Here is a 144,179-nt window from a genome sequence, read left to right as displayed (position 1 = left end):
CAGACGAGGGGACTAATGATCAGAGAAGTTAAGTAACTTGTCCCAGGTCACTTGGCTAATAAATGGCAAAGGTGAACTTCAAAACCAGGTCTGTCAGTCCCTGAAGTACAAGAGACCGGCAGTGTGCTAGTTGGGAGAGAAAATCAGAGAGGAAGGCCTGAGATCTTGTGGTACAGGGCCTCGACTATTCAGGGGAAGAGTTTATGCTTGATTTGCAGACATGGATAGCTGCCATTTATTAGGCAGGGCGATTAGGAACTACATTTTGAAAACGTAGAACAGCGTGGTAGGGAATGGGGAAGTCCAGAGCTAAGAGGCAGGTTAGGAAGTTAGTAAAATAGCTGACAGGACTATTGCAGAGGACAAGGACCGAAGAGGTCACAGGAATCCTAGGCAGGAAGACAGACGTGCAGTGGGGTGCTGGAGCCTGCTTACATGGACTTAAAAGAGTCAGTTATTAAATTTTCAACCAATTGTTAAATGGTGTCTTTATTTTGAACTAAATTATATCAATGTACAATTTAACATTTTACATTAAAAACAAAGATAATAGACACTCCAAAGTCATGGCTTCCTAATGATTTCACTGTATTTTGCTATTATCTGTGCTCCTGAGGCATTTTCATGTCCTTTCCTTGTGTGGTGGAAATGCTCTGTGAACGGCGCTATTGCACAGCTCTCCCCAACTTCAGTGACATTGCAATGGTACCTTGATATTGGCCATGATAGAGTATAGCACCAAAATGGACAAATCAGTAAGTCAGGGGCTTTCATGCGGGGGGGCGGTGGTGGGGGCTGATGGTTGTTAAAGGTTTACCAGCACTCCGCTGGGGAACAGAGGTGTGGGGGAGGCAGAACATGTAGAATCGGGCGGTTCTGTAGATAGATGTAGCGTGAAAGGGTTGATAAAGAGGTGTACAGTTTCTGGTCTGTGACACATGCCTGGAAGAGCTGGCTGTCCCCATGCATATGAGGACTGTGGGACATGGAGCAATGGGAAAGACAGACTGACCAGGAATGCTTCTTCCACCAGGCAGGTCTGGTTCAGGGTTTGAGATCAGAGGAGGAGTCTGTACAGGAATGCTGGTATACATGGGACACCTAACTTGAGTCTTTGCATACTTTGTTGGTCATCTGATTTCTCCAGTCACAAGACAATGGGTGGAAATTTCCAGGGCTGTTTTATCTGTGTCTGAGTGCTCACTTCACGGGGGTGTGCTAGGTGCTAAGTGACAGGATTTGAATGGAATTCTCCTTTCTGGGAGTCACACTGGAATCACTGTGCTCCATCTTTCTCGGACAGGTCAGAAAAAAATCCAACAGGGTCAAGGTCTCTGGGGATAGCTGGTGCGGTAAGAATCCAATGTGTACTTACAACTAACCGTCAGAACTTGGACAAGTTACATAACTGCTCTAAGCCTCATTTTCTCTGTTCAATTAGAATGTTGGACTAAGAGCTTTCCCAGATTGGGTTCTATGAGCCTTTGCCCTTGACACCACGTCTCCTTGATGTCTCTTCAACCGCTGGGCAGGCATGTCTGTGTTCTAGGGCTCTGTTCCCAAGGTGGTAATTTATGAAGCAATCATTCATCTGGCCATCATCCATCAGGTGGGAAAGGAGGACCTGTGATCCTGTCAGCCTAAGCAAAGGCGACACAGAAGGGCTTTATCAAATGAAATGGGACGGATGGATGGCGGGCTTCCCAGTGTCAGGGAAATATTGATTCAGGCAAATATATGATCTATCACATGAATATCTCAGAGGCTGTTGCAAATAGAGACACAGCAGTATGGAGAGTGTCTTTTACATGATGAAGGATGGCTTTTTGGTGCCGCATCATTGCAATGAGAAGTGATGCGCAGAGCCCCAGCCTCACTCCCTGAGCCTTGCTCTTTGGAAACGATGATGCTCTTGCATTACCGCAGGTAAGTGGGAAAATGTACAATTTTGGTGTTAGTAAAATCAGAGGAAAAGAGACAGTGGTAGCTTCCCCAGGGATCCAGAGTTGCCTGGGATTAGGAAGGGTGCAAGTCTGCTAATTGTACTTTTCGGAGCTGCCTACTGGAGGGAATTTTGAGGTCACTGCTGACTTCGTGCATTGTCTCTCTTGCTTGGCAGTCAGTGAGCACACAGGCGCCCTTTATCAGGCCTCAGTTGTGCAACTGGTTGTAATCACCAGTGAATTATCTTAGTCACAGGTGACCTAACAGGTGACCTGTATTGGTTACTTGAGCATATAAACCAGCATGCTTTGCTGACACAGGAACTGGACTCAGAGAGGTCAGGGGCCTCATGAAGGCTATTCTGCGGCCCAGCGCGAGGGCTAAGGCCAGGATTTAAGCTTCCTAAGTAAATAGTCCAGGGTTGAGTGTCACCATATGCCAATTTTGAAGCATAATACAAAGACCACATCAGAAACCCTCCATACCTCACTGGCATATCTCCAGTGCTGCTCTTCAACCACATGAGTATTAAAGACAGAGATGATTGTTTGCCAGCCTTTCTACTGTGGGCTTGAGAGGGTACACCTGTTTTTCAGTCTTGGCTGTGCTGCCTTCTATCTTGTGCATTCCGAATACTTAACTCTTTCTAAGCCTCAGTTATCACATCTATAACATGTAGATGAATTCATTCCAAGTGCATTAATTGAGCATCTATTATACATCAAGTTCTGTGATACAGATGCTGATAATAATAATATGGTAAATATTCAGCAGGTGTTGGCGGTTAACATAGGTCAAGTTTCTCTATGTATCTTTATTTCCCTCCTTTTACATATATTTATTTGAGGATCTGATAAAATCTTGGGGTTCAGGAATGGATAAGACATAGTCCCTCCTTTTGACAAGGTCTGTCTTATGGCACTGGTCATCCTGGGTTTGAATCCCACCTTTGCTCCTGGCATAAACATATGGGCTTTTGCGAGGTGTCAGGATTATATGTATAGAAGTCTAGTCCAGTGCCTTGAACACAGTTAGCATTCAGTTAATGATGCTATCGTGATTATATTGTCATTACTGTCAGGTTATTATTAAACAGATAAACAGATACTTTCAATGCAATGTGAAGATACTAGAGGCAAAAAAAAAAAAAAAAAAAAGGAAAGGACCCCTCAAGGGATGCGTTCACAGAGCTGGTCCTTGACAGGTACCTTGAAATTGCTCAGGAAGAAAAGGAGAAGGAGCTCTGCCAGGGCAGAGGGAATAAACTGGCGAAGCCTGGAATGCTCAGGGAGGAGGACAAGCTCTGTGTGTGCGGAGAAAAGGGACTGTTGGGGAGGGCGTAGCAAAGTGAGGCCGGAAAGATGGGACAACACTGTCAGAGGTCGTAGAAGTTACTAAAGAGTTTGTCTTGTAGAACTTGGCAATGAGGAGCCATGGCAGGGGTACAGGGGCCTATTTTGGGATGGGAGACAGAGACCAGACTTTGATTACCTGGGGCGGGCTGCTTTCCTCCCACCTCACTCGTCGAGCTAAATTCCCAGGCAATAACATTAAACCTCGTGCTCTCCTGTCCTTGCTATTGGGCTGCTGAGCTGGGGGTGGTCTGTGCTCGCCACGCCCGTCTACATGGTCCTGCTTTGCCAGGAGCTCTACTGAGCATCTGAATTCACCTCCAAAGGCAGAAGGAAGAAAAATTCTGTGCTAGGCTCTTTGACCAACACTTAGCAATACTCAGTTTCCAAAGTGTATCCGTTCCGGACACCTGAAGGCTCAAGGCATTGTCGCTGGGGTTGCTGCTCTGCGCGTGCTATGGGAGAGCCTACCCACAAGTCTCCCTGGGGTGGGAGAACAAGGAGAAAGGATAGGAGCAAAATCTCTCCTGCAGGCTGACCGAGTCAGGGAAATTTCAGAGGCTCCTTGTTCTTCCTCAGCTTCTCTTTCATCGCTGGATGTTGGGGCATTTCCTGAGAGCCACCTTTCTGTTCTGCACTAATGATGGACTGTTTTCCACTTACCCCTTTGAGATCTTAGCACTGTTATTAACTTGTCAACAGGTTTCCCCTCCATTTTAATTACTCTTGCTCGGCAGCAGATGGCGGAACACGGACAGAGCTGATTTCCAAACCGCTTCTCGCCTTCAGGAGTGCTGTTTCCTCTTGCTGGTGACCTCTGGGAGTGAAAGTCACATTGTCTATGGGGCGTCTCTGCTGGCGCAGTTCTCCCTCTCAGCTTCCTTCCATGGCAAGAAGCTGCTTTCCCTTGCTGCTTCTGGGAATGTCTGAAGGCATGTCAGACTTCTCGATGCAGACGGCAAGGACTGTGTTCATGGAGCAGAGAACCCAGGTCCTGCCCTGCTTCTCCTTTCTGTCCTTTTAGGGATGAACTGCCTTGATCCCCTGTAAAAAGGAGGTGAATTCTACTGGTATCAGCTCTCTGACTTGTTGTCCTAAAACTTCCAGAGCCTCTGGTGTTCCACAGAACCTGGGGCCTCACAGCCCAGCCGGGTTCTCCATGAGATCAAGACCGCCCGCCCCCCGACTCCCCTGATCAGAAATAGGTACCTTTCTCAGGTAATCCTTACCAGTAAAATCACTTAATCTCTGGTTAGTGGTCACTCACTCAAGCTAACTTTTTCCCCCTTTAAACAAGAACTTTGAGGATACCGTGCCTTAGCCTGTAGTGTGGTAGTGGAGGAGGGAGGCTTGTGGGCAGACAGACCTTTGATTTGGGGCTCTTGAGAAGCTAACTTTACTAGGTAGGCAGCTGCCCTCTCCTGCTGTTTCTGCCTGGTTAGCTCTCCCTCTGCCTTTGCTGAGAGAATCGACACAGGGGTGGTGCCGTGTGGTAAGTTTCTCAAGGTTGTTCTGATGTGACTGAAGAGAGGAATGGCTTCTCATTTCTAAGATTCCTTCAGTCAGGACCTTGGAGTTAGTCCCCGCTCATCTGGGTTGCCATCTCTCACTTTGTAGAGATGATGTGACTCCCCCAACAAATCATAACTTCCTTGAGGTCAGGGACACGTACCTATGCCATCTGCAGGTCATGTTAATGGGTGATCCTTGTTCAAGGTCAGAGAGAGTCATTATTTTGACAGTCATTTTATTTAATAGTTTCAAAACTCTGTGAGGACAAGTCCCATGGTTGCCATCTTACAAATGAGAAGGGAGAAAGGTCGAAATGCATCAGTCGGAGCCCCAAAGCTAGGAAGTGGCAGAATCGGGATTTTGAACCCCGCTTGGGAAATCCTGTGCAGATCCTCCCATGTCCTACCAAACGGCGCGAGCACCAGTTCTCTCGGCTTCCAGGCTACATGACGACGAGTCTGTCTCTCAAGTTCTTGCTCCTGAGCCTGGGAGCCTCATTTGTTATCTGGTCAGCGCTGATCATGGTGGGCCAGTAGAGGGGAGAGCACCGGGAGAGCCTTCGAGAACAGGCATCGGGGCTCACAGTCTCATAGCCCTGCTTTTCCACCTTTCATTAATTCGGATTTTATTTTGTTTCCAAGATATGCATGTACACAGTCTTTTTCCCAAGGGATTCCTCGTTGGAACTACAAAATCAAGAATGTGATTTGAGGGACAGTCTTCTCAATTTCCCCAAGAATGATGCGTAACTGGTACCACCCTAGATGCACGGAGAAGAAATTTATTTGTTACGTGTAATAGATGCCTTAGGGCAGTGGTTCTCAAACTGTGGTGCTGAACTCCCTGCATGTCCCTCAGAACCCCTCAGGAGATACCCGAGGTCAAATTGACTTTTCATACTAATACTAAGACATTATTTTCCTTTCTCACTGGGTGGATATTTGCATTGATTGTAGAAGAGTCACAGGGTGTGAAACTGCTTGAACCTTAGCACAAATCGAGCAGGGGCCCCAAATGGCACCTGACATCGTACTTTTCTCTACCACACACTTGCTGAAGAAAATAATTAGGTCTCCCCTCAGAATTCCTTCCTTAGATCCTTAAAACAATTTTTGTGTGGCAAAGTAAGAAGGGTTTATAAGGTACATGTGCTGCATACCCAGGCACCATGAAAATCTTGAGGAAAAGCAGTAGTGTGATTACCTGAGCTGTGGGTGAACCGGCAGCTTTTTCCAAAGAACAACATTTCTACTTGGAACAATGACTGGTGGACAAACTATCCTTATTCACATTTGGGTATTGAACAGGTATTTTCTAGAAAATGCAGATAATGGACCAGCCATTTCAAGGAAAACAACCAACAGTATTCTTGCCTAAGATAAAACTGAGCTTTCAAATGAAAATTAGGTTTTAGAAAACCTGTATGGATCAACTAAAAGCTCCACAGTTCCTCAGTTGTTAAAGATTTTTCTGAGGAGATCGATGCTGATATTAATGGTTGTATGACTGTTTTTGGTATTGTATAATGAAATATGTCAACATTTGGAAGATGTGCATAAGTCAGTAAATAAATATTTTCCAGATGACCAAAGCACACTGTTATAAAGTCATGCATAGATCAAAGAACCATTCAAAGTACAAGTTAGGCCGGTGGATTTTAGTGTAACAGAGTACATAAAGTCCGTTGATATGATTTCAGATTCCATGTTACAGCTAGCCTTTACGGAGTCATCATTTGTTGCATTTTGGTGTAGAATCGAAGAACATCCCTAATTATTGGAAAGGGCCATACAGTTATTTTCCCTTTGTGTGGCTGGATTTTCTTCATCTATTTCACCACAAGACTATATTTCAAAAGATTAAATAAAGAAGCAGGTATGCAAATCCAAATGTTTTCTATTAAGTCAAACATTTAAAAAGATCTGCAAAAAATAAAACAATCCACTATTCTCATAATTTTTTTTTTAAAGATTTTATTTATTTATTTGACAGAGAGAGATCACAAGTAGGCAGAGAGGCAGGCAGAAAAAGAGAGAGAGAGGAGGAAGCAGGCTCCCTGCTGAGCAGAGAGCCCGATGCAGGGCTCGATCCCAAGACCCTGAGATCATGACCTGAGCCGAAGGCAGAGGCTTAACCCACTGAGCCACCCAGGCGCTCCTATTCTCATTATTTTTGAGAAAACGTTTCTATACAGATCTAATGTTTCATGAATACATCATAGGTTTATTATGGTTATTTTAAAGTAAATATGAAAAATTTCCTTAATTGTAATTCATAAAATGGCAATTATCAATACATAGAGTCCAAATAAACCAAAGCTGTTTGGAGTCCTTGATGATTTTTAAAAATATTTTATTTATTTATTTGAGGGAGGGAGAGAGGGAGAGAGAGAGGGGGACAGGAGCAAAGGGGAAGGGAGAGGGACTACCCCGTGCTGAGTGTGAGACTGTATCTCACAACCCTGAGATCATGACCTGAGCCGGACTCAAGAATCTGGTGCTTGGAGCCTGGATGGATCCACCCAGGTGCCCTGATTTTTTTGAGTATAAAGAGGCCTCCCCCAAAACAAGTTTAATTCCCTCACAGACTCCAGAACTTTAGAGTCGAAAATTCTGCATGAATTGCTATGAGAAAGGCAGGCCCTCTCGTATTTGTTAATACCCTCCTGAGGAAGATAGATGAACAGGAAGTCAACTTCTTGAGAACTTGCCTGTCTTAAATTAACATTATTATACTCTCCTACATAATTGATAGTTTTGTTCCAAAAAAAAGATTGTTCAATGTCTTTTTTTTTCTTGAAATAACATGTTTATTTGACAGTGTCCGTTCGCTCTCATTCATTTCAATGCTGATGGGTCCTTGGTGGGTCCTTTCAACCTGGCAGCTCACATCTTTCAGTTCTGGGAAATTCTCTTGAATTGTTTCATGTTTGTTTTCATGTTCTCCAGAGTGTTTTTCTAGAATTCATTCCATTTGAATAGGGGACCTTCCAATTTTCTTATTCTTTCTCCTCCCATTTTCCTTCTGTTCTTTTTTTTTTTTTCTTTCTCCCTTCTGGTTTACTTCCTGGGAAATGTCCTCAATTTAACTTTTGAACTCTACCACGTATTTGATTTTTGCAATTGTCTATTTAATTTCCAGGGCACTTTTTTTTTCCTTTACCACAGTGTGGGGTTTCTGCTTCACAGATTCAGTAGCTCTCCTGCTATCTTCCTGAGAAAACTGATGATACCAAACTTTATATGTTTTGTTTTCTTTGGATTGTGTTTGTTTCCTGCAACTTACGGTTTTCCCTTTGATTTTTGTGTCTATCTTTCCCGTGAGGGGACTCCCGCTGGTGTTCAGGAATCCTTGTTCATTTGCTTATGTTTATGAACAAGCATCAAAGAGCAAACTGAAATCCTGTGCACATAGGTGGGGTTTGTTGACTGCTGAGCTCTGCTAAAAGGTGGTCTGTGTGGGCCCTTTGTTTGGAAACCTCCACTGTGAAAATCTTTAACTCTTTCCATTTGGGTTGTCTTAGAGATATTTCTAGAAGTAATGTCTTCCAAATATCTATTTTACAGGCCTAGCTAAAGCATTCTGGAAACTGACTGGAGGGAGGAAATTGAAAGCCACAAAGTATTGAGCATAAATGTTCATTTTATGCTTGCTTATAGTCGGACCCCTGTCGTTAACTCTCATTGATATCCTCCATTCCAAAGACTCTCTTCTGAGATTAAATCTCTGGTGTTCTTGGGCTTGGAAGAGGCAAGTCATCCAGGTACTTGGAAGGGGAGAAGAGATCTGGTTGTGTGTTATTTTTAAAAATGAATTATGTCATATTTTTATAAAGGACAATATGCAATTATCACATACAAAAGGATACAAGTGATACATATGTAAATTATGACCCTCATTAATAAGGTGCACATCAATTAAGAACTAGAACATTCTAAATATTTTTGCACCTACATCTGCGTTCTGTTTCTTTCCCATCTTCCAGCCTTCGTTATCATCCTGACCCAGAGATAATTACTATCATAAATTTTGTATTTGTCATTTCTTTGCTTTTAAAACACAGTGTAGGGGTGCGTGGGTGGCTCAGTCGGTTTAGAGTCCGACTCCTGATTTCAGCTCAGGTCATGATCTCACTGTTGTGGAATCAAGCCCCTCACTGGGCTCTGTGCTCAGCATGGAGTCTGCTTGAGATTTTCTCTCTTCCTCTACCTCTGTCCCTCTCAATGCTTCTGCAATCTCTCAAAATAAACAAAATCTTTAAAAAAATAAGAAATGGTTTAATGTTCTATACCATATATGTATGACTCCATAAGCAATGTATGGTTGTGGTTTTGTCTGTTTCGAGCCTTGTAAGAATGGTAGCATAGTATATGTAATTCTTCTATAATTTGCTTTTTTTGCATTCAAGATATGTTTCTTGGAATAACCACTTCTAAGCAGACTTTAGGTCAGTCCTCCTGTTTGCAGTTCCGACTTCATCGCCACTTCCAGAATTGCCTTGAGCTTTTGGAGTTTCCTCAGTGTAAATCGCCTAATGTGTTGGATTTATCTACTACAGTTTAGGTAGGGTTTAACTTTTTCGAGGTTACTAAATCACCAAGTTACTGTTTTTAGGTGTTTTCCAGCTTCTGAAATGCTGCTTGTGCTTTTTTGTTTTGTATTTCAAGGTTTACGCGTTAAAGCCCTTTGTGGTAATATTAGTGAAGTTTGGGGAGGGAAGCAATGTAACCGGGTGTTTAATCTGTCACCATTATTTATGAGGATTTATTTACTTCCTCCCTTCAACTGGATTAAAATCACCCAGGATGGTCCAACTTAACCGCACTGCAGTGGTACCCTCATTTTCAGAGTCCGCTCTATAGATAGATATATATTCATGCATGTGAAACAGAGAGCACAATCACGTGTATGTACAAGTGTGCAGATAGGTCCAATGCTCCTTTTTTGCCATGGGTCTCATGGTGATTTTTTCAAGTGTACTGAATGGCTATTGTCTATCATGCATTGTAATAAGCACATCAGGATACGGCTAGTTACGGCTCCTTTCCTTACAGAGTTTATACTATAGATATAAAAAAAATGTAAACCCATGAACTAGTACAGCATGATAACCACTTTGAAGTTGCAAGGCATTGAGATCGGGTGGTGTAGGACTGAATAAGGGGGGAGAGATGGGAAGGTTCTCAGGGTGTGCTTTGGAGGGGACAAATGGAATGGAGACCATTCCAGAAGGGGGGACCTTGGTATGCCCTCTCTTTGGCCTACTGAGTCCTAGCTCTGCTTGTATTCTACATCCTTGGATGTGCCAATATCTTCCCTCTTACAGGAGACAGGCTCATCCCGTTTCCTGCCTGGGATACTCTTTCTCCCATTCTTCCCTTAGCTCACTTCAAAACTTAAATTAGGGGCACCTCAGTGGGTTAAGCATCTGCCTTCAGCTCAGGACATGATCTCAGGGTTCTCAGATCAAGCCCCACATTGCGGTCTCTGCTCAGCGGGGAGCCTTTTCTCCCTTTCCCTCTGCCCTTCTCCCCACTGCTCGTGCACTCTCTTTCTGGATAAATAAATAAAGTCTTTAAAAAAAAAAAACACTTAAATTAAAATTTTGCTTCCTCGGGCAAGCTTTCCTTAACTCCGTCCATCAAATAACTTGCCTCTTTTCACCTTCCTCTGCAAAGTTCTATGCTCAGCACGCACACTTCTTCTCCTTCTCAGTTTCTCCACAGATTTTTACTTGTACATTCATTTGTATGGTTAAATGATCTACTATCTATTTTTCACATTAAATATGAATTTCAGAAGAGACTGGATCTTTAAGTGTCTGCCTTCAGCTCAGGTCATGATCCCAGAGTCCTGGGATCGAGCCCCACGCCAGGCTGCCTGCTCAGCGGGAACCCTGCTTCTCCCTCTGCCTCTGCCTCTGCCACTCCCCCTGCTTGTGTTCCCTTTCTTGCTGTCTCTCTCTCTGTCAAATAAATAAATAAAATCTTTTTTTAAAAAAAATAATAAATAAATAAGTATGAAATTCAAAGCAAAAGAAATGGGCTATTGCGTTCACAGCTGGATCACGGGTGTTTAGCACAATGCCCTCATTGTGTGGACAAGAAACGGTGGACAGAGGAAGAGTCTGAGGTACCCAGCTTCCAAAGTGGCCCCCCACTGCTCTCCACCTCCTGGTGTTCATACCATTGTATAATCCTCTAACATTGCCCTAGGAAGTCCCATGTGACCAAAAGAATATGCATGTCACTTCTGAGACTGGGTTATAAAAGAGTATGACTTCCATCACGGATTCTTTGCCTCTCTATTATTTGCTTTAGGGTAACCATCTCCATGTCTTGAGGACACTGGGCAGTCTTGTGGAAAGGCCCATGTATCAAGGAACTGAGATTTCTGGCCAATAGTCAGGGAGAGACTGAGACCTCCCAACAACCACATGACTGAGCTTGGAAGCCGATTCTCTAGCCTTAAGAAAATCTCAGCCTTGGTTTGCAACGTGATGGTCACCTCACGAAAGACACTGTGCCAGAACCATTCAGCTAAACTACTCCCAAGTTTCTGATCTCAAAAACTGTGTCAGATAATTAGTGTTTGTTTCAAACTGCTAAATTTGGGAGTAATTTGTTATGCAGAAACCGATAACCCATACAGGGCTTAATGAGAGAAATAGGTGCATTAGAATAATCCCGCTTCTTCTCTTAATCCATTTAAGCAATGCTCATTTGTGGCTTCTTCTGAGGGAATCTCGGATCTTGGACCCATCCCTTTGGAGAGTCTTTATTTTTGTCCCAGCTGTCCCAGGCCTCACTGAATGGCTCTCTGTATTCCTGTGTTTCAATCCTGTGCTTGTCAGAAGGGCTCTGGCTGTACTCACAGCTTGAATCCTCTAATACATTACAAAGCTCTAGCCACCTCCGAGCACTGGTTTCTTCAGGGTGTGATGAGGGAGGTTCCTGCTCTAAGAGTTACATACAGGGATGCCTCAGCTTGAAAATCCTCTCTGGAAGGAAGAGAGAAAGTAACATGGGCCACATGGGCATCACTTCCTTTCAGACGTGTGGGAAGTGGCTGCCCTGAAAAGGCCATGGGAGATTAAGGTCTGTGCTGCGCTTCAGAGTGGGGGACAGTGGTCAGGAGCTCAGGTGTAAGGTCACACAGGCTAGGTTTGAGCCTTGTTCTGCCTGCCACTAGCTGCGTGTCACATAGCGGTTCTCAGCCTCGGTTCCCTCACCTATAAAATGGCGTAATGATTCTATTCATCTTCTTCATAAGTTTGATGGAATAATTAATTATACGAGGCAGTTTATTTAGCACAATGCCCAGTGAATAACAGTGACTGTTTTGATAGCAAGTGACAGACTAAGGCTGAGTCAGAAGCTAGTGTCAGGTTCTAGATTTGCCTCTAATTAACTGTGAATTTGGGCAAAAGGTTTAACTTCTTGGTACTTTCATTTCCTCACTTAGAAAATGAGGGGGTTGGGCAAATTAGTGTTTTTGTAAAATTTCATTTAAATTTTAGGGTCACTTGGGTGGCTCAGTTGGTTAATTGTCTGCCTTTGGCTCAGGTCATGATCCCAGAGTCCTGGGATTGAGCCCCATGTGGAGCTTTCTGCTTCTCCCTCTCCCTCTGCCTTTCTGCCCCCCTGTTTATGCGCTCTCTCTCACTATCTCTCTCTGTGTCAAATAAATAAATAAAATCTTTAAAATAAATAAACTTTAATAAATTAATTAATTTAATTTTTAGAGAGACAGCATACACACAGGGAGGGACAGAGAGAGAGAATCCCAAGCAGGCTCCACACCCAGTGCAGAACCCAACATGGGGGTCCATCTCGGGACCTGAGATCATGACCTGAGCTGAAATCAAAGTCCAACACTTAACCAAGTGAGCCACCCAAGAGCCCCATGTCAGTGTTTTCTTAAAGTGTGATCGAAAGAACTATTTGCCTCTGAATGACCCAGGTGCTTAGTATCATAAACGCAGATTCCTACATCTACCACCATCCTGCAAAATCAGAATCTCTGAGTGGAGCTCAGGAATCTGTTTCAGTCAGTTCCTCCATGATGCCTGTTGTATACGCCCTGCTCTGCCACTGCATGAACCTATAAGGTGGACGTCAGTACCTGGTATCAGTGAGGAAGCCCACCACGAGGGCCTGAAGGATCCTTCAGAACGTGAATTTTCCATCAGGGAGGTAGATTCAAGTTCTTCTTTAGTCCACACCAGGAATCCTGGATCTGTGGTCTGAATGTACTTCTTTCTTATGCCCACAGGAGGTCAGTGAAACATTAGGCCTATTTTTCTGAAAATTTCAGAACAAAAGAATTTTGAACAGTGCTGGTCTAGAAGTAGAATGCTTCCACAACACAAAAGATAAGCCTTATTTACTAATAGGTTTCTTGGGTGAATATTTGAGTTTCTGTAGCCCCAAATCCAACAGCGCCCTGTTCTTTATAGAGGAAGGTGCATTCGCTTTCAGGTTCATAAACTTTAATCCATCAGTAGGTTTCCCAACACAACTGTCCTTTGAGCTCTGGGAGTCATTTTAAGGGAGAGAAAATTTTCTGCTTTGAATTTCTCTAGGGTGTCTCTTTAGAAGATTTCTAGATATCTGGCATGTGTTGTTTCACATACCTACCCAATGGACCTAGGGTGGAAAGACTATTAACGGGACTTAAAGATGGGATGGTGGAGGCTCAGAGAGGTCGGACCACCTGGCCGAAGGCACACAGTAATAGAATCATCAGACCCCAGGTTCACCACCTCCTCACCGAGGACCTTCTTTATGAGATATCGTTAATGTCACTGGTGTTCAAGCCCTGTGTTCTTTTAGCCAATGTATACCATTCCTGTTCACCTTTTATTGAGCTTTTGTCTGGAGCTCAGCAGTTGGTCTTTTCCTGTAATTCAGTTTCCTTTTTTCTTTTGGAACCACAGTTATCAAGGGAGAGTGGAAGAAGTAGGATTAGCAGGGAAGAGCCCACAGTAATGTGCATATGGGCCTGTATCAACTCCGGGAGCCCTGTCGCTGCCTGGGCTTCTGACCTTGGCCTTGTCCTCAGACCCTGCTACAGGAGGTCAGTTAGAGAGTTGTTGCTGAAGAACTGGATAAGCATTAGGTGTTAATATGGGCTGAAGACCCTAAAAGTTACCCCCTTCGGTGTTTTTCATCCTTGTTAAAGGCCCTCCTTTGTAAAAGCTAAGTGGCAGCCCATTGCAAAAAGCAAAGACACTTGGGCACCTAGGTGGCTCAGTTGGCTAAGCTGCAGCCTTCGGCTCAGGTCATGATCTCAGATTCCTGGGATCAAGTCCTGCATCGGGCTCTCTGCTCAGGGGGGAGCCTGCTTCCCTCTCGCTCTCTCTGCCTGCCTCTCTGTCTACTTGTGATCTCTGTCAAATAAACAAATCTTTAAAAGAAAAGAAAAAAAAAAGCAAAGATATTTGCCATGGCCAGTTCAGCGTCCTGCTTCTTTTTCTTTTCCCTTTGGCCATTGCTGGAGGTTGAAGGAGCTCTACATCTTGGAAACTGCAAAGTCGTCATCCAACCCACAGATTTTAGATGGAGGTGGGGCCCAGGTGGGAGCAATGGTTTGCTCACGGCCCTGCAGTGAGTGTTGGCAGGGCATCAAGTGTGGGGAGCTTTCCCATGGTACCAAGAGAGTTTGGGCTTCCAGCCAAAAGCAGGACAGGCCTCCTCTTGCCCTGATGTCCATCATCCCCGTCCCTTGGCTGGCAGTAGGATCCGCTTGCCGCCCCACCCATCCAGCCCTTACTCATCCTTCAACATGAAGCCTAAGTGTCGCCTCCTTTGTGAAGTCTTCCTCAACTGGCCATGCCAACTGGGCTCTTCACATAGTCCCACAGCCCTCCGCCAGCCGCAGCAGAGCAGTTCTCACATTCTGCCTCACCGACTTGTCTGTGGCTCAGTCACTGCCACTTCTCTTGAGCCTGTAACTTGTCTCATTCCAAAATGATTTCAAACAGATGGCTCCCTGCTCTTGTGTGGGTTCAGTGGTGTGACTCCAGTACCTAGCAAGTGCCAGCACGTAGTGGGTGCGTTGATTTATTTTTAGGAAGAAAGAATTATGCAGCTGTGTAGAAATTAACTTAGGTTCTAAGGCAACATGCTTCCAGATTTCATGCACATTAAATCATCTGGGAATTGTGCTAAAATTTAGGAAGTACAGTTTTGGGCCCTTGATTCTGCATTCAACAAATACTCAGTGGATACTCATATTACTGGTACACAGACTACACTTTAGAGTAATAATGGAGGGAAGAAGGCAGAATGCTTCGTTAACCATCCTGAAAAGAAACAGGAAAGCAGGATAAATCAGGGATTGCAGAGGAGTTCAGAGAGCATCCACAAGGAGGACAGCGAAGAGCTGAAACTTAGGAGGAAACTCAGAGAAGTGCCTCTTCTTAGCAATTCCTATCTGCCTGGGGCTCAGCCAGAAATGGACTTCAACATTGTTGACTTTGGCAAAAATCAAAACCATCAGGAAGTTCACTCACCATCTAGTTGGATGGGGGCCTTCGAAAGGGAAGACAGGGAATCTCTTAGTAATACTTTCTCAAGTTTGGGCAAGAATACACATTTTACAAAATGCTGCAACACAGCATCTTAATAACTCCTGCAGGGAGAGGTGTGATATTCCATTGCATAAAGGACAAAACTGAGACACACACAAACAAAAGACTTGCCAGGGTAATTCAAACCACAAGGCATTGATGAAAGGGTACTGAGATTAGATTTTCATTATATCCTTCCTAGAGCACTTCACCTACCTAACATCCTTAGGATTTCACTGCTAGAGCTTGTTTTAATAGCCATCTTCCAGGCAAATTGGGACCTTGTCTGAGTTGTTTGTTATCAAGCCAGCAGCACCTAGAATGCTGTTTTACACCTAGAAGGTACTCCATGAATGTGGGCTAGATAAATGAGTGGAATTTCATCACCGGAGGGTCTGCACTTACACATTCTGCAAGATTATGGGTTCAGCTGATTATAGCATAGCACTGATGAAGTCAAAATTCTGGGTTTGGTTTCCCTGTATGAATGACAGAGCTTTGCCCTGTTCCCCACCCATGCTTCTCAATATACTCAACCACCTTTGTGAAAATGGAACCTATTAATGACTCAGGAACTTGGTGAGAATATGGCCGTCCAAAAACAACAACAACAACAACAACAACAGCAACAAAAACAAAAAAACCCAACTCAAAGTGCATGCTGGAAACAGCAATGGTATCTTCGATGAAGATGGTAACTCAGGTCATAAGCATTTTGCCAGAGCACCCCTTACCAGGAATGCTCAAGGCCAACTCCATTCTCCACTACCCACTGAAATTCCTATCTCTGAAGTGTGTAATGATCTCAGAACACGGAGCTTTGCCCACAGGCGGAGTTAAGGAGGGAAAGTGGGCTTACTGCCAATCCAGAAGCAAGGCTGGACCCTCTGTTTGCATTTGTTCAGTCCTTATACTTTCTTTGATTGCTTTTGTGTCCGTGATATGTATTCCTCAGAAAGCGTTCAAAAAGACTTCAAAGAAAGGTCCTAATTCACATGGGATCCAAGCAAACTGAAAAGGAGGCTGGGAAAGATAGCCTTTCTGTGTACCCAAGAAGAACAGATGAGTTGGATGACAACCTAGCCAGTCTCTATCAAAATCACCACAGTTTTTCCTCACTTCCAGTTTTATTTGAGTTTTCCATCCAAACATTGATTTGAAAAATGACTATAAATAGTAATAGCTGGCATTTACTGAGCACTTAGTATATGCCAGGCATTGTGCTAACTGAACTGCCCAACACACATTTATTTATGAAATCCTTACAAACAGCTTAAAAGGAAGGCACTCCTTATAACTCCATTTCACAGATTAGGAAAATAAGACTAAGGGAGATGAGTGACTTGCCCCAAATTGCAGGACTGTCGGCAGAGCCAGGCTGGAACCCAGGGCTGTCTGATTTCTAAAACATTACATGACATTGTTAACTGATGAACTGACCCTTGGCTTTTTCCTGATAGGACCATCTTCTTTGCAATTCTTTCTTTGGAAGTTGGTCATTTTTCTGCTATCTCTACCATGATGCCTCCTCCAGCTCCAGCCTGAGACTAGGTTGACATCCTCTAGGCAGCTACTCCTGCTCTCCACAATTACTGTTCAATTCATTCCCTCACCAGCCCCTCCCCCTTTGACACCCACAGCTTGGTTGATGCCATCTACCGACCTAGTGCCCATGGCCACCTCTTCATTGAAGTCTGCAGCATCTGACTTCCTGTGTTCCTCTGCAAGCCATTCCCTAGCATGGTCTGGGCGATTCAGCACCCATGTGGATGGTATGTTCAATCCCATACCCTCATCTGCTTTCCACACACAAGCTCACTTCAGCCTCTTTGGAACCCGCTGTCACTAGGAGCTGTTTGGCTTTTACCTTCCATCTCTCCATTAACCTCGTCATCAACCTTGTGGAGCGCTTCCCCCCCAGTCTAGGCCACTCCTCTTCCTGGCCCTACGTCACTTCTTATATAGTGTGGAATCTGTGGACACTATTTCATAAAAGCACTGACAGAGTAAGGTTGGCTAGTGTCACAGTGCGGTAAAGAATCTGGTTAGTACCTGTATGTCCGGGGCAAATAATACATCATATGTTAATTTTTAAAAATAAAAATAAAAATAAGAATCTGGAAACGAAACGACAAGAATCTGGAAACGAAAGCCAGAGGTTTTCCTAAGATGAATCCTTTTTATTTTTTTGAGTAATCTCTACACCCACTGTGGGGCTTGAACTCACAACCCCAAGATTAGGAGTCACCTTCTTTTACAACTGAGCCAGCGAGATGCCCAGTGAATCCTTTTTCTAATCATGATGCCAATTTGAGAATTTGAGAATCAAATCATACGATTTGAGAATAGAGAAGTGAATTAAGGGAATTGTCAGGCTCCTGCTTGATATGAACTCTGTCTGGGTAAAGTGTTACTTCTATAGAATGGGAATCTATTGGGGGCCTCAGGGGTCTGGCATTGAGCCCCACGTCAGGCTCCTTGCTCTGTGGGGGTGTGCTTCTTCGTCTCCCTTTGCCCTTCTCCTGTACCCGGCTTATGCTCTTTCTCTCTCACTGTCTCTCTCTCTCTCAAATAAATAAATACAATTTTTAAAAAGGGGAGAGGGATCTGTAGGGATCCTAGCCCTGAATCTGATCCATGCTGTCAAGTTTTTCTCAAGGTATGAGCTTGTGGATCACCTTACTGGAATGATCTATAAGTCCACAAAGGCCCTGGCCTCATCCCAGACCTCCTGAATCATATTATTTGTGGATGGGCCTAGAAATACGTACTTTCAGTGAAATCCAATTGAATCTCATCTAATTTAAGCTTTGAAGAGCTTTGATTTAGGCTGGTCCGACACATTTCCCCCCAGAAGGAGTTAAAAGCCTCCGTCACCTCCTATTTCCATCCCCATGACTCACTCCAACTGGAACAGGATTCACACTTGCCCATCCATCCATGTGACTTTTCGTTAAGTCCCTTAGAACTAACTCCACTCCTTTCCCTGAAGGGCCTGGAGTGAAATGAGCTTCTTGGCTCAGGAACAAACAGAAATTCCACCCCAAATCCCTGTCTTCTCCCCTCTCGCGTCCTCCCCACGTTGAGAAGTAGCCTCAGTCCCTCCCTTCTGTGTGCTGGTGGAGGGGAGAGCCAGGGTGATCAGGAACTGATTAGTCTACTGGGGTAGGCATCAAGAGATAAAAATCCAGTCTTTCATAACTTGTTAAAACCTGCCTCAAGGAGAGGACAATAAACCAGGATTCCCGGTACGCTGAGGACCTCGGTAGTTCCTTATCTGCGTTGAGATAAATCAGATCAATTAAGTTCCCTGCAGAACAGAGAGTTTCTCTTTCTGCTTTTCAAACAGCTCCTCCGCCTCCAGGGTCTCTGCCGCCTCCTCCCAGTGCGGCAAAGTGGGGGCACGGCTGTTGAGTTCTGGGACAGCTGATTCTAGGATTTGACACAACACGGGATTTGAGCTCAGTGGACCTGATTAAAATCCCAGCTCTACTCCTTTCCTGCTACATGACCTTGGGGGTAGTCATTAAACCTGACTCTATTTCCTCAGCTCTTAAAAAGTAACCGATTCTGTTCCTCCTTACCTCTTCATAGGGCTTTCGAGGACAAATGAGATGGTTCTTGTTTGGAAAGGGTAGAGCTGGGAACTGTTACTAGCAGGAGCTGTCCTGAGCGATTTCCTGAAGCCCCGCCCACCAGGCTCCCACCGGTAGCTGACAGCCGGCCACCTGCCTGGCCCCCGCAGCCCACACACACCGGTGAGCCACAGAATGCTGCCATCCGGACAAGTCCACGTGGCCTGCTTCTGCCGGAGACTCAGTGGTGCTCCACGTGGTTCCCGGGCAGATAGACCAGGGGTCCATATCTTATCTAAACAACCCTGTGCGGAGATGAAGAGGGTTGGCTGCCTCATGAGGTAGAAGGTGAACCTTGTCTTCTTTCACCACCCAAGGACTGAGCTCTAGACTTGGACTTGACAGCCCGCTACTAGTGGGTATCAAGAAAGGGGAAGTCACTTATTCAACTACCTGCTAGCTTTCAAACACACTTGAGTAAGGTTTGGGGGAGTTGGGCAGGCTGGCTGCTCCGGCTATTGGATTTTGAGGGGCTCAAACTCATGACTCTGAGATTCAAGAGTCTCATGCTCCTCCGACTGAGCCAGCCAGGCGCCCCTACAGCTGGGATCTCGAATCCGCAGTCCATACCATATCAGCTAGATGTTCAGAGCTTCACTTTCTTCCTTTGTTAAATGGTGACTGTAACACTGAGTGCAGAGTTGTAAGTATTTAATGGGAACGGATATACAAAAGTGCCTTGCATGTGGGAGAGGCCAACAATCAATTGATTAATTATTATAATAATTCCCTTCTTTCTTGTCCTTTCTTTGGCCCTGGGTCTGCCATTTTTGAGTCCTGTGACCTTGGTGAGTCACTTTTGTTCTCTGGGCTTGATGAGGGGGAGGGACTGTTACCAGGTCATCAACACTGACTGTCCAAGTTTATTTTTTATTTGGTGGAAGGAAACTAGGTTCTTTTTTTCCCCCAGCCATGTGGCCAAATGGGTTTCCCTAAGTTACTACAGAGATGTCCTCCTCTGGCTAATTGGGCACAGTGGGGACTGCAGCAGGAAAGCTAGTAAAGGGGACCACCGTCTGAATACTAAGCAGCATCTTAATTTCTCCTTGAATTGGCAAGCCTTATATTATGGGTCTGCCATTGGCAACTGTGGGGGCAGGGTGGAGGAAGCCTTGATGGTGGCTGAGTTAAATATGGCCGGGATTTACAGTGGAATAAAAGGTGCCAGATTAATAGGGTTTCTTTTCTCTGAACCATAAATTGGAAGCTCTGGTGTCTGATAGGCTACTAAATCTCTAGTCCTGAGGGCTTCTAGACAGAGAGCTCTGGAAGCACCCAGCTGGCAGCCGAAGGTTGGAACAAATAATGATCTCACCAGGGCTTTTGCTCTGCAAAGGGAGCTGGGTTGAAGGGTAAAGGGACCTCCCACATTTGCAGGGTGGCAGTGACTTCTGATTCTGCCTCTGCGCATTGGCTAGGAGCCCTTGTGCATCATCTCAGGGGATGGCCTGAGCTGAGGGCAGCAGATGAAGAGATGGAGAGAACATGGCAGGTGGCTTCATCATCAGGGTTCAGCCGTCTGGAGTTATTTAAACACGTATGGTGAGCCTCTCCTCTGCCTCAAGCTCCTAGGTGAATGCTGCAGAGGGATGGGAACTGGCCCAGCGCCTGTGATGGCTCAGGGGCCACGCCTTTCAGTCCCTAGGGACATTTACTTTGAGAAAACACCCTCCCACACATTTCAAGAGCAGGGTCAGGGGACAGTTTGAAGACTGGAGTCTTCACTTGCTTGAACTTGGGTGGCAGAGGAAGGGACCAGAAGAGAGAGTTATCTGATGGTCCCCACAAGGCTCTCTCCAAGAAAGCCTTCTTGCCTAAGGGACCAAACTGGGAGGCAGGGAATATGTGTCATTTCCTTGTCGCCATATACTTCAGGGTAGCTCAGACTGTGATCGATTTCATTTTAGGAGCAAAGAAATCTAGATCCAAGGAGATTAGGGGATGTGCTCATAATGCCACAGTTGGGGTGGCAGCAACTGAACAAGAAACAATGTCTTTAGACAGCTCAGTCCCCACGCTTTCTCCCTTTAAAGCTATCTTCCATGCCACCTTAGCAGGGGCTGCTAAGCCATTTAGTGCCTTTATGAAACTTAAAAAGAGATGTACACTCTGGGTGAACATAGCCCTGTGCCAGCCCTGGATTTTGGCCTCTGCTTGCCCTTTTGACTGTGTATTCTTCTGCAGCGAATAATGCGCACGTCCGCACACAGCTGCCCTGCTGGTGGACACTCACAGAATCTCAGCTTCAAAAGGTGGCTCTTCATCACAAAGGCTTGCCATTTACCTTTCTCCTCTTTCCCTGGGCTCTTTTAAGCAGCCCCTTCCAGGAAATACCCAGACAGCCTACCCAGTTGCCTATCTGAGACTTTTGGTGGAACCCCACCGGGCCCTTTAGCCCAGGCAGGAGAACCGAACCAAGTGGCAGAGGTTGGGGCAACGTGCTGAGGCTAACAGTCAAATGGAATCCACCCCCCATACCTCGGGGTGTCTTCTGCTGTCTTCCCAACCAACCTTGGAGCGCTCCCAGCCCCTCTCTGAGCCAGTAGTCATTAAGCTGCTTTGGCTAGATCCTCTATGGACATGTAGCAGAATATTTATGTCCAACCTGCTTTTTTTTTTTTTTTTTAATGTCAACAACTCAACTTATTTTTTGGCTTTTTCTTTGCTGCATTAGAAAAAGTCAATTTCTCTTATAGACGGGAAGGTGACCTTCTCTTGAATAAAATAGAAACATTTTTCCTACTGGCAATGTGCTTCTCTGAAGACCAAGCTTCCCTGCCCTAAAGCAAAAGCAAAACTCCTAGTCTGTGTGTGTTTACATGTACATGTGAGTGTGTGCTAATTATTTAGGATAATTATCCTATTTATCCTAATTATTTAGGATAAAATTGCACTCAGAAACCTTATGAAAGAGAAGAATAAAATACAACTTTTAGGCAAAAGGCAATGTGAGTATGGTCTGCAATTGAGTGGAGACAGGGGAGGAAGGGAGAAATGGGGGGGCCTGGCACAAGGAATGTGGTCACAGTGGAACAGGTGACCTCGAGGTGCCAGGCAATTGGGCATGAAGGACCCCAGGTCTTTCAGGCAGAGATGACCAGGGTGGGGGTATGGGAGTTTCTAGAGGGTTGGCTTAATCAGGATCTTTGCCACGGGACAAAGTACCTCCTGTTTAATTCACAGGCGGGGGCCACCTGGCCTGCACCTAAAATCTTTTTCATCCCAAAGTTCAGTGACTTGCTCAGGCTACAGGTCTTTTCCCTCCCACCATCTAGATGCTCCATGGGGCTGTGTCTCTGCAGGGATCCCAGTTCAACTGAAATGATGGAGAGGAGTCTCACGTAGGCAGCAAGGAGATGGGGAGGAGATGATACGCTGGGTGAAGGGGTTAAACTGTGCCAGTGAAGGTCTGGGGAGATCAACATGTGAGCCCTGATATCTTAAGTAAGCAACCTCCTCAAATTGGATAGACTACTTTTGGGGGAGATAAGATCTAATTACAAAGGCACGAGAGGAGCTTGCAATTTTGAAAAACCCAACTGCAGATTATTTTCTAAAATATAAGACCCTGTGGTCATGAGCCAAGTTTGCCCCATAACTTAAAAAAAAACACTGTGCAAATGCAAACCTTTTGGCAAGTGGATTTTTCTTTTCTTTTTTTTTTTTTTAAGATTTTATTTATTTATTTGACAGAGAGAAATCACAAGTAGGCAGAGAGGCAGGCAGAGAGAGAGAGAAGCAGGCTCCCCACTGAGCAGAGAGCCCGATGCGGAACTTGATCCCAGGACCCTGAGATCATGACCTGAGCCGAAGGCAGCGGCTTTTAACCCACTGAGCCACCCAGGCACCCTGAATTTTTCTAAACCTAACTCTAAATGCAGCCTTTTTATCTCCTCCCTTAGATAAGAAGGAATAAGCCCTTTTAGACAAGAAGGCTAGACCCGTATCACAAGGAGCTCCTTCATCTTATCTCCTCTACCCGCATTCAAGCTGAAACGCACTTGTGAGATTTTCGGAGACCAAACTTCTCAGAAGTAAGACCCACTGGATTCTGTAGTTAGAAAGGATCTCAGAAGTCATCTGGTCTATGCTCTTACCTGTTGTAGTAAAATCCTCCTCATGATAGACTGCCATTTGGGGGCAAGGACAATCAGCCTCATCTGATTTTGGTTCCCTATCCCCGGAACATCATTTGACAAGTAGCAGGTGCTCGGTAAGTGTTGATTGAGTGACTTACTGACTGACTGGGTCAATGAATGCATATTTCTCAGTGACAAAGATGGTCTCCTTCACTGAAACTCCACTCAGGCTCCTCTGAGCTCTCTTCTCCATAGAGCCCTGACTTTTGGGTTTCTGTGTTCATCTTTTCATTGATTTCAGCAAGATATCTGATAAATCAGTTTAAACAGAATCCCCCACCCTCCATACCTGACCACCCTCAACATCTGATCAAATTCCTCATTTGCCACTATTCTCCAGGGGATTTCTGATAATCCTGGCCTTCAGCAAGAATCCTATTAAATGGATTTAGCCAGAATTGCCTCTGGCCCCTGATGTTACTGCTTAGTAATTTTTTATCCACTGACGTTCTTCCTGCTCCTTGGCCTTAAGTTCCCACTTTTCCTTGTATTTGGAGTTAAGCCTAAGCTGGGGATGTCTCGTTTGAACTACAAAACTTCCTTATTGTAGCTCCCGAATAAAATCTTTCTACCTTTGACAAGAGTCATGAATAATTTTTAACATCAGTAGCTACTGGGATGTACATAGGAATAGGGTACTTACTATCTCAGAAGGCAATATGCTATTTTTGTAGATCACTATGATTATGAAGAAGAAGTTGTTTAGATGGAATCAGAACCTGATTTCTTGCAAATTTTCTGCATGTGTCCTGGTTCTGCTCTCTGAAGGCAGCAAGGAAGCTTGCCCCTTCATTGTTTTACTGTAGTTTTTGCTCTCCTATTTCCCCTGGTGTTCTTTCTTCAGAGGCCAGTGATCTCATGTTTGTTCTTGCTGATCTGGAACATATCCAGGAAACTGTTCAACTCACAGATGTCTCACCAGGGCCATACTCTATGATTTAGATCTCTCCTTTTTTCCTGGCCTTGTTCATGTTGACTGGACATGTCTTACATAGCTACCCTTCTTTCTCAGTGAACGGCTGTTATTAAAAAACTAGCTAAAAGAGAAGATATCTCTGGTGGTGATATTATCAGGGATGTTTATTTTTTTTCTTTATGTTTTCTTATAATAACAGAAACGTTTACAATGGGAACGCCTTACTTTCATGATCCGGGGGAAAAAACCAATATAGCTAATTCTACTGTGGAAGAAAGACACCAATAAAGTAATTTATAATAGGGTGTTGAGGAACAGCATCAGCCAAGAGAAACTTGACCAAATATCTACTAAGTACCTGGCACTGAACTAGGTAATACAGGGACAAACAAAAATTGTTTTTTTTCTTTCAAGTAGTTCCCAGTTACTTTGCAAACAATTATGTCCCATGAAGACAAAATGCTCAAATTGCTCTGGGAGCACGAAGGAGGTACACAGAAAGTGCACAGCAGCAGAGAACTTTTAAAAAACAGATGTTCCAGGGGCGACTGGGTGGCTTAGTGGGTTAAGCCACTGCCTTCGGCTCAGGTCATGATCTCAGGGTCCTGGGATCGAGTCCCGCGTCGGGCTCTCTGCTCAGCAGGGAGCCTGCTTCCTCCTCTCTCTCTCTGCCTGCCTCTCTGCCTGCTTGTCATCTCTCTCTGTCAAATAAATAAATAAAATTAAAAAAAAAAAAAAAACAGATGTTCCACAAACAATGAAGAGCAGAGAGCCAAATGTGAAGAGGCACGAATGTGCAAGAGATTGGGTCCCCTTTCAGGGAACTCCCTGGGGTTTGGTGGGTTGGGTGTGTGGGGTGTGAAGCAGGGAGGGGCGAGAGCTGAGGTGAAGGGGGACGCGCACACACAGAAGAGAGTCGGGACCTCCAGTGGCCCGTTCTTCATGTGTGTGTGCGTGGGGGCTGGGGGTGACTAAAGAGGCAGGTAGGGTGAGAACCTTTACACAAAGAGAACTAATAACTGTGTCCAGAGAAATGATCTGTAATGACAGAATTTCTGGCAACACGGTGGTTAGCCGGAGAGATTTCTGGGTGCGGGAGGGAACAGGAGGGATATATGACCTTCCATCTTCTGTAGTTGATAGATAATAATGGCCCCATTTCTTCCTTCTGTGCTGCTGCCAGAAATGAGTAAAGGATTTATCTAAGACTTAAGATCATGTATTCTAGAACCAGTCCTCCTAAATTTGAATCTCAGCTCTACTACCTCTGGGACTCTCTGTGTCTCAGTTTCCTCATATGTAAAGTGAGAATAATAATAGTATCTACTTTATTGAGCTGTTGGGAGGAATAAGTGAATTAGCATAAGTAGAGCTCTTTGAGCCATGCTTGGCATTTAGGAAGTAATGTGTTTGTTATTAGGTCTGTTATTAGGTATGTCTTCTTTTCTGGAGGTCTAACCAAACTAATGTGAGTTTGTTCCTTGGTGAGTGAGTCAGGGCTAGAAACTATATCAGGTGGAGTTGACACACAAAGTAAACTTTATCTGCAGCAAATAAGGAGACCATGGGGAATAACTTCTAAAGCTGTGACTCCCCCAACAAGGGTGAATTTATTTAGGGTTAGGATGAATAATTAGAAAGGGGAGCTTTGTCATCATATGTAGAAGTGGGCATAACGTCCCACATGTGCCTTAAGGAAACGTGCTTATACATATGTTCATTGTGTGCTATGTAGACAATGCTTGTGCTCCTCGTTGGGTGGAGAATTTAGGGTTATAATGAGGTAATGGTAACTGTCAGTTCCTCCGTGGTCCATTTATGCAGGGGGTTGAGTTCAACCTGGTTTGGGTGGTCTGGTCAGCGAGAGCTCTTCTTCAAGGCCGTCATTATCGCTTGAGGGACTGTTCTGATTTTCATCACAGGAGGCTATGCCCATAGGGTCTTGCCTGAGTTAAGAGATAAGCTCAAAAGAAGAGCTTAAGCAGAAATGTGGGACGTGTCTGTGAGAACAAGCAGGTAGGCAATAAAGGTCAAGTCTTGGGGTCTAGCAGATGACAAAGGGGACTAGAATATGCCTTTCCAAAATATGCCTCTTTGGCATACATATTATTGTGAGGTACAAGGCCACAGAGAACCAACCAGCAAGATGCAGGCAAAGCTCTAAAAAGAAGGCAAAATTTTTCCTTTTATAAAGGAACATTTAATTTGTAAAGATGTCTCTCTTGCCCATACCAGGAAGAGGAGGGCCCTTAACAACTCATTAATGGAGAAGGTATCTGTTTAAATCTGTGTAATACCTTCCTAAACAATACTTGTTTACCATGCTTTTCCTGATCACCTGCTCATTACTTGCTTCCACGCAGTACACCCTTTCACCCAGAAGTCCCAATCCCTTTTTTCTTTGTTTAGGCTAAGATGATATATAAATCCAAATGCAAATAACCCCTTTGGGTCACTCAATACTGGATGCTTCCATGCATCCATGAGTGGGGTACATGTAAATAAACTTCTGTTTGTTTTTCTTTTGTTAATCTGCCTTTGGCCAGTCACATTTACATGGCTCCTGCTGAGGAACCTAAGATGGTGATGGGGTGGAAAAAATTTCCCTCCTTCCTTTTTAGATTCTTTAGCTGGTCTAATAAGTAGATGTGATGAGGGAGCAGGAGGCTGGCTGAGGACAAAGCAAGAGCTGGCGCCTTGCACCCCCTCTTCACCCTTTCCCCTCCATAAGTGTAGCATCCCTCAGGCAGCCCTGACTGCCATGAACAATAAGCAAATAGTTAACTTGCAGAGCTCACAATCCTGCTAGACAGGAGTCTCCCTTGGCTTACAAATGTACTAAATCTCACTAACAAAGACGATTGATAGCAGGATTGTGACACCCCACCAAAAAGTCTCCCAACTATCTTAATGTTAATGGCTGGTCTAAAGACAACATTGATCCAGCAGCAAGGGCAAGGCCTCCGGCAGGCCTGGAACATCCTGGCACCTTGTAGGCCCTCTTTAGCATATGAAAACTCCACTGAAACCTCCCTTCCCCTCACCTTCCCCCAACAGCAGGGTACATAACCTGCCATCCCTCACAACCCGGGGCAGCAGCTCTTCCTGCCCACGGGTCCTGTCCCCGTGCTTTAATAAACCACCATTTTGCACCAAAGATGTCTCAAGAATTCTTTCTTGGTCATCGGCTCCGGACCTCAGCCCACCAAACCTCACCTAGGTTCTAGAACTTCATCAGATGGATATAAGACAGATTAATAGGAGAAAAACAAATTCTATATGTACAGGAATAAAATCCCACAAAATATGAGACCCCTAAGGGCAGCCAAGTAATTGAGGCTTATATAACATCTTGAGCTAAGGAGGAGGGTAAGAGTTTGGGGATACAAAGGGACGGAAAGTCATTCACAGGAAGGCAGAAGAGATATTTGGGGAAAAAAGGTTGCCCTGTTATGCAGATAGTTTTCATAAGTAAAAAGCATCACTTGTAATAACTCTCTTCCTGGTACTGGCTCTCTTTTCAACGTAAATTGAGGGAGCTGAAAGGGAGGGAAAGAGCTTTACCTGAATCTGCTGGGTTTTGGTTGCTTTTAGTGCAAAGTGATCCTTGTGCCAAAGAGACAGAGTTTGGGATAGCAGACTATGCTCCCTTTCAATGGGCAAAGGGAAAAAAACCTGCTTTACATTTCTCATTATTGTTCAATCTACGAAGGACGAAGAGGGACCAAAAAGGATTTGGCATGAGAAGCAGCATGCCTCCATCACTAAATGATTGTGTGACTTGGGCAATTTAACCTCCACCAACCCTAGTTTTCCTGTTGGAAATGCAAATGATAATTTCTATCTCACAGGGTCTTGTGGGGATCAAATAAGATAATGGATGCAAAAACACTTTGTAAATTGTAAATTGTCGAATACCAGGCAAAGGCTTAACATTATCTCACCAGTCCTCCTGCAAAGAGGGCAGGGATGGGTCTCCCTATTTAACAGGGAAACTGAGGGCCAAGGGGTGCAGTAATTTACCACAATTCTCCTGCAAGTCCGGGTCAGGTTCGGCCTGGGACATGCCTCTGCACTCAGCAATTTCCCCACAAGGTCCAGTGAAGTAAGCTCTGCTGGCCACATCCAGACCCAGAATCCACATAAATAAAAGCAAAATCCTGGACCGGCTCCCTCCTCCCACTTTGCTGCGTTCTAATTGCCTCTTACATCAGAAATAGGAATAATTAAACCGAGCTTTATTTTAATAGGCCTCGGTCAGGCTCAGCATTCTGCCTCCTTGGTCAATTTCCCCACGTTTCTCAGCTAATCTGGGGGAGAGAAAACTGTCCTGAAGTGGTTCATTTGCATCAAAACCACTATAATTTGTAAGTAAATGGCATCACTTTTAAATGCAAAGAAGAGTTGATAGAACATGAAAGACCCCTCCCCTAGAAGATAGATAGGATAACTAACCGCTTGTTTGCTTTTCTGTAAACCGCTGGCTTTTAGGTATAGACCAGGTTATTAATTAGGTTATTAATTGCTTATTAATCGCTCTTTTGCCCTTCTGTAACTGCTTGGCTTATAGAAATAATAGAAGACACCATGATGGCATTCCTACCTTCCCCCTTCTTGTTCCCCTTTCCCGCCTCTCTCCTCCCGCGCGCGGGCCCTCAGAACCAATCAGCTTGTTCCCCCTTCCCACCTCTCTCTTCGCGCGCGCGCGCACACGCGCGCGCAGGTCCCCAAAGCCAATCAGCAAACTCCACGTATGCCTTTTTCAAAAGTTCTAACTGTCAACCAATCAGTTGCGCCCCACCCAAAACTTGTTTGTACCTTCCTATAAAAGACCCTGCCTCCCTCCGGTCGGTGTGCTCAGCTAGCAGGAGCTGCTGACCACCCTCAGGCGCGCGCTGACCACCCGCAGGCGCCTGCGTAACAATAAAGAACCTCTTGCTGATTGCATCCAGTGGCAGTGTTGGATTCTTGGGTAAGGGGATCCGCGGGTCTTTCAAACAGACGGTCCTTGATTCTTCAAAAAATTGCAACTCCTAAAGTTCTGGAAATAATCTTTCCTTCTCTCCAATTACACCCATCCCAGGAGGATCCCTTTTGACCCCTCTTCAAAATATAGCCGTTAAAGTTTCTCCAATCAAGGGTGGCTCTTCTTGTCCACAGGGAGACTTATTTGAGCAACAATTCTCCACTGGGCAGACGCATTGAGATGCTACTAAGTGCCAAATGTTGGGAAACAAAACGAATAAGATACTATCCCATCCATTGAAAAGTTTACTATTTCTGAAGGTGATTAAGTTTTAGAACATAAGTGAGGTTCAGTAGGGTGGAGTCCGGAGCCGACAACCAAGAAAGAATTCTTGAGACGTCTTTGGTGCAGAATGGTGGTTTATTAAAGCCTGTGGGACAGGACCCACAGGCAGAAAAGAGTTGCTGCTTTGTGGTTGTGAGGGGTGGCGGGTTATATACTATGGGGTTGGGGGTTTTAGGAAAAGGGAGGTTTCAAAAGAACTTTCATATGCTGAAGAGGACCTACAAGGTCCTGGAGGCCTTGAGGCCTTGCCATTGTCAGGTTAAGGTTGTTTTTCCCCTCTAGCAAAGTTTTAACCCAAGACGGGAGATTCCTGGAAGAATGTTACACGTGTTCCACCCAGGAGTGTGGGTGGGGTAAGGTTGCAGGGTGTCAGCTTCTGCTTTGTCCTCAGCTTGCCTTCTGTTCCCTCATCAAAGGGAGAGAAGGCTGGAACATAGGTGGCAGAAGGCAGAATATGGTGTTTCAAGAGGGCTGAAAAGCAACTCGATGTAGAGTCTGGACCTGCTTCGGAGATGAGGAAAGTTGTGGAGAGAAGACGGTTATGAGGTGGACTTCAAAGGTCAGGTCCATATAACTTCTCTGATGAGGGAACAGATGGCTGGCTGAGGAAAAAACAAAAGGCTGATACCTGGAAATCTCCCTCCCATCCCCACTCCTGGGTGGGACATATGTGACATTCTTTAGGAATCTCCCAACTATCTTAATAGGTTGCTCAAAAAAGCAAAATGACCTTGTCAATGGCCAGGCCTCTGGTATCAGGTATCTTGTAGGTCCTTTTTAGCATATGAAAGTTCTATTGAAACCTCCCTTTTCCTTACCTCCCCCAACCCCAGGGTACATAACCTGCCACCCCTCACAACCTGGGGCAGTAGTTCTTCCTGCCCACGGGTCCTGTCCCTGTACCTTAATAAACCACCATTTTGCACTAAAGATGTCTCAAGAATTCTTTCTTGGTCATCGGCTCCAGACCCCACCCCACTGAACCTCACCTATATTCTAGAACTTCATCATTTCCACCAGGACCACTCTCCACTGTCTCCCACGCCCCATACTCCGCTCACAAACTTAGCTGTGTCGCTTAATGCTTGGTCTGCACATCTGATGGTCTGTCTGCCCGTGAAAGCACATTGCTCCCCCCATGATTCCACTGGCAAGAAACTTTGCATTGTCAGGAAAGAATTTCCTCTGCCCTTCAAGGTCCTTCTAGCTAGACTGAGAATCAAGTTGACATGAGACAGATTAACAGGAGAAAATCGAATTTAATAATGTGCTTATGGGGAATCCACACAGACATGGAAATCCCAAAGACAGTGAGGCAACGTGACACTTAAATGAGCTAAGGAGAGGAGTAGGGGTCTGAGGATACCAAGGGGAGAAAGACATTAGCAGAAAGGTGAAAGGTGCTTGGAAAACAAACATTGCACCATTATGCAGGTTCAGTTTCTTAGGTAAGAAAAAATCTCTGTCAACAGCTGTCTTCCTGGTATTAGCAGGTGGTTGAGGAGGAATTAAGGAGCTTTTTCTGAATCTACTGGGTTTGGATTGCTTTTCACTCAAGAGAAGGTTCTTGCCAAAGCGCCCCATGTTGGAGTGGCCTGACCCTGGACCCTTCACCATCTAAGGAAATTGGTGTAACCCTAGCTCCCTGCCTCTTTTCTGGCCCTTGTTCTGTTTGCTCTGTGCCTGAGTTCTTTGGCCGAGAGCTGAATGCTAGCAGATAGATGATTCAATGAGAGGTTAGAACTAGGAGTGGATGGAATCCAGGCTCTGACCCTTGCCAGCTGTGTAAACTGGGAAGGATATTAACCCCCCTGAACCTCACACTCCTCATCTGTAGAATGACAATAATAACTACCACTTTACTGAGTTATCAGGGAGGGGTCGTTAATGGATATAAAGCAATTAGAAACTGCTTGATAAAAAATGTTTGTTTTCCCTTATGGCTCTAAATCATTAGTTGTATTGGGCCATTGTCCAAGTTTGCACAAAGATCTTTGTCCAGTACTTGGTACTTAGTAGATGATAAATAAGTACTTAACCAAATGAATTAATGGTGTTTCATCTCTATATATTTGTATATGCTTTTGCCCCCATTTGGAACATCATCATTTTAATCTGTCCCTCCTTTAACCCCCAAGTGACTTGGTTAACTACCACTGATTATTTGAAATGTGGCCTTGAACCCTCCTCCAAGGCTAGACAGCTCCAGTTATAGAATTGGGAAAGAGGGGTGATGAGGAGACTTGTTTTTCTAGAATTGGGTGCCATTGACTATATTATTGTTTAAAAGTAATCGCTGCCTCTCTCTGGGAGAGGCTCTACTTCCCTATCCCACTGAGGACAGGCTAGACCACGTGACTTGTTTTACCCATTGAAAAGTGAGCAGCAGGGCCATGTGTCATGTCCAAGAAGGAGAGTTTAAGAGCCAGCATATAAATACCATGATCTCTTTTCCTTCTGCGATCCCCACAAACTATGGGTCCTGGTGGAAAAACTTGGGGGCAGAACCACAACTGGCCCCCAGTGCACATGTATGAGTGAGAAATAAACCTTTGATGCTACAGCATCAATGACGCGTCCTCCGTCAGGGTCATTGTTACTTCTGATCCTCACGGATACCTCGGATTTGCCCCGCTCTTTTCTCCCTCTTTAATGATTCAGTGATTGCATCAACTCTGTGCCTTAATATTTGCCAGATCTGTGTCTCTCAAGCTGTGGTCCTCACCATGAGGATAGGCTGCTGGCCCTGCACCCTCGGCCCGCACAGAACGAAGCTCACTAAAATCTGCTGCTTCTCCCATTATTGCTTTCTATATCCAGGACACTATCTAGACAAGCCTGAGATATCACTGAGGACGTTCTCAAACCCCTCCTCTCACTGATGGCTGGGGCTGATCGATTCTGCTGCTGAAATGTCTCTCCCTTCTGTTTTCTCTGTTTAAAGCTCCTAAACAGTAACGCGGCTTCCATTTGTCATCTGAATGCCTGCAGGAGCTCTACTGCTCTTCTCCCTGCCTTTTGTCTCATTCCTGATCAATCCATCAACCCTAACATTTGCAGGGCCTGGGGTAAGGATATGAATGGAGACCGAAGTGCTAAATGACTAAATATTTAAAACTTATAAATCAAGATTAAGAAAAACATGCTAACCAGAATATATTCTGACTTTCTGTCTTAGCAAATATACCTTCATAATTACGTGGAAATCCAGATCAAATTTCAAATTTTTGAACTCCTCAGAGTTGTATGATAGAGATCTGGATCCTGAATCCTGGCCTACCGTCTACACCCTCTTCCTCCTCATCCCTGGCTCTACCTATAACAGATGAGGCCTTGCACATGTGTGAGAATTTTTAGCTTACATGTGTAAGATTCATCTGTACCCCATGCAAGCAGCTGAGATTTGGCCACCCCTCAGCGTAGGGTGACTATTAACAAAAGCACAGACTACCCATAGGACAAAGGACCAGGGAAGGTAACCATTTGTGCCATGGAATCAGTCTTGCCGTCACGTGTATAGGGATTTCCAATATCCCGGGCACCCAGAGCATACTCTAGTGGGAAGGACACAGGCTTGGACGCTCGTGGCCATTTAGTTCCATGTGTTTTTACTCTATGGAAAGGCGCATGGATGGATATGGATCAAAGTGATCCTACTTAAGTGGGAGCCCTACAGCAGACCCCTTTTCCAGAGTCTAAGAGCAATTCTGTACTCCATAATCATAATCAACATTTATTGAGCATGTCTGATGTGCCAGGCATTATTCTAAATTCTTTACCAATGAAGAAACTCAGGTACCCCCCTCCTCTTCTCTTTTTCTTTTTGGTTTCTTTTTTCTTTTTTTTCCCCCCAGGCACATCTCTTAATTTGCTCAAGTCATACAGCTTATAGGAGGCAGAGTCAGGGATTGAATCTGATTTCAGAATCACTGCACATAACATGCTCCACTGCCCCTGGAATCACCTTCTAAGTCATAGAGAGCTAATTGAGCCTGTCTCCTATTCACCAAAGTGGAGGTGATGCAACCGAAGGAAAACAAGATTTGGAGCCAGAAGATTGTGGTTTCAGTGTTAAGTCTACCACCTGCTAGCCCTGTCTCTTAATCAAGGAACTTCGCCTTTCTATAAAATTAGGAGAGTAATGATATGTTCCCCATTGGGTATTAAGTGAATTGTGGATATCAAAAGCTATAAAGCCTGATTATTATTAAGTCTGTTATTATTAAGATGATATCCCAGTTACTATGGATAGATGATAAATTACCCTAAAACTTAGTGAAATAGAAGAACCATTTGTTATGCTCTTAGAGTCTATGGGCCAGGAATTTTGACAGGGCATTTCCTCTGCTCCACAAGATCTGGGGTCTCGGCTGGAAGGCTTGAAATTTGGGAGCTGGAATCATCTGAAGACTTGCTCTGCCGCATGTGCAGTGGTTTGATGCTGGCTGTCAGTTAAGGTCTCCACTAGGTTGAGAGCTAGAACACACACAAGACCTCTGCGTGTGCCTCATATCATGGTTGCTGGATTCCACCAGTGAGTGCAGGGAGATAGAAAAATGATAGATGTCCAATCGACAGATAGATAGGGCTGTATAGTTTTTATGACCTAGCCTCAGAAGTGCTCGAGTATCATTTCTGCTGTTCTGTACTGGTTAGATGAGGGACAGTCTGCCCAGACTGAAGGAGAGAAATAGATTCTGTCTCTTATTTGAAAGTGGTAAGTTTCTAGAAGAACATGTGGGACTGAAAAATACTGCAAAGGCCAGTTTTGGGAGATGAGCTGATCATGAGCTTTCTCATCACTAATATATAGACTAACTCCAAACACCTTGATGTAGTACCTAACGTAACCTGTGATCTAGCCTCACCTTCCCTTACCATTCCACTCCCTGTTCATATCCTACAGGCCCACCTTGCTGAGCCACAGAGTCTCAAGTCTACTGGGAACTTCTTTTGGGTGCATGTACCCTCTGCCATAGGAAGGAATGCTCCTTTTCCCCATGATAGTGAAAACTGTCCTAAACTCAGAGCACTCTAGGATAACTAGAACAACCCTGGGACACATCTGCTTTCAAATATCTGATTCTACTGTCAGTATAAAAAGTAGAAGCATCAGAACTATAGCTCTTAGTTAAGAGCCTGTCAATAGATGGTCGGTTGTGTCAATGATTGTGTCCTTTCACTAAACAGTGAGTTTTCTGGGTTTATTTCTCTTCATCTTACCCCACCCCCTTCCACTTCTGGCTCAGTATAGTGCCTGACACTAACAGAAACTCAATAAATATTTTTTTGCTCAAACTTCTCTGTCCTCCTCAATTTACCTAGGATTCTCCTCTCACTGAACATATTTCCCAGGGAATGAGTAGAGCCAAAATTGTGCCTGGCAGTTCCAAATCCAAATTTTTCAGAGGATTAAGAATTTTCATTTTTGGCTTATATGAAGGCATTATTGGCACATAGCTACCGAGTGGACCTGGCTTGTCATTAAAAAACAAAACAAAACTCTCTTATTCAAGCAGTTGGTTATTTGAATGAGCTATCAAAATCCACTGGTTTTCTTTATCCCATGGGGATGTGACCTTATAGTTTCTGCAAGTTTTGAATAATCACCAACTCTTGTAATATCCACAGTCATGAAACTGAAATACTTGTAGAGGCCACTGGTTTATTTGCAAAATATTTATATTTTTTCATACTTGTTTTGCATATAATTTATGGAACATGAGAACAAAATCTACTGTAGAGTTCAGGAAATTTCCAAGTGCATATTTGATTATTGCCCTTCAGAAAATTGCCTTTTATTGAATTTTTCTCATCTCTGCTGTTTCTTAATTCCTTTTTTTTTTTTAAGATTTTATTTATTTATTTGACAGACAGAGATCACAAGTAGGCAGAGAGGCAGGCAGAGAGAGAGGAGGAAGCAGGCTCCCCGCTGAGCAGACAGCCCGATGTGGGGCTTGATCCCAGAACCCTGGGATCATGACGTGAGCCGAAAGCAGAGGGTTTAACCCACTGAGCCACCCAGGCGCCCATGTTTCTTAATTCCTTAACTCCTTCTTCTCCTGGTTACCCTCATCCCCTTCACTTGTTGTGTCCCTGTAGTATAGACAAGAAAGCTGTTGATGGCTTGACCTACAGATGGTGAAACTACAAAGTTCTTATGGTTGCTGGACAGAAGTTTCCTTGGATTTTTATGGCACTGAACTAGGCTGAATTGTGCAAATAGTTGTGTCTACATGGTAGATATAAGAAATGGTCTGCAAGAGAAACACCAGTAGGAAGAAGACAATAACTTTCCTGGGGGGACCGGGAGAGAGAGAGGGGGAGAAGAACAATGCTGAACACACCTCTGCCCCTCCTGGATTGCATCTTCCTGGAAGGACATTATCTCTCCAGCACTCTTCACAGTAGCTGAAGCAGGTGACAAGGTCTCCTCGCCTGTGGCATAAGCATCACAATCGGGATAGCTTGCCTGAAATGATCCCTCATCTTTCTGGCTCATATCGGATGAAAATTTTGTTAAGAGCAGGTAATTGGCTGTGAAGCTTTGCTTTTGAATGGAGGAATTTATGGTGTATCGAGCAGCAAACATGCCCTCCAACATCATATTATGTTAATTCCTCTCCATCATCCGAAGGTGATTTGACACAGCTTAATGTGATGTGACTATAGAATATCAAAGGAAAATACACGGCAGAGGGGGCATTTACTGCCCAGGCTCCTGTTCCTGGAAGGGAAGATGCTTCCAAATGGGTTGTCCTGAACAGCCTGAGAACCCGAGGCCTCACGGCTGTTGACTAAGTGCCTTTGTGTGTGGCATCTCATTTCCTTCCTGCACCTTGATTTTGTGGGATAAACATGGTTGTCGCTCACATTTTTACTAAGGAGATAGTGAGGATTCAGAGACTGTAAGTTGCTTTCCTAAAATCACATGGCTGTTAGGATAGAGAGCTGGAAGTTTCTCCAGAGAAGCAAAGAGGGACATCCAGTGAATGGATCCGGAAGCTTGGGTTGCCTGATTCTGAGCTGGCTGGGAATCCGGGCTCTCCCTTCCACAGAGGAAGGAACTTTGCCAAAACTTAGCTTCCTACATGTCCTGAGGGTCCCAAGTTCCCCAAGCATTGGGTAGCATGCTTCTTGATATCACTTTACAAACCCACACCTAAGCTTAGATCGCTGGACACTTGAGCCCTAAGTGTGTATCCTCACCCCATACAAAGCTGCTCAATGAGCAAAGGCAATGGTGAGGCTGTACTTCTGCTGGGGTCCAGCCCCCTGGTGCACCCAGCTGCACTCTGACCACTTTTTTACAAAATGTAGAAAACATGCGTGTGCACCTGCTCACGTCATGCCAAGGGTTCCCTTATCCCCGTGAGGTTTGCTGGTGTTGTTGGAGCCTTTGCCTCACAAAGATGAATCCAAAGTTTCTACTTCAAATCCTCTGCTTCTTGTATTGTTTGAGGCCATTTCATGGAGACATGTTCACATTTATCCAACTCTAATTTATATTAGTTAGTGACCGACACAATCTCTTAGAATCTTAATGGGTATTGGAATGTGGCATAAGAAACTATTCTCCATCACAACAAAATTTTTTCTTATAGATCTGCATCTTAAGGGAGTGATAGAGGGTGACAGAATCAGCTGCTTTTTTTTTTAAACCTATTCTTTACTGTCAACTGTTTTTTATATATCTAGGTAGAATTATGCTCATGAGATCAGGGTGGTTAGTGCTTTGGACTCTGCTATCCCTGAAGTAAGCCTCGTGTAGGTGATCCCCAACTGGAAAGTGCCAAGGCTGAGTCTGAACAGGGAAGAAAAGTATAGTGCACTTGTTCCCTGAAAATGACATTGTTATATCTAACAATGTAGGCAAAATTAATCATTTTTAAATGACACAAACTGACACAGTAGAGATACAGAGATTGAAAGTAGGAGATATGGGGCTGCTTGAAAATTGAATAGACTGCCTCAGAAGGAAGACAATTTCCCTTTTCAGAGGAATTCAGATGGACAATCATTTCATGAGATTACATTAGAATGACCAGAACAATTAAATGGGAGCAGTGTTACCACTACTAATAGCAGCTTTTATTTTTTGAGACTGGGCCTAATCTGAGCCTAGGAAGTTTCTGAATAATTGACATACACTGTATTAGTTGAGACTCATAACAGCCTCATCGAGCAGGTATTATTAGCCACCTGCGGATGAGAACAGGAGTACAAAGGTTAAATGGTACGTTTGGGCTTAACCACCTCAGAAACAGATTTAAATCCAGATCTTTTTGATTCTAAAAGCACTGTTCATAACATATCCTTTTTTAGTCCTGGGACTCAATGACATTCTTCTAAGGCCTTGCTCTGACCCCTGCTAAACTCTTGACTTCTTGATTTAATGCACATGGAATAAGTCCTCCTTCCAAGGGAATTTCAGAACACTTACATTGAGATTAGAGGTTATTTTCCTACAATATTTTCCTTGGAGTGGTCCCCACCTTTCTATCAGCAGATAGAGATGAACAATGGTAGGTCTCCTAGTGGCTGTGAGCTCATGGTTACCTGCTGAGAGGTAATGACCTGCTGTATTGTGAAGGGAGGGCTGCAGGACTGGGCTGATCCAGGTCACTAAGAGTGCAGGAAGCTCCTTTAAAGTAGAGAATGTAGCTTCTTTGGGGGAGAGTTGCCCAACAAATGTCTGTGGTACCAGTGGAGTATAGGGGTACCAAGATCTTGATCCCCTCAGTCAGTAAGGCAGCAGGGCAGAGGCTGGGATAGCCAGAGCCTGGATCCAGAAATCCAAATGGCTTTGGCCACAGTCTTTTCTGATTACCTGAGTGTCATATAAAAACATCATTTTCTACATATGTCTTGATGTTTTTTTTTTTTTAAAAAAAGTGGGGAAACCCTATTTTGAGCACCCTGCAGGGTGGCTCATTGGGGTGGAAGAAATCCCTGGATTTTATGGATGAAGAAACTGGAGCTCAAAGGACTCGACTCTGCAGGTTGTCCACAAGTTCACCTCAGGTTTCATCTGAATGACAGTAAATAAGCAAACAGCAAGAAACCAAAAACAACGAAGGGAAACGAATGAAAAAGAGGATTCCACAGTCAAAGGCAAAGGATCTAGAGTAAATACAGCAAGGACTCCAGACCTGCCACAGCTGGGCTGGACCTCGCCTGTGACAACACAGCCGGGAGAGATGAATGAGCAAAATGCCGGAGTTTAGCATGCTATTCTTACTAATAAGCTCTCTTCGCTACAACACCAAAATACCACTGCACGTCGAGAGAAGATTCATAATGACACTTAAGTTGGCAAAGGCTCCCGTTTTGAAACTGCAGCCATAACGCATTACCCATGTCGCGCTGAGCTCATATTGAATTCTGACAAAGGACAAATAGGAGGTGGTGAGAACTTGATGTTTTTCCCTCCGCCGCCGGAGAAGAGAAGTGTTGGGCCATATTGCTTTTGACACGGCGCTTCAATTAGACCTTAAAAAATAGGTGGTACATGCTCGATGGAACGGGAGATGCTGCGCCCATCCGGAAGCAACCGGCAGCTTGGCTGGAGGTCCAAGTTTGATGCTCCCCCACCAGGGACCCACCAGTCACAATAATTACATTGCTGTCTTTTCATAATATGATTTATTTAGATGTTGCTTTATGAATTAATTCCCTCTAATTACTGCTCCTCTCACTGTAAATCAAGGTTTCTTGCTTTGTGTAGTACGATGAACACCATCCTACAGTTCAGTAATTAGTCCAATTAGGAAGCAAGGCAGATGTGGAAAACCAATTAGTTTCAGGAATCTGCCTGTGCCTATGTATCCCAAGCCCTGTTCAATTGAAATTTAATAGCGACTTAATAAAACATTGTTTTATTCATAAACCATCTCTTCTTTCCAAGCTCCCATTTGTTTGTTTATCTGTTCATTTCTAAAGGAGCTGCCGCCAACTTGCTTCATGCTTGATGAGTCTCCTTCCGTGCCGAGATGATGATGATTTTTTCTCCCTGTGGTTGAAGCGAAGCGATCCTTGCTTGGAAAGGGAGGCCGAGGCCAGTGGTTTGGAGAAGGGGTGAGGTTTGGGTCTCTTTACTCTCTTTATTGGAAATGTAATCATAGCTTGATCAAGAGACTTAAATCAGGAGACATCAGTGTTGGTTTGTGTAGATACACATAAGCACACACACGTACACATATACACACACAGAAACAGATACATATACACACAGGTATACATGTATGTACCCATATACACCTACACAGAAGCACACACATGTACACACAAGTGTGCATATACAGACCTGCATATAGACACAATCATGTTGTAGGCACACACATACATGTTGTATACACACATTCATGCATACACACATACTCCTAGTCAACCATCCCACAAAAGAACCCCTGTGCCCAGGCTCCTCTCTGAATCTAAAGCCAGTCTTACAGAGCTTCTCCTCCCTGTGTCCGAGTGTGACTCAAGGGCCCTTCTGCTTCCTGGGGATTATCCCACTGGGAAATCAGAATAAAATGAATTAGGGACTTAAAAACCAACAAAAAAAAAGAAATAAAATGAATTATTAATCTTATGGGCTCAAAAGATAACTTGTCCCTCAAAGTTCTTAAGTATTAACCCATCAGTCACTGAAAAACCCCAAAATGGTTAGAAATGCAAACAGTTTGTGGCGTAACCCAAGGGCAATTACTGTGTGTGACACCCAGTTACAGGTGCAGACCAACCATCTCACCAAGTGTAAAAAGAGAGAGAGGTTTACACTGGCCCTCAGTTCAGCGTAGGGTTTGGAGAGGAAAGCAGTGCCCACAGAGTAAGAGGGTCTCCAGTTTCTCTAGCTGGAAAGGGCTGGCTGACGTTCCCGAATGTTGCTGCTCTCTGCAGAGGGCAAGGCAGGGGGAGCCCTGCTGTTGTACTTCTCTGAGGACCCGTAGTAGAACCCTGGAGAGGAAGGGGCCCTTACAGAGCACAAGGATGCTTCTGTGTGATAGGAGCATCGGGGGCCCCAGCTTGAAGGTGGGGGGCTTCCTTTCCCGGGGCCCAGAGTTGAAATGAGCCCCAAGCTCTCTTAACTCATGCCGTGTTCTTTACACAGCGTCCTGCTGCCTCCCTTCAGGAAACAAATCTCCAGTTTCCAGAACATTCACGTACCAGAGTTATTAAAAAAATCTATCACAAAACAATCACAGTAACTGAATCCCTATTCACTGCTCAATCTGATAGGTAAATCACCGAACTTTTGATTTATGTAACTCATTATCATTGCACGGTCGCTGCAGTGATATGCTCCATTTGTCTCCTTGATCATTATGTGGTTGGTTCTCTCTGTGTCCTGAAAGCAAGACCTTAATAATAACCAGCAAGGGTAATGCAATTAGCAAGATTTGGCATTTGTGTGTGCAGTTAGCCGTGCATGTGTGTGCGTGCATGTATGAGAGGGAGTGTGTGTGTGTCGGGTGGGGGGTTGCTGAGGAGGTGTGAGAGTTGAGAATGCTCAGGGCAAGGAGGAATTAAGTCTAGCTTTTGGGACCAGCGCCCCCTTCCCTGAAGACCCAGGAGGATCATGGGGCTTGTGGAGGTTTATTTAGATCCTCAGATAGTCCAATCAGGGCCCCTGGGGACGAGCTGTGGAACTGTCGGTTGTGGAGAAGGAAGAGAAAGGATTGTCGGGGATTTCAGAAGCTGGTTGCCCTAGTGACCTGAGGAATAAGGTTGTTCATCCCAGCTCACAGAGCATCATTATTGCTCTTCTGATTGCTTCTCTCCCTTGGGGAAGATCATGACAGTGCTGGGGTTGCAAATGCCCAGCCGCTCTGGAGTGGATAATGCACAAACCCTAGCTGATTAAGGAAGCTGGAGGAGAAGAAATGCTTCCCTTGCCCTTCCCAGCCTTTCCCCCAGAGAGGCACTTTTTTGGAGGTGGGGTGGCCTAACTGTCAATCAAATGAATACAGTTTTTTAAAAGTTAGACTCAGTATTTCAAATGTCAATACAATTGGGCACCTGGGTGGCTCAGTTGGTTAATCGTCTGCCTTGGGGTCAGGTCATAATCCCCGAGTCCCAGGATTGAGTCCTCATCAGGCTCCCTGCTCAGTGGGGAGTCTGCTTCTCCCTCTGACCCTCCCCCACCTCATGTTTTCTCTCTCGTGTGTGTGCTCCCTCTCTCTCTCTCTCAGATAAATAAGTAAAACCTTTATTTAATTTAATTTTTAAATTTTAATTAATTATTTTTTTTAAGGATTTTATTTATTTATTTGACAGACAGATATCACAAGTAGGCAGAGAGGCAGGCAGAGAGAGAGGGGGAAGCAGGCTCCCTGCCAAGCAGAGAGCCTGATGTGGGGCTTGATCCCAGGACCCTGAGATCATGACCTGAGCCGAAGGCAGAGGCTTTAACCCACTGAACCACCCAGGTGCTCCTAATTTTATTTTTTAAAAAGATTTTATTTATTTATTTGACAGAGACAGAGGGAGAACACAAGCAGGGGGAACAGCAGGCAAAGGGAGAGGGAGAAACGGGCCACCAGCTGAGCAGGGAGCCCGACGTGGGGCTCGATCCCAGGACCCTGCGATCATGACCTGAGCCAAAAGCAGATACTAAACGACTGAACCACCCAGGCGCTCCTAAATAAAATCTTTTAAAAAACCAAAAATTCAATACAATTAATGCAGCAAATACTTATTGAAGGATACCCGGCAGTTATAATTATTATTGATAATATAAATAGCATATACTGTACTGGAGAGAATTTATTTAAAAAAGAGTAATAAATTCCTGGCCTCCGAGGGGTTTACAATCTACTCAGGCAGGAGCCAGTGGTCCAAGTGCCTGTAAGAAAAAGAAACAGGTAATGAGTGATATGAGAGTGTGGTGAGGGGACAGGTTTGGGGATGCACATGTAAACTGCATGATAGGGAATGGCGGGTTGGGGACAAGAGCAGGAGGGCATTGCATGAAGGCAGGAGGAACGGCATGTGGCCAAGTGGTTCCGGGAGAGTGGCCATCATGCCCAGTAGATCTAGAACCAGGATCACTGTGAAGGGAGAATCGGCTCTGTGTTTGGTGGTCAAGGGACAATGACGGAAGCCTCAACCTGAATGTCTCTAGCATTTTTAGTCCTAATTCTTTTCCTTCCTTCCTTCTTTCCTTCTTTCAATATTTGATTTATTTTTTAAAGTAAAGTCTGCACCCGACATGGGGCTCAAACTCAGAACCCCAAGATCAAGAGTTGCATGCTCTACCAACTGAGCCCATCAGGTTGTCCCCACATTCTTGAGATTTTTATAAAAAAAGATTTATGTATTTATTTATTTATCTATCTGAGAGAGAGAAAGCACGAGCAGGGAGAGGGGCAGAGGGAGATGCAGGCTTACCGCTGAGCAGGGAGCCTGGTGTGGGGTTCCATCCCCAGACTCTGGAATCCTGACCTGAACCAAAGGCAGACGCTTAACTGACAGAGCCACCCAGGCACCCCATTTTGGGATTTTTTTTCTAAAAGAGAAAACACTTCAGTGATCCATTCCATCTGCTCTGCTAATTGATTGTTTCGGAAAATGCAATGCATCAACACTTTGCAAATGACATATTTAATCTGGGTCCCTCACAGCTCTTGTTAGCAGAGTCCACTAGCACACACTGCTTGCTGGCTAGTCTGCGGCGACAACAGATTGCTCATGTGTCCAAAGATTTGTAAGCTGTTGTTGTAAGGGACATTGTTTCAGTGACAGAGCAATGTAACTTTTCTGTTACTAATGTGTGTGGCGGGAGTGCACAGTACAAATAGCAGTTATTTTAAGTTTTTTTCAGGGACACCCAAGGGGCCACACTTGCCCATCAGTCCATTATTTGGAGAGAACTGGGAGCCAGGACAAAGGCTCAAGACTCTTCTCCGGCTTCCCTGGGGCCTGCATTGATTGTGCCAAGTACTGCTTCCAGGCCTCTGCTTTCCCAAGCAATCAATGCAACAACACGGGTGAGAAATGAGGAACAGCAACTGCTTAGCATCCATTCTTCCTTGTAATTAATATCACGTGGCCGCGTGAACGGCCTGGAGCTGTCTGGTGGAGAAATGCTCATTCAGAGAAACCAAGCAACAAACAAACAAACACGAAAAGGCGAAAAGGCGTGCTGGCACATAATTCTTGCAAAATGCAAAAGGGAAAGGTCTTACCTCAAAGCTGTCTATAACTGAAATACCACTGGGGGTTTATGTTTGGTCTTTTTTCTTTTCCTCTGAAAAATCAGCTCATATATTTCCTTGCAACCAAGACAAGCACTCTCTTAATTGTTCCATTAAAAGAGGTGTTGAAATGTTACTAATTGTCAAATGCAATTAAGTGGAGCAACATGTCACAGGTAAATTAACGAGAAGCCAGCTGCTTGGAGGGGGGCGGGGCTCAGCATTGGCGCTGTTGGGAATAATCGTTATCCTTCCTGGAGGTGACTCCTGCTTGCCTAACCAGGGAACTGTATGCATCACGCCAGCCCCTGATTACAGCTTTTAAGGGTTTCTGACTCATCAGTGGCCATTTGCTATGAGTAGTTTTTAGCTGCTCTCTCTCTAAAAGCTTGATAGTGATGTTATTAGTAGAGTGTTGCTAACTTAAAAAGGAAAAGTCAATTGTTATCCTTGAGTAACCCAGCAGAAAGGAACAGGATTTGCAAAGAATCCCGCATCTCCAAGTACAGAAAGTAGCGCCCACAAGAATAGAGGTCCTTGAAGGACATGGTGCTCTTGTCTTAGTCACTGAGTTAGGTTTGCATTTCTTCCTGTGATTTCACATTTACTCAGTTCAAAAGCATTTCCACTTGTACTATGTGCAGTGGAACATACAGAAGTACAAAACAAGACTGGGGGAGTCCTGCTTTCATTTACAACTACTTCATCTAGGTTAAGCACACACAGTTTTAATTTTCTTTCTTCGTTTTTAAAAAAATGATTCTTTAATTTAATTTATTATTATTATTATATTATTATTATTTTTAGACAGGAAGAGAGGAGGAGACGGGGGAAAGAAAGAATCTTAGGCAGGTTTCACACCCAGTGTGGAGCCCAATGGAAGTCTCAATCTCAAGACCCTGAGATCACAACCTGAGTTGAATCAAGAGTCAGAAGCTTAACCAGATGAGCCACAAAGGTGCTGCAGCACACACATTTTCAAGAAGACTATAAACTCTTGTATAGTAGGGACCTGGTCCTACTCTTTTTTTGTATCTCCAACATCTAGTTCAGCGCCTGGCACATATTAAGAACTCAGTAAACATTTAATGAGTAAACAGAAATGATAAAACTGGTTGGGAGAGGGGGTTGCATTGGGGGAGGAGGGTACCTTTGGTTGGAGTTGTATTTCTGGTGATGACAGGACCTCTGTGTGAGGTGTTTTGAGTCTGGTCAGACATCTGAGACCAAGTTCCTCAGGTTAGGCTAGGGCTGGATGTTTGTCCTTGGAAGTTACTTGTGAAAAAGGGCTAGTTGACTGCAGGGCCCTGTTCCTGATACAGGAAGAGGGAGAGGACCAAGGGCTCCTGCAAATGTGCATTGTGCAGGGTGCCCAGGGTTCTGGGAAGAGGCAGAGGATCTAGAGCTCTCTGTAACTGCAGGGGAGGAAAAAGTTTCATAACCCATTTAGGGTTCTTGGCTGGGTCTGGAAATTTAACTGACAAAGATAGATACACAGGAGGAAAGCAGACACATTTTTATAAAATTTTCATGTATATGGATACCTCCACAAGAGAATGAAGAGGGAAGGAGGAACCAGAGCAGGAAGCTTTTACACCTTTTAGACAAAGAAAGAGTAAGTTTGTGAAGAATTGATAAGATACAGGGTGCCTGGGTGGCTCAGACATTAAGCAACTGCCTTCAGTTCAGGTCATGGTCCCAGGGTCCTGGGATCAAGCCCTGCATCGGGCTCTCTGCTCAGTGGGAAGCCTGCTTTTCCCTCTTCCGCTCCCACTGCTTGTGTTCCCCCTCTCTCTGTCAAATAATAAATACAATCTTTAAAAAAAAATTGATAAGATAAAGAGGTTTGGGCTAGGCTTAGTAAATGGTGAAGAGATAAGTAGGAAGATAAAGGTTAGTTTAACAAGATTTGTTTGCACAGATTTCTTGGTTCTAAACTCCCCATCTCTGGTGATAAGAATATCTTCCTTTGGTACAGGCAAGGAAGCTTTCAGAGAATATTTTCCGATTGGTACAGAGAGGGAAGCTTTCATGTGGGAGTTTTCTGACCTGTTTCAGGGAAGAAGGGTGAATGGGCTGGGGAGAAGGGTTATCAGGGCGACCTTCCTGCTTCTGCCATTTTTCAAATTCCTTCAGCTTATGATATTCAATATGACAAGGGGCATATTGTGGGGTAGCATGTCCTGTGGGGTAGCATTACCAACCACTTTGTTTCTCAGTGCCAGGCCCTGAGTGGGCAGAGAAGTCACTGGAAGGTCTTGTCTGACAGACTGGCTGGGCCTTTCTGGCACTGCTGCAGGAGGGCCATGTGTGAGGGGCTGTGTGGGTTTTCCTAACACCAACAACGAATCTTCTAACACCAGTTTGGATGTCCAACACTCCAATTCTATTCAAACATGGATGATCTGGAGTTAGTGGAGACCTCACAGGTCAGGATAAGAGCTGAGTCCCATAAACCTGACTCTACTTCAGACACCAGTCACAGATGGGGTGCCCAGACCACCCACACTTCTGCCTGGCCAATTACAAATTCAGTTTCCCATGACTCTTTCTTCAGGTTTGATAATTCACTAGAGCAACTCACAGGCATCAAGAAAGTGCTTTATTTACTATTACCAGTTTATTGTGAAGGATAAAACTCAGAGGCAGCCAAAGGGAAGAAATGCTTATAAGGCAAGGTATGGGGGTGGAAGGTGGAAAGCTCGCATGCTCTTAGTGGGCACACTACTCTCTCTGCAGCACCCCCAGAAGCTCCCCAAACCTCATTTTTTTTCTCTTTTCTTTTCTTTTTTAAAATGGGGGTTTCGTTATGTAGGCATGATAGATCAAATCATTGCTGATTGACCTTAATCTCCAGACCCTCTCCTCTTCCTGGAGGCAGGTCAGTGAGGCTGAAATTTCTAGCCTTCTGATCACGTGGTTGGTTTTTCCAGTCACCAGCTCCTATCCTGAAGCTATTTTGTAGCAACCTCCCCACTCCCAGCCCCCACCCCTGCCCACCAAAAGTTATCTCATTACCATACAAAAGATACTGTTATTGCATAGGAGATTCCAAGGTTGCTAGGAGTTCTCTACCAGGAACAGGGATGACTAAGTCCAAATGTTTGTGTTTTATTATCCCTCAGGGCCCATTTCCAAGATGTACACACCGGAAGCTCACCTCCCATGGGACTGTGATGCATTCTGCTATTACTCTGCCTCTTCTCACTTTTTTTGGGGGGGGGGGTTAAGATTATTTATGTTGTTATTTAAGAGAGAGAGAGAGAGAGATATAGCAAGAGAGAGAACACAAGCAGGGGGAGCAGCAGACAGAGAGAGTGGTAGAAGCAGGCTCCCTCCTGAGCAAGGAGCCCAATATGGGGCTTGATACAGGACCCTGGGATCATGACTTAAGCCAAAGACAGACACTTAACTGACTGAGTCACCCAAGCATCCCCTTACTTCTCACACTTCTGAGGCAAAACAGTTTGGAGATGTTGTTGCTAATATGGTCCCTGCCATCTGTCAAAATGGATTGCCTCCTAGGACATACACTCCTGCTCTTCTTCTTCTGTGGAGACCCAGTATTGTGGAAGTTAGCCTGGGGTGGGGAATGCCTTATACAAATAAAAGGACATAGTACATAAAGTTATTTCTAAACTTGGGTACAATCATGTTTGGTTTTATTTTGTTTTCAAAAAAAAAAAAAAAACAGTGGCTATGTTAGGGGGAAGGCAGAAAACTGAGTGGTTGTCTTGTTAAATAACCCAAGTTAAATAACCCATATGAAGTAAGTTCATATTAAATATTCCCAAGCTCCACTCCAAGACTTATAAACTCACATTGTTGAAGTGTGGGAAGGCATATTCATAGGCTCCATGTGTAATTTTTTAAAAAATATTTTATTTCTTTATTTTAGAGAGATAGCATGAGCGAGTTGGGGAGGAGGCTTAGAGGGAGAGAGAGAGGATCTCAAGCAGATGCCATGGTGAGTGCAGAGCCCGAAGTGGGGTTTGATTCCATGACTCTGAGATCATGACCCAAGCTGAGACAAAGCATTGAATGCTCAACTGGCTAAGCCACCCAGATGCCCTTCCACATGTGATTCTGATGTCTAACCTCATTTATTTTATACATCTGATCACCCCATGAAATTTGTACCTGGGTCTCAATAAAGATATGTACATCCTGTCTTCCCTACATCTCCTCATGGTGGCATATAAAGCCACACTCAGCTATAGAGGGAAGGACATAGAATATCGAAGACTTGGCCCAGGACTTAATCAAAAGAGTAGCCAAGCTCCAAAGAAAGTTTTATTCTCAGCAAAGGCATGTCAGCTATGCCAAAATCAAGGTTCTGGTGAGAAAGAATGGGATTCTGAATAATGAGATGGGGGACTTCTGGGTTAGTGCTCCTGTAATCTTAAATTCCTATATTTTTCTAAACACTCTGAGGCTGAATGAGAGGACCATTCTTTCCTATTAAGGGTTAGACTCAGTCCTTTCGTGAAGATGATACAGTAGTTTTTCTAACAAAGACATGCTTGGCCTGCCAGGGAAGGAATGAGATGGTATTCTCAAAGGAACTGAAGAACCTAGCCAGGAAAGAATGCACGGGATTATATTTTAACAGTTCCGAACCAAGGAGTTGGGAAAGCAGAGCACAAATTTAGATAAAAGGGAGCTTATTGAGATGGAAGCATTTTTTTTTTTTTTTTAAACTCTCTAGCAAGGAGCTCAGGTGATGATCTCCCAGAATCATGGCCAAAGTGATGGCTCACATTAAGGTAGGTAGAAATGCCAGAATTGCTGTGGGAGATGGTGGAAGAATGGATTAGAAAGCTCAGAGAAGTGGTCATGTCAGCATGAATATTATACATACAGCTGGATGACTGTGTTCCGTGGAAGTGCCCAGAGGAAACAACAGAGAATGTACTGAGAGGAGCACCAGCATCAATAGGAAGGTGAATGATGGTTCTCTGTAGGCCTGCGCTGATAGGAGATATGGCTGCAGAAATGGGCTCCCTAGCGACAGTGGGGATGATAAACCCTGTAACAGTGGCTAAGTGGCTGTGCTTAACTGTCAGAAGTCTGGCGGGTACAATTATCCTAAGTGATAGCAAAGCTACAAGCAAAGGGAGGCTGAACGGCAGAGTTATGGAGGTATTAATGGATCACAGCGCCCCTAGCGTCAGAATATACGGGCAGCCAGCAAGGGTACAATTAAAAAAAAAAAAACAACAAAAACCAAGAATGGATAATTAGGAGGCTGAGTAGTTACTCCACAAAAATGTCATGATTCCTTGCTCAGTTTTTATAGTTGAACCATTTATTAAATTTCTTTAAAAAAATGTTTTATTTATTTATTTGAGAGAGACAGAAGCAACGAGAGAGAGACCAACTGGGAAGGAGGGGGAGAAGCAGACTCCCCCCTGAGCAGGGAGCCTGATGCGGGACTCAGTACCGGGACCCTGGGATCATGACTTGAGCCAAAAGCTACACAATTAACCCACTGAGCCCCCCAGGTGTCCCAGCCAGTTTTCAGGTCTGGTACTCATTCAGTGAAGGAGAGGCTGGGTTCCTAGGAGGAAGGCTCCTAAACACCATAGCAAGTGTACATAATATTGGGTCTACTAGTTATTCTTCAAAGGGATTAGAGCCATTTACTGCACTAGAGAAAGGGGACACTCAAGCATTTTAAGGACTCTTGGGCACAGGATCTGAGTAGACGTCGATACCTAGAACCTGGAAGTAGTACCATGTCCTCACTGATAGAGTAGGAGGGCCCCACCTTGGTTGAATAGCCATTTTGTTGTTTATACAGTAAAACTTGAATTGACCCTGTCCCCCACAGGGGAACTTGCTTGAAAGCAAGTCCTGGAAACCAGTGCCAGGTACAAGGGTGGGTCAGGCCAGGTAGAGGTATTCAATCAGTGGGGGCGCATACTGTCTCCTAGTTACCAAGGAGTATGGGCCCCACCCTTTGGGCACCTTTGGGGCACCAATTCTGACCAAGGTGATAGGCTGGTTCAAATGTCTACTAGGGTAAATTATAATTCAATTGATCACTTAGGTGTGACCTAGCATGACTGTGCAGCTTTCTCTGTGTGTTACAATTTCATTGGCCACCTGTGTGTGGCCAGGCCCAACCACATGGGCCCCTTACAGAGGGGCAGACCCGACCGGTCTGTTTGACAGTCGGTCTGATTCTTGATGCTTGGTGTGAAATAAAGCTTTGCTTGACCTTTGCTTTGTATCAGTCTCACTCCTTAGATCATGGACCTATTATTGGGGGACCCAACATTGGGGACCCAACAGGAGCACACGGACAAGCTGATCATTGAAGGTTTGGCCAACTTCTGGCTCATGGAGTGCCCACTGAGTTTAAAGACCATCCAAAGGTGATTTCCTTGGTTTCTCTGTGTATAATGGGAATAGACATCCTTGGTATTTGGCAAAGCCGTCCATGAGTTCCTTGGCCTGAGGGGTAAAAGTTATATCGAGAAAGGCTAAGTGAAAGGCTTTGAATCTGCCACCACTCCCACTCCTGGCCAAAACAGTAAATCACAGACAGTATCACAGTAACACATCTTGGTGGGAATGGCAAAAACTAGCTTTTGTCTTAAAGAGTTAAAGGAAGCAGGGGCCGTGATCCTTCTCATAACCTTTATTTCATTCACCAGTCTGACTTCTGCAATGACACACAGGCCTTGGAAGATGGCAAGGAATTATCTAAAATGCAAGCGAATAGTAAATCCTGTTGCACCTACCTCTTGCTATGACAGAGGAGCATGGCCTGCGGCATGGGGCATGTTATAGGCAAGATGGATGGGCAAATGTGTCCTTTTCCATCTCTATCAAAAAAGAGAATCAGAAATGATCAGTATTCACTTGGGATGGATATTGGTCTATCTTTATGGTTTTGTCCCATCCTCTCCCATCCTCCACCATAATATTATGTAAAGAGACTTCGGTCATCTGGACATCCCACAGAATATCACACTGGTCCACAATATGGATGCCATCCGGTCAATCAGACCAGATGCGCATGTTGGAGGTCTTAGTAAGAGTACGAGGGTCCTGATGCTTGAGCTACACAGTCAAGCCCACTCGATGGGACTAGTGTGCCAGTGATGGTGAACCACGCACACTGGGTAAGTCCCAGTGAGAAAATTGCAACATAGACATCTGGGGTTCTGGGACAAGGCCATGCCATTTGCAGCAGAGAACGACACATTTGGAGAAGCAGTTCACAGAGTGGCACCAGACCCCCGGACGGGGGGAACATTTGACCCTGGGACATTAAGTGACTGTGCATTTGGAATTGCCCATCACGAGCTGTGTCTTTGTAGGATGAAATGCATCTAGATTTTACTGTGGTGAAAACAAGGGCAGGTAGGCTGAGTACAGCTGTCTTCACTGCTAAGTATTCTTGGGTGCACAAGAATATTCTTGGGTGATGTCCCAGAAAGGGACACTTTCTTTTTATCTAAAAGTTGTTTTTCTATCTTTCTCTGGAGCCTGGTGCTCTAAGAGTCTTTTCTTTTCTCAGTAGGAACTGGGTAAATGGTAACAGACTCCCTGACACCCCGCACAGGAGATTGTCCGGCTTGGCCCCGGGGGGAAATTACACAAGCAGCCAACGTTAGTCTTCAGCTCTCTGGCATCCCTTTGCTCTGTTCTTCCCCCACTGGGTGCTGCGTTACCTCTCTTTCTTTGCCATCTTTTCCTGGAGTATGTGCATTAAAAAAATGTGTTTTTTTGTGGTGTTTTTTTTTTTTTTTTGGTCTCATTTTTTGCTTTGGGAACAATACGCTACAGAAAATCTAACAAACTCTGTTCCTCCCCTTCAAAGTATCTATTTTTGTTTTAAATTTGAAAGCATTAAATTGAGAACATTTGAGACCCACAGAATGGAGGCCACCTCCATTCCATCACCTGCCACAATCGAAACCCTTGCTCTTTCGAAGAAGACTCATTGTCAAAGACACCTAATGCCAAAAACAGCCCTCCAACTTGGCTTAAGCTGGAAAACAGGACCTGCTAGCTGCGTAAGGAAATCCCTGACCTCCTAGCCAATCACACCCTGTTCTGCAATGTCTCTGTTAGAAATTCGCTCTTACCCCAGATCCTTGGAAAGAGCATCTGCTTTCCATAGGCACTGCCCTCCCCCAATCCATGGGTGGTTTTCCCTTGAGCGAAGGACATCAAACTCATTACTAAAATGTCTTAGTTTTGTCATTTGACAAATTAGATATTCCAAGAAACAGCATAATTATTTAATATTTATTTCCCTTTATAACTGTATATGCGAGCAGAGCCCCTGTTTTTGTTTTTAGCATTATACTTCCACACCCAGCATAATACCTAGTACGCTGTAATTTATAAGTAATGTTGAATATACTTTTATAAATAATTATATAAACATGCATACATTTATAAATAATTGTTGTAATTAAGAAAAGGTCTTAGGGGTAAAAGGATGATAGGGTTCAGGCAGGTGGAGAACTTTGAGCTGAAGGTAATCAAGGCCCAACAGACTTAAGAGGAACGTTTTTACCTCCTCCACTGCCTAAAAGGATTTAGGCCAAAAGCCTCCACCTGGAAGAGAGCTGTTATCAAAACTAATTTTTTTTTTTTTTTAATTACATAAGAAAGACTTCTCAGGGCATCACAAACATTCCTTTACCAGGCATCTGCTCTGCCCATCTTCCTGTGGTTTGTCTTCTTCCCCTTTGAAGTCCCAGACCCCTCCTTCTCCTCAGCTCTCCGGGCTTATAAACTTCAATTGCCTGACTGTCAGGGAACCTCTCCTGGCTTCATGGGGCTCTCATACATATATAATTAAATTTGTTTTTCTCCTATTAGTCTGAATTATGTCAGTTTATTTATTAGACCAGGCAAAGAGCCTAGAAGATAAGAAGGGAAAGATTTTCCTTCCCTACAGTTTTTGCACCCAACACGGGGGTCTTCACTGGCTAACCACTACCCATTCCAGGCCTGCTGCCCCTGAGAGATCCGGGGACTTCTGACAGGCTCAGGCGGAAGGTAAGAATTCTTACCACCTCAGCTTGCTGGATCTCTGCCTGCAGGGTCAACCGGAAGCCATTGGCTTTTTATAAGTTTAAATTAGCAAGAAAAAAATATTTATGTGAACTAGTTCCTTGGGCATAGCAATTTTGGTAAAGATTTGTTATGAATATTGATTTCTATGCATTCCTTTCCTCCAGAGATACTCATTGCTTTCTTTTGTTTTTGTCTTTTGTGTTGTTTATCAGAAGGAGGAAGACCATAGATCCCTTGGGGTTTTCCTTTGATCTTGTCCTATCCTGAGAGCTTGGCTTTGTGACCAATGAGAATGTTCTCGCTGGTCTCTACTCTCCAGAAGGTACAAATAATGCTGTACATGTGGAGGCTGATTGAATAGACCGGGATTCAGGAGACAAAAATCACAAGCAGAGTTCTCTCTGTCCAACTTGTCTGCTCTTAGCGGGGGGAGTTTATCAGAAGGTGTCCCAGACCATAAGGGGCCTTTGTCATCTCAACCTCCATTGCTTTGTTAGTGCTGGAAGGTCCCATTCCAGTAGCACCTGCCCAGTCACAGAGTAGTGGGTCTGTCACTGAAGGCCTCCTACACTCCCGTGAGAAACCAGAGACACATTTCTACTGCACAGTTGTGAACACCTGTGACAAGAAGGCCCTTGCTTTCTTAGGCTAACTCCGGGAGTGAACGAACTTTCTGTATCCTGTGAGGGCTACATCTTTTGTCCTCTCTTATGGGATGCCTCTTGTGTTCTTGGGTAAGTCATAGAAAGGCTTATTGGTTTGAGTCATTATTGAGATAAATATAAAATCCTACTCATGAATGACCAGATGGTGAATCTTTTGAATTGGAAAGACTTCCATATTTGGGTGGGGGGGAATTTTTAGAGAGCTCTCATCCTAAACAATTGTATTATGGGTACCTATGGAAAGACCAAATTAAAAGAGATACAAACCTTAGGGATTCCCTTAACAAAATGAAAGGGCAGAACTAGAGAACAATCCATATACGATTTTCAGAGAGCACTCTCCTCTCCTCTCTTAGCCCAGAACATACAGGTTATTCATGTAAATACTAAGAGCCAGGAAATTAACAGAAGCATCTGGAATGCACAGTAAAGCTCAGACATAAAACTTGTTGGATTCTGTAATCAGGCTCTGCCAGCTTCAGGCTTTTCTACAAAATATGTTCCTTGCAGGGATGTCCAGGATCCCACCCAAAGATTTCATGTCCCTTGGATAATGGGGGAATCATTTAAATTATAATGTCCTTTTACCTCTACTTTCAGAAGATCCTCCCAAATTTAAAGAAAAACATGTAAAAATTAAAGCCCTATCCTCGTGGAAACAGATGACCAGAATTTCTCCCAGGCCCTTCTACAAATGACCAGAAAATAGCTCAACTGCAGGCTGATATTCAAGGTTTGATAGGAACAATATTGGAGGCTTCCCCCCCTAAAGTGAACTGGTCTAAGGTTAAATGATACACTCAGAAAGAAGTTGATCATCCAAAGGCTTCTGTTGAAAGCTTTATACAGACTTTTTAAAGGCATACTGCACTACACCGGGGAGATCCAAAAGTATAGAACTCTTTTAATTTTCATCTTAGTTGGAAATTTTCTTCCTAATAGAAAAAAGACAAATTTATAATAGCGTGATTGAGTGAGCAAATTGACCTCTACATGTTTGACAAAAAAGGCTACCAAATTCTTCTGAGATAACTTGCAAGAATGCAGACCAATAAAAAAGCGTTAGACCGAACAATTTGTGATTTACCGACTTGAATTTTTAGAGAAATAAAAGCGTAAGTCCAGGAGCAACTCCCGGCCCATTCAGAGCCTTCCAGATATGTACAGAAACTGTAGATATTTAAAAAAAAAAAAAAATCAGGACTTTGAAATACAGTTGTTCTGCATTTGAGAAAAAGAGGACAAATTTAAATAGTAATGACCCTAGACTCCTGGTAATAGAGACATATATTCAGAACTTACTTCTAGGAGAAAACTCACATTCTTTCTCCATCTCTTGAAGACATAAATCTTACTGTATCTTTGAAATGGGAACACCCTGGGAGGTAACTAAAATAATGCTCTGAAACTATTAAAAAAAGGAGGTGGGAGTTGGGGAAGAGGAGACCTTTTTGAAATACAGACTGCAAAAAAAGCTCTCTTGTCCAGACTCTGGAGCACACCATCCTTAAGATTACTTGTCAAGGACAAGTACAAATCTTAATAGTCTTCTCCACAAATACTAGCAAAAAGCTTTTAAGTGGGTAACCTTAACGTGTTCTCTGTCTGCCAGAGACACAGTTATTTATAAAATAGTGGGTTTTGTTCTGTACCTGACTCATGGCTGAAGTTTTGAAATGAAAGCAACCAGATCTCTGTCTGCATGTTTCTGTATGTCTGTGCATATACATACATGAAAGACGTGGCATTTTCCCACCTCTAGATGGTGGTGCCAAAATTCATTTAGAAAAAAGCTCTATTTAATGGGCTTAAAAACAAGTGCCTTTGAACTAAGTATTTCTAAATATCAGAAATATAACAAAAACTAACCCAACCGTTTTTCAAGTTCATGTCTAGGATAACTTTTGGTAAATAAAAGCAAGTTTAAGTTTGCTGGTTTATTAACACAGACATAGCTTTAGAGTTATTAGCATTAAGTAGAATACTTTTATTCTACCTCCATTTACTGAAAGTAGAATAAGCTCACATTATCTCTGTTAGAAAGTTTGGCAGCAAGAAAAGTAAACTAAGATGAAAATAAACTAAGATGACGGCTAACTGCTTTAATGTCTCATGAAATTTTCATGAGTAATCTAAGTAGGACTGTTAAGAACAAGTAAATAGATATAAGTGGGATAAGAATTTTTAGGTGAACTTTTCGGTAAGAAGTGTTTTACGGTATACCTACTTAGAAATAGTTTCCTAAATCTCCTTGCTCACCTCCACCCTTAGAATTTTGCTAATTTAAAATTAAATGGTGGGAAGTCATTAAATGTCTAGGTTATTTCCAAATAAGATAAAGTACTAGGAACAATAATTAATTACTAAACATAGGTTTTCTTTTACAGAGATGCTAAAGATAGTTGGGGTCCATTAGTAAACATGTCTGTGTCATACTGAAAATTCTGCTATAAGAAACGTGTTTCTAGATAGTCTAAAAGTATTTATAAATTTGAAATACAGAACAAATTTATAAATTTGAAATACAGAACAGCTGTATTTCAAACTGTATTTCAACTGCATTTTCCTATCTCTAGATGGTGGGAAAATGCTATATCCTTCATGTATGTATATACACAGACATACAGAAACATGCAGACAGAGATCTGGTTGCTTTCATTTCAAAACTTTAGCCATGAATGAACTGTATTTCAAATTTATAAATACAAATTCTGTATTAGAATGCTAATATAGAAGATAGTTCATAATTGTTTTATCTTTGTTTTCACTACAAATGAAGGTTTTTAAGAGTTTAAAAACTCTAATCTATGTAATTAATGCCACTAGAAATAATAAGGGAAACATTTCTGAATGTGAAACAAGCAAGATGGGTGTTTTAAGTAAAATTAAAACAAGAAATGGAAATGCATTTTTTGTTAAGGGAAAGTAAGGTAATTTTGTCAATTGATTTAAAATGGGAAAGAAAAATTGTAGGACAAAATTTTAATGTAAAAAAGAAAGTTGTAGGAGATTTATAGAAAAGGGATCTTGGCAAAGGAGTTTTAGTGAAGCTCACTAAGATTAAAATATGTTTAATCAAGGTAAATGAATTTTAATATAAAAAATAAGCTGGTATAAAATTAGAATTGAAGTTTCTTTCTGTTCAAAGAAAAAAAAGTTTTCTTGAGCTGTTGGTGTGCTCTTGATAGAAGATCATAAAAGGTTTTTCCTTACCTTTTAAAGTCATCTATCTAAAAAGCAAAGATTTTGTATCTTGTCAAAATAATTTTGCCTTTATCAGGTCTTTGATTACTTAAGAAAGCTGAGGATTTTCTATTCAAAGGACTAAGGTTTTTTATCTTATATATATATTTTTAAGATTTTACTTATTTTCTTAGTTGAGAGAGAAATTGAGGGTAGGAGGGAGGGGCAGAGGGAGAGTATCTTTAAGCAGACTCCTTGCTGAGCTAGAAGCCCTATGCAGGGCTTGGTCTCATGACACAGAGATGGTGATCTCAGCTGAAATCAAGAGTCAGATGCTTAACTGACTGAGCCACCCGGGCGCCCAAGAACTATGGTTTCTTTTCTTTCTTTTTTTTTTTTTTTTTTTTTTTAAAGATTTCATTTATTTATTTATTTGACAGACAGAGATCACAAATAGGCAGAGAGGCAGGCAGAGAGAGAGGAAGGGAAGCAGGCTCAAGAGAGCCCGATGCGGGGCTCGATCCCAGGACCCTGAGATCATGACCTGAGCCGAAGGCAGAGGCTTTAACCCACTGAGCCACCCAAGCGCCCCAGAACTATGGTTTCTTAAAACAACTATTTAGCTTTCCGGATTTGCCTATGAAGTCTTTAATTGACAATATGGTTAAATGGAGAACAAAGTATTCTTTCACAGTGACCTATGATCCTGTGTGATTAAGTTTTTTAAAAGAGGGAGACAAACCATAAGTGACTCTTAATCTTACAAAACAAACTGAGGGTTGCTGGGGGGAGGGGGGTTGGGAGAAGGGGGTGGGGTTATGGACATTGGGGAGGGTATGTGCTTTGGTGAGTGCTGTGAAGTGTGTAAACCTGGCGATTCACAGACCTGTACCCCTGGGGATAAAAATACATGTTTATAAAAAAATAAAAAATTAAAAAAATAAAACCTCTTTGACATTTTTGACAAGCTTCTCAAATATCAAATTCTAAATGAAGTCTTTTTGATCTCGAACTAAATTTGAGAATTTTTTAGAGGTTCCTTGGGCATCTCAAAAGATTTGTTTTCTCTCCTTATGAAAAGGGAGATGTTAAGCTAATTAGGTTTATTTGATACGTTAAATGACGTGGGAAGGGTTGTCATTTGGAGAGTGTGTGATTCTTGACCTCAGGATCATGAGTTCAAGCCCCACATTAGACATAGAGATTACTTAAAAAGTAATCTAAGCATTTTTCATGTTGTATTATTTAGTATGTGTTATCAGTGTTCCGCAAATTGTATGAAATTTCTAGAAATCTAATATGTCCTGGTATAACATTATCAGTCATAATTCCAGTTATCTTAGAATGTGATGTGTCACAATAATAAATAGATTTCCTTGTCAAGTGCATTGTTGAGGACTTTCATCAGATCTTTAATCATGGCTATTTTTAAGTCTTTTGTCATTCACAGATGGTTATTATTTCTCTGATGCTTTTGCAAAAATGTTCCTGCAGAAGTACTTCATCTTCAAGAAGACTCTAGAATACAGATTTCTGATGACTTTGAAACTGGAAAACTGAACTGGGTAAGAATTTCTGAAGCTAATAGAATAAGTAAATTCAAGATGAACAAGTATCAGTTACATTGTACTGAATGAACCGAGGAGTATGCTTATAATTTTTTATTTTTATTTTTTGTTTAAAACATGACCAGTTTAAAAAAATATATGTTTTGTTTTCCAGAATTAAGGAAACTTCTTTCTCTTCTTTTAAACTGCCTATGACTTAGAATAATTTGATAATGTATACCTTTGTGAACCAAGATTAAACTTTTATCTTTCTCTTCCTCCTTGATGCTCTTAGAATTCATAAACTCTCAGTGGGTATTCTGATTTTCATGGCAATAGTTATTTGCATAAATCCACTAAGAATCTGTTCTTGTAACAAGACACACTTGAAAACATTCGTTGCATTACCAAAGCTTTGACTGGAATGTCATATTTGAGAGAGCTATACAGAGACTCAGATACGACCAGACAGCTTTCCGGAGCTAAGGTTGACTGGAACCAGTAATGTCCCTTGGGAAAAATGTCCTGGTACCTTACTTCAGGGATTCCAGCAACTTTACCGGGTGAGTCAGAAAGATGACTTCCTGGTAGGTGCAGGAATTTCAGGATATTCCGGGGGACCTTGAAAAGATAGGATGTAACCGAAATCTATAGGTATTGCTGGAAAGCCTGATGGCATACCTTCAGCTTGGCTTCCTAGCTTTGAGAGGCTTTTTGAAAGTACAGTCTGAGATTCCCTATTAAAAGTTTCAGCAAAGCAGATTTAAAAATTCTATAGGGTCCATCACTATTCTTGCTATATTTATATAAACAATCAAGCCACGTTGATTAAAACTAGACTTACTCTGTGAACAAATTAGTCTTACTTTGGTTATCTTTCATGGCAATAGGGGTGATTGTGGAAACAAAATGGTGTTTCAGTAGAAATTATACACTTAGGGAGATTAAATTCTAGTTCTGTCCCTTGCCTTTGAGGTTTTGTTTTCTTTCTGTGAATTGGACTAGATTCTGCTGTCTTTTAGTTTCCTCCAGTGTTTGACGGTGACTTTTTAAACTAACACTTCCAATTTTTCTTCTACCCTTCTGACTTAGAATCATTGAGAACTAAAGTTGCCCCTTTTCTGAAGCCATTCAAGCTAACATTGGACAACTTGATATAAACTTCAGAGAAATCAGCACAAAAACTCATGTATGAACAGTCTTCATGCCCGTGGCTGGGTGGGTGAGTCTGCGTGATCACCAGAGGCCTCAGACTACAAACCAGGAACATCTGTCCAGCTGCTATTGTCTGCCCTCAGTCCCTCTGACCATGCTTCAAGCCTGACATCTAGAGATCTTTTCAGCTGATGATCCTCAGAACTCTGCTGTTTGTAATTTGCTTCTTATTAACTGTTTTTTTCTCTTTGTTTGTTTCCATAGAAATGCCTTATTAAATACCCGATTTCCCACACCACGCAGGCCTAACGTTGAGGTCCCAGTGGCATCTTCACCTGTTTCACTGAACTGACCTATTTTCAAGACTAAGAGATTAATTCAGTGAATATCCCAAGATGAAGACCATCAAGGCCCAACACGCTTAGATTTTCATCTCCCTCTTAACTGCCTCAAAGAATTTAGATAGGGAACCTGTACCAGGAAGAATTATTCCCAAGCATAACTTTTTCTTCTTCTTTTTTTTTTTAACAGAAGAAAGTCTTCTCCATCATGGCATGGCAAACCCTTGTTAACCAGAAGTTTGATCTTCCCATCTTCTGGTGGATTGTCTTCCTCCCTTTTGAAGTCCCAGATCCCTGCGTGCTTCCTGTTAGCTCAGGATGGCATAGGAACTGCAATTGCCTGACTGTGGGGAGCCTCTCTTGTATTTGTGGGGCTCTTGAATGTACATAATTAAATTTATTTTTCTCCTATTAATCTGTCTTATGTCAATTTAATCATTAGATCAGCTAAAAAACCTGGAAGGGAAAAAGGAAGAAGTTTTTCTCCCCTATAAGAAGCAACTCCGCCCCGTGGTTTCCCACTGAGCTTGTGTCTCTGCCTCTTACCTACACATCTGTTCCAAGCCCACTCCCTACTGTTTCTCAGCAAGGACTTCTACTTTGCCAGTAGCTCAGGGAAGGACCAAAGAGAGGGTGGGAAGAGTAGGTGAAATTGAGGAGTGAGGAGCATCATGAGCCCATGGGACCATGGGAAGAAAGCACCTGCTGAAATTGACCAGAAGGTGAAGGAGGTTAATGAGAGCACATGGGCTGCTCTCCCCAGTAGGTGCCTTTAACAGCTTCTAGCAGAAGAACCTGAGATATTCAGAAGTCAGGAATCGAAATGAGGACACTCTATTAGTTTTCTAGGGCTGCCATAACAAAGTCCCATAGACTGAGTGATTTAAACAACAGAAATGTATTATCTCACAGTCCTGGAGGCTAGAATTCTGAGATGAAGGTGTCAGCAGGATTGGCTTCTTCAAGGCGTCTCTCCTTGGCTCGCAGATGGCTACGGCTCCACGTGTCTCTGCATGATTCTCCCTCTGTCCCAGTCTGTGTTCTAATTGCTTCTAGGCTTACTGGATTGTAGCTTATCCATAGGACTTTATTTTACACTAATTACCTCTCCAAAGGCCCTATCTCCATATATAGCTACAATTAAGAGGTGAGAGTGTTAGGACTTGAAGAGATAAATTTTGGGGGAACCCAATTCAATCCATAACAGTTACCCAGCCAAATAAGGGTAGTATAGCTCAGGGGTTAAATAGACTATATTTAGAGTCAGGAAGAAGGCAGTTAGGGGTCCCTGGTTGGCTCAGTTATTTGGGTGACCAACTCTTGGTTTTGGCCCAGGTCATGATTTTGTTGTCTGAGATCGAACCCCATGTCAGACTCTGCACTCAGTGGGGAGTCTGCTTGAGATTCCCTTTCTCCCTCTGCCCTTCTCCCCTACTGGCATACACACACGCGCACTTTCTCTCTCCCTCTAAATTGAATAAGTAAATATTTAAAAAAAAAAAAAAGAAAGAAAGACTGAGGTTAGAATTCTGACTTTACACTTAAAATCTCTTGGAACCTTAGCTTCTTCCTCTGATAAGTGGGAATAAAAATAATTATGGCTCCAGCTCTATTAAATGGGAAGAGGTGTGCAAACACAGAATGTGAGGACATAGGAGGTACGCAACAACTTTCAGCCATAGTTGCTGGTGGTGGTTTTATTCCTAACCATGTTATTATTACTGGTCTCCTTTTCTGTAGAATGGGGCTAATAAAATGCCCCCCCTCCTTAGAGCTGTGAGGATTGAATAGTCTGCATGGCAAATGAGTTCATGTTTCGCCTGCCCCAGAGTGAGCTCTCCCAAAATGTTAATTGTGGCCATCGTCTTCATGGGATAAGGACCAAGTTTCCCTATTCTTAGCCTACCGAGTAGCATCCGATGCAGCACAAACCATGTCTGTATTTAATAAAATGCATTTTTTTTTTTTTTTGGTCGGGACAGTTTGAACCAGAGAGACCACCTATCTTAGGCAGAAGCTCATATTTTAGTTATTAAAATGTGAAATGAAGCAACATTGGAAGATGGATGACTTAGAAGATTATTTAGCTGAAGGGCGCTACGATCTATATTTCCATACTGCAGAGCCAAGAAATGTTCAGGTTCAGTGTGGGTGATTCACCATTTGATCTCTTGTCAAACTTCCACAAAGTCTTCCTCTATTTTTTTTTTTTTAATATGTCTTGCTGTGTCTCCTATAATTAAGAAATGGTGCCGGGTTCTTGTCATCCACCATTAAGGACTAGTCACAGATAGTTTCCTAACATCTGCTTCTCGCAACCTTCTAATTATCCATAAAAATCTGGCAGAAGGGCCTGACAGTTTATCTGGAACACAGAATCTGAATACAAAACAGGGTGCTTAGCTTCTAGATACAGAGGGATGGGATAAAACAGGTACTCTCTAAGCTCCTACTTTGCATGCAATGATGTAGTCTGTTCAAATCAGAGTTAGGCGCATGTCATCTCAATAAAGACTCAATTTTGAAAAGCGTCTTTTGACAAAATGAATGTGGGTCAGGAATATGTTAATGGTGCTGTGGCAGAGTCTGCTGTTAGCCGCTGCTCCACTGTTCCTTTTACAATCCAGCCAGACACGGTGATTGCCCTGCCAGTACCTCTAGGCTCTGAGCTATCCGGGCCCTGATAGGAAGAACTAAGGGTCTCTTGACCCTGCCAGACACTTGCCTCTAGCAAGGTCACCTCCTCACCTCTCATTGCTTGTCCCTGGTAGCAGGTGCCTTTCTGGCCCACCAGCTTGCCTGGCTTTCTGACTCATCAGCTCACCTTGACTCCAGAAAAGGCATCTCCCTCCATCCCTGCATTGTGGGCATGCGATAGGCTGAACCACTCCTTTATTGGGATTATTGGTTATCCTGTGTCTACCTATACCTCCAACATCCATGGATGATGGACTTATTCTATCCTCTGGGTCTGAATCCACAGATACCTGTCTGCCCATTTGGCTTTAGACCCCTATCTTGTTGAGACTTCTGGTCCTTTTGTGTCTTATAATCTCAGGGCTATGAACCCTCAGACTTGCCTCAGCTCTCCTGCTCTTTCTGTCTTGCTTCTTCTCTGTCCTAGTACCATAGAGATGCATAAAAACATTCCTCTTTCTACATATCGCTCACCAAGCCCTTTTTGTATCCATAAGACCTCAAGAGGCAGAGACCATGATTTGCTTGGTAACTTTGTCAACTGATGGGCAAAGAGGTTTACCATTCTATGCAAGGCTTCAGATCGGATTTGAACTCAAATCTCTCCAGTTTTGGTTTGAGTTCTCCATGGTTCTTATTTTACCAAAAAAAAAAAAAAAAAAGAATGGAGACATTGAGTTTTAGGGCATGGACAGGTCACATGGGGCGTCAGCAAGGAAACAGAAGGTTCCTAACACAGTGATAGAATAATTTGTTGCAGATGCCACTAGATCGAGAGGCAGAAGACGGGTCAGTTCAAGGTCCGGCTGAGAATCCTGATATTTGGTAAATTCCTTGACTTCTCTCTTCCTTCCTCTTGAAAATTGGTCACTAGGTTTAGCTATGAGTTTTCTGGCAGCTAAAGTATACTCATGCTTCGTGTTCCAGATCAGCAGTCACTGAGAGACTTGGAGTTGTCTCATCTTATTCCTACATCACAGAGATTTCATTTCTAAATAATCAATTTCATATGTTCGTCATTGAGGGGCCACTATCACTATTCTAAACCACTGTGGGTTCATGAGTAGGAATCAACGAGCCATTTTCTTGTCCAGAAAAGACTCTTAACTTGTTCATTGCATTTCAGAGCCTGGGCTGACCTGACAAGCCCTCTGGGTCTCTCACCTCCTTGCTGAGTGGCTAAGACAACAATGACTTGAAAGAATGAGAGGAAAAAGAGCAAAGCCAGCCTGAGACATGAATTCTGGCCTTCTGCTGAAGGGAGAGAAGGGTTGGGGGAAACTGGGCTTTGATTCTCAGACGCTCTTACTCTTTGCTATTCCACACGCGATCCTGGCACCACAGTGACATCACCTGGGATCTTGTTAAAAATGCAGACTCTCAGGTCCCATGCCACATCTGCCGAATCATTTGTACGAGATTCTGGCTTGTGACTTGTACGCACATTAAAGAAGGACTGCTGTTTTATTAATCCATAGAAAGGTTTAGAAATTAACCTCCGAGTGGCAAGAAATGTTTCCTAGGACCCCTTTGGAGGGGCACGGGGGTCTTGCTGCCATTACAGGCATGGGCTTCACTGAGAAAGGGAGTCTGGACTTAATTACAGCAGATGAAGTGACTTCGCTAAAAGCTAAGCTTTCAGGAGGGCAAAGGGGAGTGATGTGGGCTTTTGAGGTGGGACCATTAACCGTTGGATTATAGCACAATGTGCCATAATGGTGTAGTAATGAAATGTAATTGATATGGTTATAGGGGATACAAAAGGACACTCGCTTTGTTCCAGGCTCTCTTTTTCCAGGGAAGGCAGATGATCACAGGGTGAGGCTACCAGACAAGAGAGACTCATTCTAGAAACATTTTGGCTTCGATCTCAGCGGACCCCTTGTCCAGGTTTGGGTCAGACTTTCCTTAGTGCGAACAACTACCGGGTGAGCAGTCTCCAGCCACAACCCTGAGGGTCTGGTACCCCTGTCCCCCCCCCCCCCCCCCCCCCCATCCCACCTCTGAAAACCCTTAGGAAATGAGCTCCAGCGGGGGGATGGCGTGCCTAGTGTCAGAGCAGCTCCAACTTGGGAATTCTCTTTCATGGGTCCTAGGAGGCATGGCTTCAGTAGGAAACAGCCCCTCAAACCACAAAGGCTGAACTAGGAGGCCATCGCAGTCTCCTCACTGAGCAACTCTTGGCTCTTTCTGGATTTGTTTCTCCTGATCGTTCCACTTTTTTCTTTTTTCCTTTATTAGCTCTGCACCAGTTTCTTTTTCGTGAGTACTTTCCACCTGTCCCTGGGAAACCATAGTCAAAAAATGGAAATGGCATGTATCCTGGAAAAATGGTTATTTATTTCGGACTTACGCCACACCTATTTAAAATAAAAAAATCCCACAGAATGAGACGCGTGCTGATCGTGAAGCTGAAAAATTAAAATCACTTAAAAGGAAGGTGGTAGGAGAAGAGAATTGGTCGAGAGGTTCAGTTTGATCATAGTTGTGAGGAAGTTACACCGTGATCTTAATGCAGAGTTCTTGGCGGCTAAAGATGTGCATAGAGGTACTCATTCCTGGTCGGTGGGCTCTACCCCCGCTTCTCAATGACACATTTCCTGAATACTGAGTTGGCAATAATAAATACTATTTTTGAGTCCTTACATCCTCCCAGGCACTTGCTAAGCCCTTTGCATGCATTATTTGATCTAATCCTCACACCGACATGAAGAGAGAGGATAGAGTGACAGTCCCCTGTTTGAACTCCACAACCAGGAAAGTTTAGATCTCACCTCTGCTACTCACAAACCAAGTGACCTTAGGCAAGTCCCTTAGATTCTCTCTGTTTCCGTTTTATTACCTATAAAAGTGGAATATCAGTCATACCTTATAGGGTGATCGGGAGCATTCCGTGATTTAATATACATAAAGCATGCCATGTCTGGCCCTTAGTAAGTATGTGCCATTATTATCGTTATTTTCATTTGACAGATAAGGAAATTGGGTCTCGGAGAGGTTAAGTGGCTGGCCCGAAGTCCCCTGGCCAGATCAAATTGGCACCGAATCTAATTTGACCCCTCTTAAACACTTCACAGGCTGACTCGGAAAATGCCGCCTGCTGCTGGCAAGGTACTTGCATGCAAATAAGGAATCACTGGGAGCCTTGAGCAGTCCGTGTTGGAGTGAGAAATGATGATCTGAAGATTATCTTGGGGGAGGGGACTTCTCCCTGCTGTTTAGGTTGGGTCTAAGAAGGTATCTACTTTCTTTCCTTTTTTTTTTTTTTAAAGATTTATTTAACTTATTTGTTAGAGAGAGAGAGAGAGAGAGCGAGAGCACGTGAACTCCCCACTGAGCAAGGATCCGAAAGTGGGATCCATCCCAGGACTCTGAGATCATGACTGAGCCCAGATCAAGAGTCAGATGCTTACCGACCAAGCCACCCAGGCGCCCCGTTATCTACTGTCCACATGACCTTACATAATGTTTAAATAATGAGGGACTTGTACTGCAAATCACAGTGTGTATTTGTTTATCTGTGGATTCTGTTCATATTGATTTCTAGCCTCCAGTTCTTCCCAAATGCAGCTGAACATCACAGAAATGTAGGTCAGCATCTACTCAATTGCTACTGTATTTAAAGCCCACTTCAATACCACATGCCCCGGGGGAGCTGCTTGCTTTATATTATTTCCCACAATTTCAGAGGGGCCGCAGGCTTCCTCAGATCTAGGTGGTGACGCCTGACAGGAAATATGGGTGTAATTCTCCTACTGACCACCAGGTGTCCGACCCAGCCCTGTTATCAACAAGGAAAACTGGCCTTCTTTACCCTCCGAAGAGGAAAAAGGAATTGAAGGTGGCTGAGGGGGTCTGTGTGAGGGGAGACTGTGATAAGACTTCCAGATGCTTCTTCTTGCCTCCAGACAAAGGGAATTTTTTTGCATTGTTTCTCTTTGATGCATAGATGTTTCTCTCCAGAAAGCCTGGTCAGTTCCTTACAATTTTAGGAAGCTTTTATTTCCACTAAGGAACTGGTGTCCAGCCAGGCCTTTTCATCTCTGAGCTTGAGGCTGGGGCTGTAGCCCCCTTCTTTTGCCTGGAAGCTCTGTCTCCTATCCCTCCTGGGATCTTTCTTCTACCAGGGTCTGATTAAAAAAGAGATAAGGAAGGGATTCACCCTGCTGGCCCATCGGAGTCCTCATTGCTTCCTTAATCAGAGGAGGGGAAGGAGGGGAGTGTGGCACTAGCTAGCTCTCCTGCACACGGTAATGTAATTTGCCCATGATGTTACTATTACCATGAGTAGAAATACTCCCTCCTAACTCTCAAATAAGACTGTCATTAACTTCTCCTAGTGGGAGGAGTAAGGGAATTCAGATCCACTGTGTTTTAAGAACTGGAAGCATTTTAGATTCCAGAAGAAATCTCTTATCCTTTGCAGGTGGTTGGCTCCCTGCCTGTCATCTTCAGTCTTCCCTCCCTCCTTCCTTTCTTGGGGAGGACCACACACAATTTGGGGAAGCGGGGGTCAAGATCAGGACAAGCGGGAGCTCCGAAGCCACGTGATTTCAATCTCCAACATCGCCTTCTCTGCTCCATTGCCGTCCGCCCTGGGACTCTGTGCAGTCCATCATCGTAGATCACCCTGCACTTTCCAGACATTTACCAGAGACGGGAGGCATCCAGATGGAGGCAGTGCTCTGAGTAGACTGGCAAACAGGGTCCCTGATTATAGGGTATAGTGTGACTGAAACTCCACCCAGAGATCTGCTGAGGATGTGGACAGGATATCTTCATTTAGCACCCGCTTTAGGAGGTTCAGCGCGGGCTGTTTCCCCTATAAAGGACCTTGATAACAAAGACCGGAATCCAGTCCTCTGAGAGTGTCTGGTTTTGTAGCCACTGCCTCATTATATGCATGGCTTTTAATATTCGGAGAGCCTTTTGCCAATACACATTTTCTAGTGAACTGGGAAACCGGAGCCCAGATGCGATGTATTATTGATAGGATTGTAATTTACTCCTCTCGGGTTGTATCTACAGTGTATACCATTAGCACAAAATATTAAATTACCAGTGGTTGTATATATTTGTCTATTCAGGTTTGGCTCAATGATATTTGCCTTTCGCCTCAATAAAAGATCATGAATAAAAAAAGCAGGGCAATATTGTTTTTTTGTTGTTGTTGTTGCAAGGGAATGTTGATTAAATCATTTTCTGTGTGTTGTGTTTTAGCGAGCCAGGCTTTGCAATGAAGATAGGAGACATAAAATAGTGGGGACTGGACAGGGAAGATGGATGGGGCAGTCTGCTCCAGCTCGAGGCCCACACTGGCTTCCCTGGCAAGCTGCTCTGGGCCAGGCTCTGGGTTTTCTCCCTTCGCAAAGGGGAATGAACAGTCTGTGTTGTGCTGGCAAGAGGAGGTGGACAGTGTAGACCTTGGTGTTAGAAATACAGAGCCCCCGGCCTGTGCTGTGAAGGCTGCATCTGAACGGGGTTTGGGGGATGGGTATCCAGCAAGGCATCTGGCAGAGTCCTCTGCAGCCCAGGCATGATGCTCTGGCTGCTGTTGGACAGGAGGCCCTCTGGCCACCAGTTTTGGTTCTAGCTCCCACGTGGGGTTTGGTCACACACACGCACACATACACACGTGCACGCGCCCATACCCCTCTTCCTTCTTTTTAAAAAAGATTTTATTTATTCATTTGAAAGAGAGAGAGCATGAACTGGGGGAGGGGTAGGGCAGAGAGAGAGAAGTAGACTCCCTGTTGAACAGGCAGCCCGACTTGGGGCTCGATCCCAGGACCCAAAGATCATGACCTGAGCTGAAGGCAGATGCTTAACCCACTGAACCACCCAGATGCCAACCCCCTCTTCCCCTTAAAAATAAATCCAGGTTACAGGGCTCAAACCAAGCTGGAGATGGAAATACTGTGTGACTTCTGCTTTGTGACCCTTTTGTTCTTTCAGAACCCTGCAGGGGAGGTATTTGCTGGTTCATTTGCCTGAGTCTTCCCTCCCCACCCCCAAACCCATTCACAGCATATTTTTTATGGGTGAACATATATATATATATATATTTAAGATTTTATTTATTTATTTGACCGACAGAGATCTCAAGTAGGCAGAAAGGCTGGCAGAGCAAGAGGAAGAAGCAGGCTCCCTGCTGAGCAGAGAGCCGATGCGGGGCTTGATCCCCTGAACCTGAGATCATGACCTGAGCTGAAGGCAGAGGCTACCCAGGCGCCCCTGAACATATGTTTCCAAACAATGTCCATGGCTTGGCCTCCTCACTCTTTTGCTGTCCACAGTCCTCAGAACGGAGAGCAGAGGGTGACAGGAACAAGGTTCTGAATCTGTGCTGTCCTGAAGCAGGAAGATAACTTTGTTGCAACGCTTATTCCTTTTGGCTCCTGCCAGGAGTGTGGGAGCCCTTGATTCCTCAGGGCCAGAGTCCCAAGAAAGGCAGGAAGGGAGTGAAGTGGCCGCTCCCCTTGGAGGTCCCTGGCTGGGGGAGGGGGCTCAGAGACCCAAGTGACGGGTATCCAGACACAAAGCTGTAATCTCTTAAGAAAAGGCAGCACTCAGCCACCGGTTATCTATTGACTTTTGCTGCCCGGGGCGCATTCTGGAGGTGAAAACCGGTTTTTCTGAAGACTTGTCAGAGCAACGCTTTGTTTGGAGTGAGTTTGTCTCTCTGGCAGGCCTGCCTTCCTAAAGCAGACCCCATTCACCCAAGGAAGGGGCAAGGAACACAAAGGCCTGGGCATCTCCTCCATAATGGGGTGGGGCTTTCTTTGGACTTAGGGTCTCTCCCTCCTCCCCACAACCTCCTCCTTCCCTAAAGGAGAGATGGGGAATAAACAAAAAAAAATCTCGCAGCCTGGTAAAGTCAATGAAATCAGTGCTAAATCTATCAAAGCAAATCATAGACCCTGACAGCTGAGAAGTAGTATTTGTTGTTTTCCTCCCAGATTTCTACCGAGCCTGGTGTTTGAAGCGTCTGTGTTAGGGAGAAGAGACCCACATAAAGGCGATTACAATTGGTAAATGATTAATGTTGGATCTGACGTTTTTATGTGTCAAGTATGTTTAAGTGCATTAACCTTTGCAGAATTTACGCCCGTACGATATGAGATATATCTTGCATAGCATCTGAAAGATCGGCAATCTGCCTTCACTTAAATCTTATTTACATTTATTTTATTACAATATAAATGGGTGGAAACAAATCTTAATAGAGTTTTTTACCCCGTTCTGCAGGTCCTGCTGGCACCGTGGGGGAGGCCGAGGGCAGCGGGGCTCCTCGGCGCTTGCAAATAAAGTTCCAGCCACCTGTCTGGAGATCCCCAGGAGAGAGGGGGCCTGTGCCCACAGGTCCAGCTCCTGTCTCCATTTTAGCCCCAAGGGGAGGTGCCTTAGAAGGCCAGGGAGTCCACACCCTACAGCATGCATGAATGACGGAGTCAGGCTTTCCAGCAGACAGACAACTTTTAATTTTTGGAAGTTACAGAAAACACACATTTCCACAGCATCAATTTTAGGCAAGAAGGAAAAAGCGGCTCCCATCTGTGGTGTCTTTTGCAATCTGCCCACCGCCCAGCCCCCAGCCCCCTCTGCGGGGGAGGGGCACTCCAGATGTCTCCTGTCAGCTCTCATGCCCCTCACTGGGTCTCGCCTTTGCTAAGTCGGAGCTACTCTCGCTGCGCTGCGGCGGCCGTGTGAGCTCCACGCCTCCTGAACTTCACTCCACTGAAATCTGGTGGCTACAAGACAGACTCCGGTGGAATGAAGGACAAGAGAATCACATGGACGGTCTGGGGCTCTTTTTCTTGTCAGGTGGGCCCCGTGGCCACCCTGGCCTGTGTGCGTCGGGGTAGTGCCCGCTGAGGGCCCGCAGGATCTTTGAAACGCAGTGTCGGGGAACGCGGGAGGCGTGTGAGTGTGCACCCCCTCCCCAGGGTCACACTCCTGCAGAAGGCTGTGGCAGCCAGCTGACCAAGACACCCCCGGGCCTGCAGCCCGGGCAGCCAGTGCTGAGTGGCAGGGATGGGGAGGCGGGGGTGCTGCGGGGCTTGCGCCCTCCTGGACAAGTCCCCAGGAGCCTTCTCTGCATTTCCCTTGCTGGCATGCTGGTTATCGTCTGCCCCTGTCTGTGTCCCCTGCCAGGGCCATACCTGAGTCTGACGGGGTTGGTCCTGGCTGGAGGAGGCAGGTACTCTGAAATGACCTGAGAAAAATCCATCTGTAATGAACTCCCTTACCAAGGTGATGGAACACGGGGCAGGGGCAGGGGCATTCCTTTCCAGAATGTGCCATCCAAGGAGCATGAGCAGTACTTTGCAGGCCCATCTATCTGCCAGTGTGAAACCAGGCAGAAGTGGGCGAGGAGCTGTGGGGAGACCAGAATGCCTGGCGGGGGCCAGGCCCATTCCCGGGGGCAGCAATGGGCAAAGGAGAGGACTTTCTGGTCTTGCCCCCTGCAGACGATATTATCTAGGATGTCCACTTTCCAGTGACTTCCTTTGCCAAATTGGCCTGGAAACGAGTATATATTCTTTGGGCATGGCATTGGGGGAGGGGGAGGGCTGGGTAGGAGGTGGCCTGGCTTTCAGAGGCTGGACCAATCAGGGAGGATGGAAACTCTCCGAGGCTCTCAGTCCTCTTTAAAGCAATGCCGGTCCACCTGCTGGCCCCTTCCTTGCTGTGCCCAGGCACGCCCGTGGCTCAGTGTAAGCCCCATAAAAGGCTGTTCTCAGCACCAGCACACAGACTGGGTGAGTTTGGGCAGAGCCACCCTGTTGTTTGGAATACTTTCTTCCTGGGGCTTGTTCTGACCCGACCCAAGGAGGCCCTGGCTTATGATGCGGCTCCTCCCCTGAGAGCCGGCCCCCTGGGCATTGGGGATCTGAAGAAGGCTCTTAAACAAGGGCTTGGCTGTTTCAGCTATGGCGGAGGAGCCTGGCTTTCCTTGCTCAGGGCGAATACAGGTACTGCTGGGGGCAGGGAGCGGGGACAGGCTGGCCCCATCCTCTCCCATAAATACTCACAAATCTCAATCCCGAGAGAGAAACATGCCCTGCTTGTGAACGGTGTAGACTTTATAATCCTCCTGTATTGCCTGTGGCCCATTTCAAGGAAATGGGAAAGAAAGGGACCAGCCAGGCTGGTTCGGTTCACGACGGTGGGAGGAAGTCATCTGGGGACGGAAGGACTCTTTGCTTTCCCTTCGGATTTCAGGCCAACTCGGACAGCAAAGGGACCATCCGTCCCCCTGCAGATCCTCGTCATGTCACTCTTACCCTCCCAACATGTGTGGTCCACTAGCTTCTTCAAGTCTTCAGCTGGCATGTGCAGAGTCTTACCCTTGTGTGGGGTTTTTAGCCTCTAGGGTGGATACCCCAGAGATAACAGTGTCTGCAAAAGCACTTTAACTGCGAAAGACCATGTAAACAGGAGGTCGTTTTGACATTGGAGAGCCTAAAAAAGACAGCCCCCTCCTTCTTTCATCATCCACTCTGGCCTACAGACCTGCTACCAGGCAGAGACAAGAAAAGAGGAGCCTAGAACCTGTACCCCGAGCCTCAACCCATTTTAGACCCCATACCCAGAGTTCAAGAACCTCTACCCACCATCCTTTGGTCAGCTTGATGCCCCAGTATGTTCTCCTTGGCCACCTGCCGTGTTGGGGTTGGGTGAGAGAAGCAAATAGTGCCTGTGTTTGGCTTTAGAGTAAGTTCATGCAGTGACTGCTCTCCTGATCCCCAGACACCTTCAGAACTGTGCCCCAAATGGCTTTGAAATATAACCAACTTGGACACGAGAACCCAAGAATGGAACCAGGTCCCGAAGTTCTTGCTACAGCTGTACCCTCCAGCCCAGCGCTGAAAACCCAGTACCGGGCACTCCCCTCCGCCCCACCCCATTCCTCCAGTTGGGGTGAAATCAGACAGAGCTGTAATCTTGGTATCTGACTGCTCGAGACCCGCCTTATCCCACCAATTTCCACTCTCAGTGACCATTATTGCCTGAGATCACTGGAAATTGCTCTCCAAGACACAAAAACAGGCTGGAGATTTGGCTAAAATGAAGTAGGTCCTCCTATTTTAGCCTTGGAAGTAGTGGATCATCAGCTTGCAGAGAGTTTGGCTTTTTTCCCACAGCTCATGCTCTTCTCTGTCCAATGATCCTCCCAGTACAGGCATGCGGCTTTGGTTTCCCAAAGCGCCCCAAATCACAGATTTCGCACTCACCTGTAAGTATGCGTGTCTGTACCTTCAGATATCAGGGCTTACTCTGAGCTTGATGCAAAATAATACATAGAGTTTTTCTTAAGCTAATTTGGGAGAAAGAGAGGTCTGGAGGCTCAGGTGTACGAGAGGAAGAAAAGGAATTCCGAGTCTCGGAATGGTCTTTCGCTCCTAGGGTCTGAGGACAGGGCCTAAGAAAGGAGAAACACTTACTGTGTCGTGTCCAGCCCAGCCGGCCTGTTCCTGGGGGAGGGTGGGGGCCAGTCCTGCAGAGTCATCCGCCCTTTAAGAAAAAAGAACACGGAAGCAGAGAAACGTGGAACTGAAGTCGAGGGCGCAAAGATAGCTGGACGAGAAGGTTGGGAGTAGACAGCAGGGTTCAGGGGACCTTCTAGAAATAGAACTTGTAGGAATAGGTAACAGACAATAAAAGAGAGAGAAACTGGTTTTTCCAAGGCAAAGGTGAAGAAGGACTCAGCCCCTTTCAAGGAGGTGGTACTAGTTTCACTCTTTATTTATGCACCTCTCAGCCCAGCTTCGGGTTACCTGCAAAGCCCAACCAATGGCGTGAGGGCTCGGGTGGCTGGCTCCGCCCCTCAGAACCCACGCCTCGGGGTGCCAGGGACCGCTGGGGGGGGGCTTGTGCACGCTAACCTGGCTTTCTTATTGTTCTGTAAACACCAGCAAAGGTCTCTGTCATTGGAGGAACACTGCAGGTTACCTGAGCACTGCCCCTAAAGTCTCTGGTTCCCCAAAGACCTGGGGAAGAAATGATGGGGAAGGCTCAAATCTTCTCTGGACTACCGTGTGCGCTCCCCTGCTGCCACTCCTGTGTGTGTCCGCAGGGGCCATCGCTGGTCTTTTGAGCTTTTCAGCCATGCCCCGGCTTCCTAGCCCAACACTTCAGGAATGCAGAGAGCCCACCATTCATCAAGGGACAGCTGTAGAAAGGCGCCCAAGGGTGGGAGCAGAGACCCAACCCAGTGGGTTTTCCCAGCGTTTAGCCCAACGTGAATTTGCTGCTCTCCTGTGAGAAGCAAGTGCCTTCTATTTTTATTGATTTGATTGGTTTACTTGAGAGAGCACAAGAGCACAAGCAGGGGGAGTGGCAGAGGGAGAGGGAGAAGCGGGCTCCCACTGAGCCCAGAGCCTACAAGGGGCTCCACCCAGCCCCAGCGTCCTGCGATGGTGGCCTGAGCTGCAGGCAGATACTCAACCGAATGAACCACCCAGGGCCCCCACAAATGGTTTTATAATCCAGGAGTCTTTGTGATCTGTTTCCCTTCTATTTCTGAGGGTGGGAAAAAACTACTCTGAACGAGGGGAAGTTGGGGAGAGACCAAAGGAATTACAGAAAGAGCCAGCAAACTCACCAGGAAACGTTACAGGGGTTGGATTCTAACCCCTGATTATTTTAATTTCACCTTCCTCTGCTCAGCGGTGGCTCCTCCACTTCCCTCCGTCCGTCTCGTTTCCTGCTTCCCTCTTCCCACTTTGGCCTCTTGGTGCACTGGAAGGGCAAGCGCAGTTGAAGTCTCCTCATGCGTAGTGCCTTTTGCTAAGAATTTTAGCCTGACTTCCACTTATTTTCCTGGCCCACGTCTGGGTGTGCAGCAAGGTCTCTGGGTGTCCAGGAGGGGGATTCGAGAACCCAATCTATAGGGCATCTTGATGCAATCCTGTCCCATGGCCCTTCCTGAAACTGAATCCTCCCTGCTCCAAACCTCTAGAAATCAGCTAATCCAAACCTCACACGGAACAGAGGGGGAAACCAGGGTTCAGAGAGGCTCTCGGTCTCAGGTTCTCGCAGGTGGTGTAGGGCCAACCAAGGGTCTCGTCGCTCTGGATCTACAGGCCTCCAGGGAGGCTCTCTTTATAGCAAACAGTGTAGGCTGCCTCTGCCTCTGGGCAGCCTCACATTCGTCCAGAGGATTCTGTACTCTTTGTGGAAGAAGAAGAAACTCCTCTGGGGACAAGGAGAGGGAGATTTTCTAGGTGATGGCTTTCATAAGTGTAGGACTCCTCCCCGTAGCCCTCCGAGCAGGGGTGTTCCCCACCAGCCAAACCCAGTGTGCCTTCGTGGAGCCTCAGCCTGCCATTGTGCAGTCAGTAAGGTCGACCCAGAAGCAGAGTCCCTGGCCAAGATGCACGCACTTGTGGGTTAGAGATCTTGTGCTTTTGTCTCTCCCTTGCTGTGTTTCATTCATTTTCTCACTCTCTCTGTAAAAGCGTCAACTCAGTACAGGCGAGCAAGAGGCCATGTTTCCTCTTTAGGAGCTCCCGACCTAGATGTACTCATCCACAAATGGACATCAGAAACAGGCCACTGAGAAAAACACTATGAGTATGTCCCAAAAGGGAAATGTCACCTTTTTTGTCTATGTGATTCAGGAAGGTCCCAGAGAGAAGGCGACACTGGAGCTGACTGGAAGGATAAGGCAGGACAGGGGGTGGGGATTAGGGGGTGGTTAGGATGTGACTTGAATGAAAACCCTGAGGAAGGGCCCTCACACTGCGGCTCCGAAGCTCACTCTGGTCCAGGGTGGGGCTAGACGCAGGGCAATGCGCTGCTGAAGCATCCGACTACCCCAGAATGAGGGGACATGAAGGGGAGGGGGAAGCTAGGGCAGAAAATAAGCATAAATCCTACTGGTTATGTTCTTCCCCTGGGGGGTGATCTTTGGCTTTTCCATTCATTCTGAAAAATGGAAACAAACTGTAACCTAGTTGACCCAGCCAGGAAGGACTCCCCTGCCCTAAATAATGAGATAATAATCACATTTACTATTATTATTGTTACTGATTTCAACTTGATTCAACAAGGTCCAGGAGGATGCTCTGTGGACCGTTGGGACACGGGTTTCTATGGTGGGTCTAGAGGGGGTTTGGAAGCGCATTTGGGTGTCTTTGCTGGAAGACACCTGTCCCCCCCACCACTCAGTCAAGTTCTTTGTTCCAAAGTCAGCTCGAGAGGCAAAAGACCTAGATGCCCTCCCTTTCTCCACGTTTCCTGTCCCGAGGCTTGAAGGGGCATTTCCAGACTCGGGCTGCCTCCCATCTCCACTCAGGAGTTCACCATTTCAAGGGTGTTTGTGCACTTCTGTAACGTAGGGCTTTGGGTGTCAAACCGTGTACTGTGTTATCACTCCCCCTCCCCCCACCAGGCCCGAGCCAGGGTTTCTCCGCTGTGAGATCTTTGGTCCCTACACGTACCCCTGGGTCTTGGAAACACACCACCGTTTCCTCTGCTCTGACTCCAGCCCCATATCTTATACCCCATCTTTGGCTTTTGAGGAAATAGGGAGGGAAGATATTGCAAACTCTCCCAAGTGTTCTGACTAATTAATATCAATCTTACCTACCGGTCCCACTAGATTGAATTCAGGTGTAATCACCTCTAACTTGGCAGCTCTGCCTCCATGCCCTGCATGGGGCCTGACATCCTTCATAAAGGCTGTGGAATGAACTTTAATTCTTTCTACTGGTGAGGGGCACTGAGGAGCAGTTTCCAAGAGCCCCCATGGCATAAAATTTGGGGTGGGCTGATATCTTAGGGGGAAGCAGGAAAGTTAGTGTGACACAAGGAGACAGCTTGTCCCCAGAAACCTTATGGAGACATCAGAGCCCATGGCCTCAAGTGTGTGTGGGAGGATGTCTGTTGGGCTGCTTACAGACTGGAGCCTTCATCACCAGCTTCTCACTCGTTGGCTTCTAGCTCTGCACCATGTTTTGAAGACCAGGAGGACATTTCCCCAAGAGGTTTCTCAGTTAGGCTTGCATGTCAATTCTTCTGCCACTGCCTAGGTTCAGTACTTGGGCCTAGAAAGTAACTGCACAAACATAGGTTGGGTAAGATGTGGTTCAGCAGCAGCAGAAATAGATTAAAAAAAAAAAAAAAACCTTAAAACTAACTTGGGCTTGAACTTATGGTAAGCTTTATGGGACTCAAAGAACATGATGTAGTTGCCAAAAGAGCGAATTCTGTCTTTGGTTGTATCATTAGAAATATAAGATGGAAAACAAGGGAGGGATATTCCTATTCTACTCTGTATTGATCAGATTATATTGGGTTCATTACATTCAGTTACGGGTTTCCCATTTTAGGAAGGCTCAATAGAAATCTAAAAGTGAGGGAAAAAAGTGGTCAGGTGGATTTGAAAACAGATCACTCTGGGGAAGGATCAAGAAATGGGATTTTTAGTCTAAAGATGTGATGCCTGGGGATTGCAGGGGGAGACATATGATAACTATTTTCAATGATATGAGGATGTGCCACATGGAAGAGGTTCATATTAGTTCTTAGTGGCTGCATGGGGTAGAAGTAGAGGCAAGTTCTTTTCCTGTTACCAGTTCCCCCAGAGAAGTACCTGCTCTATAGAGGATGCAGGCAGGCACCCAAAGAAACCTGATGGTTCTGGAGGCAGTACAGCCAGTGGGAGGGGGGAGGTCTCTCCTCAAGTGGTAAGGGGAAGGACCAGCACATGGTAAAGAACACCTGTCTCCACAGGTGGGAGTAAAGCCCTAAACCCAAGCCGGTAAACCAAACCAAGATCCCTTCCTCCTATCTTGACTAAACCTTCCCTCCCGTTTCATTATTTTCTCTTCAGTTGACGTGCCTGGTGCTAGTGCTGTGCAGCTAGAAGCTTATTTGGTTTGGTCTTCACTAGCCAGGTCTCTATACGTTGCCTGTTCCCTGAGGCACATCCCTGCTTTGCATGTAACACCCTGTGGCCCGTGCACACCTAACATACCTTGCATTGATTTCTTGTCTTTCTCTCTCACTAGACCATGAAACTATCCAAAGAAAGGAAAGTCCTATGTTCTTCATACTTAGGAGTTCCTGGCACAGGGTAGGCGCTCAGGAAATATTTGTTGAGTGGGTAAAGAGGAAGAAGGGCCTGCCTGGGGGAGTCTGACCCTTTGTGACTGAGAAGACCTGGGGTCTGGGTCTAACACCCCTTTCCCTTCATGCTCCCGACCCTATTCAGCTCCAGCATTGATAAGAACCTATCCCAGAGTTGCGGGAGCTACAACCAGAGGTTTTCCTGCTCCAAGGGATCTGAAAGCTCATCACCCAGTTTTCGGTTTCTGGGCTGGGAATCGAGGCCCCGTTTCAGAGGTAAAGGTATATTCTCTGGAGACTGTAGAGGGTATGAGGATGATCTCTCCTTCCTGGGCCGTCTCTCACAAGGTGTAAGGTACTCCCTCAGATGAGGGGAAAATCCTAAGAGACATGATAGGGAAGTCCTCTTGTCTGTAGGTCGGCCACTCTGGACATTTCCCACCATTTTCTGCTCCAAACAATTTCTCAAACTTGCCTAGAAACTTTCTGGGTTTGGAGAACTTCCATTTCCCTGGGAATGGTTGTTCAAAATTTTCTTTTCTTTTCTTTTTCTTTTTCTTTTTTTTTTAAAGATTTTTAAAATTAACTTGAGAGAGAGAGAGAGAGCGCAAGCATGAGTCAGGGGGAGGGGCAGAGGCAGAGGGAGAAGCAGGCTCCCCGCCAAGCAGGGAACCTGATGCAGGACTCGATCCTAGGACCCCTCGATCACGACCTGTGCCGGAGGCAAATGCTTAACAACTGAGTCACCCAGGTGCCCCTGAAATTTTATTTTCCTACATTAACATCTGAACATGACTTTAGGAAAGCAGAGGGGTGGGAGGAACATTTGGGGGGGGTGGGGGGCAGAGCAGTCTTCATAGAAGAGGCTTTGATAAGCTGAAACAGTTCATATTATTAAAGAGCAAGGGGAGATTTCAGAGGATTTTTCTCTTCGGTCTTTAACTCATGGCTCCCACCTTTTGGAGAATGGGCAATGCAGAGGGGAAACAGGTGTCATTGTTAATTCATAGCCTTCGCTCAGTCTTTATCTTGCACTTACTAAGGCCAGATACTCTACCAGGTGCTGGGAATAAATGGATGGCTAACACCTGGCCCCTGACCACAAAGACTTTCAGGTGCAGTGACAGAGATAGCCCAGTGACACATGGGAGGGACAAGTACTGGAGCCTCTGTAGGAATCAGAGAGAGGAGCCCATACCGCTGCCTGGTAGATCAGGAAGGCTTCATGGAGGTGGTGCTATCCAGCTGAGCTTGGAAATGCAAGAGGAAATACACCAACTGGAGGAAAAAATGATTTGTTCTGAGGATTCCTTGGGGCTCTAGGGTTGAGCAGAGATGGGCAAGTTGTCTTCTTCCTAAGTAAAAGATAAAACAGTGCAAACTCCACCTGGGTCACTGGACAGATTCAGATTTACCACCTGGGGGGTCTAGAGTGAAGGATGGGAGGAGATTGAAGGAGCCCACCCTGCCTAGGAGGAAAAAAAATCTAAGCCAAACTTTTTCTCATCAGCTTCTCTGCAAGATGGACCTATGCAGGTAATCACGTTTGGCGATCTCTGTTGGCTGCCTCTTTGTGTGTGTGTGTGTGTGTGTGTTTTTAATGTTTCATGAGATGCCAGTTCGAATTTGCTAAATAAAGAGGGAAGGTTGGCAGGCGAGGGGCAAGTTTTAATGGGGAGAAACTAACCGGTGAGCTGGTAAAGTGAGACAAGCAGGCTTGAGGCCACCAGGCTGCTTAGCTCAGCACCAGGGAGGGCTACAGGGTGCCTGGGCGCGCGCATGTGTACGCGTCTGCCTACCGCTAATTATAATGCAAGCCTGCTTCTGCTTGGCTTGCCCAGTAGTCCCAGAAAGGAGATGAGATGGGCAAAATGGATGCGGTAGAAAAAGAGGGGGGAGAGTCAGATAGTTGCACAACTTTTCTGTGAAAGTTTCTTAAAACCTACTGAGCTGGTTATGGGGGAAATAAGCCAAATCTGGGTCTCTCTTCCATACCGGAAACCCTTAAACAGAGCAACAAGAAACAAAACTTCAGCTGGGGGATCTTCTTAGGGCGCGGAGCACAGGCTCTGCTCTCAGAACGTGCTAGCAGGTGCCCGCTCGTCCATCTTGCTCGAGTCCTGGAGAAGCAAAGCTCTGGTGCTGAGTCCAGCAGTTTTGAGCAACAGAGCAATAAACAGTCGAGGAGTCCTTCACTGCAGTGGAATGGGATGATCCTACAATTTAATAAGCAGGAACGTTACAGCAGGGCTGAAGCAAATTGTTCCTAGGTGATGAGATTGCCGGCTCCTCCTGGGTCGGGAGCGCAGCGGTGGGAAGGTGTTTGAAGTTCCCGTTACTGGGGGTGGGGGATGGGAGGAGGGGAAGCTGGGGAACAGGGGGACCCCAGCCTTATGAAATAATCGGGGTGGGTGGCGGGGGAGGCAGCGTCAGGCAGGCAGTGAAATCCTCTGGGGTGGGGGCTCAGGGGAAGGGAGCAGAGGTAGGTTCCGTTACTGCTACTTACGCAGTGTAATCATGTGGACTCTGCCGCTCACTTCTCCATCTATAAAATGGACACAGTGGTAGTAATGCCTAGACAACGCATGGGAATATCTGCCCCCCTCCCCCCAGAACGATGAAGAGATTCAGTCACTATGAATGCTTATCACACCTAAGATTCAAAAATGTTAAGATGCAGAGTCTTATGGACTTGGGAGTTGCTAGTGTGTCCAATTTCTGGGTTCAGTGTGTGATGTTGGGCGCTCCTTGGTTCCCCTCCAGCCAACCCAGAGATGCATTGCAGCTGGCTAACACCTGCTGGTGCGAGCCGATTATTAAAATTTCAGAAAATAGTTTGCCATCTGGTTGTTAAACATGTTGGTTGTTGGAAATCAGCCACGGTGGGAGTACTTACACCGTGTTACAAATCAGGGTCCTCTGGAGAGCCTGTGGAATCAGGCATTCCCAGCACGCCCCTGACCCCACCTTTCTGCCTTCAGTGGTTGGGCAGGGGGCTTCTCTAGGGCCAGCTCCCTGGTTCTGCTTCCCGGTAACACTCCACACACTGGGGCAGGGATGCTGAGGGCCCTGGAGGGGGCCTGGTTCTGGTCCTGCTACCCAAATTCCTGTCTCATCCAGCTGCTTTTCTGTCTCTAGATGTGGGCTAAATGTTTTTGTATTCTTGGCTTTTGATTCCATTTTCCCCTCCATCCAGAATGTTCTTCTGAATTCTGAATATACTTGATCTTGAAGCACCAGCTCCTACCAAAGTTTCGGCTACCACTTCTTGCATTTCTGATCTTGGGGGCCCACTCCCCTCCCTAGGGGCCTCTCCACAATCTGTCTTCCCTGTGCAGTGGGCAGTGGGGAGGTGGCTCTCCCTGCCACAGGCCTGGATCTTCCTTCTGAGGCAGGCCAGGCTCCACTAACGTGCTCTGATTCCTTCTCTTAAAATAATTATACCAGGGTTTTCTTCATATTTTGCTCCTAGAATCCTCAGGGCATAGACATTTTATAGATATGGAAACCGAGCTTAAGTAACTCATATGAAGTGACATAACTTGTAAGTGTCAGAATTTAGATTTGAAGAAAGGCTTTTCTGACTCCTTGGGCCTGGGCTCTTGCTGTCTCTTCCCCCAACATTTCCATATTCTGGGTCATTTTTTCTCTCCCGTACAGTGTCAGGGCTAAATACCTCCCTGGTGAGTTGACTAAAACTTCCCTTCCTTTCAGTCACGTATTTTGTGATGAAAGTGAGATGGGCACCAGAGAGAGATTACAAAATGATATCACTTCTGCAAAATCAACCTTTCCTCAGGAAAGCCCTGAGAATACTTCCCCTGGTGGACTCTCCCGGCTCCATGTTCCCCTCAGAATGAAGCCAGGAGCTTGTGTAAAGGCTGTTGAAAGGGACTTGTCCAAGGGCTTTTGGCTGAGGAGAAGTATTTAACAGGATTTGTAGTTCTAACGGTGCACCTATCCACCCTTCCAACGTTCCAAACTTTCCAACAGCTTTAGCAAAGCTCCTCTGCCCCTTGTTGGTTTTGTAGCCAGCACCAACACCAATTTGCATTTCCCTCAAATTTGAGGGCCATGAGCCCACGTGACAATGCAAAGTGAACAAGTAAATAAGCTCTTTTACAATGAATGAGAGACACTCCTGAAGGGTTTCCTTGTCATTTCTGACCTATGTCTCCATATATGTGTACGTGCGTCTGAGCGTCCTCTTCCCCCACCAAGCAGGGAATGGTGAGGATATAACAATGAGAATTTCCCATTTTTCCACAGGCCTGATGCCTCATCCTCTCTGAACTTGGAACTCTGAGCCCACTCTATTTTCCAGCCAGTTTGAAAGGAGGTAAGGGCGCCTGGGTGGCTCAGTGGGTTGAGCCACTGCCTTCGGCTCAGGTCATGATCTCGGAGTCCTGGGATCGAGTCCCACATCGGGCTCTCTGCTCAGCGGAGAGCCTGCTTCCCTCTCTCTCTCTCTGCCTGCCTCTCCATCTACTTGTGATTTCTCTCTGTCAAATAAATAAATAAAATCTTTAAAAAAAAAAAAAAAAGAAAGGAGGTAAGAGACCCTGCCTTACACCTGTCGTTTCTGAACCCTAAGAGAGCCAACGCCACACAGTGGGCAAGAGGCATTCCCTGGGCTGTCCTCTGATGGAAAATCCACAGCCCAGAGTACCTTCTTTCCCATGAAAGTTCCGCCAGAATGACAGCAGGTAAAATTATAGGTTTACCTCAGGCCAATGTTTTGAAGAACTGTGGTGCTCCTGTTCTCGTCCAGCTAAGCTCTGATGTGTGCAGACTCCCTGTAATTATGGTATAATTGAATTTAACTACAGGGCTAGAACTAGTTTTCAACCAAGTCCCCTCAAATAATTTGTTGCTTATTAGAAAGAAATGGGTACTCTTACTGGCTTTAGGGACATGCGTGTATGGCTCCCCCAAACTTCCCAATAGAGAAAAAAAGAATGGCTGCCTTGAGCCCCAGTAATTTAGTGGTGTTGGTTGAATCACAGTACCCTTGTATCCCAGCTCTGAACAGTCCAGAAATTACTTTGAAAATGAAATCCAGAGACGAGGCTTCCCCAGGGCCCCCACGGTGATATTCCAGGTTCTCCCACTCCTGTGGTTAGGAGATTATTCTAAATACCCAGAGTTTGCAAACCACGGGTTGTGGGTTCAATCTGGGCATGGGTTTATGTTATTCAGCTTGCAAGGTGTTCAGAGTTTTTCGAGTTAAGGGTAACAGATTTAAATGAGACAGTTTCACATAAAATTCTGGATTTCAGCTCTCCCTCAAAAAGAAAAATAGAGGGGCGCCTGGGTGGCTCAGTGGGTTAAAGCCTCTGCTTCTGGCTCAGGTCATGATTCCAGGTCCTGGGATCAAGCCTCACATTGGGCTCTCTGCTCAGCAGGGAGCCTGCTTCCTCCTCTCTCTCTGCCTGCCTCTCTGCCTACTTGTGATCTCTGTCTGTCAAATAAATAAATAAATAAATAAAACATATATAAACAAACAAACAACAAAAAATATATACATATATAAAAGAAAAATAGAATCTGTTCATCCAGGGCCTGAGGTCCTTCATTACCACACTTCACTGGACTTGACTGTCAGGTCCTCTAACGACGGCGCCCATTTAACTTTCCTGCCATTATCATTCGCTTCCTTACGCTTCTTTCATTACTGGAGCTTGTCTTATTTGGACTTTTGAGTCTCCGTCTGTCTCTCAGTACGACCCCCAGTCTCTCAGTAATATGAACTGATCTTTCATTGAAGGCGGTGTGACCTAGTGCAAAGTGTAAGGTCTTTTGAATCCCAGAAACGTCTTTCAATCCCGCTCCCTTATTCAATAACTGTGTTACTTTGGAGGTCAACTCTTTGTTTCTGATCACCATTTCCACATCTGGGACTCCCCACATACCACATCAGAGGCTGGTGTGAGTCTCTCAGCCCAATCCTTGGCACATGGTGGAGAATCGGTAACAGGTTCCCCACGATCTCCTGCTTCCCTAACTGGAAGCAGAGAGTGGATGCTGGTATCAGTCAACCTCATGGAGCCCTTGTGCAGAAAGACACCTGGGGAATTTCTTTTGTTTCCGTCTCTGCCTCCAACTTAACCCCCTCACACAGGTGAAATGCAGAAAGCTAAACCCACCTGCTCCAGGTTACTCGGTGAACAACCAATAAACCCAGGTGTCCTGGGCTCTTGGCCCAGTGCTCATTTCACTCGGGACAGCCTGCCAATCCCACACAGATTCCTTCCAGGAGAGTTGAAGACGGAGCGAGCGTGGGCTTTCTGTTGCTTGGGGCTTGACGAAAAGGTTGTAGACAATGAGTGGTTTGAATGTCTGAAAAGAAGCATCAAGGAGTGACCTGAATTAAGCACACAATTGTTGCAAGATACAAGCAGGGTATGAATAAGCTCTGCATTACCATTTCACTCTTTAATGAGGTGGTTTGCACAGACATACCTTCCTCATGCCTTGTCATCCTTTTTGAGGTGACTGTGCAGTAAAGGTGTTGGGTTGGCACTATCATCTCTGGCTGACTCTTTAAAGTGAAGGAAAATAATATCAAATAGCTGATCCAGCCTCATCGCCTTCCCACCACCAGGATCCTTTATGGACCATGTAGTCATCAGACATGTGTCTTTACTTGCAAATGGCTCAAGGGTTCAGTGGGGGTAAGGGAAGGTGCCTGGGAAATCCTGCCATCTTCTCATAGGTGACTCAGACTCCGCATGGTCTGGGAGAGAGACAACCACGATTCCAGCCCACATCCACTACCGAGGATCTGTGTGACCCTGGACAAGTCACTTCACATCCGTGGATCTTTGTTTCCTCATTTGTTAAAAGATGGGGCTGGAGAGGATGAACTCTCTCCAGCTCTAAAAGTCTTATGTGACTATTAACACTGTTAACGGAGAACTTAACCTTCAGAAGGTTGCAGAAACAGTTGGGGAAGGACCCTAATCAGGTTGCTGCAGGACAGGAGGGACGTTATGATGCTCGATGGGTCAGGGAGAGGCTGGGGGCAAGGAACCAGAATTTATGGTTTGTTATTTACAACCCTTGGTAATTTCAATGAGCTGGAAGAATGCCAGGCTGCTGAGTTGTTTTGGCTGAGCACAGTGCAGGGGTCAGAAGATGGTTCCATGGAATTGGGGAATGTGGTGAGAGGAGGGGGCAGGAAGTAGAAAACTTTGCAAATCCATTCTTAGGTTATAGACTGAGCAGTGCATCCTTGGGTGGTGGGTTTCACTCAAACTCACTTACCTAGAAATGTAGATGCGGGAAGATTGTGTGTGGGTCAGGGATGACATTTTAACAGGACTGGCTCTTCAGTTAAGATCAGACCAAAGATAGGAGTGTATAGAAAAGAAGTGGTGATGGATTTCTCTTTCATAATCAACTGAGTGGTTTCCAACAAAGCATTTAGTCTCTCTGAATCTCTGGGGTTGATGTCCTTCCTGGGGCTGACCTGATTTTATTCTCTCCAAGCCTTTGGATAGAGAGGCTTCAGCTGGAGCCAGAAATAATGCACAGATATTGATTTTTTTGGACATGAGGTCTTGACTTTGGCTCAGGACCACCGTGAAGTGGGGTTCAGAGTTTTTTTCTGTCACCTGCATCCTGGCGGAGCTCTTGGAGTTGCCCTGTAGCTTCAGAAATTAGAAAAGTTCTGTGGAAGGGTGGAGGCGAGATTGAAACTGGGCCGGACTGGATCGGATCAGGAGTGGTTCTGCTCAGAGGAGCCTGATTTCAAGTCGGCCACGCCCTCCTTTGCTTTTCTGAAGATTTAACTCAAGGGGTACCCCTCCAGATGCTGTTTACAGCATCCACTGGTTTTCTGACCACACGGATGACCACTGAGGACTTCTTTCTTTCCTCCTGTGTAGCCCTCCCCATCCTCTGGGCTGCCGTGTGGTCTTTATCACACCCCCCACCCCTCCCGCCAGATGCTCCCGCCCATAGTGTTCTCTTGCACTGACCTGCTTTGGCTGTTACATTCTGAATCCTTCAGTCTAGCTTTTAATTACAAGCTATTCTGTATTGTCCTCTAATTGTTTCACATATACTATTTACCTCCTTGCACCTCTCCAGATTGTGGGTTTCCTGGAGCCAGGGAACCTGTCTTTGGCCTTCCTCAAGTCACCAACTGGCCCGAGCTTGCTGACCTTACGGAGTCTGACCTTTCATGGTCACGGGCTTTGTGCTAGACATGTTCTTCCCTGGACCTTTCTTCAGCCTCCACGCACCTCCCCCAGCTCCTTCTTTTTCAGCTGGGCCCCTGCAGCTGCCCTAGCATGCCTGCTGCAAATCAGCTTGAAGTAAGCTGTCTGTAAGTGCCCTGGTGAGTCAATCAGGGCCCCTCCTCGGAGACAAGGAATTCTGAGGTCTTGCAAGCACATGCCTGCCCATCTGTGGAACGATTCCATGGCTAACCCTCATCTTGCCTCTGGGAATGCTCCTGACTTCTCCCTTGCTCGAGTCAGCTTCTTCCCTCCTCCAAGGTCTGCCCTGACTTGTCAGGTATAGACGGCAGGGCGGTTCTGAACAGCCAGCCGTTGGTGGGGAGAGGCGGGACATCTGCCTTTCTGGGGCATTGTGGGATTCTGGTGGGCTTCCTTTGGTAAACCCAAAAGAAAGAGGAGAAACCACCGAATCAAGGCATTTTTGAACTCTTCCCCCAAAGAGAGCTAGAGTAGGGTGGGGAAGAAGAGGCCAAGGCTCTGATCTGGCTTGGCTACCAATTAGCTGTGTCATCTCTCATGACTCACTCACTCTCAGCCTCCTTTTCTGTAAAGGGAGGTAGTTGTATTAAAGCAGTAGCTTCCAAACTTAGGAAACAAAGGAATCCTTTTATCAAATGGAATATAAGGAAGCATTTCAATTTCCAGAATGGAAGAGCGGAGCCATTCTGGTTGAAGCAGGGGTGTGGCGAGGCCCCTGGTTTCCTCCCGGGCTTTGAAATTATCCCCTGAAATACCTTATCGGAACTTCCCAGGAACCCACTATGAAAAGCGCTGAGAAGGATGATCTCTATAGCCTGTTTTATTTATTTTATTTTTAAGATTTTTACTTGATTTATTTGTTGGGGAGAAAGAGAGAGAGGGAGCACAAGCAGGGGGGAGTGGCAGGCAGAGGCAGAGGGAGAGACAGGTTTCCCGCAGAGCAGGGATCCCAATGTGGGGTTCTATCCCAGAACCTTGGGATCATGACACAATCCAAAGGCAGGCGCTTAACCAAGTGAGTCACCCAGACATCGCTCTATGGCCTGTTTGAGCTCTGACAGTCTCCAACATTTGCTACTCAAAGATCCTGGGGCCAGAAGCAGCACCAGGGAGGTTGCTAGGGATATAACAATCAGAATCTGCATCCCCAGATTAAGAAGATCTCCCCAGATTTATTTGAGCTTGAGATGCACTGGTCTTTATCAGTGTTCGGTAACCCGGAGAGCTAGGTGATGCAAAGACTGAGGGGGAGCATCACATCATTCACAGAAGTCGGTGGGCCTTGTGGACAGGGGTTGGAAGTGCAGGTCATATTTCTTTCTTGCTTGAGTGCATTCATTGTCCCCTGGATGGGGAACCAGCCATTGGAAACAGCAAAGGTTGTTCTTGGCTTTGCTGAGGAGGGAGGAGAGGGGCTGTCCCTTGGCCCTGAGGAGTCTGTGTTCAATAATGCTGGAGACAGAGCATTTCGAAGAAGGATTCCTATGCCCAGCATGGCCATGCTCACTGCGGATGCTGGACTAGCATGACTGGGATAGACCTTTATGCTCTCTAACATCTGTCTCTTCCTCCCTTGTGCAGGCCCCCTAATCTCTCTTCAGCATCTGGGTTAAGATGGATAGGCTTGGATTAAAAGACCTGTATTTTAGTCACAACTCTGGCCTTGTATAGTATTGTTCCCTAGGGTCCCTCTACTTCTCCAGGCCTGTCACACAGCATGGTCACCGTCACATAGCTGGGAAGATGACAAAAGTGTGTGGAAGCTCTTTCTTTCAATTGTGGAGTGCCAAAAATGAAGGGATATTTTTATGTCACTTCTAATTCGTAAAAATATCCAGAGTTTGGCTTCTTCTGGCCCTACCAACAGTGTTGACCCACACGCTGCGAACATCCTTGGGAGGCTGACAGCTGGTTTCCTGGGTCAGCCCTCAGCTTTTTCTGGGGTCTGGGGTTCTTCAAAGTTGGACAGCCCTGCTGACGTTTTTTTAGAACACTTTATCAGGACTTGATTATACAGTATTATGGGAAATTGGAAAGAAAGGAAAAGTAAATCTAAAATGTTTTTTAAATGAAAAGTAAAACATTTATGAAAAATGGAAAAATTAAAGGAAAAAGAAAAAGAAAAAAAAGGTGTGACTCTTACCATGTCCCTGTCTCTAGACAAGGTGAGGGGGCCCCTTTCTGGTGTGATTTTTTTTTTTTTTAATTTGGTCAGAAGTTGGGAAGAGATGGGTCCTGAGTGAACCCTGCTCTTTTTCTCTTTCGTTAATGTTTTAATAGGCACTTCTGTGAAAACATTTTTTTTTTTTTTTTTTTTTTTGCTGGTGGGCGGGGTTGCTTTTTTATTGACAGAAGAATTCAAGTGTCATTTAATAATGAGATCTTTAGGATTCTCTCCTGATTTCTCATTTCCTCTCTCCTTTCTGAAAAACTGAAATCTTCCTCAGGCAAGAATAAACAAATTTAGCCCCCAAGGAGTGGGCTTGGTTTGCCATCCAAGCAGCTGGAATGAAGTAGACTCACAGCTTGGCAGGGAGCCTCGGCCATGCCCTAGTTCTGTGGTGCACAGGGTTGGGGGCACCCCGCCCTTCTCCCTTGTCTTTGCTTAGCCCTGCGCCTGCCAATCCCTTCCACCCCATCTATCAATGGCCTTCTTTTGAATGGTGCCCACAAAAGTTCTAGGAAACACTGCTTTGGGGAACTCTGTGCTAAGGTTGGGGAGAATCTCTTTGCTTATTGCGACGCCGCTGTATGAAGGGACGCAAGTCCAGCACTGTTGGGGGAGACGTTAAAACTCTTGGGAGGGAGCCACGTCAACTTCCCATCAAAAAACAACTTTAAAGAGTATTGAATCTGGTGTTAAATCCCCACCTTGTGAAATTGTTCTAGGGAAGCTGGATTTGGTGGTGCTCTTAAGCACAGCCCAGGGACTTTGCTGGTAAAGCCTTCTGTACCACGATTCAGTGACATTTGAAAGGTCCTGCTATGGCTGGCCAGCCTTGCAGGAGGGAAAGAGAGCTTTGTGCAGCTGTATCTGCTCAAAGCTGTTTGCCTGTTGCTGAAGGATGCTGCCTCTTGGGCGAACCAAGACTGCTTTTTGTGATTTCATGGAATTTTCCTCATTCATTAAAGAGCTTTCTTTGCAATCTAGGCCAGTGATCAATTCCCAAAGCACCGGGGGATTTTCACGTGGATCTTCTTATCTCTTTGGGGACTAGAAAGATACACAGATCTTCACCAACCTTTCCTTTCTTCCCACTTAAATTCCCTAAATGTGGTGCCTCCAAAATTCATGTCTGTAGCCCAGATCTTTGTCCAAAGTGTAGGATCCATTTGCCCAACTTTCTCTTGAACATCTGCACTTGGGTATCTCCCATGCAATTCAAAGTCCACCTGTTTAAGATTGAATTAATCAGATCTCCCCCCAGACTTGTCCTCAAACGTTCCTGTGCTCCCTTTTTCCTCCTTCTTCTTCTCCTCCTTTATCTTCTTTTTGGTAAATGACATCAGCCTTCACTCAGTTGCTCATGCCAGAAATTTAGGAGTTATCTTTGATTCTTTTCTTTCCCTTACTCTTCATACCCTCTCTATCAGCAAACCCTGGCAATATCATCGTCTTAATAAGCCTTGAATCCACCCTTTTTTTTTTTTTTTTTTTGTCTATTCCCATTGCTGCTACACTGGTGCAGAACACAGATCTCAATTACCTGGATTAGGACCCAAAAGAGAAGGTTTCCCTTTCCCTCCTGGCAGTTCCAGGCACAGGGACAACAGATGTTGAAGGTGTGTCTGCTAAAGGAGGAAATGGAGAAAGGAAAGAAAGACAAATGAAGCCATTACCAACGACCGCCTCTTGGAGAGACCAGACCAGACACAGGAGAGAGACGAGAAGCTCTTTAGATGTGAAGAGCTCTCGATGGAGGCTTCATGGCAGTCCTTTGTCACAGGGCTCCTTGTCAGTTCCTCCTTATCTAACTTAGATCCCAGCAGCTACAGTGTAAGCTTGTCTTTGCTGACTCTGTCCTGAAGGAAGAATGAATAACTAATCCCATTTTTTCTGTGTGTAGCAGAAGCTATAGGGATTCTACAGCCTTTGCCCAAAGCCAGGCTGGACATCTAAATCCATTTGCTGGAAGAAGTGCTGCCCCAGGGCTGGCTCTCAATGCCAGGTAATTAGCACAAAACTAAAAATAAATTGAAGGTTTGGGCCCCAACTTCCAGTGTCTTCCAGGTAGCCGTGTACATACTTCCCAGGTACACAGCCCCTTCTCTTTTCTGGGCAGCCCCCAAGCCTCTTGCAGTCTTTCCCCCCTGCCCCCAAACCAGGAAGAAAAGAGCAATGGGAGAATCCAAGAGCCTTAAAGCCGCACCCACTGGAGAGTGTTTGAGTTCTCTTCCCTTTGTCTCTACACCAGAACATGACATAACATGTTTTGCTGATGCTAGATCTTTGTGCTGCTGGGAAGGGAAAGGAAGCCTGACAGAATGCATTGTTTTAAAAGTACTCAGTCCCCATTTTTACTCCCTTACCAAGGTGGTGGGGGGGAGAGAAAAGCAAAGAAAAGAGGGTTCCTCAGTTTCACAACCCTGTCTGTCTGTCTGGACTAGCTCAGAAGCCTTGGAAGGGGCCAGATATTTTTGGAGGAGGGTGGCCTTCTGCTGTGAGGGGAAAACACTTTCTGCAGACACCCCTGCATGGAACTAGAGTAGCTGTACCAATTTCTGCAGAGGGGAAGCCAGCCAGCCATGGTTCTGCTCTCCTTGGGTGGTGATGCAGGTGGTGTCAGTGGTGGTGGTGATGGGGTGAGGGAAGGGGCTGGTCTGTGTGTGGGGAGGTGGGGACAGGAAGATATTGTGAAGGGGAAGGATAAAGCATAAGCCTCTTTGGAAGGCAGAGTGTTAATGAACCAAATTATTTGCTCTGAGATGAGGCAAATATACAGTTCTGAGCAGGATGGTAATTCTCCTGGATTTGGGGGAATTCTTTTGATCTGCAGGAGAATTTCCAGGTACAGAAGCAAGTAGGAAACTTGTTCAGAGTTTACTCCTTTAAAACAAAGGGAAAAGACATACAGATTCAGCAGCTTGCTTTTCTTTATTGTGATTCTGTGATAGGAATTTGTCAACATTTTTTGTTCCTCTCACTTCTTCATCCAATTGACTGAAATGATGAATTGTGTACTAGTTTTTCTGAATGTCTCGATTTGTAATTAGTTACCCCTGCTAATTTTAAAAAACTGGAGAAAAATTTTGCATGCCTTCTGAAAGAAACAGACTACTTCTGTTTCATCGAGAGGAATGACTTTCAATAATGTAATATGTTATTGACTAAAACCTAACATAAAGTTATTAATTATTTAAAACTTCAAAGCTTCTGTCTGCAAAGAATTATAGAGCCAGAAATTTAAAGCTAAAAGGGACTTGAAGGATCATCTGTCAGTGGGTCTCAACCAGGGACACTTGGAAATGCATATGGTTGTTTTGGAATGTCACAGTGATGGAGGGATAACTACTGAGTTCAGTGTTCTGAAATGATAGATGCTATGCATTCTACATGCTTCCATGCCATATGGTTTGATACAGTTCCACACAGCTGAGAATTTCCCTGTCCAAAGGGGCAACAGTGACCCTATTTAGAAGATGGAGTCCAGCTCATCATTTGAGTTATAAATATACCGGGGCCTGATATGCCCCAGGTTAACACATTGGCAGTGAGTGGGGCTGATTTACATGTCTTTGATTTGATCCATTTTTTGTCCTCTTGTTCCCTTTTGCCAATTTAAATAGTTGCACAGCTGGTGTGTGCATTGTGAAGAGACCTTCCCCTTATACAGTGAGAAAACCAAGGAGAGCCTGTGTCTTGGTATTTAGGTATATATGTTTTCCTCCTTACCTCTTTCTGGGGACCACAGATCTGATTTCCCCAGCCAACAGAAGGGCTATAACATGCAAGAAGAACAGTGAAAATGAAAATGATCAAGAATAGATGAGTCAGTTGCTTGAGGAAATGGTAATGGATGAATGAGAGAAGATGGAAGATCAAAGGGGGTTTAAGCTCATCCTTCTTCAGGAAGAGGGAAGTCAAATGCGAGAAGTTGGAACACATGCATTAGAGGTGGGTAAGAGATATTACTATGTTGTCAGTTCACAGTGTCCAAAAGCAGGTGCTTTCGTCCTCATTATTCAATACATTTGCAGATGAAATCTCTAAAGCCTTGTTTTCAGCAATTGTGAAGAATGGAAAGGTTTCCAGAATACAGGAAATAAGAAAATACTCTTCTAATTTTCAGAAATAGAGAAGAAGTAGTTTTGGAAGCCAACTGCAAAGGAACTTGGCATTGCATCTGATAAAACTCTTCAACAGTATGCTAAACTCATGCTTTAGGCATGCTTAGAAAAGATTGAGGTGATATCCGGCAGTCGGTGTGGGTACTGCTGCAATAATGGGCCCATTATGGATCAGCCATACTGGCAAATATGGGAAGTTCCACAAACCTAGCATGTTTTGATTTTCACAACAGGTTTGACAAAGTCTTCTGTGATATCCTAGTGGATAAAACTACAATAGGTATATGATGTGAAATCGCAGTTCATTGGACTTCCTGTTGACTGAATTAACGCAGTTAAAGAATATTAATAAATGATAATCTGGAAGGAGAGGTCAGTGAAATATACCTTTGCCTTAACCATGTTGTGTTCAACCTATGCATCAATATTCTGAAGGGATTCTGGGACAAATATGATTTTCAATTTCTGTGTATGACTAAGAGTCCTATGGAATAACACTGAAAGTGATCTCAGTAGACTGGGAAGCTGGACCAAATTCAAGAAGATGAGATTGAACACATCTAAAATGTTAATATGCTGCACTGAAACTCAAAAAATCAATTGCACAGCCCCAGAATCAGGAGACCTGGTTTTGCAGGTGTTAATATTGAAAGGGAGTGGGCTTTCCAGGAGAAGGGCTTTCTATTGGACAATAAGCAAAAGATGAAACAGTAGTGGGATGTGGTTTTCATAAAAGTTAATGAAATCTGAGCTGTATCCAGAGAAGCCTATTAGGTTGATGAGAGGCTGGAGAATACATCATATGAGGAATGATTGAAATAACAAAAAACCTTGTAATATCCGGGTTAAAGTAGAGGTTGTCTACTAATACTTGAGGTTTCCTTGTGAGCAAAAGGGGGAGGATTTCCTTTGCAAGAACTTAAGGCAGTAGAATGAAGACTAACAGGCAAAGGTTATAGGGAGACAAATTTTAGTTGAGTATAAGGAAGAACTTTGTAGTAGTCAAGAAGAAATGGGCTTACACTCATGATCGTAACAACATTGCTGATGGGTAGAAGCAACCCGAGGGTGCATCAATAGTTGAATGGATAAATAAAACAAGATATAGACATATGTTAGAAAATTATTAAGACTTAAAAAGGAAAGAAATTTTGACACTCGCTATAACATGGATGAACCTTGAGAACGTTAGGCTTAGTGAATTAAGCCAGTCACAAAAGGACAAATACTGTATGATTTCACTTACATGAGGTCCCTAGAATAGTCAGATTCATAGAGACAGAAAGTACAATGGTGGTTGCCAAGGGCTGACAGAAATAAGGAGCTGTTGTTTAGTGGAGACAGAATTTCAGTTTGGAAAGACAAAAAAGTTCTAGAGGAGGAAAGTGGTGATGGTTGCTGAATAAGGTGAGTGTGCTCGGATTGTACACTTAAAAATCATGAAGAAGGCCCTATCTTATATAATGTGTGTCTTCCCACAGTTAAAAAAATGTAAATCAGGGATTCCATTGCCTGCAGAATCAACCTTTAAAAAACACAGAAGAAATGAGCTGCTACGAGAGGTATGGAGTTTCCTGTAACTGGAGGGATCCAAGCAAGGGCTGGACAGCCCTTCTGGTGGCATGTTCTGGAGGGAATATCAGAGTTAAAGGTGACTGAGCCAATGATGTCAGAACTTCTGTAACTCTGCATGAAAGCGGAGGCTTCTTCCAATGCTATAAATTGGGTCAGGCAACATCCTTTCCAAATATTATGTCATGTACACAAGAGTGTATTCATATACAATATGTCATACAAACTTAAGACCACGTTTTGTAACAAATATGCATTTCACTCTATACGGTTTAATGAATTTTTTTTAATTTTAAAATTTTTAAAATAAACATATAATGTATTTTAGCCCCAGGGGTACAAGTCTGTGAATCGCCAGGTTTACACACTTCACAGCACTCACCGTATCACACAGGCAGCAACCTCTTCGACCTCAGCCGCAGCAACTTCTTCCTAGGAACATTGCCAAAGGCAAAGGAAGCAAGGGCAAAAATGAACTATTGGGACTTCATCAAGATCAAAAGCTTTTGCACAACAAAGGAAACAGTTAAAAAAACCAAAAGACAACTGACAGAATGGGAGAAGATATTTGAAAATGACATACCAGATAAAGGGCTAGTATCCAAAATCTATAAAGAGCTTATCAAACTCAACACCTAAAGAGCAAATAATTCAATCAAGAAATGGGCAGAGGACATGAACAGACATTTCTGCAAAAAAGACATCCAGATGGCCAACAGACACATGAAAAAGTGCTCCATATCACTCGGCATCAGGGAAATACAAACCAAAGCTCAATGAGATATCACCTCACAGCAGTCAGAATGGCTAAAATCAACAAGTCAGGAAATGACATATGCTGGCGAGGTTGCGGAGAAAGGGGAACCCTCCTACACTGTTGGTGGGAATGCAAGCTGGTGCAACCACTCTGGAAAACAGCATGGAGGTTCCTTAAGAAGTTTAATGAATATTTTTTTAAAAAGACATACCCACTTAGCCCCCATTCAGGTTTAATATCAAAACATTGCCATTATCTTAGAAGCTTCCCATTCTGATCCTGCACCCTTTTCCCACTGACATCCCTTCCTTCCTCCCTGAGATCACCCCTCTCCAGATTTTTGTGATGACCTGTTCCTTTTTGTTTTGCATCCCTAAACAACATAGTTTGATCTTGCCTGTTTTGAACAGTGTGTATGTTACATGATGTGTCTTCATTTGTTACTTCTTTCTTTAGCTCATTATGCTTACAAGATTCATTGGCATTGATACATGCATTGAAACTGTAATTAATTCAATTTCAATAGTTCAGAGTGTTCCCTTGTGTACATATGCCACAATTTATTTATTGTTTCTACTGTTGGACATTTGGGCTGTTTCCAGCTCTTGGTTTTTATAGACACTGCAGCTAGGAACATTCATGCACATGACCTCTGGTCCTCCGGTTGTAAGAATTTCTCAAGGCAAAGGACCGGGGAGTGGAAAGTTGGTGTTGTAGGGTCTGCATATCTCTAAATGTTCAAGATAATGCCAACTGTTTTCCTAATGACGGTATTAATTTACATTGTCACAGTAAAGTATTTTTGATAGTCATGTACTCCAAATGTATTTTCTCTTCCTTATGATTTTCTTAATAACATGCTCTTTTCTCTGGCCTACTTTATTATTATGACCTAGACTCATGATACCTAACAGTATACTACATGTAGCACACCCAATCAGTGTTAATCAACTGTTTTTGTTATCAGTAAGGCTTCTGGTCAACATTAGGCAATTAGGAAATCTTTTGGGGAGTCAGAAGTTATATGCAGATTTTCTATTGTGTTGGGGGAGAGTCAGCGTCCCTAACCCCCATGTTGCTCATGGGTCAGCTGGACTTGTCCAATGCAGACTCCTTTTTACCCAAGAGTTAGAGAAGTGGTGGTGTTGGTGGCCTGGCCCTAAGATCTTTGGTCAAGTGGGAAAACGTACTTGAGTTGCCCCAAGAAGAATTTCGGCTCCTAATCAATATAGGTTTTTCTTTTGCATGAAATGGCTTTAATAGAGATGAGCTTCCCATGATGTCCTGAGCACACGAAGGGCAGGATGTCCCATGGATCCTTTGGTGATGCCATCCCCCCTCACCCCTCAGCTCTAATGTCTGCTCTGCAAATACTGATGGCCTCGTGTACAAAATGCCGTCTTCAAAGAAATTTCAAAGCGGGATAGGGTTTACTGAATTGTGTCATTACAGCGTGGGGAGGCTTACCAAAGTGCACTGGACTTGGGAAGATGTTGGCCACACATATTGTAACTACAACTACAACCTAAACGCAGTCTTGCTCAGCCACTTTCTACTTAACCTCAGTTGATCTTAACCTCAATTGCCTCACCTGTACAATGGATAGAGTCGTGGGACCTGCTGCATGTATCCATGTGGGAAAGGCCACTGTGAAGACGACAGAAGTCCTGGAAAGTGCTAAGCTCAGTCCCTGATGCACAGTGTTCAATAAACGCAGTGTCTATTATTGGAATCTGTATCCCTCAAGAACTATTTTTACAATGGCTTCCTGGATAGTATAAGTATGAATTTGCCCAGGGAGATGGGGAAGGGCTTGACCTCTTCAGGGCTGTTTTTTTCTTTCCCCAGTCTCCTACCTTGGTAATTCTTGGCAGTGAACATTTAGAATAAGCTCTGGTTTTACTTTCCATCAGACCAGAAGTGACAGCAAAAACAGACTTTTTTTTTGGAAAAGAAATTAATCTCCGAAACAGGGTGATTTTACCCTTTTCTTTAAATACTTCTAAACTCATGAGAGGGAGGCAGAGCGCACATTATCCATCAGAATGAAGCATCATCGGGCTGCTGAGTTTCATTGACTTTAAGATTGCCCTCTGAGCTATAGCCTTTTTTTTTTCTTTCCCAGAGCACAGTTAGCAGGGATATTTTTCTTTAAATGGCTCCATTTCATTTGCATTTTTAAGCTTTCACTGCAGAGAGTAGAAGCAGTTGTAAATGGTTCTGAGGAGGTGGTTGTGATTTCTCCAAACTCAGAGCCGCCTGCCTGAAGTTTTTGAAATTGAGTGTCAGTTTCCCTCCGAGTAGAAAGATATTACTTCATATTTGTGCACGCGGTTCGCTGCTCTGCTCTCAGCTTGATGGTCTCATTTAGCCACAGGCATTCTCTGGCAATGATTCGTTCTCCCCAATAAAATTAAATATCACCTTTCTCCCGCCCAGCCCACCCCCACTTTTTTTTAATAAGACATTTTCTTGTTTAGACCGAAGCGAGACAAGGTGAGAAACTGTGAGTTCTTCTCTGATTCCTTTTGTTGCTCTTTTTTACTTATTTTATTTTATTTTATTTTTTTATCGACGAGGAGAGAACAGCAGGAAGATAAAAGAGCAGGACATCTACCATCGGAAATCCAAATGGAAAGCTATTCCAAGATCAAAGATCAATGTGAGATTGTTTAAGATTTAATAAGAAGCCCTTAGAGATGGTCTGAGAGGCTCTGCAGTGTTGTACAATGAGGGACAAAAGGACCAGCCTTAGTTCCACGTTGATTCTTAAGTTCATGACAATTTACCCAAATAACCCCCTGCAGAGAGGCACCAGAGTTTGCAGGGAAGCCCACACGGCCACTGTGTCCATGGGGTCCTGATGCCTCCCAAGCTCTGTGAGGAGGAGGCTGGCCCACGTCCAGAAAGTGCTGGGTAAGCAGCTCTTTGCAAGATGAGCTGATGTCAGGGGAAGAGGCTTTGCTGCTTGAGAAGAGAAGGGAGCTTTTGCTGACTCCCTGGCCATTGTCAGAGGTGTAAGGCACCACGCTCTGACTGATAGGATCCTCGAACAAAATAAGTTGAAACATACATGTTTTCTCAGATCTGGTTTCACATGTAGGCAGTCTTCACCATGCTGATGAGCCATGTGCCTGAGGTTTACAAGTTGGCTGTCTAACCACCAGAATGCAATCTACTTGAGAATCATTCTTTCATAGGTGGCCAGGCATCTTGACTTGCTCTGTGAAGTCCATCTAGGACCTCCAGTTTTGGTCAGGATGCACTGCTAAGAGTCTCACTGGGGTGGAGACAGGCATCTATGTGGTGAGGGAAGAGGAGGTAGAAGAATTTCCACTCCTTTTTCCTGGGCCTTGAGGCAAGCTCTGGTGAGAATTTGAAGTTGGGCACGGGCTCTTATGAGTTCTTCCCCCGCTGGGTGTCCGGGCTCTATGCTGCCCCCAAGGTGACTACATATGATGTAGTCAGGAGTGACATAAAGAGGATTCTTGCTTTGGATAAGGGGTAAGGCTCTTGCTACTGAGGATTAGAAATTCAGTCTGATCAGCTTCTGTGTGATTTGGTGTCCAGGTAATTCTTGGGTGTTCTGGAGCTGTCCTGGTGGGCTGTCTGACTCGAGGGCCCGGGGTCTAGCTCAGTGACTCCACCCTGACTACCAAGTTGACCCCAAGAGGAATTGGTTAGAAAATTTGAGGTTTAATGTCAGGTGCTTCCCTTCTCAACTATCTGTTTGCCCAAGGGACTTCCAGTCACCTGCTTTCCCCTGACCTTTATCATTTTTCTTTGTTTCCTCTCACTCCCTGCTCCTACCCCAAATTTATGTCTGTCCTCTGGAGTCTCCGCAAGTGAGAAATTCATTCAGAATCTCTGACTTCTCACTGACCACTCCCTCCTGGTTCTTGTTTGAACCTGCTTCTCCCTCCTCAAGGGGAGCTGCTCCATCTCCCACACCTCAGGGTCAGCATCTGGCATTGGCTCTGTTCCCTACTGTGATTCCCCAAAATGACTCATTCAAACACTTTGACCCCCTTAAGGCTCATGCTCAGTGGCATTTCCTGCCCTCTCCTAGAGATCTCCAAGGAAATGCCAGTACCTTGAGCACCTGTGGGGACTGTAGTGAACCAGACCCAGCAAGATACTCTAAAATCACTCCTCTGGGGGCACCTGGGTGGCTCAGTGGGTTAAGCTGCTGCCTTCGGCTCAGGTCATGATCCCAGGGTCCTGGGATCGAGTCCTGCATTGGGCTCTCTGCTCAGCAGGGAGTAAGCTTCCCTCTCTCTCTCTCTGCCTACCTCTCTGCCTACTGGTGATCTGTCTCTGTCAAATAAATAAATAAAATCTTTAAAAAAAAAAATCACTCCTCTGTTCTGGAACTCTGGTGGAGGGAGAGGAGCCCCATGTTGCCAGATAGTCATGGTTTTTAGGAACAGCCTTCCAGAGAATCCAGATTTTCATATGAACTCTCCTGATTTTTGAGTGAGGGGAAGTAATTCATCATAAAACAAGCCAAAACCCTTCAGTCAGCCAAATAGAACCTGGCTCTTGGTCTGATCAGGCCTTTCAGCCTCTGCTTTGTGATGTCCATGCTGTACTTCTTGGTCATCATGTAACAATCTCTTTTTCATCCTCCCTTTTGCTAAATGGATCAGCATGTGGTTCACAGTCTTTTCCTGCACCTGACCCCTTGCCTCATCTTGGGTTGGCTCCATGGTCATGGGGGTGCCCCAGTACCACTCTGACTGCCCCATTCCTGGGTCTTCTCATGGACAATGACCTTCACTTCTATTCTGCTTGAGCCCCACACATGCATGGCTCCACCCTGGGCCTCGTCATCCTCTAGGTCGTATCCTAATTTCTGACCATAACCTTTGATCTTTCTCCTTTACTCCTTAAGTCACACTCTCTGTATCTTTTAAACTAGGGACCCTCAGACCCTTGGGTTCCCTCTATCCACTTTCTTCATAACCCTACGCCCTCTCCTCATCCCCTTCCAGCTTCATGCTACTTCAACCTCTGGCCAGCCAGTCTCATGATTCCATTGGCTTTCTTTCCTAGTTGGCTGGCAAAGGCTCTCCCTTGGCTCTAATGAATGCCAGCCTTGGCCAGTTTTGTCTCATGCTGCAGTGGAACCTACACAGAACTGCAGATGAATTTTACTGTAGCGTCATGGTTCTAGGACGCTCCTGGATTGTCGCTGGTGCCCTGTAGTCATTCCACAGTTCCTTTGTCAGTTCTCTGTCTAGTTCCCTACACTAGCATTTCTGTACCTCCTTCACTCTCCCCCTCTACTCAGATGTTTGACTTTCACAAGTTAAACATATGGCATTGCTTCCTACATCACAGAGAAGGTAGATGCCAGTGATGGGGCCACTCCCTTTCTGCCACTTCACTCACTGCCTCCAAACCTACGGATTAGTGGTCACTACCGCCATGCCTCCCTTCTTGACTGCCGTTGTCCTGGGAGACGAGCATCCCCATGGGGGTGGATTCCTCCACTTGTCCTCTGGAGCTCTTCTCTCCCAGGCCTCAGTAGCCTGGCTTGATAAATGCTCCCTATCTCTTGCCTGTGCTGTCCCCCTGTCCCTTTCCCTTTTGACTTCTTCCTATCGGCATCTGAATACATTCACATCTTCCATCTTGAAGATCTGCTTCCTGTCAGGCCCCATGGCACCTTTCAGCAACTGCTTTCTGTCTAAAGAGACACATATATCTGCTTCTCTGCTTCTTTACTCCCCCTTCTCTATTCTGCCCACTGCAATCCGGCTTCTGCCCTTATTATTCCTCTGAAAGTGCTTCAGCAAGGTCATCGATGACTGTTTTATTGCTGAATCCATTGGAAACTTCTAAGCCATTATCCTTCTGACCTCCCTGTAGTAGCTGACACTGTTGGTCCTTCTCTGCATGCTGAAAGCTCATTTCCTGAGCCTCCAGAACCATGTGCACAGCTGATTTCCCTCTCCTCCTTCTTCAGGCTCCTCTGTAGGCTGCTCTGCCTTCACTTATTCTTAAATTTCAGCATGGGCTCTGTCCCAGGTCCTCCTCTGGTCTCATTCATCCATTCTCTTAAGGTCATCTCAGCATTCAATGACTTCTCTGGGGAAATTGGGGCCGAGTAGGCGGGGCAGGGTGCAGACTTTGTGATGGGGAGTACTGGAAATGCACTTGGCAGGGTCTGATGGTGCCAGAAGATGAAGGGACTGAGATGCCAGCAAGGAAGTTTTGACTTGCTAAACTTATTGGCAGGAAAGCCAAGGATTAGGTCTAGAGTGTCAATAGTGAGTTTTTTAGAAGTTTGAACCTTCCCTTGTTTTGTGCTATAAAGTATGTTTCTGGTCTTTGTCCTGGGTTCCTGGAGTGGAGCTTCTAAACTCTTGGGATTTCCAAAATGATGGGAGTATCTTTGTTATTCATGGTGGGCTTTGGGGACCACACTTGAATTTCAGCCAGTGATGTGTCTCATAGTGAGCTGCGAGATAGTTTCACTGTGGGGGATAGTCAAGCTGGGAAGACCCACCATATGATTAGAGTTTTGGAGATTTGAGCCACATAATAGTGGCCCAGTCTTCAGGAATAAAGGGAATAGATTTTTTTTTTAAAAGATTTTATTTATTTGAGAGAGAGAGAGAGAGAGAGAGAGAACATGAGCAGGGGGAGAAGCAGGCTCCCTGATGAGCAGAAGCCCAATGTGGGGCTTGATCCCAGGACTCCAGGATCATGACCCTAGTAGAAGGCAGACAGTTAACTGACTGAGCCACCCAGGCGCTCCTACAGGGACTAGAACATAACTGCATGGCTAATGATTCAATTAATGGTGCTACATAATGAAACCCCCATGAAAACTCTGGTTCTGAGGCTTGGTTGGGCTCCTGGGTTGGTGAACACATCACCAAGCCACAAGGGTGGTACACCCTGATCCCACTGGGAGAGGACAGAGAAGCTTCTCATTCAGAACCCTCCCTGGCTTTGTCCCATGTAGGTTCATTGGGCTGGCCTGGGGATTTATAGCCTTGAGGATAAAATTCTCATCATAAGTGCAGCACTTCCCTGAGTTCTGGGAGTCACTATAAATTAGTGAACCTGAGGGAGCTATGGGAACTCCTGAATTTTAGCCAGCTGCTCGGAAGTGCAGCGGCCCGAGGACCCCTGAACTTAGGGCTGTTGTGTGAAGCAAGGGCAATCTTGTTGGAGACGGTGCCCTTAACCGTGAGGTCTGAAGTAGCTCTGGGTGGTTAGTGTAGGCCGGCACTGCACCATCCAGCTCCCCGAGAGGAAGCGTGTGAGCACAGTGAGGGACCGAATGCCTGTCACTAGAAGAGGTCTGCTTCTAGAACACAGAAGAATAGAGAAGACTCTGCAATCACAGGACATTACTTAGACTTCACTTAGAAACAGTACCTCTAGCTTTTGGGGTAAGATAGCAACAAGGGGTTTTTAAAAAAGCAGAAAGATTGTTCACTTTAAGTCTGGTGTACTTTGTTTTCATAACTGTTGTGCTTCTGAGTTCTTGAATCTGTCCCTCAAAAATTCTGGAATACTGTCTATTTCCAGGTTAAAAAATATGCCTTTTTCTTTTGTGCCCTAGAAAAGGCAGAAAGCAGCCCTTGGGATAATAATGATGCCATTTATGCGGTGCTCTCTTGTAGTTAAAATTGTGTCAGCCATTTTGACCCCTGATGGGATTTATGGTAGCTTAGATCTCTGTTGGAGAAATGAGTTTTGGGCAGTAGACAGGAGGAAAAAGGTTTCAGGCTTAGAGTGTATTATTTTAGTGAAATGGGGAAAAAATTCACTCAAACCTTCTTTTATCTTTTTTTTTTTTTTTTTTTTTTTTAGCTGTAAAATTGGACTGTTCATATGCTATTACCCCTGTCTGCATCCTGATATCACTAGGCTCCCTTGGATGGGATGCTGGTTCGTTCTACCCTTTCCGGTCATAGGACCTTCCATGATGTGCTGACCTCCAACTACGTGGCCAGTCACAGGGCCAGCTCCTTACAGACCCTCACTCTGTACCTTCCTCCAACGTTTGCAAATCAGAAGTGTCCCCATTTTATAGAGGAGCACACTTGCAGCTTAAACTTTGACAAACAGTTCACTTTGTCAGGGCCCTTTCTTAGAATGCCATGGTGATTAGAGCTGTGGTCCCTCCAACGCTACTGTAGAGTGTCTTTTAAGGGTGGAGTGGACACTGAACCTAGAGCTGGAGGAAAATAATACATGAGATGTGTTCTTATCCCTCCATGGAGCTTAGAGTTGAATCAGAGAAACTGACCTTATCTTTTTAAAATTATTTTTTTATTTTTTAAGGATTTTATTTATTTATTTATTTGAGAGAGAGCACAATCAGGGGGAGGGGCAGAGAGGGAAGCAGACCCCCCACTGAACAGGAAGCCCGATGCAACATGGGACTTGATCCCAAGACTCTGGCATCATGACCTGAGCCAAAGGGAGAGCTTAAACAACTGAGTCGCTCGGATGAGCCCAAGAGAGTCAAGGTGCTGGTTTGGCACAAGAGTTGGTTTGAACCAGGATGTCTGTTTTCTTCTGTTATATACATGGCCTGCTAAAGCTAGAAACATCGTCAAGGTGGGTCCCCAGCAGGAGCTTAGTTTAGGAGTAGCTTGCTTTTACTTCTTCGGCCTTCTAATGATCATTGCATATACTTGAATTTAAACCTTCTTATCTTTCCTTTGTAACCAAGCCAAATCCCACCCTTGTTACTCCATGTAGATGGGAGACAGTGCTGTTTTCAAAATTTCCAGATCAGAGGAGAAGAAAGTAACATTTATTGGCACTCATTATATTCAGAGAACTTCATACACTTAAAAATGCTTTTGATACTTTTAGCGATCAAGATGCAGAAACTCTGTGTTCAGCTTCCCAAGGGTCTCATAGCTTTTAAGAATGAGGCCATGATTCAACCTGACTCTAAGGAAATATTGGTCACCCCTCTCAAGGTTTTCTATTTTATATTGCCTGGATAGTAATCATATCATGTCAGTGACACTTTTAACTTTTGCAAGTGTTTTCTACTGTTATGTTCTTAGTAAATTGAACAACCCCAGCTTTACGAGGCAGGGAACAGGGTCCTTATTTGGTTGAGGAAAGTGAAGTGTATGTACAATGTTTAGTGACTGAACTCCTAAGAGGAGAGAGAGAAGGAGAACACAAGTCTCTCTCGCACCAACTTTTTTTTTTTTAAGATTTTATTTATTTGAGAAAGAGAGATAAAGGGGGAGAGAGAGAGAGAGAGAGAGAGAGAACATGCTCAAGGAGGGGGAGAGGGAGAAGCAGACTCCCTACTGAGCAGGGAGCCTGACATGGGGCTCCATCCCAGGACCCTGGGATCTTGATCTAAGCTGAAGGCAGACACTTCACCAACTCATCCACCCAGGCACCCCTGCACAAGGCATTTTTGAGTTACTTATTACAAAGTCCATTCAGGTTGTGAGACAGTTGTGAGACTGTCCTTTGTTTTACTGATTAGAACTGGGGCTCAGAGAGGTTACGGAATAGTCCTGGCGTCACCAGCTGGCCGCTCTACTCTTCATTCCAGTGTGCTGTCCTCCACGTCTAACCTCTTTTTACAGGAACTTTTAGTTGAACATGTTACAAAAACCCATCTCGGAAAGAAAAGAAAAATAAAAAATGAAACCTTCTTTTAGCCTCGTACAGCTCTCGCCGCAACTTCTCACCTCTCATGTGCCCTTTCCTGGGCAAGACTCATACGACAGTGGAGTCTACTTGGACAGTCCCTTCCTTCCCCAGCCATGCCTGCCCGAGTTTAAGACTGCCCTGCTTCCCCGGTAGCCCGGGCGTGCACGGCTCACAGCTCAACCGCGCGCGACGGCCTCATAGCTCTCCAACAGCTGGCTTTTCCTGGTGTGTGTTTCCTTGGCTTCTCGCCAGCCTCTGCCACTAGCCCCCTATTTCTGGAAGTTCTGTCCTCCCTTGGTCTCTGGACCATAATCTCCACTCACCCCGTTTCCCCCATCTCTCTGACTGCAGGCTCTCTTCTTTAGCTTTTAAATGTGTTTCCCTTAAGTTCTGTTCTCAGCCTTTTCTTTTTTTTTTTTTTTTCCCAAAGATTTTATTTATTTATCTGTCAGAGAGAGAGCGAGCGAGAGTGAGCACAGGCAGAGTCAGAGGGAGAAGCAGGTTCCCTGCGGAGCAAGGAGCCCGATGTGGGACTCGATCCCAGGACGCTGGGATGATGACCTGAGCTGAAGGCAGCTGCTTAACCAACTGAGCCACCCAGGTGTCCCAAGCCTTTTCTACTGTAGTCATTTGTCCAACCAGTAGTTGTTGCGTGTCGGTCGTGTGTCTAGTTCTGTGCTGTTCGCTGGGGATGGAGACAATGGAGCGGTGACCAAACGGTCTGAAATACGGGAAGCTGCCATGCTCTGACCCCACCTCCCTGCCCTCCCAGCCCCTTCATGGCTTCCTTATCCGCTCAGCACAACGGCAGCAGCTCCCGGAGCTCAATGATCTCTCTCCTGCCTCCGGGCTTTTGCAAAGGTCGTTTCCGCAGCTGGGAATGTTTTCTGTATCTATCCCTGTGTTTGCTTAGCCCTCTCTCATCTATCAGGATGTGGTTTGGGCATCCTCTCTTCTGAGAAGTCTTTTCTGGCGTGCCAGAGGGGGCCAGGAGCTGCCTATGTGCTCAAGTTCACCCCAGAACCTACATACAGAATAATTGCACTTGTCTCATTATCTGCCCACTCCTTGATAACGGGAGCCAGAGGCTCTTTCCTGTTCCCAGAACCTAACAGAGCCCTTGATCTGTAGCTCTTTGTGGACTGAATGAGTCAGGCTTGACAGGACTGGTCCCTGCCCCTTTCCAGCCTGGACTCCTATACCTACCCCACCTATGTTGTACGTTGTATATTCATTGTCCCCCCACCCCCCCCCGACTGAATGTGAGATTCAACTGCGGGAAAAAAAGAAATAATAGGCCTGGACCCTACCCCATTCCAGTTACATTTGATTGTCTTGTGGTGGGACTCAGGCATCTGCATTTTGCAACCCCTCCCCCCCCCCGCCCCCACCCTCGCCATCCCAGGTGATTCTGGTAAGCGAGAAAGAATCACATCTATCCCAGTGGCCAGCACAATGCGTTGAACATAGTGGATATTCCATAAAGATTTCTAGAATAATACAGCAGATCCTAAAAGCCTAACTTTTGGGTATTCAAATTCAAGCCAGCCATTTCCTGTCTCCAAGCACCCACACACGGAAAGCCAGCTGCCAGCTGAGATTCTGGAGGAAACGGTACTTGGGAAGAATTCCGAATTCCGATAACTCCCCAAAGTTATCACTTACTGTTTAATCCCTTTTTTACAAAATAAATCAAGGTTTCAAAGCCTGAAATGGCTGCCGATTTGTGTAACTAAGTGACACATAGTTTTTGTTTTAACCTCCAGAAAAACAGTAGTCAAGTAGGTGGGGTTTGGGTGAGAAAGAGGTACATGGAAATTACTGGCTTTCATTACACAAGAATTTATGATTTGCCATGGTTTCTGGTAAATGCTGGTACAAGTTTATTTGGCCCCAGGCCTTAGAAAAGCGCTATGCTGCTTCCTTTCTGCTGCTGCTGGCTTTCTTGGGCAAGGACATAAGATGTCGCTGAGTCGGTCAGGGACAGAACAGGGCAGGGATAGGTGGGTACTGGGAAGGAGTCACAGCACGACAGGAGCCTCTTCTGCCCCATTCTTTTAGGTCACGTCGGCACGTAGAAACTCTTTGAAAGCAATTTGAAGTCTCAGTGATCTCTGCTGAGTTTCCCATTGCCCTTTGCGCCCCCAGGATCACAGGACAGAGCTTAGATTGGGGGTGCTTATCACCGTGATTGGCTGGCTGCGACTCTGGCCATACGAGCCAGACTCTCCAAGGGAAAGTTCGTGAGCATAACCTTATGTAAGCTTCCTAGGAATGCTGTGAGGGAGGTGCTGTTATCCCCATTTTGTAGACAACAAAACCAAGGCTCACAGAAGTTCAGGGGCAATGTCTGGCTACCAGGTAGTTATGCTGTGCTGTCACCTGATCCCCTGACTTCCCAGCCAGGACTCCCTCTGGCACCATGGAAGTGACCTATGTGGACAGAGCAAGGCAGTGGGACGCAGGCTGGCCGAGAAGCAATTTTTCTTGGGGAGGCCCAATGGGGAGTGTTGGAACAGGGGTGCAGAGTGTTTGAGACCTCTAGATGGGCTGAAGAGGTGGGAAAAGCCTGAAGCTGACTCTCTGGCTGAACCGTGGGAGCAGGGCTGCTGGGCTCCGGCTGCCTCCTTCTCCCTCCATTCCGGGACATGGCGGAGAAGTCAGGAAGCTTCTTCCTTCTCTTTGGAGTTTGGGGAGAACTCAGAGTAAACAGGCACATAAAACCTACCTGAACTTGTTATTATAACCCCATAAAAGGTTAGGAAACAGTTGACGGATGGGAAGACAGGAATCAAGCGACCTCTTGGTGTAGTCGGCTTGTGTACCGCCGGCTGCGTGTTTATCGGAGCTGTGTCTTCCATTTGTCAGGCTCTAACGATAGCAGCTTTTATGAGTAAGCAATTTTTTAATGAACTTGTTCCAAATGTGTATTCTGTTCTTGGAACTCTCTGTGCTCTGAAGCAGCTTTATAATTATTGCCTCTGGTGGACTCACCAGGCTCTATCTGGCTTTTATGTAAGCAACTTCTCTTGGTTTGCCTCTTCCTCTTTTAGCTTCAAATAAGGGAGATGAAGGAATGGAGGGGGGATACAATAATGATAGCTTTTTGTCAAGAGGGCTTATTATTATAGGCTAGCTATTGCTCTAGATGTTCCGCATTCATCTTTTTATTTGATCCTAACATTCCTGGGCTCGAAGGCATTGCTGTAGCCCCCGTGTCCCAGATGAGGCAAGTGGCCCGGAGGCTTCAAGCAAAGTGTCTTGGAAGTTTCTCGGGTGGTGAGCAGAGGAGGCAAGGTCTGAACCCAGCTCCATCTGGCTACACAGCCTGTGCTCCAGACCCCACCTGCTGTCGGGGTGGGCTGCCCAGAGCAGAGCAGGCTGAGCTGGAGCAGGGCTGGGAGGAGGAATTTAAGACACTCATTCATGCTGTGGAGTCAGTGGCTGTGCTGGCCCACGCAAGAGCTGTTGCAATTCACTGCGGATGGCTCTGTAATTATGGATAATTTTCTGGTCTTTTGCTTTCATAAAGGGAAATAAGAGAGTTTAGAGAGCTCCCTAAACTTGTTGCTGCCCATAATAATGTCACCTTCTGTCTTGGCTTATGGCTACACCATTTTCCCCAAGCTCAAAAAAAAAAAAAAAAAAAAAAAAAAAAAAAAAATTCTATCGTAAATCAGTCTCTTCTTTGTGACGCGGACTGTTACCATCTTATTCTGAATCCGGAGCCTGCTCAACTGGACTGAGACCCTGGCCGCTCCCCTTCCTCTCCATCCTGCACAGGAACGGACAGGAAACTCCCCATTCTTCTGTCACACACATCTGGGGCTGGCACAATGGTAGCCGTGGGATGACAGCCCTAGGGGAGGCTGGGCTCAGAGTTCTCACCATGTGACTTTGGGCCAGTCATTCAGCCTCTCAGGCATCAGTTTTCTCATCAGTAAAATGGAACTAGTAATAAGAAGGGTGTCATCTCATAGGGTCGTTGTGAGAGTTGTATGTAATGATGCCTGTCCCTGGCTGGCTCATACATACTTATCTTTCAGCTCCTATGTGGGCCTTCCAGTTAAGTATTGGGAACCACTTGCAAACTATTCCTAGGACCTTGCTTTATTTCAGCAAATGTGCACAGAATGTCAGGAGCCTGGCTCTCTCAGGGCCCAGTTTCTTGATGCTTCATGATTTCCAATATCTCCTAATGGGGTAGAACAGTATAATGAGCAAAGTTGCTTTGGAGAAAGCCTCTCCATCTCCCACTCCCCATATCATTGCCTAATTGCATGGGCTTCCCTCTCTCATACCTGCTATCTTCTTGCTGACCCTGGGCTCCCCAAAGCTCCACACGGGAACACCCAAGTGCCTGGACCCTTACCTCTTGATTAAGACAGAGCTAGGCGCTTTGCAGGAAAGGGAAAATTTGCTTGGTTTGACCCCGGAGTGGATTTGTTTCCCTCCAATTAGTTGGAAAATCGAACTTGATCTATGAAGGAGGCAGATTTACAGCCTGAGCTGATACACGACTGCCCCAGCTTTATTGTAATAAAAGATGAAATCACTCCAGTGGGAGGCTTGGGTGGACATCGGCTGGCTTTCTAATGACGGCTCCCTCTGATTTTCAGAGCCTGAGAGAAGCTGGCCAGGATGATCAAACAGCCCTTCACAGCAGGTGAGAGAGACCCTGGGGAGCGGGAGATGAAGAAGGTGGGGAGTGTGTCGGTTTTTCTTTGCTTTCCGTTCCACTTCCTTTTACGGAGACTTGATGGTGCTCTCTTGATGCAGAATTGGAACCTTTCTACTTCCAGCAGAAGTCTGGGTGGACTGCGGGTCCTCAGGCCAGATGGCTGCCCGCGTGGCCTTCACCCTGTAGGAAGGCTGCATCTCTCCCCTTTGCTCCCGACCTCTCCTTTCTCTGCCTCTCTTCAGCCACTGATGACTTCTCTCCTGTTTCCCCACGGCTCGCTTTCTGCTCCGTCTTTTGCTGGCTCTGTCTTGCTGTCTATTTACACATCCTCCTGTCTCCCTTGCTCTCCTTTTTCTTCCTTTTCCTCCGCAACTCCCCCCTCCCCCACCGGCCATGGCCACTGCATCCCATTTTCAGGCTAATTTGCCTCCCTTCTTCACACGGCCTGATTTTTGGCAATCCTGTTTCCATCCTTTTCTCCGGGTGATTCTGCTTTATAATATCGAGCAGGAGCGTTGGGTAACGTTGGCCTGACCCTGCCTAACATCGGGTGAGCGATTCTCCTCTGGCAGCTTTTGATGTGGTCTGTGCGTGATTGATGAAAGCTGCTCAGTTCGCTCTTCAAAGCTGTTTGTGCTGAGCTGGGGTGCATCTCTTTGGGATTTCATTCTTTTTCTCTCCAGAAACAAGTCCAACACATAAGACAAGATGGCGTTTCCAGTTTGTTCATCATTCTTACAGATCCCTTCAGGCACCCGAGAGAAGGACCACAATTAGACAAACCCATCTCTTAGAAACTGTTGTTATTCCCAGTGCCCTCCTGTTAGAAGTTTTCCCCTACAGAAAAAGTTCCTTGGGTAAACTTTAATTTGACTACAACCACTCTCAGCTCCAAGGAGGACACATCGATTTGGACACTGGATAATAAAACAAGAAGAAAAATCCTATTACTTTTAACACCAGAATCAAGGCACATTAGGTACTCTGGCTAAAGGATGTGGTCAGTGAAAACGAGACGGGCTAAAATGGAAAGAACTGTCTGAGGCTTCTGGTTCCAAAGATGGTGGGTCCTGTTCTTTTCAGTACTATTCACCCTACATCCTCAAAGCATTTGAGAGCTGAGACCCATTTTTTTTTTTTTTACCTGGTTTAAGTTTCTTGTAATGCTGTTTCTATTTTTCAGCCTAAGAGGAGAAGTCAGCACCTGCACCAGAGGCTTGCCCATTCAGCTGCTTGAAGAAAGAGGGATGAACAAAGAAATCTCTAGAAGATCTTTCTCACTCTTAGACTCCCCGATTCTGAGTCCAATACTTTAGGTGTGATCAATACAGTACACTGGAAAAGGGCTGAATTCTGTGCTAGAATACCTGAGCTTAAATGCAGATTTGGATTATGAGCTGAATGATCTTCAATAAATTTTAATTTTTTTCAGCTTAAAAAAAAAACAGCTTTACTGAAGAATAATTTACATACCATAAAAGCCAGCCATTGGAAGTATACAGTTCAATGATTTTTAGTAAATTTATAGAGTTGTGCAACCATCATCACAATGCAATCATAGGACATTTTAAATAAATCTTTAAACTCCATCCATTTTCTTTCTTCATCTTAAAATTGGACTTACGTGGTAGATTGACTGCAAAAATGAGCACAGTCCTTCACCACGTAGCAGCGTGACTTTGTGGGTTCTGTCATCAAGGATGGGAATTGATTTGGCTTCCACAGCCCTTGCATCTTGGACTGCCTTGTGGCTCACTTTAACCAACAAAATGTGGTCAAATGAGTGTGTGTCAGGGCTGAGCCTGGATGTCCAAGATGCTTGCAAGCTTCTGCTGACTCTCTTGGAACCCTGCTGTCCCCACCATGAATGTAAGGTAGGGCTGGCCCACTGGAGAGTGAAAATTCATGTGGGGAGAGGCCACAGTCATTCTTGCCATGCCAGCTTAGGTCATCTTAGGTCAGCCTCCCCCACCTACCCTCCAGCTGACCACAGGCACATGAATGGGCACTCGTGAGATGGGCGGAGCCCACCCAGATCAGCAGAATTGGCCACCAACATAGAGACCCACACAAAATAAGAGGTTCCTGTTTCAGACTACTAAACTTCAGGGTGGTTTGTAAAACATCGTTACTGTGGCAAGGAATAACCGATACGGGATAGGCATGAGAGTTAATTTTGTAAAAGCTATGAAAACATCTGGCACTCTGCCTATCGCACAGGGAGCACTTGCTAAATTAAGCAAAATTCAATTTAACAAACATGGATAGAGGCCTTCATATGTGAAAAGCACTATGAGGTTCTAAGGAATGTAGACTTGAAAAAAGACCTGATGGAAATCCTTCAGGAGTCAGTTCCAGTGGGAAAAATAGATACTTACACAAACAGTTATAAGACAGGCTGTCCTTCTATGATAACATTTATGTCCAAGTGATTTTTTTTCATCGTCTGCAAGTAAACATGGTCTTTTCTTGGTATTTTACTTTGAAAATGTTCAAGGGATATGGTTTATTGAAAAAAAAAAAAAAACCCAACTGCAAACAAGCACATGACCACAATTAAATTTTATTTTATATTCAGGTATAGTGTTTGCATTTATAGGAAATGGTCTATACGGAAACTTGGCCATATGACATGCCTCATGTAGCCAAAGAAACAGAAAAAGCAGACATGAAGTCAGAGCCAGGGTAGAGAGGGAAGAAAAGGTGGGTGGGAAAGTCTTACTTTCTAGAATGCCCAGGAACTTTCATTCTAGGGATGCCTAAAGAGGAGAGCACTGCTTGGCCAGAATGTTTTTCTGCTCACCTCCAAACTATTCCAGAGGCTTGGGATGCTGGAATTAGAGTAGGGAGGAATAAGGGAAGGAGTGGGATTTTGCAGACAGGACCTTTACTAAGCAGGAATTTGGTTGAGTTCTGGCAGATTCTCAGATTCAACTCTCTAGAAAGCAGCTCATCTGGGTGGTCTGATGGTACCGTGTTGAAGAGCCTTGGTTTTGGAGCCAGGGGCTCTTGTTTTAGTCCCAGCTCTGACGCTAATGAATCCTTGCTGTGTGACTATGGCCAAGTCACTTTCCCTTCCTGCGGGTTGCTGTAGGTGATTTCTAAGTCCCTTCTAGTGCAGAGTTGACAACTTCAGGCCTAAGTCACCCACTAAGTTGAAGGAGGGAGTTGAAATCTGAGCAAACTGAGAAGCCCTTCTGACAATACCCATGGATCCTTGCAAGATGGAACTGCTCAGAAAACGCAGACAGAGACCTGGGGGTGAACCCTGTAGGGCTGGGAACCCACCCGGAATTCCTCACTGCTGTGTTGGGCTCAGACGGTTCTTGAAGACCAGACGTCCTGGGTGCTCAGCAGCCTGTGACTCTCCTGCTGGGCCAGCTTCCACAGCTCTGATCTGGCCCCCTCAGGGGCTCCTCCCTCTCCTCCTAGAGCAAGGTTGTCGCAGGGGTTTCTTAAACCGTGCGTGAGCTCTAATAAAGGACTGCTTAAACAAGGGTCCATATTCCCGGCCGTCAGGTAGGGAGGAGAAAGTGACCTTTTCTCCAACCACAGAAATTAAAACAAAAACAAAAACAAAAACAAAAACACCCAAAGAATAAAGAGAGCTCTTTGCCACAAGTACCTCCCTGAACCTGGGATGAAATCGACGCTCAGTGCTGGTTAGGGTCTCTTTCAGCATGATGACCGTAAACCACCTCAGTAATAACTGTACAATTTCAGGGACACCTTTGGGGAGACATAATCCTTGTCACCTCCTGAAACACCCCTGGGAGATGGTCAGGGACACTGAGCACAAGCCCTGCTTAGATCTGAGTCACCAGGAAGGGACCTCCCTCTCCTGCTGAAGAATGAATTCTTGACTTCGAGTTTTCAAATCATACCCACTGTAGCACTGATGTCCCGTCATCTGGCTTCTCAGCAGAGGGGGTCCTCCGAGGGGCAAGGGGCTCCTGCCTTCCCAGAGCAGAGAGGCAGTAAGGGCAGGCCTTGCCACGGTGGCTGAGGGCCCAATGCCCACCGCAAGGCTGGGCCAACAGAAGTAAGAACTGGGCACCCCATGTCAAATGGGGTTCCATCTGGTTCTTTTCTCATTTCAAAAAAGGAAACAAGGGTTCCTGGGTGGCTCAGTTGGTTAAGCATCTGCCTTAGGCCCAGGTCATGATCCCAGGGTCCTAGGATCAAGCCCCACATCGGGCTCCCTGCTTCTCCCTCTGACCATCACCGGTTCACATTTGCTCTCACAGAAATAAATAAATAAAATATTAAAAAAAAAAAAAAAAGGAAACAAAGTACAAACAGCACCGCGCAGGTTGTTGTCCTTCTCTCTTCATCCCCCAGAGTCATGCTCGCGTCTGTGTATCCCCCTCTCCTTCTGCAAACACCCTCACTCTCTCCTCCAGGATCAGCGGATCGTGCAGCCCTGCCCCTCACTACAAATCACCCAAACTCCGTGGCGTAAGACCACTGTTTCATTCTGCTCCCAGACTCTGTGGGCCAAGGGTTCAAACAGGAGATGCAGGGCAACTTCTCTCCACTTTCCAAGACCTGCAGCCTCAGCTGGGAAGGCACACAGGCCGGGGCAATTCAAGGCATGGGGCTGGGGTCATCAGGAGGCTCATTCACGCGTCTGGTGGGCAGCGCTGCTTGTGAGCCCAGCGGGCTGTCAGCCAGAACACCCACATGTGGCCCCTGGACATGTTTGAGCTTCCTCACGGCGTGGCAGCCCCGGTCTGATGCGTGGCCCAGAGTCCCGGACTCTCAGTGCAAGTGTTCCAGGAAAAAAGGAACTTCCAGGCTTTTTGCTGTGTAGCTTTGAAAGCCATGGGACATCACTTCTGCCACATTCAGTTGATGGCAAACAAGTCAGAAAACTGCTCGGACTCAAGGGAAGGGGCTATCCCCAGTATGATTCAATCCCTCCAGTGTACCAGACCCTCTCATCCCTCTCTGTCCCTCTCCCTGAAAGGAGCTCCTTCTTCTTTACTTCTTGGATCCTCGGATACTTTGGAGGGGACCACGGTGAACTTGCTGAAGCGTTTCCTGGTTCTTTGGCCTTGCTTGAGTCTAAAAGTGGTAGGAACTCTGTGGGACGGCCTCTTTCCCTTCCCCCTTCCTCCAGTCCATGGCCTCTGCCACTGTCTCACCACCACACCCAGCCTCTGCCTCAGTAGCTGTTTTACGGGTCCCTGGGAGTGGTCTGGCTCCCTCATGCATGTCCTTGCAGAAGGAAGGATGGCACAGATGTCTCCCTTGACAATACCTCCGTGTCAAGCCCTCGCCTTACCACACTTTCTGACTGAAATTGATTTCCCCCCATGGGGTGGCGTGGGAAGACATGCTCTCAAGTATGTTCCAGAAAGCACTGGCCTGCAGTGCCTAGCATAGAGCCTGGCCCTGGGAATTTGCTCAGTAAATGATTGGGGAATAAATTAAGCCTGGCTTGTATGTGCTCTAGATGACTCACAGGGACCGATTTAGCGTGATTTGTGCAAGGATGGGTGGGAATTTTATCAGTGGAGGGCTTTGCATATTCCCAGAAGGGAGGTGATATAGCGTGTGTGTGTGTGTGTGTGTGTGTGTTGGGGGGAGTGTGTGCCACTGTGCGTGTATGTTTTGGAGGGATTGGGAATGATTGGTGATGGTCCTGTGACATGACACTGCAGGCTGGGGCCAGCCTGGACACCATAGGACTCATAGGATTACCAGACTTCTGCAAATCTGCCCTGTATAATCTCCATTCCTTGGAAACTCTTCTGGTCATGTTGAGCAAACCGTCTCGATGCCAGGCTACTTGTCACGTTTCCAGGGGCTCAGACCCCAGTTGCTTCTTTTTTTCTTCCTCAGAGTGTGAGGATAAATCACCAGAAGCTCTCCGAGTAAGCCAGACCACACTTGAAAGGACCTATTTAGGAAGGGTGGGGGGGGCAGGGGGTGTCTAGACTTGTAGGGTCCTGTGTCAATGCAAGATATGACGAGAGTGACCTGGCCAGAGATGCTGCAGTCTCAGGAAAGCTTTTAGGAACCGTCTGCTATGTGTTTCTCATTTACAGAAAAAACAAACAACAACAACAACAACAACAACAACAACAAAAATAACAATGAAAGAAAGAGACTTCCAGGCTTCCTGCAGTGAGGGAGCTATTGGATAGGACAGTACCTCCAGGGAGAAAGGGCTGCACACTGACAGCGGGAATCTTCATGGCCCAGAAATGAGCTTGCTTCTTTTTCTCACTTGTCCATTCCTGGTGCAGATCCACAGCCCTGTGCACAGGAATTCTCCGTGCCTGTGCATTTCCATCGCAGCAGACTTTTCCATATGCTGCTTCTAATCTGAACAACATCTCATTGAGAGATGGATTATTACTTCTAATCTCCAGATGAAAAAATAGAGGCTCAGAGAAGTGAATTAAATTTCCCGGAACACACTACTAATAAGTGGATGAGCCAGATTATTTATTCATTTAATGAACATACTGGGTTATGCATTAAGCTCTGGAGAGAAAAAAAGGAATTTCTGGCCAACAAGAAATTCAGTCCAGGAATCAATGGCAGAGCTATCCTTTGAGCATTAGACTAAGCATCAAGAGGGGCATCTAGTGCAGCTGGGAAGGGTCAGGGAGGACCTCCTGGAGGAGGTGATGTTTGAACTGAGTATAATAAGCAGGAGTTAGTTCAGTGAAGAGATGCTGTGGAGTGGGATAGAGTATTCTAGAAAGAGGAGACAATACAATCAAGGCATAGAATTAAAAAACAGTGAAGTGATGTGAAATTATATAACCAGTTCTGTGCTGCACTAAGGTTGGTCCGACTGGGGTTTATCTGATTTGAAATGCAAGCACCCTTCCACAGTACTTGGCTTCCTTAACTAGTTGATTCTGGAGATCATGGCATGCGTGGTACTTTCTGGGGATTCTGGATGCCCAGTTTTTACTTTTAGACGTCCCTTATGGAATGAACAGGGTGTGGGAGGTGTTTACTGGCATTTTTCCATTGTGACTTCTCAGCAGAGCTTAAAGGAGCTCAGGAGGTAGCCGCGCCAAAATCTTTTGATGAAACGAGGGAAAGTCAATCCACCTCCTATTGCTCCATGAGTGCCTCATAGCATCTTAGAAGAAGTAGGCCAAAGATCACCAGAAAACAATGGCTCCTGGGTTCACCACCATAGAGCAAGCTCTGATGAGTCAGAATGAAGCAACCGTTGCATACACCAACAGGTCCAGTTGGCAGCCGATAAAGATATTACCTCAGTGAGAGAAAGGCGCGGGCTGAAAATGGACAAGGTTTAACTGTGCCAAAGATCTGTTGTGTTCTTTCTTTTTTTGGGGGGGTGGGGTAGGAGTGGGGTAGTGGTGGTTGGGGCGAGACGTGTGATACATGCATTTACATTTCCAGCCCCTGAAATAAACAGATCCTCTTCCTATAGGCTGATCCCAATCTCTCACCATGTGGCTTTTTGATAACCCTTCTCTTAGGCTGAGCACCTGAGGATATGGACTCGGGTTCAGTCCGAAAAGATCTTCTCCTGCAATCCAGGTCTTGTGCAAAAAGGGGAGCTTCAGTCCTGCTGTGAGACGTTCCTAGGAAGGACACTGGGGGATGATTAAGCGACGGTGACCTTTCTAAGAAGCCCCTTCTGGTATGGAACCTGGAATTAGAGCACCGGGAGCGGGAAGTAACCTTTGTCATTTGATGGGTCAGGGAGTCCGATGGAGTTGAAGTTAAGATGAACCAAAAGTTCAAGTAGACGTAGAACCAGGGTACAATCCAAATTCAAATTCTTAACTTGGAACCTAGACGTCTTGGTCACGTTGGCCTGCCCACCATCTTGCTGTTCTGCCCACTGTCACAAAGCCTCAAATATTGTTTCACTGTCTTTTAAATGAGCATTACTCTTTGTTTACCTTTTCTTTGCCGAAAGAAGCCCCTTGAAAGACCACACTTTTGTGCTCTTTGTAGGTTCAGTGCTCAGCACATTGTCTAAGATTAAATTGACACTAGAAGTGTCCCTATAGTATTTCTACTCTTTTTTTAAAAAAATATTTTATTAATTTATTTGACAGACAGAGATTACAAGTAGGCAGAGAGGCAGGCAGAGAGAGATCAGCAGGGAGCCTGATGCGGGGCTCGATCCCATGACTCTGAGATCGTGACCTGAGCCAAAGGCAGAGGCTTAACCCACTGAGCCACCCAGGTGCCCCAGTATTTCTACTCTTGAATACACAAGAAGAGACCCCACTAGGAGTGGATATTGGGTGGGTCATTTTGATTTAAATGTGACCTCGCATTTAACAGGTCTTCCGGTCCATTATTTTGCCTGGCCCTGTTCAAATACGGCTGTATTTTCTGGGTTATTTCTGCATTCATAGTTCTTGACAGGAAAATCCTCCCATCGAATCATTGCTTTATTTCTTTGTTTCAGGAGATTATCTAGCATGTCTAATAGAGCAACAAGTCACGTCCCGTGGCTCTGGGTCTGCTAGTCTTCAGCATACCAGAATCAACCACAAAGACCTTGCCTCCAACCTCACCCAAGTCAAGAGTAGAGGTGGGGCTGCTCTCTGCCTCTGGGGAGTTGGAATCTATGACCAAATGGGTATGTTCTTTCTTGATGTTCGGGGGTTCCCCCAAGAAATGCTAGCATTTCTGAATGATGGGGAGCTCTGAAAGTCACTGTCCATGAAGCAACATAAGCTCAAATTGAAGAAAGAATTATCCAGCTGGGAGTTGCTGGAATATGGGTGGACTATCGCTTTTTGCTATTTAATTCATTCATCAGGGATAAAAAAGACATCTCTTGGGATGAATTATATCAGTTGTGTCCAACCATTTTTTAGTATGAAGAGCACATTTTAATCTCAAAAGAATTTATAGACCTGCAGATAAAGATACTTACATTCAAGAAATGCATTGGTAGAACAAATGCTTAATAGTAGAGGCTACTGTCTTTGAAGGGATTTGAATGCTGATAATCACAACCTCTTCTGTATGCTATCCCAAAGCTGACTTCCTGCTTTTATTCCTTGTTTCTGTAACTCTCTGTGCCTGTCTTCCCCACTGGACTGGCGCCTCTTCAAGGGCAAAGTTGGCTTGATGTGGTCACCATCTTTTATATACTCCACAGCCAGCCCAGTCCTTGGCACAAAGTAGGCATCTTCTGTATATTCGTTGAAAGAATGATACATACATTAAATTGTCAGATTATATGTACATGAGTCATGCTGTGTAGCCAGTCTAGAGGGACTGTTCATTTCAATATGGTGCCCCCACCTATGGGAGCCCATAGACTGGAGACTGTGGATTTAGATTTACATTCTTGCAACCAGTATTTTGTCCCATTTTCCCTAGAGGGAGGGAGTTCATTGTTGATTTGACCACAAACACCGGTCTCTGGGTTTAGAGACAAATGATAACCAAAAGCAGAAGCCTGGCCCAGCTGACCTCCTGAAGTCCCTTCCAAAATCATAAGTCCATGAAGAGGACAGAGTGCGTGGCTTAGAAAGGTTGGAACTTCCCAACACCCACGGAGGCAGGGACATTGATGACAGCTTCTTTCAAGGGCCAGTTTCTATCATTTGTAGGAGCAAAAGGTAAGCTAATCTCTGTGAGCCTCTAGGTAGTCTAGTTGTTATTTCAACCAACCCCAATCAGGTTGCAGAGGCACTCTGCCTATTTCCGTTGTCAACCTATGTATGTGGAGTGTTGATAAGTGAGGTGACACCCAGTAAACACGCTTTGTTTTACAAGACGTTGGCTGGAGTAGAGATGGGTAGGAAAATACAGGAGTTGAAAGAAGGAATGCTTGCTTTAAAAAACGTGTGTGCACACATCTTCATAGAGTGTGTGGATTACTATTTAAATGCTGACATCTCTCTTCCCTCTTTGGAAAACAACCGCTTCTCTTTCTGTCTTCTCCAAACAAAGAGAGAGTGATGTTCCAGGTGTGAACACATCAGGGAGGTTTCCTGCTTGGGATTCAGAAATTCACAGCCTCGAGGAAATGAGAGGAAGGGAGGAGAGAACAAGAGAGATGAAAAACAGAAATCTCCGCCACCTGCTATTTAGTGATTGACTCCCAGATAAGGAAGGCGAAGACACATTCCAGAAGCTCAGGACTTGCCCAGACGGAACTCAGAGGATGGGGGTGGGGGCTGGGGTGGGTGGGGAAGTGAAGCCAGAAGTGGGAGGGGATGACGGGGCCACCAAAAATCATCCATCAGTTCTCTCTCAAAGCCTCCCCTTTCAATGCAGCCCTTATAAATTTCAGTGCCTCCCTCTGCCCTCTCTCTCATTCACCCACCCTACCTGCTTGGGTTTATGGGAAGGAATTTTGCAAAGACTGGCTCTTTCACTAACCAACTGCGTGAGCCTGGGCAAATCTGTTCTTAGATTTGGGTCTGGTGATTGTTATCTCTTGACTTGCAATAGCTTAATGGAAAGCAGAAGAAAAGAGGTCAATGATAACACCCAACCAACCAACCAAAAAAAAATCCCCCCACATGCAGATGCAGTCAGGCTGGGCTGGAAAAGCTCTGGCGAGTGCACAGGTGAGCAGCCTTCCTTCCCGTTCATGCTCCTGAGCACACCAGGCTGTTGGACTAAACCAAGTGCAAAGTGCAAAGTGCAAAGCAAGTGCTTATTTGTCCCCTCACTCAGGAACAAGCTGCTCGATTGTGGTGCTTTCCTGCTCAGTAGAAAGGGGTGAAAACCATTTCTGCATGGCCTTCCCTTCTGCAGGGGGCACCTGTGGCCACCAACTTGGCCCCGGGTTTTGAGCAGAGGGGTCAGGGTACTGTGTACCTCTCCAGGGTGTGCAGTCTCTTCCCTCGTGAGCCTTTTCTGCTCCCTTTGTTCTTGTAACTGACAGTGTCTTGTCCTTGACAACAGCCATGTGTTCAATTTTTCCAACACGGTGAGGTCAGCACGTTGGCTTTTAGCCTCTAGAGCAGGTAAGAGCCATTGAGTCTTGACAGATACAAGAGCAAGTTACTAATTCACCCTGATTTTCATTTTGCTCTGCTCCCATAAAAAATAAATGCAGAGCCATGAACAATTACGCTATAGTAGAGAATAAATACTCTGGTGATTAAACACTGGAAATCACTAGCTTCAAAATTTCTCTAAAAATACAGCCCCAGATGTCATGCAAACTCCAATCAAACATGGGCTATAAAAATCAAGCCATAGACATTGCCTTATGAAGTGTTCACAGATGTAACAGGAGCAGAAATTCTCACAGCTTAGAAAAGCAAGACTTAACGCTTTCTTCCTTTCTTTCCGTCTTTTTTTTTTTTTTTTTTGAGGAGGGGGATGGGGAGTTGTGCATCAAACTGCTCATTTCAATATGTGATTTGCCTCAAAGAATTCCTGACTTAATTTATTTTCTCACCAACCTAAACCAATTCAAAAAAAAAAAAAACAAAAAACAAAACATTTATTAAAACCCGAACAATCTACTTTTGGCTGACGGGTGCTAATAGGTGCGATGTTACCCCTGCCAGCTCATAATATCACCTACTGAGCTTGGAGCTAAACAGGAAAAAGTAAATTGAACTCGAGTTTGAATTGGTCTCCTTTTAAAGTCTCCGCCATAGCTGGACAAGCACAGTGCTTAATGAGAAACAAATTGCATTGTGGGCATTTCTTTATTAAAGAACACATTTTCCATTTTTTTTTTTTTTTTTTTTTTTTAAGCTGGAAGATGTTCCCATCTCAGTACTGGCTGTATCTCTAACGCAGAGGGGATATATCTGTATGTCAAGACTTCTTTGTTAGTTCTTGGGATAAATCAGTATTTCCAGTGACCAACCTCTCTTCCATTGTAGAGTTCATGAATAGGTAGATTCCCTTGAGCAATTTGTCAACATCATGCCATTTTTCGGGGGAGAGTTTTTGTTGGGTTAGCTAAGAGGAGGAAACAGGAGGGGGTGAGTGGTGCATGTAGGCATGTGCCCTCCCTATATGCATGTGTTTCATGCCAATGACGGGGTATCACTCCTGCACCAAAGTTCCATAGCAGCTCTGAATAAATCAATTTGTTCAAAATAGTTGGCCCAACATGACCTTCTTTCTCCTCTTGACTTGTAGTTAACTAAGAGAATGTGGCCATTAAGAGTTAATTTTCTAGACTTTACCAGCCGGTATCAAAGATCATCTCCTCCCTCCCTCTGTGTGCAGACTACTTCTGCTTTTCGGTATGGGACAGTTCAATCGATCTCTTGTTCCTTCGTTCACGCACTTACACAATAAGGAGCAACCAAGTAGCAGCTCTGTCCCTTGTGCAGGTCGTCTAGGTGCTGAAGATACCAAAGAGAACAGGACAGCGCAGGTCTCTAACCTTTTGAGGCTTGCATTCTGGTGTGAGAAGACAATCAATAACAAAATAAATAAATACCGTCATCTCAGGTCCCGATAATTACCATGGAGATGGAAAACCAAGGAGATAGGGTGGCAGATGAATGTGTACATGTGGGTGCTTTTTGGATGGGGGCATCAGAAAAGCGCGGTTGGAGAAGGCACTGTGTGGAGGCAGGCGGGTGGGGGGCGGTGGGGTGACAGGCTGCGGGGGACACTGGGAGCTGAAGCATGTCCCCTCACTGCCTTCTCACTGAGGAGATTTTCTTGACCCATTTGTGAGCCGAGTGGGAAGCTGTAGTCTGGTAGGCATGGCTATGAAGACCTGGGACACTTTATTAAGAGAAACTGAAGTGCTGCTTTCCCTTAGAGTAGGAGGATTTTCAGGCGAAGTGGAAAAACCACAGCACTGAGGACTCACTTTTGGTAGTAATGGATTATGTACGTTTGGGGAAGTCCCTTCCCCCACCTGACTTCCATTTCTTCCTGAAATATGGATGTTGGATTGAGTAATCTTAAATTCACCTTCCAGTGCAGATGGACTCTGAGCCCCTTGAGAGCAGAAGCTGGAGTTGCATTTCCCTGTTTGAGAACGTCCTATTATTATGGACTTACTCACGAGGGTGTTCCTAGGTAAAAACGAGCGTATGAATTGGAGTTACACCTGACTGGCTCCTCCTGGAGTCCAGAGGAGCCGTGCTCAGACCCTGGACATCTCTTCATCTCCTGACTTGACCTGCACTATGCCTTTAGCCAAAAGGGAGCCCCTACAACACATGACCAATAGAGAGAGAGTTCTATGGAGATGTCAATCTCCCAATGAATGCCAAGATGAGGTGCCCTGTCCAGGTGCAGCTAGGTGAGAAAGGACAGGTCTGATGGCAGAGAAAGGTCAGACAGGGGTCCCGGAGCCTTAGCCTTCAATCGCAGATGATCTCTCCTAGCACAGATCTTTGGTTAAAGACAGTCTTTACTGTGATCCTCTGGCTTGCTGGCCTAGAAACAGGCTTCTTTAAATCCTGCTGTAATGAGCAGAGAATCCCAGGGTGATTTTTCCACTGTTGGGTCTGCTGCACAGTGTTCTATCAGTTTGGGGTGAACAACATCTCAAATCCTAGTAAAGGTGGGCAGATGAAGTGGTTTTATTCACGTGTGTGTTTTGAGCGTCCTTGCTATATAGGAGAAGGCATCAAGAGAGACACACAGTGAATCAAATGCAGTCTTTGACCTCAGAGAACCTCCTCAACATAGACCCTTAGGCACATCCCTCACTCTTGCACGGCTCAGAGAAAAGGGAGAGATGGGTATAATGACAGGGTGCTGGCGGTGGTGGCGGCGGCGCGTGAGTTGATACTTGACTCAGTCCTTACCACTCTTGGAATAATTACAACCTTCAAAGGTCAGAGACAGGAGCATGGAAGGGCATTCCCAGCCAAGGGAACAGAATGAGCAAAAGCTGGGCACAGCATAGAATTTCCAGGAAGACCATCAATTTATCTGGGCTTCAAGGGGAGGGACCCGCAGAAGTTTAAATTTAAACTCCAAGAATTGATGCGAAGGAAGTCAGAGTTCTGCTTCTTTGGAATGCTGCTACTTTGGGTCCTGGTGTTCCAGTTCCCATTCCCAAAGCATAGCACCCTCCTTCCCCCTTCTCGTCCCACTCCCCTTCCCCAGCCACACGCACAGCAAAACTACAGAGAGGGCAAGTTTGTGGCTAAACTGGCATTTATGATCCGGGAAATATTTTAAAATTCTGTCCATTTTGTCTGAAGAGTTGGAAATCAACTTTAATCTCAAGATTCTTCCTTGTTTCTTTGCTGTGATTTCTAAATGGCCTTTCTGCCTCACCTTCCTCCAGCCAGACAGGCTTTATCTTAGACGCAAGTCTTTGGAAACTTCCTTTTTCCTTTCTGATTTGAGTCTCCAGATCCTCCACCAAGACAGTCACGGGTTTGTAATCCTCTCTGTCGAGATGCCTCTGAGAAACAGAAACACATACTTGCCCTACTCTGGTCATTCGTGTGTCCCAGTGACTGTGTCCCAACCTAATCCTCCATTGTCATTCCCATCAATATTTTTTCATCTCAATATGTGCCAACCAACTGACTCATACTCTAGACAAGCATTTGATGATCACACAGAATTTTACTAGCTAGTTATTTTCTGGTAACAGTGACAATGTTGCTAGTTAGGCAAAATGATCTTTTATTATCAGACTCTTGGCCACATATAACAATAATGATAACAAATAATAACTTTCATCAAGCAGGGATTTAAGGAAGATTCACCTCCCTGATGCTCAAGGCAACCTCTGAAGCATATTATCCCATTTTGCCAATGAGAAAATTGAGGCCTAAGGGGATTAAGGGACTTATTAAAGGTCACTCGGTTGGTTAGAGATAGAAAGGGTTCAAACTCAGGTGGTTCTTGGGATATAAAGCATGCTCAGGATTCTGTCCTGGTTCCCCCCTTACTTCTGAGAAAAACCTGCCAACCAGAGGTTCTCAAACATCAGTGGGTTTTAGAATTACCTGGCGGCTTGTTTGAAATTCAGATTCTGCCCCCCACCCATACACATTCTGATTCTGATGCGATGGGGCCCTAGAATTTGGATCATCACCATGGACCCCTATGTCATGGACACAGGAGCATGTGCAGAGAAATTGCTGAGCAAAGTGGAGAAGCTTGAGTCTAATAGCCTAAAAAATGTTCTCTTTTTCATTTACCCTTCATTGTATGCAAATTTAGGTTCATTCAGGGAAAGACAGTTTGTATTCTGCTTTCGTTCTTATAAAACACCACTTTAATCTTATTTTAAGTGACTGCATTGCTGGAAGACCATTTTATCCCAAAGAGAATTTCGTGTCTGATCATTTCAGATAGGTCTCTTATTTTAATGCTCCTTTTCCTTCTTTTAATATGACATCATAATCCTCTTCACATCTAGATTTTTGTGTTATATTGGGTTTTTTCATGGAATATTGCCAGGGTTGGCATAAATGATGGAGTTGTCAGAATTGTATTCTAAATGAGAGTAAAATTCAAATAAGGACCCAAATGGAAAATATGCCTATAAATATTTGAAAAGATCTCTCTCTTTCTTGGTCTTTTTTTTTTTTTTTCCTTTTAGCAAAAGGAAATGTTGATTTACATAAGTATCTTAGGGGATGGATGCATTTTCTGTTATATGCACCATCTTAAGAAATATTCAGCTAAATTCTGCTTGTCAGAACTCCAATAGAGGTCAGAGCACTGGATAAAGAAATGAGTCCAGCTTTGATTTCCTTATGTAAATGTTTTCTCTAGGTATGTCCATTATGCCAAACTTAATGGTTCTAAAAACCATTCCAGACCCATCTAATTCAATTTAATTCTCCCCAATCAAAAAATACAAACCAATGATTTGAAAGACAGAGATTAGCTCTATTTCTACCACCAAAGGAAATGAGAAAAGTATTAAAGACATGAGCTCTCAGACAGAGCTTCAATATTGATGTCATCTCCCCAAAGTTTGATCTTGTGTACAGTACACAGAGTGAGATTTGGTAAGAAAATATGCATTCATAAGGCCCAAGGAAATATAGAACAAATCATCTGTATTCATCTCTTCTTTTCTTTCCTTGAGATCAGTGCAGAGGTTTGAGATTTCCAGATTGTTGCCTCGTAGCCTTGTTTTCTCATGGGCGAGGGCTTTGGCCCCTTGCACAAGATGTCATATTTCACAAAAATATCTTCTTTCCACGGAACAAAATGTAAACTTCCTCTTTACATATTTAGCCCTGTTTTGGGGAGGGGGGAAAGAAAGACAAACTTACTAAAAAAAAAGCTGAGTTGTAGACAAGACATTTCAAGCTCTTGCACAGCCTAATGGGAAAAGTCCTTTGGTCATTCATGTTCTTGCTTACACTGCTACTCTATTTTCATCCCTACCTGGCCTTTCAAACCACCCATAGATTGGCGTGGCATACTTTTTGCCCTCGCTTCCCAGTTGCTGGTATATTGGGGATGAGCTGGTGTAAGAGTCTGTGTATTTGCAGCTCCTCTGGGAGTCAAGTTCTTCAAGCCCGGGTAGGAAACTGGGCAGAAGTTAATGAATGCTCTTAGTGTACAGGTACCTGGCTAAGCTCTGGGAACACAGAGGAGCAGAAGAAGGCCTCTCCCTCTCTTGGAAATGATTATACTCTAGTGAGAGGTCAAGGGCCAAACAATAAAAATAGCTCCTGCTCCTTGATCACTTGCCGTCCCCAAATCATTTGCACTAGAACATTTCACAAATGCAATTAACCTTCATCCTCACATAAGACTGATGGGTTAGGTGCATTTAATCCCATTTTGCAGATGAGGAAACGTGGGTTCTCAGTTATTTGGGCCCCCACTGAGGATGTGTCCATGTTGGCATTGGAACCCTAGTCTTTCTGATATGACAGCCTCTCATTATCTATGTTATACTGGCTGAAAATATAAATAATTAGTCGATGACTGTAGACCAGGAAAGAGCAACAGAAAAAGAAATTCATCTTCAGGGTCAGAGGGATTAAACTAGTTGTTGGGAGGTTCTATCCATCCCAGTGTGGCTGCACCTCCTCTTTTAATGACTTCCCCCGTACAGGAGGAATTCTCCGGAAGAATGCTGTTGACAGCCTTCAATGCATCATAAATAACATCCCAGGTGCTTCAACTACGGGCTCCAGTCACACTCCTCCAGAGAGCTTTGCAAAAGCCTTCAGTGTTAACCCCCTCTCGACCCACCTGCCTTCTCATTGGCTGTGCCCCTCCCCCATTTTGAGCACACTGTCATTTGTTCATATTTCATGATTGCTTTGCAAGTGCTCTTAAATATTTTTTGGTGACATTCATTTTAGCTCAAATGAAGTCACTTCCGCAGAGCCCAGATCTATTGCTTCTGTACAGTTAAGTATCTGTGTCGATAGTAACAGTTCTGCAAACATCTTGTGTTTGTTTCTTTGGTGGTAGGGAAGGACACTTAAAGGCTGGGTTGGGTGGGTTTTGTTTGTTTGTTTGTTTGTTTGTTTCCTCCTTGGCCCCTAGCTAAACAAGGCCCAGGACAGGTGCACATAGATGTTTGGTGCACTAAACCAAATATGGGGACAATTGTCTTAATCTCTGTGAAGGGGAAATATAGATTAACATATCTATAGATGACCCTCAAATAAGTTACATTTCAGTGAAGAAAGACAAATATGGAGCTCAAATAAGATAAGTTTACATATAATGCAATTCAGAACAGGATAAAGTACCGTCACATTAAGAGGGGTAGCAAACGCCAGGGCAATTTAGAAGTTGGAGAGATCTTCTCCACTTCTCTACAAGGGGGTGTGAGAGAGCTTTAGATGTTCACCAAACCAATCACAACCCCGGGGGAGGGGTCAGGTGGTTGTTCCTGGTAGTGGTGGTGAATGGTATGAATAAATATTTTTATTAAAAATTCCTCCTTCTGGTAATTAGAATATAAAAGAAAGGACTTCTTGGTGAAGTCAGCCTGGAACTGAGATGGGAAAGCTCTGTGGATGGACTGAGGGGTGGGACAATGAAGTCCAGGCTGAGGACGTACCACTAGGGAAAGCACAGAGGCAGGCAACATTGAAAAGATTCAGGGAGCCGGGCTGGGAGAAGGTCCGGCTGGGGTGCTGGACATGGGCAGGGGCATAGTGGTAGATATGGACAGAAAGGAAAGTGAGGGTCAAAGATGCCAGTGCTGAAATCATCTGGTTATGAAGACTCTGGAGTCTTCCAAGCTGAGAAAGGCAAGGTCATGCCCAGGTTTTAGAGGAGTCATCCTGGACAGTGCTCGGGACTTGGATGTGTATAGAAGGAGTCCATCATGACCCTCATAGCTTGCAGTTCCTCACATCAGGGGCTGACCTCTGCTGCATGTGCTTGCCCATCGAGCGCGACAGCCCAAAAAGAGCAACACCCGGTGGGTCTTCCAAAAACTACGAACAGCAGAGAAGGGAGCTGAGAGGCATCTTCACAGCACCCCTCAAATCACCCATAGCTTCTCCTCTCTTTTGCTCATCGTGGAAAATCAAGGTGGACACCGAGATTTCCTCAGTTCCCTAGGTTATTCTTCACTTCAAGAAAGTAAAGTTTTCTTAAATATTTATGTTCTTACCTTCTCTTCTTTATTTCTCTCCATTCTATCCATGTCTCAAATATAAACACATACACACATATTCAACATATTCATTCAGTTGCTATACACTTCCCCCCTCCTTCTTTGGTTCCATTGAGTGCAAAGAGGACAAAAACTCAATTAATTATTGTGAAATATCATCTACTGCATTAGTCAATAACAGGCTTAAGATCTGTCAGGCTTCTCCACTAGCGACCTCCTGGGTTTTGAATCATTTTCCTAGAATGTCCCCTGCTATCCAGTATGAAGACCTAACTCTGCCTTTTTTTTTTTTTTTTTCGCTTTTAACACAATCTTTTGGACTCTGAAATGAAAATTCATGACCTGTTCCTTGAGCCTAAGTCCTTCACTGTTTTACTCCTTTTAGTGTTCACAATATTTCCAAGTATTTGTTTGAATAATCTTTCTTGTCAACTAGAGACTTTTTAAGCAAAAGAAACCGAATGGCAGAAAGAGGTCCCCACGTGAATTTGATTCTATTCTTGGACAAGACTCTGAAGGTCAATTTTATTTGTCAATTTGGCTAAACCCTGGCACCCAGATATTGGCTCAAATGCATCCGAATGTTGCAGTGAAGGTATTTTCTAGATGAGATTGACATTTAAGTCGGTAGACTTTGAGTAAAGCGGATCATACTCCATCATGTGGGCAGGCCCAATTTCATCAGTTGAATATCTGAAGAAAAAGGCTGACCTCTCCTGAGGAAGAGAGAATTCTCAACAGTGGCAGACTGCCTTTGGACTCAAACTACAATATCAACTCTTCCCCGGATCTCCAGCCTGCAGACTTACCCTGGAGATTTTGGCCGTGCTTGCCTCCACAATTCCTTACCATAAATGCATCTCTCTTTGTGTGTATTTCCTATACATATATCCTATTGGCTGTCTTTCTGGAAAACCCTGACTGATGCAGCTTTCACCTCCACATTCCTCCAGCAAGATTACCACTGCTTCTTTTCAAGCAATACTGTCTAACAAGTTATCCACAAAGTGCCAATGAAACGGATCTCCTTTAAACTGACAATACCCTCTCCACCTCTTCCATCTCTTGCTCCTGCATGAAAACCTACAGACAAGAAAACCTCAGGTATCTCCCCACTTTCACTTTCTTCCCTATTTCTTTCTTTGTTCTTGCAGTCACTGGAGCAAAGTGCTTTGGCTGCCATGATGGAGAAAACAGCGCAACTTGGAAGTCACCTGCCTCGTAATCAAAATCTGTACGGTTTCCATACCCTCCCCTTCATGGGGTTCACTTAGCAGTGCTTTGCCCAACCTCATTACTCCACCCAAGTCCTCTCCAAATCCAGTATTCGACTCTATTGGGACCTTCACTTTAATCTCAGTGAGAAATGTGATGGGATTTCATGGTGTCTCTGGGATGTAGTCAAGTGTCAGGAATTGCTGAGACGTCCCACAGAAGTCTGTTGCTGGGTAGAGAGGTACATCCCCCCACCTCCAACCATAGCCGTTATTAGCATTTCCCAAGCACTACTTACATGCTAGTCCCTGAAGCGGATGGTTTGCACCATCATCTCATTTTATCCCATACATGAGACATGAGAGACTATATTGATTGTCCCCCAATACTCATCCCCCTCTCCTTTTAGTAAGAAACAGAACCTCTGAGTTGAAGCTGAGCACATGGACGCTGAAATAAAAATAAAATCTCCCAGTCCCCTTTGCATACAGATGTGGCCAGCTGACTCACTCCTCGCCAGCGGACTGTGAGAGGAAGGGTTACACAGAACTCCTAAGAAATAGCCTTAAAAGAGGGATAGCACATTCCCCTTCTGCCTGGTGGCTGGATTTTGGACCAAGTCCCAGGAGTTTGCGAAGCCATCTTGAACTGCGTGACCTGAGCACCTGTTACAGAAAGGTAAAGCAACCCGGGGAAAGGAGTCTGGATTCCTGATGATTTGTGGAACCACCATATGGTGGTTCAAGCAGTCAAAAACTGCTTACATGCAAATTATTTTTTTTTTTCTCTTGTGCATCTTGTTTAAGTCACTTGGAGGTATTAGAGTGTCTGCCACTTGCAGTTGAGTCCAATATAATTAATATAGCGGGTTTAAATATTCCCATTTAAAAAAGGAAGAAATCGAGGCTCAAAGAGATTCGATAACTTGCAGAGGTAGCACGTTGCAAACGGTGGAGCCTGGTTCTCCCTAATTCCAAAGTCCCCCATGTCTCTTCCCACTAGTGAGTGCAGACTGCTAATGTGAGCCTCTGATTTTCTCTCCTGGTCTGCTGATTCTCCTAAGCATTCAGTTAGGTTGAGCTGCCATTGTCTGTAAAGAGGTTCAGAGGTCCGTTCACTGGCTTGAAATATGTTTGAACAAACCTCTGTACTCCTGACCATTCAGGGACCCTGGAGAGATTTATCCCCCAGCTTTCGGGTATGCTTGCCAGAGAGCTCTCTCTTAAAATGCGGGGTAGCGTGGATACCTTGCACACCCTGTCAGACCACTAAGCCTGCCTGTCCAAACAAATCTACTCTGCTGAGACTTTATTCCCCTGGCATGTCGATACACATGCTTCTCCCACTGGGGCTCAGGGCCCAAGCATTCTGGAGAGATTGAATGGCAGCAAGTCGTTCTGCCAAGACCATAGCGCACAGCACTGGAAACAAGGAAAGGGACAGGCTTACTGTGACGTGTTGTGGCTTCTGTATGGATCTTCTCTGCCCGAGGATTCCAGAAACTTGCTTTAGATACAGAGACCCTCAAAGTCATTCAGATGCTCCACAACGGTCTATGTCTCAGTTGAAAACACAATCCCAATAGAGATAAATGTGTCTGCTTTTTGCTTGTGTGGATTTACAGGGGTCCTGTACACGGGCTTTGATCTAGTTTACTGTGTGACCTTGAAGAGAGACAACATGTTGTGTTGAAAGCACACAGGTTGACACTCTGAAAGCCTTGCTGCTTGTTCTAACTCCCACACAGTGTAGTTCAGTCTTGGGCATGTCACTTAACCTCTCTGAGCCTCTCAGCTGTAAGATGGGAGTTCATCTGTCCACTCACCTCTCCAAGCATGCCCGCACGCACGCATGCATCCAATTCAGTGTTTATGAAGTGCCCACTTTTCTGGGTTCTGGGCACACAAATACGAACAAAGTAGGGCTTTCCCACTCACAGAGTTGACCTTCTACCTGACAGTGTTACGGTTAATGTCCAAGTGTTAATGGATTTGATGGCATAAAGCTGAACATAGCAAGAGTTATTTTTAAGTCACAGCTTTGATATTTCCCCTCCTATAAGGGGGGAACCCCAAAGCATGTCAAAGGGAGTCAATGGAGAAATAGGCCAGAGTTAGTCAGCTTGCTACTGAGGCCACCAGCAAGAGACAGATCGTAGATGGGGTATCAGATGATGACTGTGGACCCATCCGAGGAAAGGTCCATACTGAGAAGCACCTAGAAAGTCTCCCTCCTCCAGGCCCATGCCTGAGCTCAGTCTCTGATGGGAGCCACAGGCCACACACTTCTATCCTTTTGATCAGGAGATGCCTCTGTCAGCCAAAAGAGAAATTTCAATATTTTATTGAAAGCATTTTGCAGTGAGAAATCCCCCCCCTGCCCCCCTACCTCCTTTTTTTTTTTGCCAGTGCCAGCACAATTTAACTATGATTTAATAGCTTCTTTCATTTACTTGTTAAATTATGCCCCTCCATCACCTTCCCTTTGGGTTTTCCCGCCTTTTGGTCCTACCACCTCCCATTATTTATTAACGCCCCATGATACATGATCGAGGCAGGCAGAAAGCAGCCATTTCACGATGATATAGGAGACTCTTGGCAGTGAGACAACAAGAGCGGTAGCATATGTTCTGAGAGTCTCCCCTGTACTCGCCTTTTTGGAACAGGGTTGGATAGTTGTTAGCTGTCGTCTGCGTGGGTCCTCCCCTCCCCTCCCCAGCCCAGCCCCCTGGCCATTTTCCTGCCCTGAGCAAATTCAAACTACTTGGCTCAAAACCCACTGGTGAGTCACAGCCCATGTTTTTTCCAAGTGCCCACTGCTAGAATGAGCACGCTCGTCAATGTCGTGCTTCACCTGAAAAGACACGAGAGGTAATTTGGCTTTCCCTCCAAGGGAGGAGTCCTGTGTGGGATGAGGAAATTTCAGATAATTGAGGGGCTCAGTTCTTGGAAGGAAGGTTGAAACGAAAACCAGGGAGGTGGTCCTTGCATCCCCCTGACCCGTCTTTTGCTGGGAAGAAGCTTGGGCTATTTCTACTCGTGGAATGACCGTCACAGGGAACGGAGTCGAGATGAGCAGTGCCCAAGTACAAGGGGGGAGATAGGGGTGTTTCAGGGCTTACTCAAGAATATAGGTTGGGTCATATCTGAACCTGATCACAATTCTGCTTCCCTCGGGCATTTGTAAGAGGCACACTCCTTTACTTCCTGGGCTTGGTTTCTTATTCCTCATCTTTTCCTTTGTGCTTTCGACTAGGCTGGCCCTCGACCTGTGATTCAGTCAATGACATATGGAGTTTCCACAAATGAGGGGGATGGTCCTACAAGGTGCTAGAGGCAGCATGACACCTAGAGAAGTGCCATGACCCATCTAACATCATACAGTTGGAAAATGGCAGAGGCAGAATTGCTGCTAAGTGTTCTGACTTCAAATGTTTATTGAGGTAGGCTGGTGTTTACTCTTTTGGAGATAATATATATTCAAGCTCTTAGCACAATTCCTGGCATTTAGTGCAGGTTTGCCTTCCTTGACTTCAGACCATCAGAACTCAAAACACTGCTTAGGAGGAGGGGGCAGTGTTGCACCAGATCCTGGTTACCGACTAGACAACTGTAGATGATCGGCGATGCCTCTCTGGGCTTCAGTCTTCGTATCTGCAGGATGAGAAGATTGGGTTAGATAGTCTTTGAGATACCTTCTTGCTGTAACTTTGTTCTTGAGACTGGCTTCATTGAGAAAGTCAGTGAATTGTGAGCCTAGAGTGAGACTCTAGAGTCTACAGAATGAGTTGCCCAAAGTGGAATGAGCTCAAAGTTCTTCGGCTTGATGATGGCTATCTGAGTGATGGTCAATCAAAGCAGGAGGATTTCTTCTACTTCTTGGCAGTCGGCCTCTCTTCTCCAGGTCCTAGGATGTGACTTGGCTTATACTGCACCGTGTCCCCACTGGTTCCCTTTCCAGCTTTTGCAGAAGCACGATTACATGAAAGCCTAGCCTAGGCGTGCTTGTGGTTTCTCCTTCATCCTTGAGTACGCTCACCTGGTTCACCCCTCCAGATGGCAGCAAGAGCTTCGGAGCCCAGGGAATTGCCCCCTGGGAACATGTTCTGGCTTTCCCCTGGGGCCCAGGCAGCCATTCCCCATCTGGTAGTCTAGAATTAAAGCTGGAGGACAGGAGAGGAGAGCTGAGCTGAGCTAACATAACAATGGGAATAGCAATTCTGGTCCCTCTGCGCCTCCCTCCCTGACCCCCCATGAGGTTATGTCCTGCTCCCTGCCCTGCCTTGCAGAGGGTGGCTAATGAAGTCCGTCTAGAGACTGGAGCTTTGGATTTCTTTAGCTCACCCTAAGTTCTCTTCTTTGCAGCAAGCCCGACTTTGTGGTGACCTTGGCAATCCCTCCATTAGCATTTCCGCAGTGCCCCAGGTTTGCAATGACACGCTCCATTCCTCCAGAAGTCTTCATTCCTGTGGCGCCAAGGCTGGGAAACTTCAGAGGGCCAGGCTGTTCTGTAGCTAACGTCAATGTGGAATCTGCCTAAGCCTTGACTAATGTATTCTTTGCATTATTAAACACAGATTAAATATATATGGATATTTAAATGTAATGTGTTATTTTCCTAAATCTAACTTTACTCGATGTTCCTTTGATTTACGCCTTTTCATTGCTCCTAATTGTCTCAGGGATCATGAATTACAGGAAGAAAGGAGCCGGAGCTCCCTTTGGATGGGATGACTTTGCCTTCCCATTACATTTGCCCAAGAGATTCAACCCAGAAGATTCTTGCTGGGGTTCTTCGCATGGGGATGTTCTAGTTGTTGTTTTTTGGTTTTTGCCACCCTCGACAGAGCTTATTCCTGACTAGTGATTCAAAAGCCAAGGCAGCCAGAGCCTGGCAGACATGTGGGTTTGTCTCTGTGCTGCGAGAAAGCTTATGTCGGGGGCAAGTCCCTGCATTACGAATTCAGGCAGAGTCTGTGGCTTCATGCTGGTGGCAGTTTCATCCGCTTTCCAGAACCTGGAGAGGCAGCCACGTGGCCTCTGTGGGGGCTCAGAGGACCACAGAGAATTCTAATTGTTTTCCTTCCTAAATTATCTAGTTTATTGGGTTCCTGCTCGATACCCCAGTGCAGTGGCAGGGACACCTAACCTGTCAACAGAAGTGTGTCTGAAGCGGAGGCTATCGAAGTCACCCCATGCCTGTGTGATGCAGACCCCTTTTTGGAAGGTCCTGGATGAGGGGATTGGTCTTGCTTATAGGCACGATCTTCGCTGGCTCTAAACATCACTTGGTTTTCTATGCTTCTGAGGAACCAGAAGGGAGACAGAGAACAGTGTCCATGCAGCTGTGTGGTCCTTCTTCTTGCCACCCCTAAATCACACTTCCCTCTGGGGCTCAGTTAAAGACTTTGCATCTGATGCCAATTTGCCAGTTGATCTGGAGATTCTGTGACCACGTCCCATGTTTATCTGTATCTGTGTAATAAATGACAAGCCAGTGGTGGTTTGGAGTCCGTTGAAATCAAGCAGCAAGAGCAGTTTGTCTTCATTTCCTCCAACTCTTCATGTTGGCCCCTTCAAGTCAGCCACAATGGGAGTATTTACACCATGAAAACTGGCAAAAGCTAGAAAACAGGGCTTTTTTTTTTTTCTCCCCTCCTCTGGAAAAATGGTTACTAAAAATTGTAAGCATACCACTATCACAATCTCCTTGAGGATGCTAGGCAGCTCCCACGGCTCTCTATCTCTCTCTATTACTAAACACATATCGGAGTTTCTGGAAGGCTTTGTAAAGATGAGCAACAGAGGATACGTCAAGCCACAGTTCTCTCCCAGTTTGACTATAAATAAGTTACCATCTCCATTAAGTACCCCAGTCTACCAACCTTGCCTCCTTTCTGGAGCACTAGATTACTTGTCATATCCTTTCCCTGGGGGACATATTTGATCCCACCTCCTACGTCTCTCTGAGCTGACTCTCCCTTTCCTGGGTATGCCAAACAGACCTCCCCGAATTAGGAATTGTTTTTTATCTGCTTCTGGACCCAGGACAATTTTTGGTACTCTCCTTCTTCCAATAGCAGAGTTCCCAGAGCAAGGTGGCCTAGGCTTGTCTGGGAAGGATAAAAAGAAGCAGACATTGGGATTACTGGTGAGGAAGAGGGATACTTGGCTGGCCTGACTCCAGCAGGCAGGTCACTTGTCAGCTGAACTCACAAAAGCCCCCCAAAAAGGAAAAGCAAAGGCAATGTTCCACATTTGTAATATACAAGGTTCACGGAATTGGTCAAACAGTTAGCAGCACATAGACCCTCGTCTTTCCTGTGCCTCCTGACTTGGAAGTTCTTAGCAATAGCTTGACCTTGGTTTTCCTCCCTAAATGCGCAGTCTGGAGCCTGAAACCTAGCAGGCGTTCAACAAACATTTATTCAACGAGTGAATAACTAAGTTAATGAGGCAGCTATGGTTCTCAAGGTTTAACGTGAATGCAGCTATAGTTGGGGGCAGGGAGGGCGGCAAGGGAATGCTTCCTTTTCCCAAACGCTGCTTCATTCCTTATGCTTTAGTCAAAGGGCTAACCAGGCCCCTCCGAGGAGAGGAGGTGATCCGCAAGATAGGAGGGTGCAAGAGGAGAGAAAGTTCTGGGAGCAGAGACGAGCAATGCTGGTTCTGTCTTCAAGGGGCCTTTCTCAACAAAAAGTGTCTGCAGCTCAGGTAAGCAGGGAGTTAAGTTTGGAGGAGAATGGAATTTTCCGCGTGGTCGTACGGACTTGTTTTAACCGCAGGAATGAACACAAGATCCAACTTGTTCCCTCAGCTATTGTCTGGAACTCTTTTTCCCTCCAGCCGCCGGCAGCTGGAGGTTTTAATGTGACATTTTTCTAAGTATTATGCTTGCTCTCTGGCCTCCTCTTTATAGCTTTTGTGCTTCCCTCCTCTCCAGCTTTTAGCCCCCCTGGCCTCCAAATGCTTTCGGATGAGCCAGCGCTCTCCTCTCTGCCTTACCAGTCAGGGGAGGACATCTGGGCTTGGTTTATTTGCTTTTGAAAGCTGCGCGTCTCTTCTCCTTCCTGAACCGCCAGCCTGCAGCTCCTCCTTGAAACCGCAAACCACCATCTTCCCACTTCCCAAATCCCAGAGCACCATGCGGAGATGTGCGCAGGACACTGAACTCCATTCATACGCTGTCGAGCCATCTTCACAAGGGCTCCTCGGAAGCCTTATCGTCACCGCTAGAGGAGAGGCGCCTTTGTTCTCATGTACTGTTGCCCGGTCCCCAGCATTCAAACCTTCCGAGCCTTCCTTAGATCTCATTCTGTGGCTCTCGCTTTATATTTTCTGGTCTGTGGGCATGTCCCTGTGAGGGGTCTGTCCAACCCCACACAGCTCCATTCGTTCACCTTCAATTGAAGGTGACCTCCGAAAAGTGACCCCAAGACTGATTGACATATTGGAGGTCGGGGAGAGGGAGTCCTTCCTGGATGTTCTTCCTCCGTTGTCTTGATGATCTCGCTGGGTCTACTTCATCTTTTTGCCTGGTTTCTGGGTGCTTCCTGCGTCCGAGGATGACAAATGGGAAAAGAGAAGTCAGCGTGCTTTGGAACCTTGAGCAAGCTAAAAGCTTGCTTGGGGCTTGCTTTCTCTCTGCCAGTATTAGAATGGAAAAGCATTCCTGCAGACAATTATGCTTTTTTATTTTGTTTTAAAGCAGCATTAGAAGGATCGAGACAGATTTCTTTCCAACCATCCCCCTTTGATGAGGCACAAAAAGGTTAAACAAAAAGCCAAACTTTGGTTTCAAATATAAGACACCTTTATTCTAATTATAATCATAATGATTCAATGTGTTTGGGATTTAATTATTTGGAATTAGAATTTAAAAAAAGACATCCTGTAATTACCATTGAACTTATCTTGAGGCATAAATCTAATAATTAAATACTTTTAGACTTCATTCAGTGAGTAATTAAAATTTTAAAAATACTGTGGATTCTTTTCCACCTTGGCAGGGAAAGTTCTAAAATTATCAATGGATTCCAATGGAAAGATCTGGATATTATTGCATCGAAAACACAATTCTTAAGAAAATTATCATTTCAGTTATTTGTAGTCCTTTTCCCCTAGTGATCAGGGTGTTTGAGCAGGTGAGAAATGACCGAGTTAGGAGTTGGATCTGAATGAAAAATATTTCCTTCGAGAAAGACAGTTCCCTGAGCTTGAGCTTCATTTTTATTGTCAGCAAGGAGAGGGAAGCAGGTATTGTGCAATTTTTATGAGAACTGAGTTTTGTTCTCTGATCGGTTTTGGCAACAAATAGCGGTCCATATGCTTTCCCCTCCTGGAAGTAGAGCACGGGAGTGAGTTTTGGCAGGAGCGGGTGGTTGTAACATCCAAGGAAAGGTCTTGGTAGAGGAGTGATTCAGGGAATTTAGCCTCTTGCTTGAGAAGAGGCCCCAAATAGGACCAAAGCTGATGCACCAGCTCTGGATGGGGAAGACAAGGAGCTGGCTGGTGTGGGGAAGGGTCTGCTTACATGCTCCAGTCTCTTGAAGCTGAATTGTGAGCACGCTGCCCGTCACTCAGCGCCCCTCGCCCCCAACAGAAATCAAGGCATGGACAGTGTTATGAGGAAAAGAATAGGGGCTCAGACCCATCTCATGGATCAGCTGTATGGCTCATCTCCTCAGGTTGTCTCTCTCCAGGTGTTCATTCAACCTCCCGGAACATTCCATCACCAGTAAGTCCCCTGTGAAGTGCGGCCTTCCTGGGATGGGCTCTACCTCAAATCAAGAACGCCCCATATGAGTGATGCCAGTGAACTTGGCCCTAAAGAAGGAAATTTGATAGGTTCAGGGAGTGCGTACCACCCCCAACAGCAATAATAACTGTAATAACATGCAGACATGTTACCCATGTTTCATGTATATGATCTATATACTGACACCGCTAGGGAAATGTTATCTCCATCCTGAAGAAGAGGTAACTAAGACCTAAGAAGTAAAACCATTTGTCCACATGTTGTCAACATGGAGGCCAGATTTGCTATTAGTCATTGAAGTATATAGTAGGGTTCTCAAATGGGGTGCTCCTGGGAGTTTCAAAAATTAAGATGCTTGGTTTTCATTTTAAATATATTGGAGACAAGTTAGCGACAGCACAACAAAGAAGTTAAAGTTTGATTTTTGGAGCCAGATAACCTAAGTTTGTTTATTACTTGTCAAACCTTGACAAGACATTAAGTCTTACTGAGTCTTAATCCCTCATCTGTGAAATGGGTATCATTGATGTGCTCGCATCACATGATTACGTGAAAGAGATAATATATGCACAGTGATTGGCATCCTGCACATGCTCGGTAAATTCAAGCTATTAATAATTGTTTTGCATATGAGTTTGGCTAAAGCTTGAAAAATGATAGTCATTTAAATGAAGGGAACCTTAGAGAATATTGCAGGTGAAGAGGAAATATCACATTCAAATATGAGATTGTTTTATCCTGATCTTGTTTCACATTTCTACTCCCCAGGTGTTGACATCACTCAAGCTTCCACCCTAGGTCTTCTTTTCTTCCTCTGTCTTTGGACATCTCATCCACTCACACAATTTTCCTTATCTCATTTATACGGAGGGACCCTTAAGCTTTATCTTGGGTGCCAATTTTTTTTCTTAACGTCCATTCTCTTGCTTCTAATTCCTGTGGGATGGTCCTTCTCCCTGGTATCTCCATTCTACCATGCTAGAAGTGGTCCTCTAAGTGTCTCTCTTGACCTTAACAGCCCCACCATACTCCAGCTCACCAAGAATAGGTCCTCTTTGTCATGTCTATTCCCTGTCTCCCATCCAATCAGGTCTACAAATTAGGTCAACTTTATTGGCTCCAGAACGAAGCCTGCTCTTTTCAGTATGGGTGATTGCATTGCCTTCTCAACTGCCCAATGAATTTCTTCTTCTAAACTGTCATGTACATAATCACCAAGTGGACATTTCTAGAGATAATTCTAATGCTCTCAATCCATGCTCAGAAAACCGTGATTTCTGAAGTATTGAAACTAAAATAACAACTATCTATCTATCTATCTATCTATCTATCTATCATCTATCTATTTTTGTGTAGATTCCACACCTAGTGTGGAACCCAAAACAGAGCCCAAGCCCCAGACCCTGAATCAAGACCTGAGCCGAGATCAAGAGCCAGACGCTTAAATGACCGAACCACCCAGGTGCCCCTATTTTGTTTTATTCTTACCCAGGTGTTATTACTAAATCTATTAAAAAAAAAAAAAAACAGCTCAGCTGGAGCCTGCTGTATTCTCTTCTCTGGACATAGCCTGACCTCCCTCTTTTATCCTTGGCTCCCAGCTTTACCCAGTGGACTTTTACCCCTTCTTCAAGAAGCTTAATGCCCCCTTAGCCATTTACTTTCCCAGATCGTTCCCGGATGGCAAAACCTCTTTTTTCTCTGTACTGTTGGAGCATTCTGTGTCCCTTTTATGACAGTGATATTATCTTGTGTTGTGGTTTTCACCAAATAATATAAGTTCCTAGAGGCTAGAGACCCGCTGTTATTCATCCTATGTATGATCTCATTGAAAAAAGCAACACCCTTGAGAGAGTGGTTTCTTTCCTCTGGATGAAGAAGCTGAGGCTCAGAACCATTAAGTCAATATTCCAAAGGTTCCAAATGCACGAAGTGATTAGGTGGGCAAATCATTGCAAAGCCACGCTCATTTGGTTCCAAAGCCACCATACAATATTGCTGGGCTGGTGAGGATTCGGGGAGGAAGAGGTAGGAGGGGTAGAGGTTGGAAAGATGTTGAGGAAAGCTTTAACATAGAGGCAGACTTTGAGTAGGACCATGATGATCATGACTGCTGTAGGTGGGTGCGGAGGAAGGCCTGCTAGGCAGGGGGAGCAGCATACACAAAGGGGGTGGAAGTTGGCTCTCACTAATTGCTTGTTGAGCAAAGGGCCTGGAAAGCAGGTGTGGTCCACTCTCCTACCTGAATGAGGGACATTCTTAGCAATGGGGCTTTGTCCTCAGTGGGTTCTCCATTCCCACATAATTTACAGACCTAGGGAGAGGAGAAGCTGTTCACTGGAAAGTTCTGGTACTCATTTTGATTTTCAGGAAAATGGAAGGACTTTCCTCTAAATCTTTAAATTTGCAGAATACAGTGAAACCCATCTGGTAAGTAGAGTGCCCTCCACACCAGCTTGGGTTTCCTGTTTCCATCTGGCACCAGCCCAAACTCAGGAGGAAACACTGGCTGAATGAGTCCACAGCTACCCCTCCAGGTGAGGTAAGAACAAAGAAATGTCTTCCCCTGAGTGGTGGGCAGTAGGCCATGGGTCTTTTGCAGTAAATTCTTTAAGGTCTACTTTCCTAAGCCCTTCACTCACTGATTCCCCTTGGCCGTAACCTGAAGCAGGACAGCCAGAGTTGAGAACTCCATGGGCTTGGACCCCATCTCGCAAAATCTCAGCCCACACCTCAGTGATCCAACGAGCAGGGGAAGTAAACAAGGAAGATTAAATTAAACTGCTCCACCATGAAAAGCAAGAGCTGAGTCATATATTCTCAGCTGAATTGAAAGAGGTGGTAGGTTCTCTCTCTCTGAAGGCTCTTCACTTGGTTTAAAAATCACAGTGAATTAGGACCTCAAGTATAACCCCAATTAGAGACACCGCTGCCAAGCCTTTGGATACAGCCACAGAACACGCCCGTTATTTAAAGCCCGATGTCAACCCTGCAGGGAGCTGCATCCTTGTGTTTCAAGTGGCTGCCTTAACAGAATTCTTTTAGCAAAAGGCACTAACATGTATTTTAGGCAAACAATCGAGATGGATTAATAACCTCACTAGAGAATATTTATATAATATTAAGGTGGCCAAGGCCCAGGACACAAAGACACGGTGCTAAGCATGAAACCGAAGGCAGACACTATAAGAAAAAAGACTGATAGATTTAACCACACACTCAAAAAAGTCAAAACCTCTACACATTAAAAACTCAATTAAAAAAAAAAAAGCACCAAACTGAGAAAATTACCAGTGGCAAAGTGGCATAGGGTTAACGTATAGCTGTATCAACATTTATTAAGAAAAACAGAAGCACACTAGTATAGATAAAGGGCATAAGGTGGCAAGTAACAAAAATAATTGTGAAGTAGAAAACATATGAAAAATATTAATCTTACTGGTAATTGAAGGAATATGAATGAAAGTATTGGCCACAATACTTTGAATACGATGTAAGTGTTGGCCACAATCACCAGCTTCCAGATAGACAATTGTGGGATTTCAATGGGTCGATCAGTTTGTTAAGAGATTAGGAGTCTGATCCTGGCCAGGGCTCTGGGCATGAGGACTGGACAGTCTGCTCTGCAGGGGAATCTGTGAACTGTCATGAGCTTCCATAGGCACTTTGGCCATATGTATCCCAAGCCTTAAAAGCAACCATAGCCATTGGCCTAGTTATTACGTTTCCGGGAACTTGTCCTCAGAAAATAACCAGGCAAATATACCAATGCGCATGAACAAGAACGTTATGACATCATTACTGGTATGTATAGGAAATTGGAAACAGGCTACATGTTCAAAAATTACAGCACAGTATCATAATAGAGCACGGTACAGTCATTAAAATGCTGACATCTACAGTTGTATCTGTCCGCCTGGGAGGGTAATTACATTGCCTTGTGAAGTGAGAGAGGTACGTCAGAGAATACTCGGTTTCTTTAAGAAACAATATGGACTTGTTTTAAAAGCAGTTGCATTCTGTAGTTTCTAATTTTAAACTGTTCCGCATTTTCTGATTTTTCTCCAAGGAATATGGATTATTTGTGCTCCAAGACAGACAGGACACATGTGGTAGACAAAAGAAAGAGTCCCTTCTCAGAATGTCCATGTTCTGAGTCCCAGAACATGTGAATATGTGAGGTTACAGGGCAAAAAGGACTCTGCAGGTACAGCTGAGTGAAGGATTATGAGACAGAAAAACTATTCTGGATTATCTGGTGTTCCCAATGTAATTACTATGGTCCTTGTAAGAGGGAGGCAGGATGGTCAGAATTATAAAGCTTTGAAGATGCTAGGTAGCTTATTTTGAATATGGAGGAAGAGGTCATGGGCCAAGGGAATACAGAAAGCTTTTAGAAGCAGCAAAAAGCAAGGAAATAAATTCTCCCTTAGAGCTTCTAGAAGGGATGCTCTCCTGCTGGCACTTTGACTAGTCTAGTGGGACTTCTGATCTCCAGAACCGTAGGAAAATAAATTTTTGTTGTATGGAGACACTAAGTTTGATCATCTGATACAGTGGCAATGGGAAACTCACATGGTTCACAAAATCACCGCCCACAGTCAAGCCCTGCTGCGGGAAGGGGTAGCGGGAGGGGGTGTGGGACAGTTTTTGGTCCAGAGACAATCCTCATTAGGCCATAGTTAGTAAAGTGAAGTATGTAATTACAGGTAGACTGAGATATCCTCCATAAGATGAATCCTTCCTCCTTAACCTTGGCTTCAAGAATATTTTCAATTGTTGAACCCTTTACCTTCCATCTAAACTCTGACAAGTCAGGGATCTGTGTTTGCTTCGCCCGGCCTTGCCTCCCTCACCCTAGCACCATGCAGACCCAGGGGCTTATTGGCTACCATCACCAGCTTCCAGATAGACAATAAATGGAGGGATTCCAAAAGCTACTCTCTACCCTTGGAAGCGCACCTTCCAGTTGAGGCAGGACCTTGGAGTTGATTTTCTTCCCTCTTTTTCTAAGCACGTGGTAGAGAACGTGAAGCCAGCTGTGGTCTTTCTTTCAGGTCTGCATGGTTTTTCCTTCCAGATTTCAGAAGCCCAGACTAAGGTTTCAGCATCTGAGCAAACACCCATCCACATTTCAAACCACGAGTAACAACCGTGGTACCGGAATGGTAGTTTAATACCCTGCGTGTGGATCACATCTCTGTAAGATCCCGTTGTTAAGAATGCTTTTGGGGGTGCCTGGGTGGCTCAGTCGATTGAACGTCCAGCTCTTGGTTTCAGCTCAGGTCACGATCTCAGGGTTGTGAGATGGAGCCCGGCTTCGGGCTTCGGGCTCGGTGCTCAGCACGGGGTCTGCTTGTCTCTCTTCTTCGGCTCCTCCCCCTGCTCGCTCTCTTTCTCTCATAGATAAAAAAAATAAGATCTTAAAAAAAAAAAATTGGAGAAGAATGCTGTTGGATGACTTCTACAAACAAGAGTTCCAGGTTCTCAGAACAGGCTTGACCCCTGATGAAAGTTCGAGAAAGAGGTTTGCCCGTGGTCTTCTGTGCTTCTGTCCCTCAAGTGAATAGACCAGCTTCATTCGCAAAAGTCTGGGCTCCTTGGAGGCCTGCGGAGGGGAAGGAGTGGGGCTGGTTGCATGTGTTGTGCCTCCACGGGGTGTCGCCATTTGCTATGGGGTTCCTGGAGGCTGTGTCAGCCTCGCACTGGTGTCCTGCAGTAGAGAGGTGTCAGACGCTGACTCTCAGGCTCAGTATTACTGAGTTATGTGGTTTGACACTTAAAGGGATCATGAAAGGAAGAAGGAGTTTGCAGGCGTACCTCTCTCCCTTACATTTAGGAAGCCGACGGCTTCGGAAAGATACAGCTTCTTTGCTAAATTGCTAAGTATGGAGGCAGAGTCTGATAAAACCCTTCGTACTCGGAAGAAGACAAGAGCTCTGAGTGGCACTAGATTCTCTTCACGAAGCTTCTGCCCACTCTGAATCACGTGATATTGGGATCCGGTTGTATAGGCAGGTTCACACAGGCTTGTGGTAAAATGCCATCCTATATAGCTGATGGGGCGGGAATAGGGTCTTGACCAGGGTGGTTGAAGACAAAATGTAAGAGCTTAAAGAACAGGTAATAACAGGGGGTTTTAAAAAAAGGAGAATATTGGGGCGCCTGGGTGGCTCAGTGGGTTAAAGCCTCTGCCTTCGGCTTGGGTCATGATCTCAGGGTCCTGGAATCGAGCCCCGCATCAGGCTCTCTGCTCAGCGGGGAGCCTGCTTCCTCTTCTCTCTCTTCCTGCCTCTCTGCCTACTTGTAGATCTCTGTCTGTCAAATAAATAAATAAAATCTTTTTAAAAAAAAAAAAGGAGATTATTTCACAGAATAAAACCCCCCTGTGTGCTAAATCGGTAGAAATCCTAAATCCACAAGTGTGCAGAATTACGCAGAATATGGACCACGTATGGTCCATAAGATGTCCAAAAAAGCTTCATTTCAGTTTTGCCAGAGAGCAGGCAAATAGATTCAATAAGCCTGATGGCCTCTTCCAGCCTGAATTTGTTGCTTCTGTTCCTAGTCCGGTTTGGCCTCATTTATACAAAACTGGTGATTTCTGCCTCCTCTGCTCTCTCTCCTGTGCTCTCCTACCAAGGAGCTGGCAGACCCCATTCATTAGGGATACAGTCCAGGCGGGAGGTACAGGGACTGATACTTGCCTGTCAGGTCCCTGTTACAAGGGGCTTGAGGGTTCAGTATCTCGGGTAAGTAAAAGTCACTGGCCACTCCTTGGGAGGGATTTGGGGACTCCAGAGCAAGAAACTGTGCTGGGCTCCTTGACCTGCGGCAGCCACACCCTGGTTGTAGGAGGGCAGGGACCTTATCTGGGAATTGCACCCGTCAGCACGCCCGATCAACGGCTTTTTGTTTTTGTTATTTTAGCCGTGCAATCTTGGCACTAGTATGTAGCAGATCTTGGCTGTGGTTTGCCTTTGACTTTTCTAGATAAATGCAGCAGACTGAGGCTGTTCCTTGCCATGGAAATAACAGAAGGACGAATACGTGTAGTGCACAGGTTGTCAGAGGTGATCAGAGCTCATATTCCTCTGCTTTTCTTTTCCTCTGTGCTGGTCCTCTGTTTTCATCCCTACCCACGGTAGCAAGTGCTGAGGACACTAGCCCCGGGGGCCTAGGAGCTTTTGAGAGGCTTCTGACTTAGGACAATGTTGAAGAGCTCCTCTTTCCCCTGCAGCCCCCACGC

The sequence above is a fragment of the Mustela putorius genome, unplaced genomic scaffold (assembly GCF_011764305.1).
Source record: "Mustela putorius furo isolate JIRA1106 unplaced genomic scaffold, ASM1176430v1.1 tig00001012_pilon_pilon_pilon, whole genome shotgun sequence".
NCBI classification, from domain to species: Eukaryota; Metazoa; Chordata; class Mammalia; order Carnivora; family Mustelidae; genus Mustela; species Mustela putorius.
This window is presented reverse-complemented; position numbering follows the sequence as displayed.